The sequence below is a fragment of the Acomys minous genome (assembly GCF_964271855.1).
Source record: "Acomys minous genome assembly, chromosome: 6".
In the NCBI taxonomy this organism is placed as follows: Eukaryota; Metazoa; Chordata; class Mammalia; order Rodentia; family Muridae; genus Acomys; species Acomys minous.
In genome coordinates this window covers 69,678,557-69,822,735 of record NC_140487.1, presented here as the reverse complement: position 1 = coordinate 69,822,735, position 144,179 = coordinate 69,678,557, and positions in this window count along the sequence as shown.

Here is a 144,179-nt window from a genome sequence, read left to right as displayed (position 1 = left end):
TGAGTCTAACAACAATACGATCATTTAGAGATGGCAAGTCTTAACAATATGATGGTTTAGAGATGTTCATCTGCTGATCTGTACATCTGGTTTCCACTGTGGCCAGGAGAGTGGCACAGAGAATGAAGCATTATGTTTAGTACATAAAAGAAGGCAGTTGGTAAAAAGACTGGAAATCCCTCCACACCAAGGCTGAGTAACCCATGCATAGACTAAGTGCATGTTACACAAATGACCCAAAAGCCCTAAATGGGAGGCAAGAATATAAAAACCCAAATTCCTTGTACAGTGCGTACACCACTGAGTTCTTGAACTTTCTCCGTCTCTGGCCCATTTCCAGATTCAATAGTGTCTTACTCCCTTAATAAACTATCTGTTCTTGTGTTCTTGCCTGTATGTCACTGCCCAAATCTTTTGTTGCAGGGACACAGCAACCTGGAAATCCCAATGGGTATCTTCTAGACTCTAATATCTGCCTGTAATACCATGGCAGCACCTCTTCTTACTTCTTTGCGTTTAGCTTTTAACCTTTTATTTATTATGTACTTACTTATTTTTGAAACACGTTCTTTGGTAACCCAAACCAGCCTTGAACTCACTATGTAGTTGGGGATATCTTTGAGTTCCTGATCTTTGAAACCTCCACCCCCCAAGTGTTAGGATTACAAGAATGTGCTACCCTGTCCAGTGTCTGTTGTGCCAGGGGCACACCAGTCAACTAAGTCCTCAGCCCTACAATTGCCCTTTAAATAAGACTTTAGGAATGGGCAGTGCATAGAGACAGGGACTATGTATTTTAACTAATTCTGTCATTAGCCACTAAGTTATGAAGCAAAGTGTAGGAAGAAAACAGCTCATAAAATGAAAAGAAGGAAGGGAGAAGCAGAAAGAACTCCTAACTTAGGGTGTGGCCTCAGCATGTTACTTTTTTTTTCTGTTAGATGTAAATAAAGTAAGAATTTCAATCAACTTGCAGTTAATTCTTAAACAGTTATAAACAGTCTTAACCTGTGATTTGGAAACAGAGCTTTCAAAACAGGAATCCAGTGAGAGTGACAGGCAGAATATCAGCCACTGGCATGTTTGTGTCATTTGGGAATCTTGAGCCAGTTTACTGCATGGTAGAGGAGCCAGAGCCCAGCAATAATCCCACTATTCACTATGAGTAATGGCCATCTGTTGGGCCCAGGGGAGAACACAGCTCTCTCAGTCTGACGGCCTTGCTTTGCATGACAAAGAAGTCCCAGAAACTAAACACTATTGAGAACAGCTCCCCAGCTGGTAAGATGATCTGCAAACAACTGGCAGAACAATGCTGCTTATGAAATAAAATTAAAGAGACAGTTGGAAACTATCTCTTGCCTTGGGGTCTACTCAGGTGGCAGGGGATGTATGAAGCCTGTGCAAGGGGCCAGTCCCAGCCTCAACACCACATAAACTGAGACCAGTGCTGCACACCTGTCAGCTCAGCTCTTCAGTAGTGAAGGCAAGATCAGAACTTCAAGGTCATCGTTGGGTAAATAAGAAGGTTAAGGACACCATGGGCTACACAGAAACCCATCTAAAAACAAAAATAAGCAAACAAAAAAGCACAAGCTACCCCTTCATTTGGGTTTATTTATTTAGATTTATTTATTTATTTATCTCTTTATTTATTTATTTGAGACAGGGTTTTATGTGGCCAATTTTTTAATGTTTTACTTAAAACTTTCAAAAACAGGAATCCGTTCTAGAGAAAAAGACAAACAACAAACATTGCAAATATGTTTCTAATTTGAGAACCCTAAACCAGTTTACTGCTTGATGAGGAGAGTCTGAAAGAAATAGAATTCTTGTGTTTGCTTTTTCAAAATGCTAGAGTTTGAAATCTCAAGTGTGAAGAGATAATAATATTTTGCATTCATAGCTCATTATCACCACATATACATGAATGGCTTGCTTTTCTTCAGTTTATTACATGTTTTTTTCTGCTTTAGAAATAACCCAGTTCCCATTCCTCTCCTTCCATGCATCCTAGCATGTTTGATAAATGTACTTAAATGTGTTTTGAATAACTAGTGACTCTGGTTTCCTCCTTTTTTTTGCTGGGGACCATGGGCTATATGGCCAGGGTCTCGCCACCTTGTCTAAGCCTGCACCTTTAAGTTTCTGTTTCTCCCAGAGCTTGCCTTTTACCAGAAATCAGCTGACCCTGTTGTGGTTCGGCAGTTAGACTAAAGATAGATAAAGATAGAGCAAGATATCCTGTGTGGCAGAACGTTATGTCCCTGCTTGAAATTCCTCGTGTCTTGAGATAGCCTGCAGCTGGGTTGCCATAGCAATATGTTTCCTTGTCCTCTGCCTTATATAAACTGCTGCCTGAAAAATAAAAGTTTGAGAGCTTGATCAACATTCAGACTTACTCTCTTTCTTTGTGTCTTGTGTTCTGTCCGTCATTCAGGTGATTCTCCTCCCAAGCTTTAGTCAAACCCCCGCTGGTCGGGGCACTTTCTTTTGAGTTATTTTGCTATTACTGTGTTGCCACACCACCTCCAGTAGATTCTGTGTGACAAGTTCTACAGACTGAGGCATTAACTACAAAAGAAGGAGGTCTCCTGGCACCGGTTGTGGAACTCTTGGCCAGAGAAAAAATATTGAGCCGTAATTCTCATGACAGTTCATTAATTCTGTTCCTCTTCCTATTCACAAGATGTTCCTGATAGCCTAGGGCGAGAAATTGATTAAGAGACTATCCTTTGAGATGGGGTCATTAGCCATGATCTTATTTCCATGAGACCCAGTGCTTTAATTTATGAATTATTTACAAAATAGAGTTATGATTGAAAGTTTTCCCAACAGTAAAATTTCATATGGCTATATGTGTGCATTTGAAAGTAGGCTTTGGTATATGGTTAAGGGAATCTTACAAAGACTTAAAATAGTTTAAAATCACACTTTGAAGATTCACAGTAATAGAGGGTAGATATTACTGACCATAAGAGTTTTTAACCTGCTCTTGAATTTACGTCATTCGCCTTAGATGATTTTGTAACTTCTTGTGCCAAATGCTAATGATGTCCTTGTTCTACCTATGATTGCGTCAGTGCACACATCCTCTATGTTCTATTCATGATTGCTTCAATAAACACATCCTCTAAGAGTTGTAATACTTGTTTCATTCTGTATAAAAAGCCTTGTTTGAGAGCTACAAAATACACTCAGGATTCAAACTGCCTCTGTGCTTGCTTTCTGTTTGTCACAGCCGAATCTTTACCCACCTACTTCAGGACCCTCGTCCCAGGGACCCCCGCACACCAGGCTGGGGTGGTCCGTTGCACTGTGTTTGACTTTGAACACCTTAGTTTACTTTTGGAAGCCCGATTGAGAGCCAGAGTCCAGAGTCGATGTCAAAGTAGAGGAATTTTGTTGAGCTGATGGTGCCGGAGTCCGCTAAGCTCAGAAGAGTTGGAAGACCCCGCAGAGCAGGAGCAAGGGCTTTTTATACACTTACAGAGTACAAGCATGATTGGTTAGTTGACCTTTAAAATGATTGGCTAGGTAATTGTTAGAATTCTGTGACATCCCGTCTACCTGTGATGTCACTGTAAAAGATAGGAATGTTAGGATTCTGCGACAGCCCACCTACCTGTGATGTCACTGCTTACCTGCCACAGGGGCGTGGCCCTGCCCAGGGCCATATAAAAGAACAGACCCTCCACGTGGCGCTCTCTCTTTCTACCTCCCTCTACTTCCCTCTCCCTCTCCCTCCCTCCCTCTCTCTCTCTCTCTCTCTCTCTCTCTCTCTCTCTCTCTCTCTCTCTCTCCTTTGTTTTTTACCTCTCTAGCTCCTCTCTACCTTTCACTACTTTTTTATTCTCTATCTCTTTCCAGAGATGGTTCCTGTATCTCCTTATTAAACTTCTTAAGGGGATCTGTTGCGTGGTGTGATTTTATCCCTCTGCACAGCTCCGCCGCTCACCTCTAACCTCCGCCGCTCAGCTTTTTACATTTGGCGCCCAGTGTCGGGGAGGCCCTTATAGTGGTAATAAGGGGTGATCCTTACCAAATTACCCAATAAAAACCACTAGAATCCTCTCTTTCAGTCATGGACCAACTCGCTTACCCGCTTACAGATCCACTCCTAATTCCCGATTCCGGCCTCCTCACACACCGGCTAATTGGTAAGTTTTTGTTTTTTCCCCCGTAAACACTTCCCTCTAGTTAAAGAGTTTACTGGCCCACAAACAGAATCTGCCTAAAAATGGGCAACTTAGATGCCCGCAGAGTCGATGGCCGCACTCTGCCAAGTCAGGGTAAGCAAGTCCTCAATAGTTCCTGCCCTGTGAACAAGTCTAAGTCTGGCAGAAATATTAGACCAGAAAGCTGAAGATGAGACTCCAACGTTATAAAATGTATTGGGTGACTGGTCAGGCAGTAAACTATCTTAAGTCAATTTGTACATTTTGGAAGTTGCTAACCCACACTGCTAGTTCACTCAGGAATTTAAGTTTTATTCCTTCTCAAGTCTCTGAGGGGCATCGAAGACAAGATAGTTATAGTTTTATAACCAAGTTTAGCTGGTTAGGGGACAAGATCATTTTAGATCAAGATAAAGAAGTTAAGCTATTAGAATTAAAATAGGATAGATATTGAATCTCATTCGGAAATTTAGGTCCAACAAGACAGGAAAAACACTTCAAACAAGACGAATGCAGATGGCCAAGTCACTATGAATGTAACACGTATAGAACTCATTATTCTCATGATTGTCATATGGTTCTCCCTGCTGTATGTAGTTTGTTTTATACATGTGTAATAGAATAAAAGTTTTGTTTTTGTTTTTGTTTTTTTTTTAAAGTTTACTGGCCCTCTCTGATTAACTGGGAGCTGGGAACACCCTGGTCCTCTTCACTAAATCCCACCCATGGGCTCCATTGGTCGCAGATTTCTGGGTTACTTATAGTCTCAAAAGGTCTATTTTAATTCCAAGAGGCCCACAGGACTAATCCCTGCTGGGCCCCTCATGGCTCCGTGCCCCGGCTGTGTTTTTTCCACTGCACCACCGCTGCTGCCGCTGTCAGAACGGGTAAGCTGGGATCCCGCAGCCGCAGAGTTAGCTGTGCTTCCCGGGTGACAGAGTCACAGCCCAGCCTTCTAAGGTACCTTGCCCCACCGCTCACACCCTGCTACCATTTTTTAAATTTTCCTGCTGTTCTCCCTGAAAGTCATGTGACTCATCACCATCTTTGTTACGGCTGACCATATGACTACTTTCTCTAAGGCTCATCCCCATCGGGTGTGTTTCCTGATGTAGCTTTCTCAGCTGTTCTGTGACAGCCGCTGAAAAATTCGAGTGCACTCGTAGCTACATCCCTGTCGCTAACTCACCTGTTGAGTTATGCCATGTCTAGTTCATCTGTTGAGCTAGGCTGCTGGTTGCTAGTTAGTGCTGACGAGCTACTAACTAGTCTGCACCAGTCCTTTGGGTCACTAACCATTTTGGGGGACACCCTGATGGCTTACTGACCTCACCTCCCTATGGGAAAGGACCAGTCGTCCGTTCTTCCTGACATACCTTTGGGAACACCCACCTTAAAGCTTACCTGCCTCTGCAACCAAACTTGGACATTTCCAAAAGTAAACTGTTTTAATTATTTCCAACAATCGGGTAAACGGAAGGAAGCTCCCATGTCCAGACCTTTTCTTTGCTCTCCCAAAATTTTCATACATTGTTAACATTGTCTGAAGCCTTTTCTCTTTACTCTCCCAAGAGTTTCAAATGTACACCTAAAAGGAAAATTTCTCCCTGACCTACTAAATTTGTCTTCTGCCCATATATATGTTCCAGTATCCTGCCAGACCTCCTACATCTGGGACATCATCAAAGCAGCTACCCACAAGTGCTCCCATCCAACCTCAGAAATCGTGCCAGCTGGACCTGCATTGCCCTTCCCAGCTGCAGATGTTCTCAGACCCTGGACAGCAAATGCAACAGCCTGTTCTTCCAGGCCAACATTTCAGCCTTTTAAATCCCCTATCACCACCCTACTGTCAGTAGTTAAGACGATTACTTCACCCCTTCTCCATTTACAAAAGACTGAAACAGGTTCCCTCAACACTCAACACTCCTCAGTCCCTATCTGCTACAGGACATGGCTGACATAGCCTGTCCTCTATCTTGAAATTTCAGGACAAATTTTTTTCCTTCCTCTTCACAATGTAATTTGGACATTTTGTTGCTATTGCTTTTTTCTATCTCTTTTCCACATTACCTACATTTATATACTTCAACTTACCTTATATAAAAACAATCCAATGTTCCTCCTTTTTAAATATAGGAAATGGTAGGAATGTTAGGATTCTGCGACAGTCCGCCTACCTCTGATGTCACTGCTTACCTGCCTTGGGGGCATGGCCCTGCCCAGGGCCATATAAAAGGACAGACCCTCCACGTGGCTTTCTCTCTATTTCTTTTTACCTCTCTCTACTTCTTTACCTCTCAACTCTTCTCTACCCTTTACTATCTATCTCTCTCTCTCTCTCTCTCTCTCCCTCCCTCCCTCCCCCCCCCTTTCTCCAGAGACGGTTCCTGCATTTCCCTATTAAACCTCTTAAGTGGATCTATTGTGTGGTGTGATTCCATCCCTCTGTACAGCTCCACCGCTCAGCTTTTTACAGTAATGGCATGGGCAGGAGGAAAAGGCGTGGTTTACTGAGTGAGCTAACAACAATTGGGGACTTTTTCCAACTGGCACAGGTAAGCACATTCCTGAGGTAGTAGAAACGTGAACACAAGCTGGCCATCCTTAGATCAGGCTGGACTCTTCAACTGTCTTCATAGACAGTAAACTCAAATCTTCTGTACTTGGAAGAGATAAGCAATCCATATAGAATTGCTGAGGATTTGTGCAGGAGGAAAAGGCATCAAGATGAAGATATGAGGTCCAGAGAGATGGCTCAGGCAATGGCTGTCAAGCTTCATGATCTGAGTTCAGTACCAGGAAACAAATATAGAAGGAAAAAAAATTTCATTCCTTAAAGGTGCCCTCTGAACTTCACACACATGCTGTGGCATGCATGTGTAAGGCCCTCTCTCTCAACCAGCCTATGAAGGTGACCCAGGCAAGCTTGGGAAAATGACCCAAAAAGAATTGAAGGCCAGCTCAGCTTCAGTTTCTGAGATCAAGGTGGCCAACCTAGATAAACAATTTCAACTAAGGTAAACAATTACCATCTGAAATTTCTCTGGAAACTCCCCAACACCCCTCTTTGCCAAGAACAGCTCCCGAGGCCAACGACCCCTGCAATAGCCAATAAGAATTAGACAAGTACCCCTAGCAACCACCAGAGCCAATCCTAACATAGGGCACGTAGCCCCTCCTAACCTTTGCGGTTTTAGCCTTTAAAAAGTCTGTAACAGTGACTCAGGGTGGGCCTCCCTCCTGAGTGAGTGAGTGCTGAGGCCCCTGAAGCGCGTCAGCAATAAACCTTGTGCTTTTGCATCAACACTGTGGTCCTCGAGTGGTCTCTTGGGAGACCTCCTACTACCAGAGTGGACTCTAGGGTCCAACACATGTACCTATACATGTGTGTGCACAGAAGCGCCCACGCCTGTGCACACGTACACTAGTAGCGATTGTTAATTTAATTTTTAAAAAACTAACATAATGAAGCCAGGCGTAGTGGTACTCGCCTTTAATCCTTGCATTCAGGAGGCAGAGGCAGGTGGATCTCTAAATTCAAGGCTAGCCTGGTCTACAAAGTGAGTTCCAGGATATCCAGGGATGTTTCACAGGGAAATCCCTCAGAAAAACAAAATTTAACAACAACAACTAAAAGATTAACATATGAAAGAAACCAATGCCAAAGAAAGACTGGAAACCCATGCCACAAGGTAAGTGTGCAAAGCAGAGCATATGAGAGACTGTGTACTTTCTAGACTCCCATCCATGACTTGCTTATAACAATAGAAAAGTTTATGCAAATGGTATTATTGAGATACTTGGAAATAAGAAGGCCATGGGAAGGCCTGGGGAAAGTTTCAGAGATTGTTAAGACTGTGTTAATCCCACTTGGTGAGAATAAGACCACTACCACAATTTTTGAGCCAAATTTGAAGGAAGCTTTATTAAATGCTGGCCTGTGGGAAAGACTGTAAGCTTTGTCACAGGTTAAAGCAGTTCTTGGCAGGCTTTACCCTTGGACACCCCATGGATAAACCCTTGTAATAGACTGAATGGAGCCATCCTGGGCCTGGAATTCAGGAAGCAGACCTGAGGACTCCACCTGGACTATTGTTTTTCTAATTGACCCTCAATGGAAGAAGGAAACCGCCCTTCACATGTGACACAGGCAGGCAGAGAGGAGAGAACAACAGGTTGAGACTGGGCTTGAGCGAATGTGGATCAGTGAACAGGTTGGACCAGGACTCAGGCCAGAGACACCTAAGGACCCATCCCGTGGGATACCAGAAGGGTCACTTTTTTCCCCTTTAACCTTTTTTCCCTCTTGTGTAAGCTAGTTGGGTTGTATAATAAAGTTTAATTGTTAAGAAACAGAGCCTACACTGGCCCTGATGGTGGACACTGGCCAGGTCCATACCCAGGATTCCCAGAGAATGGTCCCAAATCACATTAGACAGGGGCTGATAAAGGCAAAACCCACAGGCTACCTACTTCCTACCTTGATCCAATCAAGAGCAAGCTTACATCTACTTCCTGTCTACATCCTTCCCACCTACCTGTGATGAAACATGTCCTGTGCAGTTGGGACAAACAGCTTTGTTTACTGAAGTGGAAATATGTGGCTTGTTACCTTACACGAACAACAGCCCCCAGCACTTCAGGAAGTTGTCTGTCCTTGGGCAAGTAGGGCTCACAGGATAGAGACATTTTTGTTTTACAGAGCTCTTAAGCACAGTAATTAAAACTGAAAACATAACTTTAGCCCAGACAAATAGCTTATGAAAAAAAGAGCACACATGTTCAATTTCAGCATTTATTTTGTCTAGTTGAGACCAGCCTAGGAGGTAATCACAAAGCTCACTCACAGTTTATACCCTGCTACTTATTTGATACATGCATTTGTGCAAATTACATTCTAAGGGTCTGAGAATCGCTGAAGGAAGACCCCAGACTCAAATAGCATGTAAAAGCAAAGAGCATTTATTCTGCAGAAACAGCCTGCATGCTGAAGTCAACCATCCATAAAATGGCGGCACCCTGAAGAAGAGCTCCCTGGCTCTTTTAAAGGCTTTTGGGGGAATCTTATCTGTGACTGTGTGACTCTAACTGGGATTGGCCAGTGCCTAAGGAAGCTACATGACTCCAGCTGAGATTGGCTGGTGCGTGTGGAGGCTACGTGACTCTAGCCTTGGGCCTTTTAGCAGTGTTGGATTCCCTCATTCTCCCCTCGAGTATTGTTCTATCTCAAATCTTTGGGGCTTAAGAGCTGATATTGGGATTGTAACACCATGAGTTGTTGAACAGTAGAGAGCCTATCAGTGCTGCAATTACCCCGACGTATAGAGCGAGGAACTGCGAGTTGAAGAACACTCAAGGCAGCGGGTCATCGGGTTGAAGAACACTCAAGACAGCAGGTCATCATTCTAACAGCATGCCGTTTAATGAGGAGGGGCCAAGGCCTTTTATACAGCACAGAGGCAGGTGGAAAAATACAAGAGGATGTAGATGGGAAGTCCCCAGGACAAGAGGAACCATGTAACCAATGCAAAACAGGAACTTGTGGTCAGCTCAGTGAGGCACAATGTTCACAACAGGAAGCTGCCAGGGCAGAATAACAATTGCATGCCGGCCAGGGCATGGCCCCAGGGGGCCCAAGCCTAACAGTTCCCAGCATATCAGCCTCATGCTGGCCCTTGAACACAAAATCTTTGTTTCTTTAGGTTTTTATTCTTGCTTGGTTGGTTGATTTTGGACCTCTCATTCTGCAGCCCTAGCCTGAAACTGGCTGTGTAGACCAGATTGGCCTTTAACTCAGAGATCTACCTGCCTCTGGGCCAGCCTATTTATGTTTTTGGTACATAGCGCAGACTGCCTTTATACATGCTATGAAACTTATGTTGGACTTAAACTCTTTTGTTTGGTTGGTTTGGTTTGGTTTTGGTTTTTTGAGACAGGGTTTCTCTGTGTAGCCCTGGCTGTCCTGGAACTCTCTTTATAGACCAGGATAGCCTCGAACTCACAGTGATCCACTTGTCTCTTCCTCCTGAGTGTTAGGATTAATGGCATACGCCACCATGTCAGGTGTTGGACTTACACTCTTGCTGGTCTGGCTAAAGCCTTTAAAGTACACACTGTCAAGTCCACCTTGAATTTCTTTTTATCTAAAGATTTATCTAAAGATTGAAAATGACAATGCTAGTAACAATAGAAAACTGTTACTGAGTAAACAGAAGCCTAAAGGTGGGACTCTGTTTACCTGAAAAGCAGATCTCTTCAGGCAGTTTCTACTTACCAGGAAGTCCCTTAATCCACTGTAAAGGTCAAATGCCTTGGGCAAGGGCATCTATTCCCTGTTCATCTAAACAGCCTGCATCAACTCAAAGACTACGATACTCGGCTTCCTGTCTACAAAATCAGCTTGCTTTTTCCACCATTTTGCTTGTGTCTATCCTACATAACCTTGGAAGCTTGATCCCCAATAGACCTTTTTTGCACTCTTGGAGTGCCCCAGTTTGGTAGATCCTTGCTTACAAAGATTTTATCAGAAAGATTTTTCCATGTGTGGCACAGTAATTATATCTTTTGATCCAATGGCTTGACTATTCCAACATTTGTATATTTTATCATGTATAACCTTTTCTCTAGCCCATAAGCATTTTATATCTGTAATTTGGATTGCTTTACAGTTCATATCCCAATGTCATAAACATTTTCATACATACATGCATACATACATACATACATACAGCATTCTCCTCTTAATTTAAATAACTTCTCTGAGATAAAATGCTAGTTTTAGAGTTACCAAAGTGGTCAAAGTTCATAAATACCTCTACGGCTCTCAATATGCAATCCCTTGGAGAAGCTAGGACACTGTTAAATTATTTGTTGCTCCCAGGCAACACCTCTGTCAGCCCTGTGCTCTCTGCTCTGTAGGACACTTACTGGGAATTGACAGGAGGACAGAAAGTTCCTTATGTGCTGACAGGTTCTGCCTGAGTTTGGGAACAGATGGCCTGCTGTTGTGATTGGAAGCATGAGATTTTATTGCTGGGGGTCAGGTTACTTCAAAGGAGAACATGTGTAAGCATGAAAATATGTAAACATAACCTCACCCTTGTGAGGGAATCTAAGAAGGTTCTAGACATTGTCTCTGTAGGTAGAGAAAAGTGATAGACAGGGAGGAAGGTAAGAAAGAGTGACAGAGATATAATCCAGAACCAGAGCACAGTGGGATTCAGGCCTCAAGGTTTGTTTTTGTGCCACTGTAAGAGTCTAATAATTGCTGAAGAAAGACCTCAGGCTCAAAGTATGCAAGAACAAAGAACATGTATTCTACATAAAATTCCATCATGCAGGGGTCACCACCTTACGAAATGACCCCAAGTAGAGCTTGAAGGCTCCTTTAAAAGCCAGAAAGAGAGAATTCTAGTAAAGGTTAGGTAGTTAAAAGCCAGAAAGAGAGAATTCCATTAAGGGTTAGCTAACATTTAACCTGATTGGAGGGCAGCTAGGCAGCTACATGGGTGGGTTGTTGATTGGTTTGGGTTCAGATGACAAGCAGACCATATTCTTGTGTCATGAACACTTAACCACAAGATAAAATACCAAATCATATAGGGATGCCAAGCACAGATGGCCAGGCTTGAAATAAGATTTCTCCATGTTTTTGTGCCTATCTTCTACCTGCCCTTTCTCTGATTGGCTGGCCTCCGGATGGGGGGGATTTTAACACCATGAGTTGAACAGTAGAGATTTGATCTGGCTCACTCAGGCCCTTCACCACATGCTATACAAAGTCATTGAAACATAAAAGCAAGGAAGTTAACGGGAGTGTATGCGTGCCAAGAAATTGCAGTTGTTTAAAGATAGAGGCTGGGGAGACAGCTTAGCCACTAAGAGAATACTCATTGCTCTTGGAGAGGACCCAGACTCTGTTCCCAGCATCCACAGCCATGTGTCACTCTAGTTCCAGAGGATCTGACACCCTCTTCTGACCTCCCCAGGTACCAGGCACGCATAGGATGCACATACATACACATACATACACTTACACACAAAAAATAAAACAAATCTAAAAACTAAAATAAAGATAAGGGCTGGGTGTAGTGATACACACCTTTAATCCCAGCACTCAGAAGACAGAGGTAGGCAGATTTCTGTGAGTTCAAAGACAGCCTGGTCTTCATAGTGAATTCCTGGACATTCAATGATACATAGTAAAAACCTGTCTAAAAGAAACAAACAAAAAGGTAAGGGCTGGGAGAGAGGTTCCAGAAGAAGAAATACAAAGAGTTAAGAAAATTTTATGTTACACAGGATCGTTGGATGGAGGGTTTTGAATAAAGGAAAGGTGTAGGCATGAGGTTACTGTGTAACTCAAATGCTGATTTCTGTACCCCCCCATATCTGGTTGCAATCCTTGTTCTGAGAATCTCCTGTTTCAATATTGTATAAACTCTGTTCCCCAATTATCCTCTAACATGCTAATAAAGCAGTTTATAGCCAATCATTGAGCATGAGAAAGAATAGGGCTAGACTTCTTGCCATCCAGGGGAAGAGGAGTTAGAAGAGGAAATAGGGGATTGAGCCACAAGAGAGGTCCAGGGGACATCAGGAGAGAGGTGCCGGAGCACTAAAGCTATAAAGTGCAAGTATCGCTGGGGTGTATGCTGGGAGGAAACCAAATTAGCTTAGAGGGTTAAGAATAGTATAATAACTGCTCAGTTCTTATGTTGTGAAGCTTGTTAAAATAATACAATGATGTCTCAGTTATTTGTGTGATAGCTGGGTTAAGAGAAAAACTGAAAAACAAACACCATTATATAAAATTAACTTCAACAGAATAGTAAGTTTTGGCTGGGTGAATAAAAGTTATTCTAGCTAATAGGGTAGGCTAGGAGCCAGAGAAATTCTGAGAACACTAATCAGATGAAAAATAATTTGCCTTGCAGCAGAGTACAAGCAGTGGGTTGTAAACAGCAATCAGTTTTTAGATATACTGTGGAGGAAAACCAGGCAGGATTTGCTAATGGGTTTGATATGAAGTTAGAGGAAAACTGAAGTCACAAGACTATCTCAAGGTTTAGCTTAAGCAGCCGGAAGAATAACTTCAGAAATGGAAGAGGAGGAAGTCTAGAATGAAACTGGCTGAGGGTTTTGTTTTGCAATTGTGGTGGAGATATTGGCTGAGTGCTAGAAATATTGAGTTGGTGTCTTATAAGCAAGTGAAGGATCATACAGGGCCTGGGCCTAGAGCTGGAAAGGGAACTCTAGGCCCTAATTATTAACCTGGCCATTATCAGATGTCATAGTAACTTTTCTTGTTCTTATTGAATGAAAGAAATTCAATGAAGGGAGGGTTTGTTATGGCTTATCATTTAAGAGCGCTGTCCATCAGTGTGGGAAAGATGGACAGGTGCAGCTGGTCACATTGCATCCATGGTCAAGTGACAAAGATTGATGAATGCTGGTACTCCATTTCTCCTTTCTTTCATTTTTTTATTATCTTCAGGTCCCTTATTCATGCAGATAGTGCCACTCACACTCAGGGTGGGCCTCTTCTCAGTTAAATCTCTAAAAACACCCTCACAACCATGTCTATGGGTTTATGAATACAAATCCAATCAAGTTAACAGTAACAATTATCACAGCAGCCTACTGATGGCATTTAAAGCCACTTGAGCCAATGAATTTACCAAGAAAGACGCTAGAAAGTGTAATTCAGAAAATAAGAAAAGCAAAGATCCAGGGTCCCAAAGAACTCTGTGCTCCACCAACAGTAAAGCAGTGATCCCTGATAGCCATTTGGTTTGGTGTGAGCCTAATTCAACTACCCCAGGTCGATTCAGCCCACTGAATGGAGAGAGGAAAGTATCTAATCCAAGAGGAGCTGACTGTGGTCCCATGACAGGACCAGGAAGATAGTCTAGGAGGTAGAGATACATCCTATACAAGCCTGATGATCTGGGTTTGATCTGTGGATCCCAAGGTAGAGGGAGAAAACTGATTCTTGGAAATTGTCCTTTGACCTCTTTACATATGCCATGCATGGCAGGTCTCCAGTGAGCTTGAGGTAGGAGAGAATGAAGGGGGAAATTAGTGAAGGATAGGAAGGAGAAAAAAAAAACCCTTCACCCAGAGACCTGGTTTGGCTTTCCCTCTGACAGTCAGGAAACTTTAGACACTACTGATAAAGCCAAAATTGATGACTGAGATAATTGTATCATTGTGTGGAGGGAGGTCAGCTTCTGGGAGTCAGTATTTTCCTGAAGACAAAATGATCTATGACCTAGATTTTTTTTAGCATATATTAAAATTTCATTCCTAAATCTGGACAATACCTCTCATAAATACACATTACAACTTTATCTACAAAAGGAAACCCTTCATTCAACCTTTAAACCTAAGCAATGAACATAGAAAGTTCCAGAATTATCCATCTAACCATTGTTAAAAAAAAAAAAGGCGAGGGGGAGTCAATGGGCTCTCTTTTAAGAAGCCCATAACCCCTGGATACCTTCTCCCCTTCACCCTCATGATTAAACAGACATTGCAATTTCTTTTGACAAACACCAGCTCAGATTCATATTGGCTCTTTTTGAAACTCCTTTCTGAGTTGAAAATAGAGATCCTGAATTTGCCTGATTGGAGGTCCCGAAAAGGGAAAAGAAACACCCCAAGATGCTATTGGGTTGCCATGCATCTGTCCCTGCAACAATTGACTCATTGGGGTTCTTATTTTGCCAGAAATACCTTCTATCCTGCTTAGCCCACTTGGATAATATACACTGTTCTTTTATTGCATTTGTGTAACACAGCCCTGCCTCTTAAACTGGGAGTCATGGGGTGTCGCGCCCTCCCGCCGGCAGGAACGACGCAGACACCAGGATCCTTCTCAATCACGCTTTATTGAGAGCGCCTTTGAAGCTGAAGCGAAAGACCCCGAATGCCTGCGAGCACGCCGTTTAAATACTGTCTGCACGTGGCGTGTCAAAGTCTCATTGGTTACATTTGGATGCCTCATTAGCATGCCCGCAGTCGAGAGGGCTGTGTTGGAGTGCTTCATTTGCATACCCCTGTTCGGGAGGGGTGCATTGAGAGGGCTTATGTCTGCACTTGCTCGGGAGCATTAACGGTTGCCACCAAGTGGTAATGGTCGCCGCCATTATCGGGTGTGGCCGCGCCTTACAATGGGGTTGTATCATTGAATGTGTATGTTGAGGAAAGTCTGACAATAGTAGAAGGTTTCTGAATATACAACAAACCCAAGTGAATGAAATATCAAAGGTGGCTGGGCACAGTGGCACGTGCCTTTAGTATCAGGACTCCGGAAGCAAAGGCAGGCAGATCTCTGTGAGTTTGAGGTCAGCCTGCTGTACAGAGTCAGTTCCAGGACAGTCAGGCCTACAAAGAGAAATCCTCTCTTGAAATAACAACAAAACCAAACCAGAAGAGGAAGAGGAAGAGGAGGAAGAAGAAGAGGAGGAGGAAGAGAAGGAAAGAAGGAAGGAAAAGGAAAGGGAAGGAAAGGAAAGGAAAGGAAGGAAGAAAGATATGATAAACTTGATGGATTTCTGGCAGCCTTTGGCCATGCTGTATCACATGACCTCACTGTAGCCTTGGTTCTGAACACAGAGTGCTCACTCTGCACTATGTGTGTGGTCACACCACAAAAGCTCAACAGCCACTGCCTAGAATATCCTAGCTCATGTTTGATTCTACTGTATGTTATAAACGGCAATGTCTTTATTATACTGAGTTTTCAGCTCTTAGAGACTCATGATGGCTTATCTAAGGTAAACACAGACTTTTAATTGTTTCCTGCCATTATGTTTCTTTAAGAGCAAAAAACAGCAGCGAGGTTCGGTGGCTCATGCCTGTAATCCACACCCTGTGATCCCAGTGCTTAGGGAGGCAGAGTTAGAAAGATCTCTGTGACTTCCAGGCCAGCTTGGTCTACAAAGTGAGTCCAGGAAAGCCAAGGATACACAAACTCTGCTTCAAAAACCCAAAACTGAACAAACAAACAAAAGGGGAAAAAAACAAAAAACTTAAACAATTTCCTACTGCCATTCCTCAGCATATATTAAAATAACATATCGTTGGGCTGGATTATATTAGGATGTTTGATTATTTTTTTAAATTGTTATTTGAGTCTCTAAACAAAGTCTGCTGTTTTGTGTGCCCCTATGTGAGAGATGACATTTTCAGTATTGACAGCTACAAAATATTAGTCAATATTCAATACTCTGATGCATACTGAAGATGTCCTTTATCCTGCAGTATCAAATATTCAGCCAAGATGTAAAACTTTGTGTAAAAATAGCTAGGCATGTTGGCATACTGCTTTAACCTTGGTCTTCAGGAGGCAGAGGCAGGCAGATCTCTTTGAGTTCAAGGTCAGTCTGGTCTACATAGTGAGTTCCAGGCCTGGCAGAGCTACGCAATGAGACCCTGTCTTAAAATGGAATAAAATAAATAAAGCCCCCAAAAGCATATCCAGTTTGTTAGTATGCAGATTATCCTTTCTTTAATAAATGGTCAAATTATATATATATCAAAGAATTATCTTTTAAATTTTTTATTTTAATTTTATATTCATTGGTGTTTTGCCTGCATTTGTGTCTGTGTGAGGGTGTCAGATTCCCTAGAGTTACAGACAAGTGTAAGCTGTCACGTGGGTGCCAGGAATTGAACCCAGGTCCTTCAGAAGAGCAGCCAGTGCTCTGAACTACTGAGCCATCTCTCCAGCCTCCAAAGAACTGTGGTAAACTTCTTTATTATTTATTATCAGTACATGTTGGATTTACATTCCTGAAGTCACATAAAAATTTCTCAGGCAAAATGAAGTCATGAGTGGAAAAGTTCAAGAAGTCCCCTTCTGTAGGAAATCTTGTGTAATCTTCCAAATATCTTGGAACACCTAGCACTCTTCTCACAGGGGAATTCCTACCTGATGTCTTGAGAATTTCTTATTGGGGAGACTTAAACAAAGTCTATCCTTTCTTCATAAGGACCTGGTGACAAACTAAAGTACAGTTCCACCAAACCTCCCCTTGGGGAACCAATGGTTTATTAACCTTACTTATAGAGTATGAGTGAGGGGGCACTGGCAAGAATATGGGTGACCTCAATGAAGCTGCACTGAAAAAATCTATACCTAGCATGGATGGTGACTTCCCAATGGCTACAGAGATGGAGCCTCCCCATCCACTCAGCCTTCTCCAGCCAGTACACCCCAGCACTTCCTAGAGACCCAAACCCTGGGCAATTAGGCAAGAACTGTATACAAATGACTAAAGAGTAACTAAAACCTCAGTTAAGGGACCTTCCACAATCTGCAAGCCAAATCTCATGATGGTCTCTTGTACATAGGATCTTGATCTCATGAAGATGGTTGCTGTTTTGTTCCAAGGATCACGTTCTATGTCATGAGGTCAGTTTTCTACACTTAGTATCTCTCCTTGGGACCCAAAAGCCCCTGTAAGATCTAGACTATCATCTCTTGGTTTGGTTCTTCCAGGAACTGGGAGGATGCTAAAGGAAAGACTGATGAAATAGATTTTTTTTTTTCAAGCCAGGGTCTCTCTGTGTAACAGTCCTGGCTGTCCTGGAACCCATTTTGTAGACCAATCTGGCCTTGAATTTACAGAGCTCCACCTGTCTCTGCCACCCAAGTTCTGGGATTAAAGGTGTGTGCCACCATGCCTGATGATGAAATGGATTCTAATTACTGATATAAACCATTAGCTAAACTAGCAGCTAGCAAACTGTGAAGTGACTCAAGATCTGAGAGTAGAAATCTAAAAGGTCTTTCTAGACGGTTCTAGGAATTACAGACACAGATTCAGACAGCAGCAAATGAGTGTTTCAAATGAGGGAATGTGTGCATGGTGAAGGTCAGAAGACAACTTTGAGAAGACAGATCTTCAGAAGTCAGTTCTCTCCTTCCAGCGTAGGTTCTGGGGTTTGAATTCAGGTCCGCAGGCTTTTACTCACTAAGCCACCTTGTCACCCCAAGCTTCTGGAACTATGTGTCAGGGCCACATAACTGAACACAAGGTCATGAAGAACTTGGCATCAGTAAAAGATTTCTGAGTAAGCAATAACCAAAACGTAACTCAAAGTCAAGCCCACAGTGAATCTCAGGCACTGGTGGAGCTTCACTGTCTTGCCTGGCACACCATCACCACAGCACAGCTGCCGACACACATGCACTTTCCACTGGTAATGCTGCCTCAGCCTGCACAGCTCCAACTCACGCTGCCTGATGTTACCTGGCACCACAAAAAAATAAACAAAACGTTCTGCTGTGCAAAAGCCCTGTATAAGATCAAAATGGAAGTCTGGAACAAATGTTCTTTTCTTAATGACCTAACCACCTGTCTTACTCATTTTTCTTCTGCTGTGTAGAGACACCATTGTTGGGTCTGGGGTCATGTAAGCGAAATACCAAGGACACCCCATGAGAGGAGAAGGAAAAAAAATACCTTTTATTTTTCCAGGCAACAGGTATTGGCAGCCAGGGACAGAGCTCAATGTTGGAATTGAGTCTGTGGCCCTAAGACTCTGTCAGAGTTAGCTTGTATAGGCAAAATCCACAGTTAGCTCATACAAGGGGATGGCAGGGGAACAGGGTGGTTGACAGGTGTTGTAATACCAGAATTACCGCACAAATCACTCAAGCATCAATCTCAGTGAGATACTGATGGTTTATTAGAATGCTACACGCCAAGACTGACCATGGCCAGGGACACAGTGGATTCAGGGACACAACTGTTACATAGGTCTACTTCTAAGGCAGGCTTTTTATAAGAAAAAAATATAACCAGGTAACAATCAGGTAACCAGGCGGAAAGCAAGGAAGAGGGCAGCATTACATAATTTTGATTAGCTAAGCACAAGAAGAATCTACTTTGTTCTGAGCACAATGTCTCAGTAGCTACACAAAACATTTTAAGCTGATTGGCTAGGATATAGGCTTGGGGACTTTTAAGTTCCCCATTGCCTGGGAGAAAAGAGCATAGCAGGGTACTGTGATTTTGTTTAAGTAGAACATAAATCATTAATTCAAGCCAATTCTTCAACAAATATTGAATTGTAAGTAAAAGGCTATTTAAGTTCCCAGGCAGGTAGAGCCTGAACTTAATCTTACTTTATGATCAAATGGAGATTTGGAGGCAAAACGGTTTCTGATATGTTAAAAGTGACAGCAAGTGTTAACAGATGAGCCAGTAATGCTAGGAACTAAAGTAAGTCTCAGTAGAAGTGCTATAGCGTTTAAGCAGGTTAAATAGGTTACAAACAGATGGTCAGTTTTGACTTAAATTATTTTTACTAACTAGACAAAGCAGGTCTAACTGACCTTTAATTTAATTGGTACTGACTGGCTTGTGGCCAGAGACAGCTACATATGTGGTTGGAGAATTTTTGCTGATTAACAAGGCCACAGAGTATATTGTACATAAATATAGTTTCTGGTCAATGTGACCTAGTACAGAGAATTTTCCCAGAGTTGAAGGGACAAACATTTTCCCCAGATCACAAACACTATTTTTAGTTAGTAGTTCTTGGTCAGCCTGACCTTGTCCAAGGAATTCTCCCAGGACCTGAGTTGAAGGTCTTTGTGCAAAAATGATCTAGCTACTTTTAACAAAATGAAATCTGATTGCTTCTAACATGATCCCTTCACCATGACCACGGAACTCTTATGAAAGAAAGCATTTAGCTGGGCCTGGTTTACAGTTTCACAGGCTTGGTCCGTTATAATCATGGTGGGAGGCATGGCAGAGTCCAGGCAGACATAAGTTTGAAAGAGTGTCCCTGAGTTCTATGTCCAGATCAACAGGCAGCAGGAAGAAAGATATTCTGGGCTTGGAATGAACATTTTTTTTTGTTTGGTTGGTTTTTGGGTTTTGGTTTTTTGAAACAGGGTTTTCTCTGTGTAGCTGGTTGTCCTGGACCTCTCTCCCCACACCAGGCTGACCTTGAACTCAAAGAGATCTGCCTGCCTCTGCCTCCCAAGTACTGGGATTAAAGGCGTGCGCCACTACTGCCTGCATGGAATGGGCTTTTTGAACCTCAAATCCCATTCTCAATGACACATTTCCTCCAACAAATCCACGCCTCTTAATCCTTCTAATCCTTTCAAATAGTGCCCCTCCCTGGTAACCAAGTATTCAAATCTATGAGCTTCTGAGGGCCATTCACCACCTTTTTTCTCCTCAGAGCTGCCTCTGCCACAAAGGCCTGTATGGTAGTATGGGTAGGAATGACCCCCATAGATTTATGTATTTGAATAATTGGTCCATAGAGACAGCACTATTATGAGGTCTGGCCTTGTTTGAGGAAGTAGGTCACTGTGGAGCAGGCTTTGGGGTCTCTTATGCTCAAGCTATGCCCACTGTAGCACACAGTCTCCTTCTGCTGCCTGGGGATCAAGAGGTAGAACTCTCAACTCCTTTTCCAGGATCGTATCTTTTGCCTCCACACTACCATGCTTCCTACCACGATGATAACAGACTAAACCCCTGAACTGTAAGCCAGCTCTAATAAAATCTTTTTCTTTAAACAGTTGCAGTCAGTGGTCATAGTATCTTTTCACAGCAATAAAACCTTAACTAAAACAGGGTGTGTGAGTATGTGTGTGTGTGTATGTGTGTGGTGGGGTCACATTGAAACATGATTTACAGCTTATTTAGTTAAATTTGACATTGGAACTGCTATTCTTGTTATCTTTTTCACCCTTTCTTATTTCCTTTTCTTTTCATTAGATAAAGTCTTGCTACCAGTCCAGGCTGGTCTGGAACTCACAGAGATCTGCCTGCCTCTCCTTCCCTGAGTGCTGGGATTATAGGCATATGCCACTATGCCTGGCTCTAACAAGAGCTGAAATTAAAGGCATTTGACACCTCACCTAGCCCTTAGTTTTCTTTTTTAATTGTATATATATATATATATATATATATATATGGGTATGTACACATGAGTACAGGTGTCCAAGGGGTTATGGGTTGGAACTGAAGTTAAAAGTAGTTGTGAACCATCAAATGTGGGTGATGGGAACCGAACTCAGGTCTCCTGCAAGAGCCTTGCTGCTTTTAACTGTTCACCAGTCTCTCCAGCCTCTTAGCTCTTATGGGGGCTTCTTGCCTAGATTTAGAAACTCAGTACAAAGGCTGGTTAACAAAAGAAAGAATAATGGTTGCATTAAAGGTATATTTAGGCTGGAGTGATGGCTCAGTGGTTAAGAGCACCCTTTGCTCTTCCAGAGGTCCGGAGTTCAATTCCCAGGAACCACATGGTGGCTCACAACCATCCATAATGTGATCTGATGCCCTCTTTGGCAGATAAATCACTCATATGCAAATAAAGTTTAAAAGAAAGAAAGAAAGAAAGAAAGAAAGAAAGAAAGAAAGAAAGACCTCAGTTGCACCCATTTTTAAAAAAGGTATATGCATAAGGGGATCTTTACAAGAGAATGAAGTCCAATGAAACTTATCAAAGAACCAGAAAATCACCTTAATCCTTGGGCAAGGTGGCCTAAGGTTAGGGATGCTTCCTCTTCAGGCTCTTCTCAATACCCACAAACTCCCAAAATAGAGACCATAGAAAAAGTTAAGGAAACTTTTTCTTTTCTTTTCTTTCTTTCTTTTCTATTTTGGTTTTTCAAGACAGAATTTCTCCTTTTAACAATCTTAGCTGTCCTGGAACTCACTCTGTAGACCAGGCTGGCCTTGAACTCACAGAGATCTTCCTGCCTCAGCTTCCTTTGTGTTTGGATTAAAGACATATGCCACCAAACTATGCCAGCATAGGTTAAAAAAAAATTAATGAAGCCCAGGGAGAATAGTAGGCCTTAGAATAGGGCAAGGCAAATGAATGCGAAAACAAGCAAAGGGAGTCTCCTAGAGTCTGTACTTGAGTCTGCATAAACAGGGAACATGGCTGTAGTGAGAATAAAACACAGAAATATTATAAAAAGGGACATGGGGCTGCTCAGACTGTCCAAGGCAGCTGACTATGATTTGTCTCATGCTCTAACAGAAGTATGGTTTTGCCAGCTGCAGACAGTTTCCACATTGTGTGGTGTTTGGAATTCTGGAACTTTTCAGAGGGTACATAAATGCAAGAGTCCTGATAGGCAGGGTGCATATGTAGGTGATTGTTGGTCACTTAAGGAGGTAAGTTGTGGTTTGTTAATAGCATGGTCAAAGAAGAAACAAAAGGAACGAAGTAGATTCAGGGATTTTCTTGCCTCATCTCTCCCCTATATTCTTTTTTTTTCCCTCTCATATCTAGTGTCAGGAGGTGACACAGAGGGTAGGGGTTAAAGGGTAAAGAAAAAAAAGAACACACAAAGTAGTAAAGGCTACAAATGGCATCTCAACGTGGGAGTGGAAAAGTTAGGATGAAAATAGGAAATTTGATTTCAAATGTCATAGAGGAAATGGCAGGGGAGAAATAAAAAGATGCTTTTTCAAGAAGCCAGCAAAAAAAAAAAATTACTGTGGCTGCTACCACTGAGCTATCCCCCCACTTTACTCCCTGGGGAGATTTTTCTGCCTTTTTTTTTTTCTTTTTCTTTTTCTTTTCCTTTTTTGTATATTCTGTTTCAAAAAATGTTGGTAGACTGGCTGAGGAATTGGAAAATTGCAGGTGGAAATGGAGGAGCCTGAGAAACAAGAAATGGCTGAAATGAGAAAACAAAGGGGTCCCTCTTCTCTCTTTTCTGAAAGGGCTGTAGAGTTGATTGCGCAACTGGAGAGGTTCTCGTGGAGGTAGAAGCACTTGGGAGGTGAGGAGCCCCAGAAGAAGGGGAACAGAAAGGCTTGGTCCCATGTGCTGAGTAAGAGAGCATGAGTTTCCCACTGTGCAGGAGGGTGATCAGGTCACAGCAAAACTGATCTGATGAAACAGCTTGTTCTGAAAGAAAGAGTTAATCTCAAACCACCTGCGCTGCCAGAATTAGAGGAGGTGTGGCCTGGGGTTAGAAGATCACCATCAGCTTTTCTAGTCCTACTAGCAATGCCTGATCATGGTGTGGAACAAGGTTATGACGCAATAAGATGGCATCCTATAGAAATGATAGATCTAAGGCATTTTAAAGAGGCTATGATTTCATTGGATGCTCTCACCTGTCATTTATCTCATGATGGGTGACCATGGCCTAGGTTCTGCTTCTGTAGGGCAGGTATAGGCCCTGTTTGCTTCCACACAAGAACTAACAGGACAAATGACTCCCATTTCTCCCAGGAATAGTCAGAGTGCTTTAGGGAAAGGCCCATGCACTAGGCCAGAGCGTGGAAAGAGTTTTCCACAGAGTGTTACAGTTTAGCTGTTTTAGAATGGGATTGCTGGAATCAGACAGTAGTGGAGACTCTGGAGCAGAGATCCATAAGCCCATGATTACACCAAAATGTTACAGTCCTTTGCGCCATGCTAAGCACAGCAGGGGAAGTGGGTGGAAGCCTAAAACTGCATGCAGGCAGGTTCGGCGAGATGTAGGCCTGGTAGGTGCTTCATGAGCAGTCAGCACTGAGCTAGCAGTAGTGATGCCCTGGGCTTCGGCAGCTGCCAAGGCAGGTCCATCATCATTGCCTTAACTGCTTGGACCAGTAGTCAGGCCCCAGGTGTCCAGTGGCAATTCTACCCCAGAATAAGTGGAATCTTAGGCAGTCATAATGAAGGAATAGATTGGGCCTATAATCTTCCCTGAGGGCTATGTGATGTTCCTTATAAATTGTATGGTTCCCCAGATGAGGCAAAGAGATAATTCTGCTGAGAAAGAGAGTCCATTGCAATAGACAGAGTTCAGTTAGCTATCCAGATATTGTGGGGAATGGTTATTCTCAGAACCCCGAGCTCATAGTAAGAGCTACTTACTCCATTCGGCTATAAATTACCTTTTCTAGTAAGACTACTGGTAAGATCAGATAAAGGCCAGCTGCCCGCAAGCGGCAGTTCCGGAAACTTTTTTTTTAACTAACCAGATCTTTTACAACTTCCCTCTCTCTGGAATTTCTCCCCCTTCTGTGGTTATAGCAGTTGTAAAGGTAGATACCTGCTGGACCATTTCACAATTAGGTATCCATAGCAACGTCGCTTATGCAAATAGCCTTGCCCCAGTAACCCCATAAAAGCTCTGTGAGGATTTTTAATAAATGAGGCTTGATCAGAATCCTGTCTTGCCTTCTGTTTCTCATGTCTGCTGTCCTTTTTCACTCCTGCACCCCCTCCTACAGTCTCCGTTTGAAAACCCCCACAGGCCGGGACAGGATATGCCAGACTTTGACCTTTCTAGCAGAGACCCACATTCACCTCATATGGAACAATTTCTAAATAATTGGGCTACTCAGAGTAGAATTATTCCCCAAGATCGAAAGGGATTGGTAATAGTTGTACTAGAGGCCCATCCACAGTTGCAATGGTTAACGTCGTGGAGTGAAGAAGCCACAAATATTAACAGCGAAATAGAGTGAGGCATATGAGCATAGTGAAAGACCAGCTGTTTGATGAAGGGCAGTGCTCTGGTATACAAGACTGATTTACCATGATGATACTATAGAACAACATCGCTTAGTGGCTTTAAGAGCTTGGGACAACGTTGAGGAGCCTGAGGGGAAAAGAAAAATCTCACATCATTTACAAAGATTATACAAGACTCTGGATAAGCCTTTACTGATTTTTTTCTTTTTTTAAACAAAGATTAGTCTCAGCAGTGGACAAAGCTCTATCATACCCTACCCAAGGCAGGGATTGATACGAACCTTGCCTTGGCATTCAAAAAATGTGAATAGTGAATGTAAAATTTTCTTAGACCATTAGTGGTGTGACCGAGAGCCTATGGATGAACTAATAAGGGATACAACCAATATAGGTTCTAACATGTAACACGCAAATATAATAGGTCAGACATTAGCTAGAGGTCTCTGATATCAAAATGCCAAGTGCTTCAATTGTGGGAAAAATGGTCATTTGCAAAGACACTATGACCAAGCTACCAAAAACCTCAGATCTCAAAATACCCCGATGCTTTAATTATAGGAAATATGGTCATTTGCAACAAAATTGTACATAAGGCATCTCTTAGGGCAAAATTTTTTTCTAAATATAAACCAGAAAGAAGGCTTAGTCTTTCAGGGGTGTGCAGGTGATTTGGCAAGAGTTGCCACTGGAACAATAAGTGTAGGTTCAAAAGAGATGTTTAAATTAATTTCTTACAGTCAGGAAACAACCTTGGGATCCTAGCTCTGGGCTCTGAAGCAAAAATTATGAGCTGTTCAAAGTAAATCAGCCTATATACAAGGATATGTTAACATAAGAATGGAAACCAGTTGTTTTGCATTGAGGATGAAGATTTGTTTACCTATTCACCGGAAATGAAGAGCTGTGGATACCATCAAAACAGATCAAGATTAGATTTGAGCACGAGAGGTTTCCTGAAAACGTTGGTCATTGACCCAAAAAGCACTTCCTCCTTTTTTTTTTAGATTTATTTATTATTATGTATACAGTATTCTGCCTGCATGTATACCTGCAGGCCAGAAGAGCCAGAAGAGTGCACCAGATCTCATTATAGATGGGTGTGAGCCACCATGTGGTTGCTGGGAATTGAACTCAGGACCTTCGGAAGAGCAGGCATTGCTCTTAACCTCTGAGCCATCTCTCCAGCCCCCAAAAGCACTTATTTCATTGAAAATGTATCTGTTTATAATTTCCCACTACACCCAGCACAGTGGCCTAAAACAAAAGGGAGAAATGTAATGAAAATTCTGGAATTTTGGTTTCTTAAAAAAAAAAAACCCACAGAAATAGTGTAAGAATGAGCTTTCATTTAATCCCAGCTGTAAGGATGTGTGGCTGCTACAGACTGTTCTATGATTTGTCCTGTGCTCTAGCAGAGGTATGGATTTGCCAGCTGCAGATAGTTTCTGCAATTGAGTGACTTTGGAATTCTGGGAACTTCTCAAAGGGTACATAAATGGGAGATCCCCAGTAGGAAGTGTGGTTGGCTGCTAGTCATTTAGGAAGGTTGGTTTTGGCTTGTTAGCAGCCATATGTTCAAAGAAGAAACAAAAGGAAAGAAATTAGATTCAGGGATTTTCCTAATTCCTTGCTCCTCTCTGTTCTTGTTATTCTTCTGTCTAGTGCTCGCAAGTGAAACCAGGGTAGTGGAGACAAAGGGTGGGAAAAAGAAGAACCCACAGAGTACCACTGGTCAGCTACAAAAATTAGATTCATGGATTTTTCTAATTCCTCTTTCCCCTCTATCCTTGTTTCTCGTCTATCTCGAGTTAGGGGTGAAACCAAGATAGAGGGGTAAAGGAAGGAAAAAAGGAAGAGCCCACAAAGTAGCAAAGACCAATTTGTGGAGGAATGTCTTGAATGGATGCAACAACTGTCAATAAAGCACTGTTTAGCCAATAAGCTAGACAGAAGGACAGGGAGAAGAAGGTGGGACTTCCTGGAGGAGAGTGAGTGAGATTTTCAGTTGGGAGAGAGATGGTTAACTGTTTAGGAGGACAGAGAGGAGAATGCCTGGAGGAGCACCATAGTAGAAATGTAAATGTATTATATATTAATTAAGAGTATTTTGTTTACCATAGTTTAGGAGTAGATTTATATTAGTTTAGATTCTGCCCAGCATAGTGCTGGCAGCTTTAAAGTATGCTTCAGACTCTTGTGTCTTTTATTAGCAATCTTAGGCCAAACTGATACATCTTTAATGTAACACCAGTTACAGATGACTGCTCCAAAGTATGGTTGAAAGGAAGGTATGTATTGTAGATACCAGACAGAGTACAGCCAGAGGCATCTGGAAGAGACCACAGCAAAAAGAGAAAATAGTAAACTGAACATGGCCAACAGACTAGACTGGACCGTGAGAGGAAGGAGAGAGAGGGAAAGCCAGGGAGGAAGACAAGCAAAGGAGGCCAAAAGAAAGGGGCAAGCAAGAGGGAGAAGGAGAAGAGAGGATAAAAAAAGAGAGAGAGAGAACATAGTCAAAATAGCGAGTGCTCAGGGAACGAGGAGCTGGGAGAAGGAAGCCCATGGTATGGAGAAGTTTAGGGAAGGAGGCAGCAGGTACTTGTGATACTGGGACAGCCTGGAGGCCAGTGTGCACTTTGTTAATAGGGACCACAGACAGCCATTTGTCCAGAGTTTCTTTTGGACAGAGTCTTTCACTGAAGTGGACACGAAAACTGCATGGGAGGGGGGCAGAGGTATGACTCAGCAGATCAAGATGGGAGCAGAACAAGCCCGACAGCCTGAATCCCATCCTTGGAACTCACATAAAAAGCCTGATGCACTGGCAGCCACCTGCCATTCTACCACTCCTACAGCAAAACGGCTGGCAAAGACTGCAGAATTCTCTAGAAGCTTAGGGACAGTCTAATCTGGAGTACAAAGCTCGGGAGCAGAAACAGCAAGAGAAACCTTGCATCGATAAGGTGGAATGTGAGAGCATCTTCCTGAAAGGTGTCCTCAGACTCACACAGGTACTGCGGTGGCTTGAATGGCCACCATCGGCTCATTTATTTGAATGCTAGGTCCCTGGTTGGTGGAGCTGTCTTCAGAAGGATTAAGAGAGGTGGCCTTGTTGGAGAAGGTGTGCCACTGGGAGGTGGGGTTTGAGGTTTCAGAACCAACACCATCCTCAGTCTCTCTGTCTCCAACTTGTGGGTCAGATGTAAGATGTCAGCTACTGCTCCAGCACCAGCGCCATGCCCTCCAGTCTGCTGTCATGTTCCTCACTCTAATGATCAATGGTCATTGACTCAGCTTCTGAAACTGTAAGCAAATGACCAGTTAAATGTTTTCTTTTCTAAGTCGCCTTGCTCATGATGGCTGTTCACAGCAATAGAAAGGTAACTAAGACAGAAGTTGGTACAGCTGCAGCGGGACTGACCAGGCTGTTGTGTGGAAGAATCTGCAGGTCTTTGTTTGGTTGGTTGGTTGGTTTTGGTTTTTTGAGACAGGGTCTCTCTGTGTTAGCCTTGGCTGTTCTGGACTCACTTTGTAGACCAGGCTGTCCTCTAACTCACAGTGATCTACCTGCCTCTGCCTCCCAAGTGTGTAAACAAGTCTTAATGGGCCATCTTAGTAGGAGCTTGGAAGACTAGTGCTGAGAGACATATGAACTATGGAGGCCCAGCTCAAGCAGTTCCATAGAGAACCAATATTAGTTACTGGGATATTGTGATATTTTGGCAAAGAATGTGGGTGCTTCTTTCCCTTGTTCTAAGACTCTGCTAAAGGCTAAATTAAAGATTTTTTTTTTTGGACTAAGTTCATTGGCAGAGGATATTTCAAGACAACATAGTTTGTGTCATATAGTTGTTAGAGATCATTCATTCTTATGCAGCTCTTCAATGAAACAGAGCAAGGCAGGGCAAAAGAGCACTGGGAAATTAAATGTTGGAAGCTAAGTCTGGTGTTGAAAGAGATGAGAAGTCAGCTGGGTGGTGGTCACAAGCCCTTAATTCCAGCACTCAGGAGGCAAAGACAGACGGATCGATGAGTTGGAGCAAGTTCCATCACAGCCAGAGCTGTCTTGAAAAACCAAAACAAATAAAATAATAATAATAAAAGGGTTGGGGAGTATGCCCTCATGGCAAGACCCCACCTGCCTAAGTTTCTAACCTATAAAAAGGAAATCTCTAAGGAATCTTCTCCTTAAGTCAAGGAAAGTTTATTCCACAAACTAAAGGTTTTGCTAATGTAACTGGAGAATGGGGCCAGATTCAAGCTCCAGCAGGCAGAACTTGGCAGCATCGACCAGATGGATCCGAATTTAGACCCATGAGGGTTACATAAGAAGAGAGGCAAAGGAATCCTCCTCCATGGTTAGGGAATGCCACTGAGGCCAGGTTTGTGGCAGAGTGCTGACTTCTTGGAGGACCAGAGATACTGTTGTGCTAAAGCTGTGAAAGTGAACCCTGGATTATGTTGGAGACCTCAATGCTGAAAGAAGAGAACCATTTAAGCCCTTTTGTTGCTTTTGCCTGGTTTGGTTTTGCTTTGCTGTTTTTTGTTTGTTTGTTTGTTTGTTTTTGGTTTTGGTTTTGGTTTTGTTGTTGTTGTTGTTGTTTTAAGAAAGGGTTCCTCTGTGTAGCTTTGGCTGTCCTAGAATTCACTCTGTAGACTAGGTGAGCCTCTGACTCAAAGATCTACCTGTCTCTGCTGCCTGAGTGCTGGAATTAAAGGCTTCCAAGTGCTGGGATTAAAGGTGTGTGCCACCATGCCTGGCTCATCTAGTCCCTTTGACATCAGACATGGGTATATAGAGGTTTTGGATTTGTCCTCCTGGGTTTGTCTTGACTTGTTTCAGTATTTCCTCACTATACCTTCTTTCCTCCATTTTGGAATGATAATGTATATTTTATGCTATTTTCTGTTGATGGTATGGATTTATCTTACAGAGACTGTCTTGAATCTCAGAAGAGATTTTGAACTTTTAAGTAGTGTTGAAACTGGAGATGCCTGAAGTTGGACTAAGTACATTTTAATTATGATGTGGCTACAAGTCTATGGTAGGCAGGAGTGGAACATGGAAATTGGAATGAGAATGTCCCTGTCCACAACAGGTTCATATTTGAATTCTTGGTCTCCAGTTTGTAGAACTGTAATCAGAAGCATTAGAAGGAGTGGAGGTGTGGCCATATTGGAGGAGCTGAGTTACTGCGGATGGGTGTTAAGGTTTCAAAAGCCAATGCCATGCTCAGTCTCTCTCTCTCTCTCTCTCTCTCTCTCTCTCTCTCTCTCTCTCTCTCTCTCTCTCCCTCCCCCCCTTCCCTCCCTCCCTGCCTCTCCCCCATCTCTCTCCCTGCCTCTCTTTGCGTACAACTTATGGATAAGATGAACGCTCTTAACTATCACTCCAGCAGCATGTCTGCCTGCTTTCCTGCTGACATGTTCTCATCCATGTGGTTCATAGATTTACTCTCTGAAACTGTAAGCATGCTCCCAATTGAATTCTTTTTTTTAAATATAAATTGACTTGATTGTGCTGTCTCTTCATAACAATAGAAAAGGAACACACTATACACACACACACACACACACACACACACACACACACACACACACACACACACCTCTTTGGGACAATGGGAAAAGAAACCATTACCCATGTTTCATGGCTGCTGACTTAACTTGGCAGTCACTTAAAGGCTGTCTTGGGTGGCCTGGAACTCAGGGTAGTATTTGAAATAAGAGATAGCTAACTACATTTATAACATTTAGCCAGGAAGAATAGCTAACTGTATTTATTGGGATGTTTTTTCTACTTTTTAAGAAAAAGGTCTTAACTAGGGTTTCTATTGTTGTGGCAAAACACCATAACCAAAAGCAACTTGTGGAAAAAGGGTTTATTTCATCTTATGCTTCCAGATAATGGTCTATCTCCAAGGGAACTAAGAGAAGGAAATGAAGCAACAGCCATGGAGGGATGTTGCTAGCTGGCTTGCTCCCTGTAGCTTACTCAACCTTCTTTCTTACACACCTCAGAACCATCTGTCCAGGGATGGCACCACCCACATTGGGGTGGATCCTCCCACATCAATCACTAACTAAGAAACTGTCCAGTAAGCTTGCCTTTAGGCCAAGACACTATACTTTCTTACTCCAAGAGGGAACAACAAAAGCACAGGCACAAGCAAATAAAAAGTAAAACCAAAATCCAACAGTACAGAAAATTTAATGTCAATTTTGTAGGATTCATGATCTTTGGGCTCCAAAGAGCTTAACCTCTCCACCTCACTGGCTCTGCCATCCACAGTACGCATTTGTCTCACAGACTCAGGCCAACTCTATGCCACAGCTGCTACCATCCTTGGTGGTCATCCCATGGTACAGACATCTCCAAAATGCTGGATTCTGTGCTGCAACCAGGCTGTACCTGCATCAGTAGCCTCTCCTGAGTTCTCTTTGGGGACTCTAATCCAGTCACATGGTACCACGCCTCAGCTTTCTTCCAGGATTGATTCAGTCCTAGGGTCACTACTGCAATTGAGGCTACAGCCTCACTATTGGCCTCTTATAGCATGAAGCCACAGGTGTTCTTTACGACATCTTCATGCTTTCAAATCCAGCATCACTTGGGAGACCCTCTTACACATTAGTAAGTTTGGCCACAAGCACAAAGCATAGCCTTGGCCCCCTCTGGACCACAGCTTCTGTGTGCTGGCCCTGACTGAGCAAGCAATCCCAGAAGATAGAAGATTTTGCCTCAGTGATGATAATCTTGAAGCAACTAAGGTAACAACATTTTCCCAGAATCCATTTTGTGTCTGCTTAGCCTTTTTCAGCCCTCAGCCATGTCTATCTTAGTGACAACATTTTAGATTCCCATGATCCTGACCATGGTCTACATGTATTAACCAAAATAATTAATGTTTATACAAACTAAGCATAAACTAAAATAACTGAAAAAGGTATAACTCAAATTAATTGTCATGTTTTGTTTGAAATAACTACTATGTTCTGCCAAAACAGATGTTGCAAGGTTACTCTGACCCTTTTCTAACATTGATATAATTGTAGTTTTTGCTTTTTTAAAATGCTGTACCACTTAACTCTGGCACCAAGAAACTCTGTGAATCATTAGCCCACTTTTGGTCACCAAAAATTAAAGGACTCTTATGGTCCCAACTGGCTAATTAGTGTGATGGTCTGTATCTTTCTTGAATGGATTATTTTATTTGTATAGGCCCAGTGAGATTCTCCCACTACATCACAGGACTCAGCCTTACTTTGGACCTTCCCAGCCATGGACAGTTTCATAGAAGGCACCCCTTGACAAATGTCCCAGGGCCACAATCCTCTTACTGAGTCCAGTGAGGTCTGGAATGATGCTATATTCCAAAATACCGAAACAGATCGAGTCTTTTTGATACTCCTGGGAGGTAAATCCATATGCTGAATCCAATTCTGATTGAGAAAGACAGGCCTCTTGGGGATCCAACTTAGAACTGAGGAGCCCTCTAAGGAACCTTCCTAATTAACAGGAAGGAAATACCTGATGAGGAGTCTTCACCTCTTTTCCCACACTAAGTTAGGATGTCAATAGAAGACGACCTGGTTCTGCCTCTCATGAGAGTTTTGGTTTTAGTCTGGATGTCTGGCTGGCCAGCTGTGTGAGTGATAGAATGCGTGCTGAGCACACTCTGCCCACAGAGTTATTTTGTTGACTTTGTTAGTGGTGTCTCCTTCCTGTTTCATCCCCTTCCTGTTATTGGTTCAGAAAGGAAGAAAGCTAGGCTTTGCCTGTACTCACTTGTACTTAGTGGTGGCTTGAAGGCTCTCACTCTCTAGGGAGAGACCCACTCTCCTCATTGCTCACGTTATGCAAGCAACACTAGTTTCATTTGGGATTATACTGATAGCCCTAGGGCATCCCTTACCTTTCACAGAGAGAAGAATACTCTCCCTGGGGTTTTCACAGGCTTCTCTGCCACTGGTTGCGTTCCACACTCTCACCCCACGTCCTCACTGCAGCTGGACTGTCTCCAAACACTCACTGCCTTCAATGCTGGCATCGTTCATTTCATCTACTTTCCCCTCTTCCTCCTAAGTATGGGAAATTTCCAGTCATGCCAAATTGTTAATGCATTCACCAGCTCTGTCTTGGAACCCTATTCATTTCCCCTATGTGGGAGCTGTGTCAGGTCTTACATGGGGCCATTTTCTCTTCATTGTTGTATAAAAGTAACTCTTAGTCTCCTGGCTCCATTGTTGTCTGGGAGGCTTAACTGCCTCCTTCTGCTAACCTAGGCCTAGTCCTGGAAGCTTCTAGACTCTGTACAATCGAACCTAGGCCTAGAATGTTTTCAGCCTCTGACACTTACTGCTTAATAAGCTCACCCTTACTTGTTCTTTCTGAGCTCTGGGCCGACTGGTTCAACTCAGCTGCTCTGGTTCAAACTCTTCTCCCAGATCACTTACTTAATCTTGCTTCTCGCTTGTCTTCAAACTAACTCAACAATCTGCTATATCTTCAGGCTTCTTCTCATTTTCTGGCTCATCCCATCTTTGCCTGAATTTTCTCTCTCTGTAACCCATCTCTCTATTTCTGTCCTGGTAAAACTGCCTCCTCTCTCAAGTATCTTCCCTTTCCTCTCTCTTCTCATGAGAGGTGGGCATATCCTGTTCTGTCAAATCTTTCTCTGACTTGTCACCTTTTCTGCCACTCAATTAGCCACCACTTTCAAACATGGGTGCTTCCTTCTACAAACTAACTTTACCTTCATTTGGGATTAAAGGCATGTACCACCACACCTGGACCTAAGCTTTTCTTTACCTGATACTTGCTCTATACCAGGTTGGCCTTGAACTCAGATCTGTTTGCATCTGTATCCAGGATAAAAGCCATGTTTACATTCCAGCTGGATCACACAGACCCTGAAGACCACTGGATGTGATCTCTTGCCAGAACAGCCATGTCCTGAATTAACATTCCTCTACATTGTTGTTTCCTGTTGGTCCTATTAATCTACTCTGAGCCACATAAAATTTTTCCTAACATGGAGACACCTAAATCTAAGCTATCAGCTCTTCATTCTTTGCTGAGAACCTTCCTCCATGGTATTGGTGAGGACTATGGTGTGTTACTCTCAAAAGACACTTTTTGTACATTGACTAACCCTTCTATAAGGCGTGATGGATCAGGCCCCTAGATCCAGCTATTGCCTAAGAAGTCTGCCTTAAGATCACGGGGCCCCTAGAACACCCTGATTAATCCCCTTAACTTGATCAATGGTTAACACTTGTCCAAAAACTCCCTGCCTGGCTCAAAATCTGTGCTTTTAAAAGTATTCCACTGTTTCGATTTCTAAAAAGCTCCATTTCTTCACCATCTGTTCTTTCTCTTGGGAGGCTGAGGACCCTCTGGGGTGCTTCTTTCCTCTTTGTATCTTAGGCTTTTTCATTCTCATCCTTCCCATCTTCTCCTGAAGCATCCTCCCTTCCACACAACCTCAGCCCCCTCCATCCCATCCAATTCCACTCTATACACATATGCCTTCTACCTCCTTCCTCCTGTGCTAGTCAGCTGGTCCATAAACCAGGGACCTCAGATTATTGCCTAGTCCAGTATTTCTGGGAGGTAAATAAGTAGTCTGAGACCATCCACTCTACTATTCTGAATCCATACACTTTGCTTAGCTTTCCCCCCACCTAATCACCAGATGTATACAATACTGGGCCTTAAGTACCCTTTCTTTTTCATTTCCTTGTCACCGGTGAGCCGTTCATATTTACATTTGAGGGATGGTTTGTCCCTTGAGTGGAGTCAGCTAACCTGGACTCAATTACCCCAGGAGTTTAAAAATCCCACCATGTCTTTTACAGAAACATTACAAAAGAACTTGGCAGAATTCGAGCTGTCCTGCCTTTACTCAACTCTGTTCCAGTATATGGACCTAGCAACCAACATAACCACCTGTTTAAAAGACACTGGCTATTGAGTTTCTAAGAAGATGGCCCAGATCTACCAGAAGGAAGTAGCCTACCTGGGGCACCAGCTCGCACAAGGGAAGAGAACCCTCAGTGCCACTAGAAGGAAGCATCCTCAGGATCTTCACCCCAAACTTAGAAGCAGGTTTGGAATTTCTGGAGGCAATGACTACTGCAGGCTCTGGGTTCCAAGGTTAGCCAGAATAGCCCAAGCCCTTTATTCTGCCATGGGAGGAGACCAGCCTTTAGAACAAAGAGACACAGACGAGCTGAAGCAGGCCCGAACCAAGCTCTGGCTTTACCCGATGTCACTGAATCATTCCACATTCTTCTCATTGATGAGACTCGGGCATTGCAGTGGGTGTGTCAGCTCAGAGGCCAACAGCATTTCTGTGCAGGCATTTGGATCCAGTGGCCTCAGGCTGGCCGTCCTGTTTGCAAGGCAAAGCTGCAATCAATATGTTAGTGAGAGAAGCTGACAAACTCACTGTAGTCTGGGATCTGACACAGAGGTCTCTCCATGCTGTGGAGACTCCCCTATGGGGGAGATAATAGATGTGAAATGCCTACATCAGAGTATCACATCAAGGAGTTCCATAAAGAACTAGCTTCTGTTTGGAAGGACCTTATACTATTATCCAGATCCACTAGCTATTTAGTCCCACCTTTTACAGCCAGACCACTTACTTATTCCTTTCCTCTAACTTCCTTCTACACCAGGAAAGTTCTGGCAGAAACTAACTGGACTGAAGGGTCCAATAAGCCTGTGTTTAAAACTGATTTTATAAAACCCTTAAACCTTCCAACAATCAAGGAGTTTCTGATGGGCTTAGACAGAATGCCTTCTAATATTCCTTAAGATTACTGAAACATTTATCTTTTTTTAATTAATTTATTCTTGTTACATCTCAATGGTTATCCCATCCCTTGTATCCTCCCATTTTCCCCTTACTCTCCTCCCTTATGACTGTGACTGAGGGCAACCTCCTCCCCTTTTATATGCTCATAGGGTATCAAGTCTCTTCTTGGTAACCTGCTATCCTTCCTCTGAGTGCCACCAGGCCTCCCCCTCTAGGGGACATGGTCAAATATGAGGCATCAGAGTATGTGTGAAAGTCATACCCCACTCTCCACTCAACTGTGGAGAATGTCCTGTCCATTGGCTAGATCTGGGTAGGGGTTTGAAGTTTATGGCCTGTATTTCTCTTGGTTGGTGCCATAGTTTGAGCAGGACCCCTGGGCCCAAATCTGCCTATCATAATGTACTGAAACATTTTTAAAAATAGACTTTTATCTATGTCTCAGGAAAGGGAAAATGCTGGAGACACCTTAGATGAAAGATCCCAACATGGTCTAGAGGAAGAATCCTCTGTTCCAAATGGGTATGCACAGACATTGGCCCCTATTCAGGAGCCCTTAATGACTCTGCCTTCCTGTCTTTAGTGGAGAGACCTACTAGGGACTGTTCAAACACCACTAACTCCATGTACTTTTAGGCAAACAACCCACTACACTATATTGGGCCTTTGGATCCACCTGGCAATACAATTATATAGGGCTGGGCATGACCCAGGGGCCTTGTTTATTATCCAAAGCAGACAATACCATACCCTGAAGTGCACTATAGCCCCGCTGGATAAACCTCTAGGCACCTCCCCACCCCACCCCACCCCTACTAGTCCAACAGCAGACTGAAACTGCAGGCTTTGTTCATCAACACCCAGAGCTCTGATAACTAACTCCACCCTTACAGAAAACCATGAAAAGCCTGAGCTTTTTTTTTTTTTTTTAATACTCTAGGGAATGCACTATCTCCTAAATTACACACAGCCTGAATTGGCTCAAGATTTCTGGATCTGTTTAAAAGCCTCTTCTTATTGCATTGGTGTGGGAGCAGAGACCTCAGTAAATGTGTCCTCCAACCAGTCTGCCCGTTCACTTTCTGAAACCACTATTTCATTGGGTGTTGTAACTGGAAATACTTCATGACTTATTACCGCAAATTATCCTTTTGCTAATTCCTCCTTTCCTGTTTCTTGCACTACTAGTCTTACTAGTTACTCTTTGATTGGAAGAAGCTTATTTCGACCCCACAGGAACTTGCTTTGCCTGCACTTGGTTTGCCTACACCACCAGTCTCACTTGCTGTATGACATCAGAACATCTGTAGAATAATCCAATTTTATGCATAGTTGTCTTAGCTAGGGTTTCTATTGCTGCAATGAAACACCATGACCAAAAAGTAAGTTGGAGAGGAAAGGATTTATTATTCAGCTTACACTTCCAGATCATAGTTCATGGACAGGAACTCAAGCAGGACAAGAACCTGGAGTCAGGAGCTGATGCAGAGGCCATGGAAGGATGCTGCTTACTGGCTTGTTCATGACTTGCTCATCCTGCATTCTTATAAAAACCAGGACCACCAGCCCAGGGATGGAACCACCCACAATGAGCTAGGCCCTCCCACATTGATCACTAATTGAGAAAATGGCTTATAGCTGGATCTTATGCGGGCATTTCCTGAACTGAGGCTCCTTCTCTGATGACACACAAAACCAGCCAGTACAATGGTTATACATGTTCTTCTTTTAAGTATATGCATATTCAGGATCAGAAGAGGCCCATCTTTGTTCCCCTTAGAGCTGTCCCACTGACAGTATAGGAGGACTATCTCGCTTTTCTTCCTGTCAGGGATAGGAGTAGCAGCGACCACTGCCTTAAGCACTACCACCTTAGCCAGAGAGAAAGAGAGCCTAGAACAGATGAATCTGCAGGTTGACACAGACACCAGGTGCCTAAAACAGATTTGAAGATGCAAGTGAAGTGAAATGCATCAAGCCAAGGTGTGTATAAGTGAATAAAATGTTCTATTCAAGGCCAGTTCTTCCTTGGTCATTAGCCTTTATTAGCCTCTAAGTGTGTAAAGTCATTTCTCATAGGGGAAGCATATTCTTTCTATAACAGCACCCTAAAGCTTTTGTCTGGAGTTCTTGGTTTGCCACACTCCTCGCTGGCCTAGCTGGCCCCTTACTCCTCCTTTTCATAGGACTTGCCGTGGGACTCAATATAATAAATTGCTTTAAACTTCATCAAACTAGGACCGCTTCGATTGAGCTAATGGTCTCAGCTGCACACCACCACACCTGGTATATAAGGTGCTGGGGATCAAACCCAGAACTTCACGTAAGGTGGGCAAGCACTCCACCAACTGAGCTTCATCCCACCCCCAACCCTAGCCCCACCCCACCCCCGTCCCTACCAAGGCCTCTTGAAGGCTTGCTGCATGTGTGGGAGACAGATCAAAGGGCCTGATGGGAGTTACAGTTCTTAAAGTGATTTCAGCTTGAAGTAGCAGGCCAACCCAGTATGCTTTGAGAAGGTATGTCCTCAAAGCCCTCAGATTCTTACACTATAACTAGGCAAATTTATCTTTTGCCTGGAGTAAAGTTATTCCCCTTCATCTGACGCCAATTAGTACAACTGGGATGCTGCATACTCATACTGATGTGTGCATGTACAACTGAAAGACAAGGCCAATACACAGCATAGGTTGGCATAAGGCCTTCCCACATTTCCAGAGGCTGATGAGGGCCAAGTCTAGCCTTTCTCCATGTCCTACTTAAAGTTCTATTGCTCTAATGGAACACCATGACCAAAAGCAACTTGGGGAGGGAAGGGTTTCTTTCACTCAGAGTTCTATATAACAGTTCATCATCAAAAGCCATGAAGGCAGGAACTCAAGCAAGACAGGAACCTGGAGGCAGGAGCTGAGGCAGAGGCCATGGAGGGGGTGCTACTTGCTGGCTTGCTCCTCATGGCTTGCTGAGTCTATCTTCTTATAAAACTGAGGACCAGCAGCACAGGAGTGGCCCCACCCCTCCCACATCAATCAGTTATTAAGAAAATGCCCAACAGGCTTGCATACATCCCAGTCTTACAGAGCTTCTAGATTCTGGTTTCTGTTCCAGGTTCTAGCTGTTGCTCTGGGTTCCTATTACTGTGGTTGCAATCACCTTTCCTGAATTGCTCATTTGCTGTTTAATGGGGTCTTCTGGAATCCTACCAACTACATCAATGGAATTGATCCAAGGAACTGAGTTTCAAAAGGTCTATTTCTTCTGTTCCCATTAACCTCTTTTCTCTCCTATCTAGGGTAGGTAAGTTGGAAGGGAGGTATAAGTATTAACAAAAACAAAATAAAGTAAGTTTGAAAAAGTTCAAAGCCTCTACCACACATCCTAAACCTAGCTACCACCAACTGGGAACCAAGCATTCAAACATCTAGGATATAGAAAACTTTCTCATTCAAACCACCACAGCCTCAAAAAGTTTCTTCCTTTGTGTGTATGTGTGTGTGTGTGTGTGTGTGTGTGTGTGTGTGTGTGTGTGACAGAGACAGAAGAGGAGAGGAGAGGACAGGAGAGGACAGGAGAGGAGAGGAGAGGTGATTGTGAGCATAGCATGCATATAGATGCACCCTTGGAGGCCAAAGGAGAACATCAGATGTCTTGCTCTACTTTGTTCCCTTGAGACAGGGCCTCTCATTGAATATGATTCTTGGTTGGTGGCCAGAAAACCCCAATCAATGATTCCTCTGTCTCCATCATCCCTAAGGATGGGATTAGAGGCACACACACAGCCATGTCCAGTTGTGTGTGTGTGTGTGTGTGTGTGTGTGTGTGTGTGTGTGTGAGTGCACATGTGCAATGGACTTGAACTCAGATAGTCATGTTTGCACAACAAGTGCTCCTGCCCAGCCCTCCCTCGCCACTTTTTGAGACCGTATCTGTCTCACATTGGTCTGAAACTAAGTGCGTAGCTGAGGATGACTTTGAAATTCTACCCACCACACTGAGTTTATTCAATATTGGAGACTGAGCCCAGGGCTTCCTGCCTGCTAGCAAGCACTCCACAGATTGAGCTATATTAACAACCCTCAATACTTATAACTCTTACATATATTTACAAATCATACATAATAAGATTTCGCGTCATTTGGCAAATGTCTGCCTCCCACCCTCATTCAGTCTCTGGCAACCACTGATTCACTATCCCATTCTCTGATATTTTGTATTAGGATTGAGCCCAGGGTCTCATGCACCTTAGAGAAGGGCTCTAACGTCTGGAGACAAGGCTCAGTGGCTCCAGGCACTTGCTGCTCTTGCAGGTAGCCTGGGCTTGGTGTCCAGCACCCACATAGAGCCTCACAACCCTGTGTAACTCCAGTTCCAGGAGATCTGATGCTTCTTCTAGCCTCCAAGGGCACTACATACATGAGGTGCAGCACTTAACGTACATGTAGGAAAACAGTCATAAAATAAATATATATAAAATTTAAAGTGCTCCATCACCGTGCTCTAGTCCTAGGCCCCTTTTTCTGATTCTGAGTTTAACTATCTTTGAAATATCATTCAAGTGGTTTGTTTCATTTAAGATAATGCCCTTCAGGTGCATACATGGTATTGTCAAGTGGGCATATTTCCTATTTAATTAAAATTGATGATATACCATTATGTGAGTATACTGGTTTTTTTCCTCCTCCTGCTCCTCCTCCTCCTTCTCCTCTTCCTTCTTCCATGTTTTAATCTCCTCCAAGGAAGAAAATAGAACTTCTATTCTTTCTTTTAAAATCAATTTTATTTATGTGTACATGCATTTTATCTGCATGTATGTTTGTGCACCACCTGTGTGCCTGGTGTCTGAGGAGGGAAGAAAAAAGTGTCAGATCCCCTGAGGCTGGAGGTTGAGAGAGTTGTGAGCTATCATCTGAGTGCTGGGAATCAAACCCAGGTCCCGTGCTCTTAAGTGTTGAGCCTTCTCTCCAGGCCCCATGACAACTTCTGTCTTGGATTCTACTTTGTCCAAAACAAGGATAGCCATTTCTGCTGTCTTTGATTTTCCTTTTGTTGAACTCTTTTTACCATCCCTCACTTTCAGGTTGGCATATCCTTAAATCTAAAATGTCTAAAAGAAACACAAATAAATCTTGGTTTTGTGTTTTATTTTGAATTTTAGATAAGGTATTATGGAGCCCAAGCTAACCAAGCACTTGCTACATAGCTGAATACAACCATGAACAACTTTCATTTTTAAATTTATTCATCTAGACACTGGCCTTTGCCCCCAAGTGCTAGGACTAAAGTCACAACCATGACCTTCTCATGCACCTACTTTTACCTCTCAAGTGCTGAGATATAAATATGAGACACCACATCTGGTTTTATGTCATGCTAAGGATCAAAATTAGAACTTTGTGCAGGCTAGGCAAGCAGTAAGCTACAAATAACATCATCTCCTGGCTTTGCGTTGTGTTTTTGAAAAATTTTTTTTCAGGGATGGAGAGATGGCTTTGTTCGGAATGAGCAAAATAAACTTATCCTAAGTACTATCATGTTGTTTTAGGATTCTATTTAATCATAGGGAGAAACTAAATTCAAGGCCCCAGGCCCTAGGGGAACTGGAGATTTCCCAATAGCTAAATAGCTTCTGTTGTAAAGAAATAGTTGTTTGAGTCCAGACACCTCAAGGACAACCTCTCTGTCTTGCTGGCAGAGTCAAACTAAGTTCATGTTTTGAGGCCCAGGGACCTACTTGTATCGTGATCGGCGGAAATTCCCTTGTTCAACTACTTATGTCAAAATATGATTGGATAGCCCACTCAGCTGCCCCTTGCTCTGTGGTTTTTCACCCTTTAAATATGCAATATAGCTTCCCTGAGGGGACATGATTCTGATCCCAAACTGGCTACCTCCCTGGGCTGAGAAAATAAAACTTTATTTTAAGCTTCCATATCTGAAGTGAATTTTCTCAGCTTCTAACCTAAACTTAAGAGCTTAGTGATGAAAAGAACTTTATGCTCCTTCAGAGGACCCAGGTCAGGTTCTCAGCACTCACATGGTAGCTCATAACTGTCTGTAACTCCAGTTCAGGGGATCCAATGTCTTCTGGCTTCCATGAGCACTGCATGCATGTGGTGTGTCAGAGACATAAGGACAAGTTGTACAGGCTTTGCTTGACAAAGTTCTAGAGACCTCTGACTTTCCAGTATGATTTCCAGACATTCAGAATAGCTGTTGAGACTTTGCTTGACAAAGTTCCAAAGATCTCTGGCTGATCACCACTTCCTTTAAATCTTATGTATGGTTGAGGTGTAATTTTGCCTGAAAACTACTTTGAAATATACTTTTTTCCCTAAAATTGTCTTTCTCTTTATTTCACAGCCCTAATAAAATTTACACTGAAAAACTTTTTCCCATAGAGAATGTTGAAAGAAGGCATATGGCCAAAGGCTTGAGGCAATGAGAGAGTTTTGTCTTGGCTCCAACTGTGTGCAGCCAGGCAGAAACTGCTAAAAGAAAGTTAGGACCTTGATGTAACAGTACCTGACTAGATACTGTTATCTGTAGAAAAGTTTCTTTAGAATCTGCTTTCAGAGTAATAGAAAGTGAGCTTGAACATCATGCCTTACAGGTATTTTACATTAGAGGACCCCATGGCAGTTACCCTAGGTTCGGATAACACACCTGTTGGTTTGGGACTGGAAATAAGTCAAATATTTTCTGTGTTGAGAACATTTAGTTCAAACTATGTTGCTATGACAACCATGTACCATAGGCCAGCCAAATTTATGATTAAATTTCCCAAGTATTGTTTAAGAAATAATAATCAGATCATGCTGACCATTACTTGGATATTGATTGATTTTTGCTGTATGCTTTATTGTAGGTTATACAGAACTGTTTGTATTTCTTTGTTAGATTGTTTTCTTGCTCTGTTGATTTTTAAATGCCCTATTGATCGTAAAAGATGAGAAAGTCATGATGTAATTTGTAATAGAAAAAAATTGAATTTCACTTTAAATAAAGTGCTTGGGTTGGCCAAAGGAGGAAAAGAAAGCAGAAGAAAAATTAAGTTCTCCTGAGCCACAAGATCTTTCAGGTTTAGGACCACAATTTGTGCCTGTGTCTCAGTATTTTTTTCCTCCGTTCCTCAATTTCTCCTCAACAATAAGTTACTCTAGCTATTTGTTTACCAAGAGTTGGTTTCCCTTAACCAGCTGTTCACTGCCTGCTCAACTCTCCCTATCTCAGATCCACCAAGACTTTCTCTTCTCTCTTTTTCACTGGTTCCCAAAGCTGTAGTGCAGGAGTGGTGCACATACATATATGTAGTAAAAATACTCATATACATAAATAGATTATGATGATGATGACAGATAGATGACAGAAAATAAACAAATAGAATTTATTTTAAAAATGTTAAAAGGAATGTATATATTCAAGTTACTTTATGTAGCCCCTACTTAGGAATTTTATCAACAGATATATAATAAATTGGTACTTTTGTAGAACTTATTACTCTCCTTATTTTCTGATGCCACTTAGTTTTTTTGTTTTGTTTTGTTTTGTTTTGTTTTAATTCTTCTGTATCAAATGCATGGCTTCCTGAAGCCTGGGTGTCAGAAGTAGGGGAAAAAAGAGAAACCAAGGCAGCTCTCCTCCTCTCTCTTCACCGCCTATAGTCAAGGACATCTACTCTATGTCCAAACATGGCTGCTGGATGACTCTAGCACTACAGTAAAAGAAAAGCCACATACTGCATGCTTGATACAAATGGCAGGAAGATTACACCTGAGCTACTGGGAAGCAAGGAGGTCTCAGTGCACAGTTGACCCCAGCTCCAAACACGGCAAAAATGGCTGGCACTAGAGCCAAAGTGCCAGGTGAGGAAATGTAACCAAGAGTGACCTCCTCATTAGACATTGGTGGGGGACTGTTGTTAAACTGGCCCAACAAGATTCTTACTAAAGGCTGGCTATGGTTTTAGAAGAGAAATTCAATCAGATACATATCACAGGCAGCATTCTTGCTAAAATAGGCTCCCTAGGCCAAGGGCTTGGACGGCCAATTGCAGACTAAAAAAAGAAGCCACAGGACTCTCACTGGACACTCATCATTCGGCCGTGGTTTCTCCATCCCGCAAGGCCTCTTGCTTTATGTGCAGTCTCCAAATGCGCCTTCAGGCTTAGTTGGTTCTCAACTGGCTTTCTCCTTGCATAATTAATTTTTATCATTAGATTACTTCTGTTAAATATTCTTTTGTTGTTGTTGTTGGCTTACTTATCAATTCAGAACAGTACAAAATCTCATGGGGCTGAGGATACAGCTCAGTCGTGCAATGTTTGCCTAGCATACTCAAGGCCCTGGGTTAGATCACTGGCATATCATAAACCAAGCATGGTAGTCCACAGCCAGAACTCCAGCATGTGGGAGGTAGAAGTGAGATGACCAAAAGTTCAAGGCTATCCTTGGCTACATAGTGAGTGTGGAGTGTGGAGACTAGTCTGGTCTATATGAGACCCTGCCTCAAAACAAAACAAAACAAAACAAATAAACAACAAACAGCAACAACAAAAACAAGGATTAAAGAAATAGCTCAATTAATGAAGTATTTGCCATGCAAGCATAAGGACCTGAGTGTAATCCCTACCAACCAAGTAAAAACAAGCAGGGTTTGATGATACAAGTCTGTAATCCAGGCCTGGAGAGACAGAGATAGGCATATCCTTGTAGTTAACTAACCAGCCAGCCTTGCTTGATTCACCAGCCCCAGGTTTCAGTGAGAGACCATGTTTTAAAAACAAAAAGGAGGAGACGGTGTAAGAAACGTTTCCTTGCTGTTGCTGCTATTGTTTTGGGGTTTTATGTTTGCTTGGGCTTTTGTGGGGGTTGTTTTTGTTTTTTGTTTTGTTTAGTTTTTGTGTTGGGGCATTCTTCTTGTAACATAGCTGAAGCCATTTTGTATTCAGTGTCTATTTTTTTGTTTATAAGGTGAAATCAAGTTCAGATTTTTAACTCTGCTTCCTAGAAGTAGTTATTCGTAGCCGACACTAACAAACCCTGCCAGAGGGTCAAGCTAACCTATTTTATAGTGACTCAATGGTATCATACCTCATGTTTTGTTATCTCCTCACTTGGCTACACTCTCGTTGCACTGTATTTTATCTCCACACTTGGATACACTCTGGTTGTACTCTGGAAGACCCTACCTACTGCCTCACTTTCCTCACTTCAGACCAATCTGTTGGGGACAGTAGGCCATATGGCCAATGTTCAGACATCTTGTCAGAGCCTAGGTTTCTATCTCTCCAGCAGTCTGTTATTTACCAGAAACCAGCTGACCCTATCGTGGTTCAGCAGTTAGATTAAAGATAAGATTTAGACGGAGCCACCCTGTTGTAGTTAAGCAGTTAGATTAAATAAAGATAGCAAAATATTTGGTGTGGCAGAATGTTGTGACCTGCTTGGAATTCCTCGCATTTTGGGATAGCCTGTAGCTGAGTTGCCATAGCAATATGCTTCCCCGCCCCCTGCCTGATAAAACCTTCTACCTGAAAAATAAAATTTGAGAGCTTGATCAAAGACTTGCTCTCCTTCTTCGTGTCTTGTGTTCTGTCCCTATACAGAAGAATTCTCCTCCTGAGCTTTAGTCAAACCTCCCCGCTGGCTAGAGCACCAATCAGCTTAAAGGTTAGCTGATAAGACTTTGTCTAGTTAGCCAAAAATGGAATCTTGCACTGTTTAGTTACCGGAAACGTAGTGTTGCCCTCCCTGTTCCCTCTACATCTGGATTTTCTAGAAAAAGCCTGCTGTGAGAACAGACAGATGTCACAGTCAGTCTCCTGAGTTCTTTTGTGGCCTTGATCGTGATCGGCTCGGAGAAGCTATTCAATAAACCAGTATCTAGCTGAGACAGGAGTCTGAGTGGTTTGTGCTGCAATTCTTGGGCTTCAATATCTGTTTTTCTTTTCAAGACAGGGGTTCTCCATGTCCTGAAACTCCTTTATAGATCAGGGTGGCCTCAGAGATCTGCCTGCCTGTGCCTCCCCAGCGCTGAAATTTAAGGGCATGACCACCATACCCAGCTGAGAAATGGGTTTGTTTTTGTTCCTTTTTTTTTTTTAAACAAAGGTAAATAGATGGGTCTAGGGAGGGTTGTTGGTTTGGTTTTATCAAGATAAGGGCTTATTTTCTGTCTGGTCCCTTTTCCATTTGCGAAAATTAGCCAATTTCATCAGATTGCGAAGTTGACCTCCCACCAATGGATTGACATAAAATCACCACCTATAACAGGGATAAAGACTGAAACCATCTTGACCTAATGTGCTTGTTATCCAGGCCTGGATTCTGGCACATCTTTTTTTTTTTTTTAATAAAAAAGAATTGCCTTGCCAGGCTATTTTTACTTCATCCGTATGCTCCTTTGAGAGGCTCTGAGATTATTCCTTGTCTCTAACAATCAGCATGTAAAGAATGACACCGAAGTTTGATCTCCCGCTTCCACAGAGAGGTGCACACATGTGTATATATGTGCTGTACCCATGTACACCTATAAACATCAAAAAGGAAATTTGCTAAATACGATACCTTAAGAACATAGCTTGATACATTTGGACAAAATAAAAACATATAATTTTCACTGAGGTCAAGAGTCATGGGACCAACATACCAGAAACTCTTTGATCATCCTCTTCAAATGGCAGCCATGCCAAGCTTGTCCTCCCAAGGCTACCGATTAGCTTTGACTTTTTGTGTTTGATAAAAACAGAAATAAGGCAACATACTTTTTAATGTCTGGCTTCGTTGGCCCAACAACCTCTATTATATATATTGTTCTTTAGTCTATGTATTAGTCCGGATTCTCTAAATTAATAGAATGTATAGAATGCCTTTCTCTATAAGAGATTTATCAGAATGGCTTATAGGCTGTGACCCATCTCTACCAGCAGGAGGGCCAAAAATCCAGTAGTTGTTCAGCTCACAGGCTGAACATCTTTAGTATATGCCAGAATCCCAAAGGAGCAGGCTGGCATGCCAGTGAAGGAATGGACTTCCCAGTGACAGCAAGAGCAAGCTGGGAAAGAGAGTGAGCATTTCCCTTCCATGTTTTTAACATAGGCTGTCTGTGAGAGACCAGAAGAACTAAAAATTGTACTTCAGGATCACTGGAGCAAAGTTTAAGAAACACGCCTGAGCAAAAAACCCAAGCATGATGAAGCTTATCTGGCCATCTGTGGGGAGGAACCAGCAACCTCCTTTCTGGCCACAGGAGATAATATGGCCAGCTATTGGGAGGGGCCAGCCTTGTTGCATTCCTTTCTGCTCACAGGAGATAGGGTTGCTAGGAAACTGGCCCAGAGAGAGAGAGAGAGAGAGAGAGAGAGAGAGGGAGGGAGGGAGGGAGGGAGGGAGGGAGGGAGGGAGAGGGAGAGGGAGAGGGAGAGAGAGAACAAAGGAAACCAGACTGTTTGTGATTTTGGCACCCTCTCACAACCAATTATTTTAAAACACAATATCCCTTTTCATATCTCAACCAATAGGCACTTGCCAGCCTGGAGCTTCTCTGCTTTGAGCATGCTGAGAGGGAAAGGGATCTAAAAATTACCCTCAGCTCAGAGCTCAGGACTCTTCTCTGGACACCAAAGTGTTGGGGATGGCCAGAGCCCGGCTCGAGCCGCAAATAAAGATCCTCTTGTGCTTGCATCAGTTTTGTCTTTCGGAGGTCTCCAGAAACAGCCACAAGACTAGCAGGTGTAACCCAGATTAGAAATTGGTCTTCTCACCTCAACAATCCAGATTAGAAGTGAATTTTCCCACTTCAAATGATTTACTTGAGCAAAAATCCCTCACAGATGTGCCCAGCCATTTTGGGGGTTTCAGTTTATTCCACATGTAGTCAAGTTGACAACCAAGAATAGCAATCACAGTCTGCCTGTGCCTGCATATTTTACCTTCTGTATGCCATAGCCTTGTATGAACTGATTGTTGATTCCATCCGTGGGTTGAAATACTTGAATAATTTCTATGGTCTCGTTTTGCCCTCCTAGTCACCCTTGTGGGTTTGTGATAATACTGCGTAATTCTTTGCATTTGCGTCTCTCACATCACTGAGGAAACCAACATTTCTGTGCTTATCTCATTTCTATTGTTCAGGTGTATTTAACATTTCTTGTTTTATGAGCATTCCCAATAGGAATAATGGCTTCACTGCTCCTTTTTCTTTTCTTTGCCTATTCCTTCTTTCCTTCTTCTGCTGGTAAATTTATCTTTCTCAGCATGCCTGCTCTGTAAAGAGATGACAATTCCGTTATTTATCAACCTTGGATTATATACATGGATTTCCCATAAACATGGATAAGGTAATCTACGGTAGAATATGAACTTACCCTACCTTAGAAATGTTCGTTAAAGATGGTGGGAATAAGGGCTAGAGAGATGGCTGAGAGGTTAATAGGTTAAGATTTTGCATGCTAGGCAAGTGAGTTCAGAGTTTCTATTTTCCTACTCCAAGAGTTGATACTATATTATTTTTACATTATTTCTGTATTGTTTAAAGTGTCTCCACCTACCATGTGATTTTTTTGTTGAGTTTCAGTTCTACAGTAGAACATATTTGCCATCTTTGTTGTTCGTCAGGGAGGAAAATCTTTTCTTTACCCTCTTAGATTAGTGGCAGGGGCCTGAGCACTATGCTAGAGATGAACAGGAGGTTGGTGCATCCTTGTATTTACATGCATGGTATCATAAAGAGGAGCAAGCCTCTGCAAAGTGCTTCTAGCCTCCAAACAAAGGGAAGAGAATCTCAGCTTCAAGGGAAATAAATCATGAGGACATGACTGAAATATAATGGAGGTTTTTACGGACGATAAAAGCTACTGCAATGGGATCTGCTTCCACAAACTCTGCTTAGCATTGGCTCCTCGCTTTTGATGACAGGCACTCTTTCAGGGAACAGAAAGGCAATTTCTTTAAAATGAAAAATTTTCCCCCTGCTTTAATGTAGAGAAAAAAAATGACAAGGATCTTCTTGCATCTAGTAAATGTCTCTCAGCTTCAACACTAGATGAGCTTTCTCCCAAAGCAGGCAAATTCGGATCTCTTTCCCTGAGCCTTTTGGAATCATATACTGATTGAGCTTTCCTCAATCATATCTTGGGTTTTAGAGTTTATCTTTGGGAAGTTTCCTTAACAAAAGTTGATAGGAGGACTGAGGATGTGGCTTGGTTGTAGACAAAGTGCCTAGAACATACCAGGACCTGGGTTTGATACAGAGAGAGAAAGAAAGAGCGGTGAGAGAGAGAGATTGATTGTGTTCTCTAGCTAATTGCATATTCAAAAATCATCTTCTGCTTTCCTGTTTTGGGACATGACTATATGTAAAATTTGTCTTGATTATCTATCTCTAAGATGTCACCCCTGGAATGTCCTGTGTTGAACATTGACAATTCCAAGTTGCTCTCCCCTGCTACCTCAGAGGCATACCGCTGCCCATAAACACAGTAGTCATGTGGCTCTGTGCTCTCTTCTTGAATGAGTTTTGGTCTTGGGTCACCCTAGGGCTAGTAAGTCTGAGCAAGGTATAACGATACATGTGTATGAATTCTATAATGAAACCGTTATTTTGTTCACTAACTGAACAACACTAGTAATGTTTTAAGAGTTAGTTTTCTAGAGAGAAATTTTAAAGGAGAGAATATCTTTTAAAGTGAGTTGAAAAGCCAAGTCTGGTGCACACCCCTTTAACCCTTGCACTCTGAAGTAGAGGCCGGTGAAGCTCCATAGATTCCAGCCCAGTGTGCTCTACATAGTGAGAGGCACAGCCAAAGCAACATTGTGACAATATCTTTCAAAAGCAAAGCAACAAATATCCCCCAAAATCAAATAAACAACATCCTAAAACAAACAAACAAAACCCCACAAATCTAATTGAAGGAAGTGTTAAGTATTTCTTAGAGAAAAATATTAGGACAGGAAAAACAAAAACAAAAACAAAACGAACAAACAAACAAAACCCACAGTCCCTCAATCTATTGTACCCATACAAAGGAAAGAATACAGCTTTTAAGAACAGAAGGGCTGGGGGCTGGAGAGATGGCTCAGTGGTTAAGAGAGCTGACTGCTCTTCCAGAGGTCCTGAGTTCAATTCCCAGCAACCACATGATGGCTCACAACCATCTATAATGTGATCTGATGCATACTGTATACATAATAAATAAATCTTTAAAAAAAAAAATGGAAGGGTTTCAACCCCATCAGAGACTTGAGAAAGAATAAAATTAATTACCTGAGGATATAGGGAGTGCAGGTTAGCAGCTTCCCAAATGAGAAGATGACAGAGACAGTTTGCTGCAGATACTTTAGTTTTACAATTAAGCTTAGATGTTTAGGGGTTGAGATACTTTTAGGTCTAGGTAGATGTTCTAAGTTGGTAATAATGAGATATGATAGATATTGATTTACATTCAGAATTTTAGATGCACCTGTCTTTGTCTAAGCCTCTTCAAATACAAATAGCCAAAACACTATAGCGGGCTTTGCCCTTGGACACACCACGGATACTCCCTGAGATTAACCTTGAGATAGACTGGGTGGAGCCATCCTGGGCCTGAAATTCAGGAAGGGGACCAAGGAACTCCACCTGGACTATTGTTTTTCTAATCGACCCTCAATGGGAGGCGGAGACCGCCCCTTGCATGTGAGAGGCAGGCAGGCAGAGAGGACAGAGGGGATCAGCAGGTTGAGACCAGCCTTGAGCGCACATGGATCGGGAAGAGGATCAGCGAACAGGCCGGACCAATGCGCAAGACAGAGACACCTAGGGACCCGTCCCGTGGAAAGGATACTGGAAGGTTCACTCTTGTTTCCCTTTAACCTCACGAAATACCCACAAACAGTGCAGCCAGCTGAGCATGGACCAGGACTTCAAAACTGGGGCCAAGATACACCCTCCCCCAAAATATATTAATAAATCCTTCTGAAGGAGAAAAACAAAACGGCCCTCCTTGCCATTGTCCTTAGAACAGTGTTTCAGATACGACAACCAAAGCCCAAGCAGTGAAAGAGGGAGGCAGTAAGACTCCATCAGACTTCAGTTCCTCTGCAGAACAAAAGAAGAAGCCATCTGTGTGAATGAGAGGAAGCCCCTGCAAGTGTCAGTATGGGACGGAGTTGCTACACAGATTCTATAAGGAACTCTTGCAATTCAATGGCAAAAACCAAATAGACTAATTGCAAAGCGTGTAAAGAAGCCCAAAACACATCTTTCTAAAGAATTATAGGTGGCCAATAAGAACAAGAAAAGTGTTCAACATTACTAATTACTACATTCATACAAGCGAAAATTGCAGTGGGATACCAATGTCACTCTACTAGAGTGGCTATCATCAAAAAGATACGAGACAGAACATGCTAAAGGGGCCCATGAGATGGGCTGGTAACCCTGACAACTTGAGTTGGATCCCTAGAACCCACGTGACAGAAGGAAAGAATTGATTAAGGTCTGCAAGTTGTCCTCTGACTATACCCAACACAGACACAGGGACACACATATATAAATTAATTCAATTATGCATAATTTTTAAAAAAGCTTTAAAAAGACATTGGAAAAGGGAGCCTTTGTACTTAGAAAGTATAAGTTGTTATAGAATTAAATATATATATATATATATATAATTGCAATATGATTAAGCAGTCACACTTCTGAGAAAGAAACAAAAATCAGTGTCTCTAAGAGACTTCGATAGGCCCCTGTTTATCCACAGGAGCTGAGCAATGGAGGCAATTCACCTATCCATCAGTGGATAAATGGATAAAGAAGTCATGGCAGGTGTTAACAATGGACTATTATTCAGCAATTTAAAAACCAAGCAAACTTTTTTTGGTTTTTGTTCTTGTTTTTGTTTTTTGTTTTTGTCTCCAGCCTAAAAACCAAGCAATCTTAAAGAGGCATGGTGGCACATACTTGCAATCCTGGAAGCTGAAATAGAAGGAACGCAAATTTGACTCCAGCCTGGGTTACAGAAGAAGATCCTATTCCAGAAGAAAGAAGGAAAGAGAGAGACAATGGAGAGGAGGAGGAAAGAACTGTCATTTGAGACAACCTGGAAGAACCTTATGGGTACTAAGTAAAACAATAAGAACAAAGACAGACACTGTGTGTGCTCCCTCACCACAGGAACACAGCAAATGCGAGGTGCCAGCAGTTGGGGGGGGGGGGAAGGGGGGTGCAGTGGTAAGGAGAAAGGTATAAAATTTCAGTTGTAAGATGAATAAATTCTGAACTTGGCATGGTGCTACATGCCTGGTAATCCCAGAACTGTGAGTTCAAAATCAGACTGGGAGATTTGATTGAGTTCCAGGCCAGCTTGGGCTACAGTGAGAGACCTGGTCTCCAAAACAGAAACAAAACCTACTGACACCACCAGCAAAAAGATAAATAAGGAGTTCTCAAGGTCTGGTGTGCGGCACAGTAGCTAGAGTTGTAATACTGTGCTGGATAATTGATGTTTCCTACAAGAATAGCTCTTAAGTGCTCTTATGACAGAGAAGACGGAAGCATCTGAAATTATAAATTTGTTAACTAGTTTGATCATATTAATCACTCTGCAGTATACACACACCAACTCATCACATTGGAAATCTTAAATTCATGCAATTTATACAATTAACTTTATTAAATTAAATTAATTTACAAATTGCGTGAGTGTGTGTGTATGTGTATGTGTAGGTATGTTCATATGTGACACACATACGGAGAGCAAAGGGTACCCTTAGAGAGTCATTTCTTTCCTTCTACTATAAGTTGCAGGGATCAAACTCGGGCCATTAGACTCTGTACAGCAAGAGCTTCTGTCTTCTCAGCCATCTTGGCGTCCAAATTTATGCAATTGTATTTGCCAATTATATCTAAATAAAAAAACACACACACACACACACACACACACACACACACACACACACACACACACTAAAAAAAATTAAGGAAGGAGGGGAAGAAAAAAGGGAAGGAAGGAAGGAAGGTAAGTAGGCAAGTCAGTCACTCACTGCCTGTTCTAGGGAAGAATTAATTGACTACACAAAACCAAGATTAAATAAAGGCTTTCCCTTTTCTGTACAAAATCCATCAGTGTTTTTTGACTGCTTTCTGCAATATTGGAGATAGAACATAGGATGCATGTCATACATGCCAGGCAAGTGCTCTAACCACTGAGATACACCCCCAGCAACAGAGTATTTTAATTTCTACTTTCCCTGGCAATAAGAGTAGAGGCATAATAGTTTCAAGTGTTACTTTAATCAAGTAAAATTGAAGACAAAGGTCTAAAAAATACCTGCATTCATTCTCAATTGACCGCAGACTTTACATGACTTATTTTTGCCAATAATGCTGATGCAGAATTTCCTAGTCAATTGTTTCCTTATTATAAAATAATCAAATAGTCCATTATTGAGTGGTATCCTGAACCTCCTTGCATGCTTCATCAATATCGCCTTTCTATAAATTGACGTAGGCCTCTACTATAGTTGACAACATCTAGTAACAATGCTTATTCCACCAGAGAACACATATTTTTAAAGCCAAATAGACAGTCAATATTGCCGGCTGGTGTGTGCACAGGGAACATGCCCAAATCATGCAGAGCTGAGAATCTCTGCCCTTTGCCTTTTATGCACAAAATCCACATCCTGGTTGGTACACTTTGGTTAGCAAGGAGCAGAACTACAGAAGCCAAAAAAGGAAATTTAGTATACTGTAGGACTCTCCAGGGCCTGCAGCTACGGATGACAATCTTTGATGAATTACATCTTTGCTTCCATTTTGACAGATGTTGGGGCCTACACACTGGGTTTTAAGGTCTGAACAATGTGTCTACCATTGTGTCAGGTGTGCTAAGGTCTGGGGTCCAACTAAGTTCTGGGGGTCTGTTACATTTCAAAGCAGAAATATGCTATGAGTAATGATTATCTACCAATTAGGGAAATAGCAAGCACAGAAAGGTTGTTGTTTATTTTTAGAGACCTAAAGAATCACAAAACACTAACAATTTTATGTTTAAACCATGATAGAAATTGCCTTTAATCCCAGCACTTGGGAAGCAGAGACAGCGAATGATTGTCCGTTCCAGGCAAGCCTGATCAACATAGTCAGTTCCGGGACACCAAGGGATACATATAGAGAGCCTGTCCTTGAGAGAGAGAGAGAGAGAGAGAGAGAGAGAGAGAGAAAGTCGGGCTTGGTGGCACAAGCCTTTAATCCCAGCACTTGGGAGGCAGAGGCCGGTGGATCTTTTTGAGTTCAAGGCCAGCCTGATCTACAAAGCTAGTCCAGGACAGCCAAGGCTGCACAGAGAAACTCTGTCTTGGAAAGAGAGAGAGAGAGAGAGGGGGGGGGGGGGAGAAAAGCTTAATCCCAATTCTATAAACAAGGACTTTAAAACAATATATAAAAAACAAAGGACTTAAGGGCACGTGTATCCAGTGCTCACACCTGAGTACTAACTGCCCTGACTGCTATCAGTGCAGAGAAAAGTGTCAACTCACTGAGCCACAGTGACCACAACACCTAAGGGCACAAGGGCTGGCAGAGAGGAAAGGGAAGCAGCTCCCTCTCTCTCTGCAAACTCCCCACTGCCTCTTTGTGCCTCACACAGTCTGCCTGGGCACCAAGACCTCAGCAAGAGATTTCCACAGGCCAGTCTGCACCAGCTCATGCTCCGGTGATTCAGGAAGGGCCATAGCCTTGGCACGCACACACACACACACACACACACACACACACACACACACACACACACACACACCATTTTTGTGTAAAGAGTAATTTCCTGACAGCCTGAGTCACAGGCCAGGTAACATGATCTACAAGGGTGGTACCCTTCTCCCAGCTCTACAAATAACCTTGGCAAGCCTCCACTGTTCCCTGCTTGGTCCTCTGAAAACAGTTCTCGCAGGAAGAAATGAAATCGGCAAGGTCCTTGCCCTCAAGAAGCGCCAGGATAATAGTGGGTGAGCACAGAGCTGAGCAGCTCTGTAAACAGAGACACAGAGAGAGCAGGGGCCAGGGGGGAAAACAGAGCACGGTGAGAGCAGGAGGAAGAGCATGCGCAGCATGGAGGAATATTGCTACGGAAATTACACTTGAATAGATTAGAAGCTCATCAGGAGGGCAACAGGTGAGAGGGAGCAGGAGGTGGCTGTAATAGTCAGAACTCTTCATTGTGGCTTTCTCTTTTTTTCTTTTCTTTCTGTTTATTCATTCATTTGCTTATCTATTTATTTATTTATCTATCTATATTTGGAAAGAGTCCACATATAGCCTAGGATCCTTCTGTCTCCACTTCCTCAGTGCTGGCATGTCCCACATCTGGTTTATTAGTGATGTGACAAATATTGCGCGGGAGGAACCTAAAAAGAAGAATGACTTACTTTGTCTCACGTTAGTCATCTATGGCTGATGGGGAGCAATGAGGGAGTCACAGGAAGAGGCTGTGGACACACTGTGAGTGACCCAGTTACCCTAACGAGGCCCCGTAGTTCCATCGCCTACCAGCAGTGTATGCAGATTTCATTTCATCAGTGGGTCAACCCTTCATGATCCACTTCCCCAAAGCCTCCTCCCTAAATAGTGCTCACACAGACAGGATCAATGCACAAGCTGTCTCAGTGGCTACTTCCTATCTGAACTATAACATCCACGCTCTAGGAAAACAATACCGCAGGACCACATGACCAGCTCCATATGAAGGCACAGACTTCCATTCACAAGTATGGATTCCATTTTCACAAGCTGTAAATGCTTATGGAAAACACACCTATCTTGTATGCTGTCATTTCCTTTCTCTCGGTATAGAAATAATAAAAGATGAAGTACAAGAAAACTATCTGAACATTTCCAGAATTAGTAGAGGTAACAGCATAGATGCAAATTTGAGGACTGTGCTGACTAGTTTTATATCAACTTTATACAAGCTAGAGTCAGCAGAGAGAAGGGAGCCCCAACTGAGAAAACGCCTCCATGATACAGGGTTGTAAGCGAGTCAGTGGGGCATTTTCTTAATTAGTCATGGATCGGGGAGGGCCCAGCCAATTGTGGGTGATGCCACCCTGGGTTAGTTGTCTGGGTTCTACTTTTTTTAAAACATATTTTATTAATTTTTCATATTACATCTCAATTGTTATCCCATCCCTTGTATCCTCCCATCCCTCCCTCCCTCCCATTTTCCCCTTATTCCTCTCCCCTATGACTGTGTTCGAGGGGGACCTCCTCCCCCTGTATATGCTCATAGAGTATCAGGTCTCTTCTTGGTAACCTGCTATCCTTCCTCTGAGTGGTTGAACAAGCCAGGGTGAAGCCAGCTGGTAAGTAGCACCCCTCCATGGCCTCTGCATGGCTCCTGCCTCCAAGCTCCTGCCCTGTTTGAGTTCCTATTCTGACTCCTTCAATAGTGAGCTGTGGTGTGTAAGCCAAATAAACCCTTTCCTCCCTGGCCTGCTTTTGGCCATGGTGTTTTATCACAGAGATAGTAGCCCTGACTAGAACAAGCACAAACTTCATGCCTAGGCTAGATTCTGACATCAATTAATGAGGCTTCAAATGATCCCAAGAGCTGGTGATGAAGAAAGGCAAAAATGAAATTGTTTGCATGAAAAGGAAGAAGGGCTGAATGTACCAAATATGTTCAGTGTTATTCCCCAAATATATATATATATTTGGTTGGTTGGTTGGCTTGGAAGACAGTGCCTCACTTAGCTGGCATGCCACTGAAGCTTATCTTGAATGTTTACTCTTTCTGTTTCTACCTCCCAAGTCTTGGGATTACAGGTATGCACCGCTATGAATGTCACTAAGACCAACAACTCAAACTCATTAGACATTAAAGACAGGCCCCTGGCCATAAAGGCTTCCATGTGCTGACAACCACTTGTTGACTGTTGGACCATAATGGTCCACGCTTATGGAGGAAGGGTGGAGGACAGCTTCAAGCCCGGATACATCGCATGAGGACTGCAGGAGTTGGCTCCCTCCTTGCTTTCAACCTGGCTCCATAAAGTCAGCTGCCCCACCATCCACCCTGGTAAGAATTTATTACCCTGACAGTTATCAGACTTCTCTCCTTGTTAGACCTTATGAGGCTCCCAACCCAGAACCTACAGGCCCTGAGTATGCAGATGACACATCTTCTAACACTCCGACCATGGCCACACAAACATTGCCCCAGAGACTCCAGGGGCATGAATACCTTTTCCCGCCCCTAACCCCTATAAATGAACCAGTTCTCCAAAGCTGCTCCCTGGCACGTGTTCTTGTCCACACACCTCACTGTACCCACCAAGATCCTGCCTGCAACACGCTCACTGGCCAAGCTTCACTTCCTCCAGTTCAGCCCGGTGTACAGCAGGCCTGGATACCCTGAGGGAAGAAGTGGAAATGGGCTGCATTGACCACAGCTGAAGATACATTGGTTCCTAGAAAAACCAGAACCAGAGCCAGGTATAGTGGGTGAGCACCGCACGCCTTTAATCCCAGCACTCAGGAGGCAGATGCAGGTGGATTTCTGTGAGTTGCGAGGCCAGCCTGGTCTACATAGTGTGCTCCAGAACAGTCAGAGCTATGCAGTGTGACCCGTCTTTACAAAATAAAATTAAAAAAGGAAGGGAAAAAGAAAAAAAGAAAAGTCAGAGGCAGACATCCCACAGGATGTCCCTTTTAAACTCTCAAACAAAAGCTGGACAGCAGCCATCCTCCTGTTAGGCAGCTCTAGTGACTTGTTGATAACAGTCATGGCACCTTTGCCTCTAAGAGCCATCCTTCCCATGATGCTTAATAAACTCCTTTACTTTCACCCTCACTGATTGTCTGTGGGTCTTATTCATGGGACTCAAGATTGAGAACTGGGCATTGGCCTTTCTGATAGTGAGATTTCTGGTGACCACTGGTTATGAAGCACATTTGCACCAACACCAGCATCCCTGAGTCTGGTGACCAGACTCTGTAGCACTCAAAGAAAAGCACCTCAGCCGTTTTCATTCTTTTTAATTAATTAATTAATTAATTATTGAGGCATTATTTGTAGACGAACCTAATTTCAACTTGTGACAATCCTTCTGGCTCAGCTGAGAATAAAGGTATAGATCATTACACCTGGGCTTTTCTGGAAGGGTTGCAGTTTGGTGCTTCCTGATAGCTTCTGAGCTTGGTATATTGTGACAGCACTCCCCTTCTCAGTGGAATTCCCTCTCTACCTAAACCCTAGAAAGTTTAAGAAGCCTCACATAGCCAGCTGGGCGACTAAGAGCTCAGCCCTTTTCTGATTTAGAAAACAAAAGCAACAACAACAAAAACCTGTTCAGCAAGGACCTGGGGATTCCTGGAGATACCCACCTTGTGCTAATAAGATGTCTTAGTGTCTTGGCTTTCCACCAATGACCTTTGACTTTTCCCCACCCGTAGGATAACTTCCCCCTCTTATGTTACACGTAGATTAAGCATCCTGGCACCTCTAGCCCTAGCAAATCAGGCACATTCATCCTTGAAACCTCTCCTACTGCCCAAGGTTTATAATGTCTCTGATTAATGAAATAAACTCTCTCTCTTTCTCTCTCTCTCTCTCTCTCTCTCTCTCTCTCTCTCTCTCTCTCTCTCTCTCTCTCTCTCTCTCGCTTCGGCCATTCCTCTACTATGTCCGACTGAGACTCCATTTTCCATTTATTCTGGGGAAAGAAGGGTTCCCCTCCTCCCTGGGGAATCAAGGCTGGACACCTGAACTCAGCTGCCAATCAACAGCTACCTTCCTGGCTGCCACACACTTCTGGACCACCAGGGGCTTGAATGCTGGTCAGTCAGCCCTGTGCTGTGAGATCGGTAGCGACCTCCAGCAAAGCACTTACCAGGCCTGCCAACTGGTTTCAGACATCCTCTTCTGTGCTTAGCATGTCAACTTCACAAAGGGCTGTAACACTTTGGTATCATCGAAGGCTTTTGGGATGACCGAGTTCCCACTGCTGTCTGATACCAGCAATCTCATTTGAAAAAGCTGACTGTAACACCAGGTGGAAAACTCATTTTCACCTCCCCTAGTGAGACTGGGAGCCTCACCTCACACACAAACATCACCCTGAGCACTCTAAGCTACCCCAGAGTGAGAGATCACACCTTTGATCTCGTAGTCTGTCTTTATTCATCTAGAAGGAAACAGTGCCTGCATTGGCCCACGGGTTGTGGAAGCCAGGCCACCAGACTATGAACAACACATCTGACTTGTATTTTCTTTTTCTCTTATGTGCCCAAATCTTCCTTGAGATTCTATCTTCATGGCAAGGCTTTTGTCAGGTTGGAACTTAACCCAACTGTAATGCTCAGTGGTAGAACTTTAGTAGGTAATAAAACATAAATGATGACATATGAATTTTCTTTTCTTTTTTTTAAAGATTTATTTATTATTATACAGTATTCTGCCCACATGTGTGCCTGCCCACCACAAGAAGGCACCAAATCTCATTACAAGTGGTTGTGAGCCACCATGTGGTTGCTGGGAATTGAACTCGGGACCTTCGGAAGAACAGATGGTGCTTGTAAACCTCTGAGCCATCTCTCCAGCCCAGGATTTTCATTTCTATTGCCATAACAAAGCATCATAGCCAAGGAAACTTATAAAAAGAAATGGTTTAATTTGGGAGTTGCAGAGGGTTGGAATCCCAGGTCATCATGACAAGGAGCATAGAAGCAGGTAGGCACAGTGCGGGCGTGGTAGCTGAGAGTTCACACCGGATCCACGAGCTTGAGGCAGAGTGCTGACTGGGAATGGCTTGGCCTTTTGAAACCTTAAAGCCCACTTCTGGGACACCCTTCTTAAGTCAAGGCCTTCTAATCTTTCATGAGCGCTCCAACAGCTGCAGGCCAAGCATTCACGCATTTGAGCCTGGGGTGGGGGAGGGAGGGGACGTTCTCAATTAGCCAACCAGATTGCACTCGCTGGCAGCTCCCTGACCCCCAGTAGGCATGTAGCCTATTTTAATGCAAAATGTATACAGTCCACCTTCAACAGCTGTCAGAGTCTTTCATTCTCAAAACTGCTTAAAAGGACAAAGCCTCTTCTGAAACTCATGGCAATCTCATAAGTGTAACCCCTGTAAAAATCAAAATGCAAACTATACACTTCCAGCACACCATGGCACAGAATGTACATTTCCATTCCAAAGGGAAGGAATTAAGGCATAGTGAGGACATACTGGACGAAAACAAGACTAAAACCCAGCAGGACAAACTCCAAATCTTGTATTTCCCTGTTTGGTGTAATGGGGCTTAGACGGTTCTTCTCTTCCAGCTTTGCTGATTGCAACACACACTTCTCTCTCTCTCTCTCTCTCTCTCTCTCTCTCTCTCTCTCTCTCTCTCTCTCTCTCTCTCTCTCTCTTCTCTCATTCCCTTCCCTCTGTGCAGCTCTCCTTGGCAGGTATTCCACAGTTCTGGCATCTCCAGAATTTTGAGGTCTACAACACAACTCAGACTTTACTTCCACAGCTTCATACAGTGGCCTTCTGGGCCTCCACACAGGTGTTCCCCTGACACACATCTGGCCTCAGCATCTCTCCGTCATCCAAGAGGATGATTCTACAGCTGCCTTACTCCTTTATCCTTCGTAACTCTACAGCCAGACCCACAAGGCAGAAGCTGCCAAATTCTCTGCCTACTTAGAATAGAGCCTGATCTCCTCCTTGAGTTACATTTGCACAAGCCTGGCTTTGTGGTTTTCCTTCGTTGCATAGGTTTGCCGTTTTACAGTTGCTGCTGCTTAGCTGAGTGTGGCCTTTCCCTGAGGGCACCTCTTCCTTTAAATCATTTTGCATCAGGACTTTCTTTACATTTCTCATCTCTTTGAGTACAGGCCTTCACTTTGACACTAAACTACTTAGTGCTCTTTTTTCTCCCCAAACTGCACATGTTGGTTTTTAGTTTTGGTTGCCCCATTTGCTTTTATTTATTTATTTATTTATTTATTTCTGTAGATCTGCCTTAGAGTGATCATCAACAATCACATGACACAGTTAATACTAGGCTATCTTCTTGGTAGCCTGCTATCATTCCACTGAGTGCCTATGAGCTCAGTCCCTCAGTCACAGTCATAGGGGAGGGCAGTAGGGGGAAAGCGGGAGGGAGGGAGGAATGGGAAGATACAAGGGATGGGATAACAATTGAGATGTAATATGAATAAATTAATAAAATATTTTTTAAAAATACTAGGCTATCTTGACATCTCCTCTGCCAATGAAATTAGTTCAAAACTCTTCCATTTAACCACTGGCAGATTCTTAGGACAAGGGCAAAAGCAGCCACAATTTTTGCCAAAATATCACAGTATCCCAGGAGCTAATATTTTTCTACTGTGAAACTGTTATGGGGTACCTGAAGAGAAAAAACTTCCTACATGCGTAAATAAGTCATATGGAGTCTTTATTCACCACCACTGGGGCTGTCCCAAGCAGAATAACAGAAAATAGCCCCAGACTCCAATTTGTTCAGGTTTTTAAAGGTAAAAAAGAAAACCTGTGATTGTGACATACACAGAACGGCAGCTCTGACCATCTGTAGCAAGCAAACATTGTTAACTGAGATAGCTGTTAAGGCAGTTCTTGTAACGGTTAGGTCAGCAACACATTGTATAGGAATTTATGGCTGGTTCAAAGGCCAGTTTATTCTAGGAATTTATGGCTGGTCTAAGTGACCTGGAGGCAGGTCATTTAGTTTAGTACTTAAAATATTCTTAGGAATACTTTCACAAGATGGCATTGGCTGTAGTTCAGTAGCCTAACACAAACCCTCTTGAGCTTGATCTCTGTAACTCACATTGCTCTCAGCACCACTGTCTTCCAAGCTACTACTAGAATGGTCCCTCAAACCCTGAGCACAGCATTCAACTGCTTGTTAATCCAAAGGCCCAAAGTTACTCACCTTTCTCCAAATAACAGCATGGTCTGGCCTGTCACAGTGATAATCCACTTTTTGGAACCAACTTCCGTCTTTGCCATTCTCATCCAAACTGCCATGAATGGTACCCTCAAGCTTTACACAAAATGGAGATATCAGCCGGGCATGGTGGCACACGCCTTTAATACCAGCACTCAGGAGTCAGAGGCAGGCAGATCTCTGTGAGTTCAAGGCCAGCCTAGTCTATAAAGTGAGTTCCAGGATAGCCAGGACTACCCAGAGAAACACTGTCTTGAAAAATCAAAAGAGAGAAAAACCTGAGTCAGGATATTCTGTCTCAGCATATGATGATATGATAGCCTTTAGCATTTGGGGATTCTGAAGAGAGTCCCCGCCCATAAAGTGGGCCTCACCAGATATGGCCACCCAATCTTGAATCCCTACCCTATAAAACAAGGAGCCAAGTAAAGCTTTATTCTTAATACATTACTCAATCTGTGGCAAATAATTACAGCAGCAGATGATGTATTACCACTACTAGTACTCTTCCGGGAAATCCAAACTTTGGTAAGAGCTTGGGTGGACAGACATTAAGCCCTATAAGAAGGGGACTGGGACATGTGAAAGGTTTAGAATCTTTTCAGTGGGTTGACTTTGCTCCAGGCACAGAAAGGCCATCTGAGTGGAACAAAGGCCCTAAGGGGCAATTAACAACTAGACACCATGGTGCCAGAGAGGATATTCGGAATGAGCTAAGACGGGGAACACCGGATATCCAGGGAACCATGAGTAAGCAGCTTTACACAAATAAACAGTGATGTAATCCCTGGTTATGTAACTATGAATCATCTCTGGCAATATGCCACTTTTGTGTGGTTCTTTGTAACTATAGGACTAAAACCTAGAGGTGGGGTGCTTGGCTGCCTTTGCACAGAGCGAATAAAGCATGCCACATCTCCTTGTGGTTCCTCACATGTTCTTCACACTTCTTGAGGCAAAATAGATAGCATCCATGGGCAAGAAGGATGTTATCTTGTTCCATATTCGATAAACTAAATCTATAGCCCCTTTGAGTCTGTGAAGCCGTGTTTTATTTTTATTAAAGTTTTAGGGGTATAGACTATTAATAGAAAGGACCTACCTACAGAGTCATTTGTTCTTGGACACACCCCACTGTGTAGCTACTATTCTTGGTGTTCTGGCCTCAGACATGAGGACTCCTTTGCTAGTTAGTTTGACTGTTAATTTGACAAAACCTAGAGTTATCTGTCAGATTGGCCTGTGAGTGGCTCCTCGGTCCCCACTGTTGGGTTGTCTGGTTTTATTTTGAGACAACTTTCACTCTCTATTCCGGGTTATACTTTAATTCATGGTGATCCTCCTGTCTCAGCTTCCTAAGTGCTGGGATTGCAAATATGTGTCGTCTCCCCCTCCCCCAAATGTTAGAATTGGGGTTTTTTTTGTTTGTTTGTTTATTTGGTTGGTTGGTTGGGGGATTTTTTTGTTTTTGTTTTTGTATTTTTTAGACAGACTCTCACTCTGCAGCCCTGGCTGGCCTGAAACTTGTAGACTTTCTCCCACTTCAGCTTAGTGCTCTATTTATAGATGTGAGACACAGCCTTGCTCCCCCAATGGTATCATCCCATTTACACTTACAATGCTGGTATGGGCACTAAAACTCCAGGTCTGGGCTCACAGCAGGCAACCGAGTGCAGAGAGTGGGCCAGCTGCACAGGCGTTTATTGCTGTTGTCGTTGTCATCATTGTCATCGTTGTCATTATTTCATTAAACACATCCCAACTGCAGTTTTCCCTCCCTTCACTCCTTCCGGTGCCCCCCTTACACACACACACACACACACACACACACACACACACACACACACACACACACCTCCCCTTCTCCTCCACAAAGGCATTTCTTAATGCACCATGGTTGTGGTAAATCCCAAGTGGTTTGTCTCGACGTTCCATTCTGAAAGGTGTTAAGGGACAGGTGGACTGAGCACAGAACATGAGAACTGAGCTCCAGAAGCAATGATCCTCTCATTGTGAGGGAAGCACACCTCACACACTCAGAAGGGGTTACACCTCTGTTAACACTTGCTACTGTACACTTTTATGGGGATAAACACACACTGTATTTCACTTAGAAAGCTCCACTTCAACTAACAAAGCTTCCTGCTGATGGAATCAGAGTTAAAAAGAGAACCAATAATTCTGCGGAATCATCTGAGTTAGTCGCTTTTTTTTTTCTGTTGTTGTGATAAGGCTCCATGACCAAGGCAACTTCAAGAAGAAAGAGTTTACTTGGGGCTTATAGTTTCAGAGGGTTAGAGTCCATAATCACGGTGGCAGTGAGGGTGGCCGTAGGCAGGCAGGTGTGGCAGTGGAGTGGTAGCTGAGAGCTTTTATCTTGAGACATAACCACAGAGAGGATCAAGGGACACTGAAAATAGTGTGAGCTTTTGAAAAAATCAGCTCCCACCCCCAGGGACATACCTTCTCCAACAGACCACATCTCCTAGTCTTTCCAACCAGTTCCAGCTACTGGGAAATTTGGAATTTAGGAGCCCAGGGGAAGTGGTGGTGGTGGTGGTGGTGGTGGTGGTGGTGGTGGTGGTGGTGGTAGTGGTGGTGGTTGCATTCTCATTCAAACAACCACACAACTCATTTGCAATTTTAGCATTGAGATTAGGTAGGGATTGGGTAGACTCTATAAGGAAACACTGCAGTCATCTACCATCTGTTTAATGCTTGCTATTTAGTAAGTACTCTGCTAAGAACTTTGCATGTAAAATGCACGCATCATAGACGTGATTACCTGCATTCACTCTGTGGCTGATGGAGCTAGGATTCGTAGTATTGAAGTCATTTGCCTGCATTCATGCTGCTAGTTAGTAGACAAGTGAGATTTGAACAAGCATCTCTGCCCTGCAGCTACTGATTTTTACCCACTAAGATAGATAGACTGCTTTCTTGGTCTCACTCTAAATAGATGAGTCAGAAGCCAAGTTTCATAACTTGTGAAGAACTTGTTATCTGAGAGATAGAATAACTATGTAATAAAGCCAATCATCTTCAAAAATAGTGGGTAATTTCCCATCTTAAAAATAACAAATATTGGGCCTGGTGTGGCGGCGCACACCTTTAATGTCAGCACGTGAGAGGCTGAGGCAGAGAGATCTCTTTGAATTCATGGGCAGCCTGGTCTACAGAGTGAGTTCCAGGATAGCCAGGGCTACACAGAGAAACCCTGTATCAAAAAAAAAAAAAAACAAAAAAGGAAGGAAAGAAGGAAAGAAAGAGGGAAGGAAGGAAGGAAGGAAGGAAGGAAGGAAGGAAGGAAGGAAGGAAGACAAGTAGCAGGACTGGGGAGATGGCTCAGAGGTTAAGAGCACTGACTACTCTTCCAGAGGACCTGGGTTCGATTCCTAGCACCCACATGGCAGCTAACAACTATCTGTGACTACAGCTCCAGGGAATCCAATACACAGACATACATTCAGGCAAAGCACTAATGAACATAAAAAAAAAAAATTAAATAAAATTCAATCTAAAAAAAGACAAATAGAGGGCTGGTAAGATGTCTCAGCTTGTAAGGGTGCTTGACAAGCTAGGCATGATACCATATGCTGACAATCCTAGTACTTAGGAGGCTGAGTAGAAGGACTGCATTTGAAGACAGCTTGGGCTACGAAGTCATATTCCATCTAAACAAATAAATAAATGACAAGGGCTGAGGATAGAGCTGCATTGGTAGGATGTCTGCTTAGCGTTCATAAAGTCCCAGGTTCAATCCCAAGCACAGAATAAAGCCAAGTATGGTAGCACTTGGCATGTGGAGGCTCAAAATCGAGCCTCCCTCTAGAGCAGCAGATTTTGAGCATAGAGTTTCCCAAGAAGTCAGCTGGGTTTCTTACCTTATACAAGACGGTTTCCTAAAGCTGGTGCACACCTTGAGAAAGCAAGCGGAGGCCAAGCAGACACATCCTTTCGCTGTTCTCCTGTGTTGCAAAGGAAAGGTTTCCTAAGTCTCAGGCCCATGGTGCAAAAACCTACAGAGCATCTCAGAGACGCAGTTTATATAATTGGTCCTGGTGAACCCGCCTTAACTGAAGACATGTCAGGTGCTGATAAAGCCTCGGTGTGGAGTCGCTCTCTTGTTGGGTTTAGTTACACCGCTGTCATGGGAGGAACATGGTGATTAGAAGCAGGATATTTTGACTGTGTTTGGGTTCCTCTGAAATGAGATATATTCTAAAATATGATGCTAGGAATAACTGTGTCTTTGGTTTAATAACCGTGACTTCCTGTACTGTGTCCTTTGTAAGAAGCCAGCAAATGTCACTTTTTCCTGGGCTCTGCAGACCATTATAACAAATTACTGAACCTAAGAAAAGAGTTGTGAAAACAGCTTCGATTTACAACCAGCTGGTCTCCAGGAGCTATGGGGGTTGGGCACTGGAGGTGGGAGGCAGTCTTCTGAGACCGAGCCCTTAAATTGTGGGATTTAATACTAACTCCAGGTAGTCACCATCAGACACAATATTAGGGTATCATCTTGCATCTTGAAAGTGCAAGAAATGGTTGCTGGTACTGGAAAACAGTCCATAGAAAGGGAGCCATGTTTTTATACTTTATTAAACATGTATTTAGATTTAGCCTTTTGGCCAAATGTGGATGTGTTGTTGATTTTTCTATTTTTATTTTTTTTAGAAAGTTCTCATGTATCCCAGGCTGGCCTTGTAAGCTCAACCTCACACAAGTATGTCCACACACAGACAAACAGATCTATACATAACAGAGAGAGAGAGAGACAGAGAGAGACAGAGAGAGACAGAGACAGAGACAGAGAGACAGAGACAGAGACAGACAGAGACAGAGACAGACAGAGACACTAACGATAATAAATACGTAAACACAATATATCAAATGGAAACAACCAAATACATCCAGAAGGTGGGGCAGTCGATAAGACATCAAATCTGTTCTGAAGGAAAAACTACAATACAGAAAGATTTTGAAAGGGAAGTGAAAGCCATGAGGGCCACAGAAAGGTTTAAACAACAAAGCACGGATGTGGATGTATCCGGAATGTGCTGCAGATGGCACGCACAGTATATCCGGGGAACTGCGAGTCAGCCAGCAGCACATATGACCAAGGATGTAATCTGTTATGTAACTCCGAATCATCCCTGGCAGAATGCCACCTTTGTGTGATTTTGTATAAATATGCCCCTGAGACCCAAGGCCATTGCCTGCACAGGAGTAAAGAATGTTGCATCTTATCTGCCCCTGGCTTTCCATCTTTCTTTTTTTCTTTTTTTAAATTAGCAGTTTCTCTTTTATTTAGGTCCGTTTTATTCTGACCTCTTTTAAAGACTTAATATAGCATCACCATTAACAATGAACATACAATTATCATCCTATTGGAATCAAAACAAGATTGTATAGCTCTAAATGTCTTTCTCTAGGCTCTCTGGTGCCTGATGGCCTGATGTAGTCAGGCCACTACCTGTTTCCTGAGAAAATGCTTCTTGTTTTAGAAACATGCCGGCTGCCCTGAGCAGAAGAAAAAGGCATTAAGCTTTAAACAAACATCATATAGATTTGTATTTTATTTTAGGATTTATGTATATCGTAGGTATCTTGTACGTCCATAGGCAGCTTGCATGTCTGTCTCCCCTTTTAACCTCAGTCCTTATCTTGACTAACAAAATATATTTCTTAGGCTGTAGGTTTCTGGTACCTGACTTTTTACATTTGTTGTGAGTGGTTTTGTCCCACTCCTTCTCTATATGGGAGCCAGGCAGCTTGAGGTCTGTCTCCTCATCCAACCTTGGTCATTACTTTGACCAACAAAACATATTTCTTAGACCGATTTACCCTTTAGCACCATATCTCTTGTGGAAGTTTTGCTTTTAAGGAGATTGGCTTCCATCTTTCTTTCATTCACCCCTACTCACTCCCCCCCCCCTTCAGAACTGGGGCCTCACAGCAGGGGACAGGGAGAGGCCACTGACACTTTTTGTTAAAAGTTTTGGGGGAAAATGTGTGAACCTCACCCCAGCGGTCACAACAATAAATGTCTCCCCCCCCGCCCCCACCTTTTTTTCCTCACCAGCATATTTGAAACATGCCTTGATTTGACTTTCTGTTGTTCCGTAACTGTAAATATTTCATGAAGCCATTTCCATGTGAGGATGGATTATTTAGGTCAGTTCGAATCTGTGTTCCTGAACAACTGTCATTCATAGTCGACTCAAGAATAAACTATGTCTTGCTCCGTGTGTACTGAAAGCATTTTGCATGGACTTTATTCTACTACAAAATGCTCAAAACTTTATACATAGAAAAAAAAAAGACAAATGAATGTTTAGTATAAATAGTCGTATAACTCTATCTGCTTTGCTTGGTGAAGTAGCCAAGGCTATTCTTGTACTTAGGCTCTTCATCCATGGGATTACAGTCCTGCACTGCCACACCCAACTAGTTCTCAAGGTTCTATCCCACACCGGTTGAGATAATCAAAATCTTCTTCAAGATTGTGGTGTTTGTCCCCTTAATTCCATCACTCTAGATAGATGGAGTTGGATCTCTGTGAGTTCAAGACCATCCTGGCTACATAGAGAGTTCCAAGCCAACCAGGGCTACATAGTGAAACCATGTCTCAAGGGGAAAAAAAAATCAAGTTGAATTGTTTTGTTCTTATTTGGGGGTAGGTGTGAAATGGCTAATTTCCATTCCTTTGAACTTGACAGGTAAGTTAGTAGTTTTTTGGTTTTGGTTTTGTTTTTTTTTTGGGGGGGGGAGGGTGGTTGTTTGTTTTGTTTTGTTTTGTTGAGACAGGGTCTCATTGACTGACCTCCATTTTGCTGTGAAGTCGAGGATAGTCTTGAACTTCTGATCATCATGTCTCCACTCCAGTGCTGTTTTATGTGGTGCTGGGCATCAAGCCCAGGCCCCCAAGCATGTTAGGCAAGTACCCAACCAACTCAGCTGCATCGCGAACTCCCTGGTAACTCTTCCTATGGCTTTTTGCTGCAGAGGCAACGGCCCTCCTTTATAGCAGTTTTTGACAGGCTTCCTAGTAGCTGGCTGGATGACTGCCTTTGAGAAGGGGGATCTCTTTGCAAGTCAGACGATTTTCAATGAGTTGCTTAACAGAACTGCAAGATTTTACTGAGTCGCAAGCTGATAACTCATGAAAAGCAATTTTCAACAGCGATGACTCTGATTTTCAGAAAATAACTCAGCATTCCAAGAATTGATCTGCAGTGCTATAACAAAACTCCTTCCATTTTAACCCACATGTTTATGTAATCAAGTTTTCTCAGTGCTTATTTCTCTAAAGATGAAAAATAGGAATAAAACTGATGGTGAACTCTCATTCTTGTGATATGGTGGAACTGAGACACAGATGCATGACTTCATTACGAAGCAACACAGGGCTATTAAGAAATGCCTTCCATTTGTTTTTTTATTTTGCCTTGGTAATTATCCATCAAAATGTAATATGTTTATGTTAATTTGATTGACTGTGGATTTATTATTGGCAGAAGGATAGCCCAGTACAGAACTACTTTTAAAATATTAGGAGCTCAATGGGGCCTGGTCTTGCACCTTAGTCGTAAAGCACTTGCATGGTACAAGCAGTCTGCAACAGGCCTGAAATTCACTATGTAACCCAGGATAGCCTCAGAGTCAAGGGAGTCCTCCTGCCTCAGCATGCCAAGAGCTGGGCTTGAGGACATGAGCCACCTTGCCTGCCTATCCCAGAAATTTATTTACTTGTTTGTTTGAACCTGAATCTGTATTCCTCGACAGATTACACACACACACATACACACACACACACACACACACACACACACACACACACACACACCTGTGTATTTGTGTTTGTGTGTGTGTGTGTGTGTGTGTGTGTGTGTGTGTCTGTGTGTGTCTGTGTGTATGTGTGTATAGATAGATAGATAGACAGATAGATAGGGTCTCACTAGATCTAGTTGGCCTATAACTTTCTATGTAGAAAAAGCTCGCTTTAAACTCATGGAGATCTGCCTGCTTCTGCTTTCCAAGTGCTGGGATCAAAGGCATGTGCCATTACGTCTGGCCTAAGAAATGTCTGACATAAACGTTTTAAAATATGCCGATGTCAGTGGTGGTGCATCAGGTGCCACCAGCAGCCTAAGGAGTGCCCTCCCCCGCTCCGGGAACCTCATCTGGAGTAGAGCTACATGGAGCCTTGACTTGGACACAAAACAAGAATTTTGGGCCAGCCAGTTTGAGGCAGAGTTAGAGGTTTATTAGTAAAAAAGAAAAGTTCTACATGGATTTACGTGTGGAGGTTTGTAGTGGATGTAAACATGTTTTTGTTTTGATCCAAAGTGTGGGATGTAAAGGTGTGCAGTGTTTGTCCCCTGGAAACAGACTTGTGAGAGGACGCATGGTATTTGTCTGCTAGAAGAGGAACTGTTGCTTGTGGGGGAGTGGTCTGTGCCAGTTGATAAACATCCTAGTACAGACTCTGAGAGTATGTATGTATGTATGTATGTACATGTGTTTGTATGTATGTATGTATGATGTATGTATGTGTGTGTTTGTATGTATGTGTGTATGGTATGTTATGTATGTATGTATGTATATATGTATGTATGTTATGTTATGTATAAGCCCCAAACCAGAGGCTTGGCTTTTTGGCTTTTTTGTTTGTGTATCATTTTGCTGTTCATTGCTCCACTTCAAGAGCTGCTCCTAGAGAGAAATGCTCCAGAGAATGCTTTGAGGTTCTGGCTTCGAGCTGCTGCTCCAGGTTCCAGCTGCTGCTCCAGTTTCCAGCTGCTGCTTCAGGTTCCAGCTGCTGCTCCAGTTTCCAGCTGCTGCGGTTTCCATCACTTTTGCTGAATTGCTGCTTTGCCGTTTATGGGTCTGCTGCCTGACAAGGAAGAGTGTAACACCTCCAAGGAGCTGAGTCTCAAAAGCTCTACTTCTCCTGTCCCCATTAACCTCTTTTCTCTCCTGTCTAGGGTAGGTGGGTTAGAAGGGAGGTGTAGGCATTAAAGAACCCCAGATAAAATAGGTTTGTAGAAGTTCAAAACCTACAGAGTTTTGCAGAAAGAAAGGAGCTGAGGGAAAAATAGATGTGCGTACTACGTGCATGGGTGGTGCTTAGACGTCTCAGCAGCAGTCATGAACGGAGATCAGAGGCTTTGGGAACGTCAGTGCTCAAATGTCATTTCTAAGAAACCCTCCCCTCTTTTGTCTTCCCTTTTACACAGTGAGATCATGGGGTGACACTAGCTGTGCCTTGGATACAACAGAATTTTTCTGCTAAGATAAAGCCATGGGTCACAAGGGTTGTACAAGGGGGTTAAGACTTGTCCCTGGATGACACTGGGGTTTCTTGTAACCGCCCCAGAAAACGGCCTTTTAAAGGTAGAAATGGAGAACAAAGTTTTACACCTAGGCCTTAAAGCATGATTTGTTGCTGAGTGACTTCTCCAGTGACATAATAAATAGAATCGAGGCAAATTTATAAAAAGGCAGGCTCACTGGTGCACAGCCCTTGGGAGGGCCCGTGGACCCTGCAGGAGGAGGTCAGTGAAGTCCCAAGGCCAAGCTTGGGACTCCTTAGGGGGAAGTGGGAGGGGACTTGTGGCATGATGGTGAGGTGCTGGGGTTGTAGCCTTATTTGGTGAGTTCAGGGCCCTGTAGGTAGGCCTTAGGTCCAGTGGTCACTTTGGAACCCTAAACTAGGATCTGGCTTTGTCCACTGTTTTGCTCCTGATCAGAGGAGAAGGACAGGGACCTCTTGGTCCAGTCCATCTTGTCTTTGTCCTAAAACCTCTGATCCTAACAATTGCTGTTTTAGTTTTGTTTTGTGTGTATGAAAGAGAAAGGGAAAGGATGTGTGCGTGTGTGTGGAGGTCAGAAGACAGCTTAATGGAGTCAGCTCTTTCTTGCCATCTTTATGTAGTTTCCAGGATGCAACCTCAGTCATCAAACTTGTACAAATATCTTTATCCATAAGCTTCCTTGCTGGCCTTGTTGTAATATGCTTATTTGAACACACACACACACACACACACACACATACACACATACACACATACACACACATACACACACACACACACACACACACACACACATATACACATATGGTCACAGTGGCACACACCTTTAATTTTAGCACTCTGGAACCACAGGCAGGTAGATCTGTGTGATTTTGAGGTCATCCTGGTCTATAGAGCACATTTCAGGCCAGCCAGAGCAACATAATGAGACTCTGTCTCAAAGAGAGGAAAGGGGAAAACTCCAGGAGGAAAAGATTCGCTCAGCTTACACTTTCAGACTACAGCTCATCAGTGAGGGATGTCAAGACCAGAAGGCAAGCAAGAACCTGAAACAGAAGTCACGGAGGGTTGCTGCTCCATGGCTTCCTCAGACAGCCCAGGACCACCTATCTGGGAGGTGGTGCCACCCACAGTGGGCTAGGCCCTCCTACCTCAACTCCCCAAGATGGCGCTGAAAGGTCATTCTGCTCTGGGCAACCCATCAATAGAGACTCACTTCCCAGGTGACTCTAAGCTGGCTCAAGTTGACAGTTAAAGTTAACTAGGACAATGAGAGGAAGAACCCAGACTCTAAAGGATATAAACAGTAAGCCTCTATCTATATGGTTTGATGAAAAAGGCAAAACTATAGGAGCAGAAAGCACTGCTTGTTATAGGCTTGGGCTAAGGAAGCAGTGACGCTAGAGACAGGAATAGGTATTGAAAATCCTGTGCTTGTTCCTAGTCCTCACTCTACTACCATGGGAATTTGTCAAAATTCATGGGAATGGAACTCACATTAATATCAGTGAGCTGCAGAAGCTATATCCTTTCCTAAGCTTTTTGTTTGGTTGGTTTTTATTGTTGTTGTTGTTATTGTTTTTTTCAGGACAGGGTTTCTCTGTGTAGCCTTGGCTGTCCTGGACTTGCTTTGTAGACCAGGCTGGCCTCAAACTCAGAGAAAGATCCACCTGCATCTGCCTTCCCGAGTGCTGGGATTACAGGAGTACCCCATTGCACCTGGCTCCCTAACCTATTTCTTAACAACCAAAGCTCCACATTTAATGTATTCTATTATTCAACTCTGTGGCTTTTGAGGCCCACACTTTTGAAAATACATAGCTTGTCAATTTTATCTATCTTTAATCTCTTAGCTGTGTTCTTGGTAGCTGTGACATTTTAGTCTGCCTACTTGGCTTATTCATTGCACAAGAGTCTGTGGGCAAGAAGAGACTGAGGGTATCTCCGGGGTAAGAAATGGCTCTCTCAGGATTGGTTTCCATGAGGTGTTGTGTATTCAGTTTGCAAGAATTTTTTTCTAGGAACCACCGTTCAGATGATAGGAAGTCGGCCAGGAAGCAGAAGCCAGGCCTTGTTTGGTTGCCCTAGCAACTCTGGCTCTTTTCTGGAGATCACTCTCATTCAGCCACTGATCTCTGTCTGGATGAGTCTTGTGGTCCAAGCCCTCCCATTTGAGTGAGGGAACGAATGGCTTCTTTAGGGAGATCTGTGATATGGGATGGCTTGACTGACAAACCTTTGTGGAAGCTTATGCTGAGAGAGGTCTGAGGAGGGTATGCTATGGTGGATTTGTTAGGGCAGACAGACCCTTTCCCATGACCTCCAAAGCACTGTCATAAACACAACCACAGACAAGCCAACGTTGGTATCTGCTACTCACCAACTATCTACTTAGATACGGCAAGTTTCAGAGGCAAAGAGGTCACTACATCACATATGTAGGTGGATGCCATGCCCTTTCACCCTTTCCCCTAAGTCTTCTCTGGCCTCAGTGATGGAGAAGAAAAGGCTGAAACAGAACATTTCCTGCTGCTTGTCAAATCCGTTAAGCCAAGGTGCAGAAAGTGACACTGTAAGCATGAAGTTAGAGTTTTCAGCAGGATTAGAGCAGATTTAATAATTACAACTAAGCAGAGTGTTATGAGGTCAGAGAAATGGCCCAGCCCTTAAAGGCTAGGCTCAACCCAAAAAGCAGAGCATTATGGTACCATTCGGAGGTTTTCCATGGTGTCTGTGGCGGTTTAATAAGAATAGCCCCTATAGACTCATATATTTGAATGCTTAGTCATCATGGAGTGGTGTTATTTGAAAGGATTAGAAAGAGACATGGGCTTGTTGGAAGAAGTGTGTCACTAGGGCTGGGCTTTGAGGTTTCAAAGTCCCACACCAGGTCCCCCTCTATCAATCAGGATGTAGCTTTCTACTTCTCCAGCAGCACACCTGGCTGCTGCCATGCTCCCCACCATAATGAAACTGTAAGCAAATCACAATTAAATGTTTTTTTCTGTAAGAGTTGCCTTGGTCGTGGTATCTTCTCAGAGCAATAGAGCAGTGACTAAAACAATCACTAAAGGACAAGGAAAAAAAATGATTTGAAACTTACAGGTGATGCTTGTGTAAATTTAAAAACATTTCACAGGGTCAACAAGATGACTCGGTGAGTAAAGGCACTTGCTACTAAGGCTGATGACCTAAGTGTGATCCCCAGAAACCTGGATGAGAGAACTGAGTCATCATACAATTTATCATCTGACCTCTACATGTGAGCCATAGTGATGTGCATGCACGCGTGTGCAGTCCAATAATCTCAGCATCTGGAAAGTGGAGATTGGTGAACCTGGAGTTCAGTGACAGCCTTGGCTATATAAGGATGCCACCTTCTACCTAAGACCCTTTTGAAAAGACAGAAAGGAACAAAAAAAAGGGAAAGGAAGAAGAAGAAGAAGAAGAAGAAGAAGAAGAAGAAGAAGAAGAAGAAGAAGAAGAAGATTTTTCTGGTTGGAGTTTGAGCTCAGTGGGTAGAGCCCTTGCCAAGCACTGAGCAGACTAACACACACCTATAATTCCAGTATCCTAGACTTCGAGAATGGGAAGGTGAAGGCAGGAGGATCAAAAGTTAAAGGTGACCCTCATTCAGCCTAGCATATAGGAGATCACGTCCAGGAAAGAAGAAGAAGAGAGAAAAGAGGAAGAAGGGAGAGACCAGCATGAAAGAATTGTGAGTGGAGGTGGGAAATGGGAGTAGGAAATAAACATAGTTATAAAGATGCCATAATAAAGCTCATTAATTTGTATGATAATTTTAAAAACTGATAAAAAAGAAAATTCTCACAACAAAAAATGGAATTGTGCATCCCTCAAATTTACATATACATTAAAATATTAATTAGCTCTATATGATTGCTCATGCAAAAACTACAGCTTTCACCTCAAAAAGAATCAGAGAGAGTTCATCTGGAGTTGAGTCTGAGAGGCTGTATACCGGGAACAGACTCAGGTTGCCATGCTCCACTGTGGACGTGATTATGCATGATTTTCATTAGTTACAGAATGAAGAAATCAGCATGTTCACCAATAGGTTGCTGAGGGCCACAGATAGGTGGTTACAACAAAGCAAAGAAATCTCTTCTATAGGTCTCAGAAGCTATTTTTTTTTCAATATGCTAAGAATACATTTTGAAGATTTCAATAGTCATAAGAATGTTAAGCTACACACAGATGAACATTGACCAGCTCAAAGAGACTAAAAATAGCCAGCTTTATAGCCAAGGCTGTCCTTGAACTCCTGGTTCTCCTGCCTCAAGTGTCAGAATTACAGGTGTACATACCATACCCACTTGTCATTTATTTGCATTCTACATCGTTTAAAAAAAAAGTATTCTTAGGATGTATGTAATGGAACACACCTTTAATCCCAGCACTACGGAGGCAGAGGCAGGCAGATCTCCATAAGTTGGAGGCCAGCCTGGTCCACATAGTGAGTTTTAGTTCTTGCTCTTTCTAGAATATCTTTCAGTATTTCTTTCAAAAAGTTTATATGTGAGCTAATCATGGTGGCATTCTCAGGCTTGTAAGGCAATCCTCAAATCCTCACTCAAATACTTAGTGAGTTTGAGGCCAACCTGGGATACTCAAAACCCTGTCATAAAAAACCCAAAACACACACAGACACACACATACTCTCTCTCTCTCTCTCTCTCTCTCTCTCTCTCTCTCTCTCTCTCTCTCTCTCTCTCTCTCACAGCTAATCTTCTCAATTTAACACACCTCTGGTGTGTCTATGAGGACATTTCCAAAAAGGTTTAACTGAAGAGAGAAAATCCAATCTGGGTGTGAGAAAATCTAATCTGAGCTGTGGCCCATAATGAAGGAGAAAGAGGAAATGAACTGAATCCCAGCGTCCACCCCTCTGATCCTAGACTGGACACAGCAGGCTCCGCAAGCCTTCCCTAACCTCATGAACTCATCCTCAAATGGTGAGCCCGAAGAGTTCATACTCTACTGTCAGTAGTCTGGCAGATGTGTGGATACTACATTTAAAAAATACTCCCCGGGCTGGGGATGTGGCTGAATGGGTAGAGCGCTTGCCTAGCATGCGTGAAGACCTGGTTCTAGCCCCAGAGCAGCAGAAGCCAGGCACTGCAGCACAGGTTGGTAATCCCAGTATCTGCGAGGTGGAAGAAGCCAGATCAGAAGTTGAAGAACATCCTCAGCTGCACAGTGGACTTGAGGTCAGCCTGGGACACATGGGACAGAGAGGGAGCGAGGGGCAGGGAGAGGGGGAGGGAGAGGGGGAGGTGGATGGTCAGGGAGAAGGAAAAAGAAAGTTATTTCCATTGAAAACCTTTCAAGCATTCTTTTCTTTTCAAACTCTTACCGTTACTGTCACAAACCCTGACATTCTAATCTCCATTTCCCTGTGTTGACTTATTTACTATTTCTCTGCAGAGTTTAATTCTTATTTCCCTTGTCAGTTGTGCTGGTTTTCTGGTTGAACAAATTTAAATAAAGCAGGATGTGTGTCCTGTCACTTCTTTGACTCACTTTTCTAGGCCCTCAGTGGAGGGCCTCATGTCAGAGGTCTGAGAACAGCTGTTTCCTTAAAATCTATACAACAAGAATGCAGGGAAGCCGGGTTAGCAGGTGTGGCATCATGTGGAACTCACTGGGGCAAGCCAAAGTCCTCCATATTGCTGTCATCTGTTGCTGTGTGACACTGCTCAGAGTGTTAGTTATAGAAAGCAGTAATGGTTTCACCACTAGCATAACTTGGTAGACCAGCAACTCCCATGGTAAGTCAGCAACTTGCATCTCGGGTAGCTTAAATGGTCAGGAAGAGAAAGTGTCTCTTGTAACCCAGGCTGGCTTCAAGTTTGCCATACACAGAAGGATGTCCTTGGACTCCTACTCTCACCTCTGCCTTCCAAGTGCTGGGATGTGATAGGCGTGTGTGTGTGCCTGAGTGAGGCATATCATACAAGTGGAAGTCTGAGGGTTTCATTGTGAATTCTAATATTTTCCTTCCAATTTATGGGTCCCAGGGTTTGAGCTTGAGCTGTCTGGCATGGTGACTGTTGCCTTTATCTGCTGAGCCACCTCTCTGATCCTGGAAATAATTCTAAACAGTCCACAAGATAACAGCATATTTAAAGAAGAAATAATACCTTTTTATTATAATTCTTCTTTCTTCTTCTTTCTTCTTCTTCTTCTTCTTCTTCTTCTTCTTTTCTCTCTCTCTCTCTCTCTCTCTCTCTCTCTCTCTCTCTCTCTCTCTCTCTTCTTCCTCTCTTCCTCTCTGTCTCTGTCTCTCTGTCTCTCTCTGTCTCTGTCTCTGTCTGTCTGTCTGTCTGTCTGTCTGTCTGTCTCTCTCTGTCTCTCTCTGTCTCTCTCTGTCTCTCTCTGTCTCTCTCTCTCTCTCTCTCTCTCTCTCTCTCTCTCTCTCTCTCTCTCTCTCTCACACACACACACACACACACACACACAGAGTAGGGAGGGGCTTAACGAAGCAACTATTAGTGTCATGAGATTTTCCACAGTGCCCGTGTAGCCCTTCTGTTACATGATATTCACATACTGAGCCATCCAGACACTCCATAAAGGATGAATCTGCACTTGGTAGGTCTCATCCTTTGCAGTCAATGCATATTGAATACACTAGAGATATTAAAAGGTACGTGTATAAGCCGGAGGACTAGTGTCCCAAGAGTTGTTGTAACTTAGGAAGCAGCTCAGAGAAGCAACTCAGAACGTAGCAACTGAAACCCTGTATCTAGAGGTTTCAGTGGAATAAGACAAAAAATAAGTAGAATGTAATTAAATCTACAAGAGATGCATGTGGCTGGGATAGGGTGCTTGCCTAGGATGTGAAGTCCTGGGTTTGAATACCGTCACTTGGGAAAACAAAATGGCAGTTCATGGCTATAATTTCAGCAATCTGGGTGTGCAGGAAGGAGTCCAAGGCCATCTTGTGTTCTGTGGGATGCTATTTAAAAATGGGAAACAAAGCATACGTGGTCAACAAGAAATGCCAGGTGTGATATCACACACTTTAACCCCAGCACTAGATAGGCAGAGGCAGAAGGATCTCTGGGAGTTCTAGCCCAGCCAGGGGTACGTAGTGAGGTACTGTCTTTAATGATGATAATGGCGGTGGTGGTATGATGGTGATGAAGATTATAACTCATTGCCACTACTGTTAAAAATAAATGTTTCCTGATCTCTTTAATGTAACAGAAAACTGATTTTGCTTTGTTGTTTGTTATTGGTGGTGGCGGGTTTTGTTAGTTTACTGAGACAGTGTTTCCAATAATCCTTCTACCTCAACTTCCAAACGGGTGGCTTACAGGTATGCAAATCCCATCTAGTTATTTTTTTATTTTATTTATTTATTTGTTTGTTTGTTTGTTTTTCAAGACAGAGTTTCTCTGTGTAGCCTTGGCTGTCCTGGACTCACTTTGTAGACCAGGATGGCCTTGAGTTTACAGCAATCCACCTGCCTCTACCTCCCGAGTGCTGGGATTAAAGGCGTGTGCCACCATGCCTAGCTAAAATAACTTTTAATTTATTATAATTTCCTCAGATTACATCCCAGTTGTTATCCCCTCGCTTGTATCCTCCTATTCCCATCCTCCCTCCCTCTTCTGCCCTATTCCCCTCCCCTAGACCTCTGACAGAAGGTAGCCTCTTCCCCATCATACGATCACAGCCTATCAGATCTCGTCAGGGTAGCCTCTGTGTGCACACCGGGCCTCCTCATTAAGAGGTTAGTAATCAAATTGGAGGCATTGAGTTCATGTCGGAGGCAGTCCCCACTCCCCCTACAGCCTTGGAGGATGAGCTGTCCATTGGCTATATCTGAACAGGGGGTCTAGTTTCACTGCATGCATTGTCCTTGCTTGGTGCAACAGTTTGTGCAGGCTCCCCTGGGTCGAGATCCACCAGTCTTGCTGATCTTCTTGTGGAGCTCCTGAACCCTCTGAGTCCTTCCATCCCCTTGTTCTTCCATACAACTCTCATCACAGCAAGTCCCAGCATCTGTCCAAATCCTCCTCTGGATGGACTCTCTCAGAGGGCATCTATGTTGGGCTAATATCCACTTAAAAGTGATTATATGCCATGCACGTCTTTCTGAGTCTGGGTTACCTCATTCAGGATGACCATTTCTAGTTCCATCTATTTGCCTGCAAATTTCAAGATTTCCTTGTTTTATTTATTTATTTTTGGTGTTGTTGCTGTTTTATTGATTAGTTGGTTGCTTGGTTGGTTGGTTGCTTGGTTTTTCAAGACAAGGTTTCTCTTGTAGTTCTGGCTGTCCTGGACTCCCTTTGTAGACCAGGCTGGCCTCAAACTCACAAAGACTTGCCTGCCTCTGCCTTCCAAGAGCTGGGATTAAAGGCATGCACCATCACACCTGGATGAATGTCCTTGTTTTTAATAGCTGAGTAGTATTCCATTGTGTAATTGTACCACAGTTTCCTTATCCATTCTTCAGTTGAGGGATATCCAGGTTGTTTCTAGATTCTGGCTATTACAAATAAGGGTGCTATGAACATAGTTGAGCAAATGTCCTAGTTGTATGGTGGAGCATCTTTCGGGCATATGCCCAGGAGTGGTATAGCTTGGTCTTGAGGTAGCACTATTTCCAATTTTCTGAGAAAGTGCCAGATTTATTTCCAAAGTGGTTGTACAATTTTGCACTCCTATCAATAAAGGAGGAGTGTTCCCCTTTCTCCAAATCTTTACCAGCATGTGCTGTCACCTGAATTTTTGATCTTAGCCATTCTGGTAGGTGTAAGATGGGATATGGAATCTCAGAGTCATTTTGATTTGCATTTCCCTGATAACTAAGGACGTTGAGCATTTATTTAGGTGTTTCTAAGCCATTCTATGTTCCTTTGTTGAGAATTCTCTGTTTAGCTATGTACCTCAATTTTTAATTGGATAATTTGTTTTGGCTGTGGTTTATTTTCTTGAGTTCTTTATATGTTTTGGATATTAACCTTTTGTCAGATGTAGGATTGGTAAAGATCTTTTCCCAGTCTGTAGGTTGTTGTTTTTGTCCTGTTGACAGTGTCCTTTCCCTTACAAAAGTTTTTCAGTTTCATGAGGTCCCAAGTATTAATTATTGATCTTAGAACCTGAGCTATTGGCATTCTACGCAGGAAGTTGTCTCCTATGCCAATGAGTTTAAGACTCTTCCCCACTTTTTAGTGTGTCTGTTTTATGTTGAGGTCTTTAATCCACTTGGACTTTAATTTTGTGCAAGGTGATAAATATGAATCTATATCTAGCTTTTAACATTGTCTTTTTTCTTCAGTATCCTACCCTGTAAGATCTGGCCCTCCTTGTCCTCCTCAGAGAAAACAACCTTGAACAAATACAATTTTTCACTCGTAAGCAATCTTTTAATTTCATCCCAGAGAATAAAAAAAAAGAGAAAAGAAAAGAAAAGAAAAAAGAAAAACAGAAAACTGAAGCAAACGAAATGGAAAGATTCTTTACAGATGTATCCATACATATAACCAGGAATACTGTCAGTGAGCTTACGGGAAGTGCTGTATTCCATAACCAGACATCAATACTTGGTTACTGCCCTTTCCTTCATCTCACAATTTAAATGAGCAACTGACATTTTTGCTTTCTCCTTGATCTAAGTTTGATTTTAGCCACCTAAATGGTAGACGTACTTTTTAAATGTATAATGTTATAAATTTATTTACTTACTTATAATTAAATATATAGTTATGGATACTATATATACAAAGCTATTTATTTAATTATTTACAATTAAATATATAACTGTGGATACTATATATACATAACTATATATTTAATTAATATATAATTATTTATAAATAAATTTTCTAAAGAACTCAGTCTTGACAAACTCTTAGCAAAAGTTTTTTCCACATTCTTTAACAACATAACAACAGGCCATTCCTGACTATTTCACTTTTAGGACAAATATAAAACCTACCTTATTGCTCTAATTTTTTTTTTTAATTAAGATTTACTTTTATTATGTGTATGGGTGTGTCTTAGTTAGGGTTGACACCATGGCCAATGCAACTCTTATAAAGGAAAACATTTCATTGGGACTGGCTTACAGTTTCAGAGGTTTAGTCCACTCTCATCATGGCTGGGTGTAGGCAGACATGGTGCTGCAGAATCCAAGAGCTTTACATCTTGATCCAAAGGCAGCCAGGAGGACACTGGAAGTGTTTCTCACTGGGCAGAGCTTGAGCACATAAATAGCCTTAAACTCCTACCTCCACGTGACACCCTTTCTCTAACAAGGCCACACCTCTACAATAAGTCTGGACCTCTTAATAGTGCCATTCCACATGGGCTAATCATTCAATCTATGAATCTATGGTAGTCAAATCTACTAAAAAACACCATGGGTGTTTTTCCTACATGTGTGTTTGTGCACTGCCTGCATGCAGTACCTACTGAGGCCAAAAGAGGACATCATACCCCCTTGGAGCTGGAGTTATGGATGGTTATGGACTGCCACGTGGGTGGTGAGAATCAAACCTAGTCCTTTGGAGGAGCAACCACACCACTTTTGTAGCCCTATAACTCTAATCTTAGTGAAAAATGTCCCTTGCGCTGTTGCAGGATATTTTATCACACTGCGAACCCCTAGGTTGTGTACTGGAAAAACCAGTTTCTAGTTTTGGTGTGGCTCATCTCTAGCACACATCTTTAATCCAAGAGCTTCCTGTAACTAGGATTAAATAAAGTCAACCATAGGTCAAGAGGCAGAGCAAGCAACCAGTTAACAGGGTGTGAACATAGAAAAAAGCCCTAGAGAGTGAGAGGAAGTCTGGAGGACAGATAGAGTCATACAGGAAGTAGAAAGAAGGGGCATTCAGGTTAAAGGGTTTCAAAGACAGCATGGAGACTGAGAAGGGGGTTCTGGGACATGGACTGAGTAGGAAGGTCAACTGGGCTTTCTCTGCCTCTCTGAGCTTTCCCTCCAGCATCTGGCCCTGAAGTCTTTATTGCTAAGATCCAAATGCTTAAAAACATTACAGAGCAAATCAATGAAAGAATGCAAAAACTGGGGCAAATAAGAAAAGAAAGGGAAGGAAGAGGAAGGGGCAGGAAGGTAAATGGAAAGACAGAGTGATTACAAACAACAATGTTTACAAAGCGCTGTGCACAGAAAGCCCTCAGGCCCCTGCAGCATGACCTTGCTGTTCCTCCCCATCCAGAGCTTTGTTTTTATTCAGATTTGGCCATGCCATTTGCCTTCGTCAACAGGTGGTTCATCCCAATTGTAAGGCGTGCAGAGAGAGACCTCAAAAGCGCTGCAGGTCAGGTTCTCCCGCATCTGTGATTATTTTCAAACCCGGTGCCTGTGTGAAGAAGTGCAGGTGACCTCTTGGAAACGCTGACGCTGACGGGACAGAGAGAAGCCAGAGTGCACTGAGGTCTCCTAACCCAACTGTGGCAGGGGAAGTCGTAGTGTCGTGAGAAGGAAGCAGAGGAAAGAAGAGCCAGTCTTCATTCCCGAATGTAGTTTGCCTTTTCCTCTGAGAGACTCAGGAAACATCAGACACCACTGATGAAGCCAAAATTGCCTAGACAGGCAGTCTCATATTTTGCTAAAGACATTTCAAACAGATGTCAGAGACAATAAGGAAGTTGTGATTACTGCAGGCCAAAATGATTTACAACCTTGACGTTTTAACGCTACCTCCTTGTTCCTAAATCTAAACAATACCCCTCATAAAGCCACCTTACAACTTTGTTTACAAAAGAAAATTCTTTAAACCTTGTAGTGAATTGCACCCTGTAAACACAGTAACTTAGAAAGCCCCAAGGTCTGGGCTGGGGAAATGAATAGTCTGTAAAATGTTAGCCACATGAGCTAGCAAATGCCAAGAATCCATGGGAGAGAACAGACATGGTGGCACATGCCTGTAATCCTAGTGCCAAGATAGTGGACACAAGATCCCGAGAGCTAAAAATTAAAAAAAAAAATTAAAAAAAAAAAAGATGCCGAGAGCTTGTGAGCCAGACAGTATGGACAAATCAGTGAGCTCCAACATCAATGAGAGACCTTGCCTTTAAAAATGAGAGGAGTCCAGGCATGGTATTGTAAGCCTTTAATTATACGCTCAGGAGGCAGAGACAGATGGATCTCTGAGTTCGAGGCTAGCCTGGTCTGCAGAGCAACTTCTAAGATAGCCAGGGCTACACAGAGAAACCCTGTCTCAAAAAAAAACACAATAAATGAATAAGTGAGTGAGTGAATGAATGCATGACAAAGAAAGACATCAGTATCTGGCTTCCATATCTGCACATATGTGCACGTGTGTGCCTATGCACATACATGCAGAACCAATGCACGACTTATTATATACTAGGTTAAAAGGCAGTCGTTATTAATGTTTTGACAGCAAACAAGATCCAAAATGTATCTGGTGTGCCAACAAGATAAATCAATGGGTAAAATGTTCAATCCCACAACCCACAAAAAGGTGGAAATTGAAAACTGGCTCCACAAAGTTGTCCTGTGACGCTTCCATGTGGGTGCTGGGAACCCAGCCTGCATCTTCTGCAAGAGCAGTGTGTGCTCTTACCCACTGGTTTGCTGGCTTTGAGCTTTTACAAACCTTTTACTTTATTTGGGTTTCTTTAATGCCTACACCTCCCTTCCAACCCACCTACCCTAGATAGGAGAGAAAAGAGGTTAATGGGGACAGAAGTAGAGCTTTTTAGACTCAGTTCATTGGAGTGATTCTACTCTTCATCATCAGTATTTCGGCAGACCCCATTAAACAGGCACTGCAGCAGCTAGAACCGGAACCTCAAAGTGTTCTCTGAAGAGTTTCTTTCTAGGAGCATCTTGAAGTGGAGTGATGAACAGCCAAACGATAGGAAGCAATGCCAAAACCCGAAAGCCAAGCCATATATATATATCCTCTCAGAGTCCAGACTAGGATGTTTATCAGTTGGCAAAGACCATGCCCCGGTGTTTCCAGCGCAAACCCTCACACAAGTCTGTTTCATTTTTCACAATTGGGATCAAAACAAAAACATGTTTATATCCACTACACGGATTTATCTCTCCAACTTCAATAGTATATTTTTAAGGATTTTATTTATGAGAGTCTAGAAGATTAAATGTTTACAAATAGGAAAGGAGTAAGTGTAGATGCTTTGACGGTAGACATGGCTCATCACATGTGAAATATTGTACCCAGAGTCTTAGTGCAAACCCCCTGTTCTGGCAGTAGATGGGTAACACGAAAGATAGAGAGAAATGATTTATTCAACAGAACCACATTTGGAAAGACACATGAAGGTGTCAGTGGCTCCAAATCTGTCACTGGGGTACTGTGATGGGCAACATGCTTAATTAGGAAAAACCTGAGGCAACAGGCAGAGGTCTGTATGGTTAAACAGTCCTGGTCAAAGTGTGGTCTGGATAATCCTGGGTTTAGTTCTGGTTCTGCAGGGTGCAAAGAAGTTGTTTTCACTGTCATCACTTGAGGACATCTATCTGGTAGCCACAAGATCGTCAGTTGTGCTCCTGGAGTGCTCCCTGCAAGATAATCACCCTGACAAGGAGGGGCGGGGCAGGGTTCGCCTGTACTCTCATGCGTTGCTGGTCCCAGATCCTAGGTGATTGTAGGTGGGAGACACTGACTGACAACTGTCTTCCCTTCAGCCTTGAAAGGGAACAAGATAATTTAGGATTTTATACACCAAAAGCCCATGGGCACAAGAAGTCTAAAAAGATCAGAAAATAGCATGTCAAGTCAAAAATAGGGAAAGCAACTCAATAATTCGCTTACTCGTTTTAAAGTTTTTATATAGGTAGCAAGATAAATACACAAGTGATTGTAAAGGGACAACGGTCCCCATTTATCTTCCTTTTCCTGGTTAAACATAATGTTAGAATTTGATTTATTTCTATATTGTTCCTTACTGATGTTTTTCTCTAACCACGTCCCAAGCTGAAGGTCAACTTGTTTTTTCCATTTTTGTTTTGTTTTACTCTATAATCTTATTTTTCCTCTATAATCTTGTGATTTATACATTGTAAATTGTTTCCACTATTCTAAGAATTGACCGACTATAAACCGTTTCCTGATATGTTCCAGTTACTGTCTAGCCATAAACTCATAACATGTACCTTCCCCATGATCATAAAAATAACTATAAAATTCCACAGGTTGAACTGTGGAATATGACTACGTCTCAGAAGACCAAAGTAAATAAATAATAAGTCAATAAGTCCTAAACAAAGAGACTTGATTCTATTGTCCTTAAGCAAAAGGAATCATGCACTTAGGTTAATGGTTCCACAGTTATAGAGTATGGGGCAAAAGATGGCTCACCAGGTAAAGATGCTGGCTAGACAAGCTGGCTACACTACCTGACGCCATAGTGCAAGGTGAGACTGACTTCCTGAAGTTGTCCTTTGACCTCTACATGAGGACTATGAAATGTGTTCACTTCTCCCTATCCTATACACACACACACACACACACACACACACACACACACACACACACACACACACACATACACACACACACACAAAAGAAAAGAAAAGAAAAGAAAAAGAAATTTTTTTATATTATTTATTTATTTATTTGGTTTTTTTGTTTTTCAGGACAGGGTGTCTGTGTGTAGGCCTGGCTGTCCTGGACTCTCACTTTGTAGACCAGGCTGGCCTTGAACTCACAAATATCCACCTGCATCTGCCTCCCAGGTGCTGGGATTAAGAGTGTGTCATCCCCTCCTCCCCAGCTTGTGTGTGTGTGACTTTTAAGATTTATTTAATTTTCAAATTATGTGTTGTTCGGTCTACGTAAGGGCATGTATACTCAAGAACAGGTGCTTGCAGAAGCCAAAAGATGGCTTAAGGCTGGAGTTAAAGGAAGCAGAAAGCCATTCAGTTTTTAGCAATCCACGCCAAAATCAAAAACAAAAATAAAAAACAAAAAACAAAAACAAAAGCAAAAAACTGAATACAGGTCCTCTGAAAATGCAGCCAATGCCACTAAACCATCCCTATAGCTCCCAGAATTCTGTTTTGTATAGGCCACCATTTCCAACTTATGAATCTACTTCTGCATATTTCTAAAGCATATATTTCTAGGAACCTCAGTCCGCAATGTGAAGAAGCCTAGATTGCTGGAAGATGGATAGCCACTTCAAGTAAAACGAGCCCAATGTCTAGATTTATTAAAAATTGATTCATCTACTCCAAGATTAGGTTGGAAACAACACAGCCACCATCCTCTTCATCACACTTGAATACCCTATGGAACGACAAGTTGGGACTTCTAAGACAGGAAGGAAGCACGTTGAACCAGCAGGGAAGTGGGTGTAGAAAGCAGAGGAAATGTAGAAGAGACTTAGAGCAGAAGACCGCTAGGCTCATAGAGAGAATAAAAGCCACAGAGATGGACCACAGTGAGAAGGATGGAAGCTGGGACAGAAGCAGAACATGCACTGCCTTCTAAGTACATAAAAATGGCTTTGTTTGGGGCTACTCATTTTTTTTCAAAATCAAACTTTAAAGACTATTTTTTTAAAAAACTGAAAAAACCAAATAGCCAACATTGTATACACATAAAGAAATCAATAGGGATCCAAATATTACCTTCCTAGACAACTGTTTGGCTATGAAAATCAAAGGATAAAAAATTTGTATGCTCTCTAACCCAGACAGTCCACTTGATTCTAGGAAACCCCCACAACTGTACACAAACATTCCTTTTTAAACACTCTTCTTTCTTCTTTCATTATCTTTTATAATAGTAAGGGACTAGAAGCAGCAAAAACAGCAAATGGCAGTTGATTAGTGAAATAATTATATTAACAGGTGATGGTTGACTCATTAAAAATTATATGTTTGGGGGTTTTTTAATGGGTCTGATTGTTTGGGCTGAATGTATGTCTGTGTACCATGTGTGTTTCTGGTGCCAGAAGAGTTCATAAAAGAATATCAGATCTCCGGGAAGGCAGTTTCAGACAGTTTTGAGCTGTCATGTGGGTAGTGGAATAGAACCCAGGTCCTGTGAGAGAGAAACCAGTGGTCCCAACTGCTGAGCCAGCTCTCCAGCATTCTTCATTAAAAATTATTGTTGAAGTTTATATATCACACGGGTGAGGTTTCGAAGTAGCACACTCAATAAATCTCAATTATGTTAGAATAAAATTATATCTACTTTTAGAAAATTAAATGACTAGGAAAAATAAAGAGCCAAAAATTAACAAATGAGCAAGTGAGGTGGCTTAGCAGGAAATGGCACCTGACACCAGGCCCACCGATCTGAGTTTGATCCCAAGGACCCACCTGGCAGAAAGAGAGACTCGATTCCCACAGATTGTCTTCTGACTTCCACTCAGGGGCTGTGGCATGAGCATTCCCACTCCCACCCCATCCCCCCCCCCACAAACAAATAATGTTTTTCTTAAGGTAGCAACGCTTGTATTTTCAAATGTAGTTAAATGTTTTCAAGCAGGAAATTATCTGAGGAAGTGTTCTTCATTTTTCTAAAGATCTTAAAGCTTATATTTCAACATTCAACAAAAACCTTGTCTGTGGATCAAAAATACTATACAGAGAATAAACTATTTGTATGAACAGATTGTTATATGCAAAGATTAGAATAAGAAACAGTGTCAGTCAAAATACGGACAACGTACACAATATAAATTCAGCTCTGTTAGCAGGCTACACTAAAATAATTAGAAGAACATATACTTGCCAAAAATAATGGAAGTCGGAGTCTAGAGTTGAGAAAATGCCAAGAGAAAATGGAAATATTATCAAATATCCCCCTCTCTGTTCAAGGTAGGACACAGATGGTTGGAGATAAAGAAAGGCAGGTCACCTATCCACGTGAGCCTCAGGAAACTACAACGGATAGCCTAAGCTTCTGCCCTCCTATCATAGGAAAACACATCTAGTTAAGGAGATGGCTTTAACCTCAGCCACCCTGATGTTCTGATGCTCATAGATGGACCTGCCTCACAGCCTTCTCCTTGGGGTCCAGTGAGGGCCATCTAATCAGCTACTCTGCTCTCAAGTTATTTTCTCATTGAAGCATTTTCTTCTGGAAGGAGGACAAAAGCCCAGAGAAACTTAGCAGATTCAGGAAACTCCTAAAGGTTGCAAGATACACAAGGCCCCTTCCCGCCCACACCCACACCCCAAAATTTAGAAAATTAGAAGCAGTGAATGGTTGCTGGGAAGAGAAGACTCAGACCAACTAAGCCATCTAGAAGGGACACTCTCCAACCTACTGAGCTGCACGCAAGCTGTGCAATCTGTCCCATGTTCCTAGCTTTTGTGAGGTGTCACTCATGCTTGAATGTGTAATAGACCCCAGACCTTAGTAGACCCCCGGGCCTTAGCACAAATAACCCAATGATGGAAGGACATTTAGACCATAGGACTCATCAGGTAGATGGTACCACCTGCTAAAATGAAAAGAAAGACCTAATCCTTCAAAGTCAATATATAATTCTGGGAAAGACTTTAAATGTACTAACTGTTAATCCTACCTAGCAAGACAAAAGACCATTACTCAAATTAAAGCCAATTAGGCAAGCTTTTTATTTTACTGTGCACAGGACTGACTCTCTAAAGCAGGATTTGAGAGAGCAGAATGGGTAAACTTTTCAAGCCTCCTTTTATAGGAGAAAAATGTACAGGTTAGGGGTTTCCAGAAGATTTTGTTAACATAAGTTCTTGACAAGCAAAGTACAAAACAGACAGCAGACAAGATTACTTGACAACACATCTTGACAAGACATCTCAAGATCCCTTGGCCAATATCTTATCTTATCAGGGCAGAGTTCAGAGCAGTAAAATTTTATGGGTGTGCGGCTCCCATGGAACAGCACAGGGAACCAGTGAAGAGGAGAAAAGAGAAAGTGTTGGTGGATCTGCAGTAGGGAGAATTAAGCAGGCAGTGCAAAGCTGGTTGAGGGAAACCAACCATTGGTGAACAGCTAGGACATTTAAAAATCAACAAAGCAAATGAGCAATTTAACAAAGAAATACAAACAGTTCTGTATAAGCTATAGTAAAGCACACAGCAAAAATCAATCATTTTCCAAGCAATGGTCAGCATGACCTGATTATTATTTCTTAAACAATGCTCAAGAAAGTTTAATCATAAATTTCCAGGACTAAAGCCATTGTGTTTACATGATTGTCATAGCAACATATCTTGAGTTAAATGTTCTCTAACAAAGAAAAACCTTGACTTACTCCCAGTCCCAAACCAACAGGTGTGCTATCTAACCCTAGGCTAACTGCCAAGGGGTCCGCTATTATAAAATCTGTACAGCATGACGTTCCAAGCCCACCTTCTATTGCTCTCAAAGAAGATTCCAAAGAAACTTTTCTACAGATAACAATATCTAGGCAGGTACTGTTATATTAAGATCTTGACTTTCTTTCAATTAGTTTCTGCTTGGTTTCTCACAGTCAGAGCAAAGACTCTATCATTGTCTCAAGACTTTGGCCAAATGCCTTCCTTCAACATTCTCTGTGGATAAACGTTTTCCAGTGTATATTTCATTAGGGCTGAGAAATGAAAAGAGAAAGACAGTTTTAGGAGAAAAAGTAGATTTCAAAGTAGTTTTAAGGTAAAATTACACCTGGACCATACATATTTAAGGGCAGTAGTGATCAGCCAGAGATCTTTGGAATTTTGTCAAGCAAAGTCTCAACAACGATTCTGAATGTCTGGAAATCATGCTGGACAGTCAGAGGTCTCTGGAACTTTGCCAAGCAAAGCCTCTACAACTTGTCCTTATATCTCTGAAATGTCAAACTCCAGAATTAAGGCATGTCAACTTGTATTTTGCACTAAATAGAAATAAACTTATTTTGACCTTGTAATAGATAGTTTCTAACTTTAAGATAGAGTATGGCTGGTCCATCCTAACCATTTTAGATTCTGTAGTTCTGCTTCTGGCTAACTGTTCTTGTTAACTGAAGTATATCAACTCAGGATGTGGTTTTTGTACTTAAAAATTCACTCTGAGAAAGTACTACACTGGAATCCCCAAGTATTGTTACCCAGTGTAGTCACCGGCCAGCTAACACAGACACTTTCTATTGGCTTAAACTCTAGTCCAAGCAGTCTTCTCTGGTGTATACCCACAACAGAGTGGGCTTTGGCGATGCTGCGATCTTCAGGTTCTTTCTGCTCCTATAAATAACCCTTCACCATATTCCTATAAGAAAGCCCAATAACACTGATTGGTTCACCATGTTGGACTTTGGTGGCATCCTTACTTTAGTCTGCCATGGCCTCCCTATTTTGAGTATGTAGATGTGTGTTTCATGTCCCCAGGAAATGTATTGTCACACAACAGTTATGTTCCTCAAATTGCTTCTTTTTTATTTTGTTTTTTGAGAGAAGTTCTCATATAGCCCAGGCTGGCCTTGAAAGCACTGTGCTAAAATAACCTTGAACTTCTGATCCACTTATCTCTACCCCCCTACTACTGAGAGTATAGTCAGATACCACCTTCAGTTTTATGTAATCCTGGGGGTCAAATCCAGGTTGTTGGTCTTTTTTTTTTTTTTTAATACTAAGCAAGATTTTTTTTTAACCAAGTAAGCCACATCTTCATTCCCAAGTTGCATTTAAAGAATTTCAGTTTATATCTGTTGATTATTAATACTATCTACCTTGTTTGTAGGAGAAAAAATTGCAATGAGTAATGGTTAATGCAGAGCGTTATAAGCTGTCAATTTCCTGACAATAAGTGGCTGTTGCTGTGGTACTTGGCCATAAACCAAACAAAACAAAAACACCAGATATTTATATCAACACCTTCAAAGCTCAGAGAATATAAAGCAAAATGTGGCTAAAATAATGTAGACATTATTCCAGATACAGTGGCACATACCTGTAATCCTAGAAACATGGGAGGCTAGGGTAGGATTGATATTTGTGAGTTCAGGGCCAGCCTCCTGGGTTTCAGGCTATCCTGTATTGGTGTGGTCAGTTGATACTTAGATCCTGTTGAAAGAAAGAAAGGAAAGAAGGAAGGAAGGAAGAAAGATTGGAGGAAAGGGTAGAATATTGTATAGCTGTTTTCTCTGAGTTAAATAAAGTATTTCCTTCTTGGAGGGAGGAAGAAGGTCCATAGACTCAGGAAGTGAATGAAACTTACAATTCTCAGGAAGTTCCTGAAAGTTTCAAGACTCGCAAGTCCACCCCTTTATACAAGCAGAGCAATTTCTGAGAAGACTGGCTGACTGAGCTGACTGCTAATTGTGCGCAGAGCCCCAGGATGCAGTTTTTATGAGTTATCCTTATTTTGGGATGAGATTTCTTTTTTTTTTTTTCTTTTTTCTTTTTTTCCGGTCTGTAGCTGATCATGAGTCACTCATGCTCTAGTAAGTAATCCCTCACCTATGTTTTAATAAGTAACCCCAATAAACTCACCAATTCTCTAAGAAAGACTTTCAAGGAACCATTTCTTTGTTCTGCCATTGGTGTTCCATCTGAGGCAAACAGACATGTGTTCACTTACCTCAGGAAAATGTATGTGGCATACTCTCATCTGTTTGGAAACAATTTAACCTACCTTGAATTGCTGAGACTAGCATTTTCAGTTTTAATCACTTTTTATGGTATTTCTAGGTAATTCAAAGTGAAAAGGCTTGGAATTGTATTGTGTTCTTCTAGTATGGGTACCCAGGAAGCAGATATAGGGGGATTAGCAGCCATCCTCAGCTACAGAGTAAGCACAAGATCAGCTTGAGAGAATAAGATGTGAAGTGAAAAATTTTAAGCCACTTGTGATACACAACACACACACACATACACACACGCACACATACACAAGGAAGCACTCATACATATACTTAAATTAAAGCTTAAAAGAAACCTATGCAGTTCCAGCAAAATGGATCAGTAGGTAAGGCATTTTACCCTCAACCCTGAAGACCTAAGTTCTATGCCTGGAACCCATATGATTGATGCAGAAGACCAGATCCGTCAATTTGTCCTTTGACCTACACATGCACACTATGGTGCACATACACATAAGTAAGTAAATGAGTCCATACGTAAGTATTTTCAAAGAAAAACAAACTCAATAAGTAATACACTTAAAATGACAGCCACATCACTTTTTTAAGAGCCTTTGGAAAAAAATTACCTCTGTAAATTACACTCCCAAATAGTCCAAGGGCAGGTATATTGTGTTATTAAGAAATGATCAAGGGCTAGGAAGTGGTAAAGGCAGTTGCTACTATACCTAAGGATCTCTCTTCCATCTCTGGCATCCACATGGTAAAAGGAGAAACTCAACTCCAAAGGGTTGTTCTATGACTACCTCCACACATGTGCGTATGTGCGTGCGCGCGTGCGCACACACACACACACACATACACAAAAGACGGAAAGAGACAGACAGACAGACACAGAGAGAAATTACTGTGCTTCTAAAAGCTTTGAAAAAACAACAGAACTGATTTTATTTTCTCTATTTTATTTAATATCTGTTTTCTAACTTTGTGCGGTAACTATGTAATTACTTTCAAAGACAGAAAGATTAATGTTATTAATTTTCATATCTCATTACAAGTTTTATGACTTTATTTTTAAAATACCAAATATAAAAATCCCAGGAGGCTGGAGTCCCTGGGGTTCAGTGCTGGAACAAATAATAAAGACAATTTGGCAGTCAACAGTTGCCCAGAGCATGAATTTGGGGGGAAAAAAAGAATCTCAGAAGCACAGAATTCTAAAGAATTTAATATTCTAATATAAAACAAAAGAGCAAAGAAGGATGTCTCTTTGGTACTAGAAAAGACTCTGTGTAACACGGTCCATCTGAATGCTCAGAAAGCAGGAGACTGTGGCCAGCTGTGCTTTCCAAAGAGGGCCACATCATCTTCTACCTTGGGTTCCTTTTACAATGTGACCTTGACATCTTTCCCAGGATTACATGGGTTGTGGCTTCTTCTCCTTTCTGCTGGGATGATCTCTGGCTCATTGGTCAAGTGGGCAACATACAATTCAAGATGTGTAAGTAATGCTTGACTTTCGAGGCTGGATTGGAAAAGGCTTTGTACTTCTTGCTCTTCCCACTGGAGTATAAGACCTTGTAAGCTCTGAAGTGTTGCGGTTAATTTAGAAATGTGGCCTAATGAATATTTATTATCAGTCTAATTATTACTACGGCATTTTTTTCTAGCCAGCTATTAATCAATAAAAATACAGACACCTGTTATATTTCAAAATAGCCTTGCTTCACCTGGGGCAGGGCAGATCTTAATAGGCTAAACTACTTCCCGTATCTCTCTGCCCCAATCCCATGCTATCGGCTTCTAATAATTTCTAACAAGCCCATCCATAATCCCAAATACTTGCTAATGTTCTTCATCTGAGCCAAATTCCCCATCCATGCCAGCCATGTGCTTCTCACCCATGGCAGCCTCCTTCCTTCTCCTTTTTCTCTTTCATCCTCTTCTGGTCTCTGACTGCTTCCCTTCCCAAGAACCTCTCTGTCCCACAAGCCAGGGGAAGCTTAGCCATGCCTCTCCCTTTTGCCCTGCCCAGGTATGTTGGTTTCTTATTGGTCAAACAGGAAAAATAATGTTTAGGCAAGGTTACAAACATTTTGGGGTCTGCGAGTCTGCTCATTTGGGCAACGACCAAACCCCAACACTGAGGCCCAAACTAGCTCAACTGCCATCTTACAGAGTGAGGCATTGAGAGTGGGAATTAAGGGAGTTTCCAGTAGTTTCGGCTTCTGTTCCCTACTGATCCAGTTCCAGCACTGTCTGGGAGTATTTCGACGAGGGAATGGGGATCAAATCCACACTGTTGAGCTTGTCCTATGCACAAAACCATGTCTTAAAATGGTTCCCTTTTATCTATTTTTAAAGGTGTATATTTTATTTTTATTTTTATTTTATTTTATTATATGTGTGTGTGTTTTGCCTGTATGTGTGTGTATACCACGCACAGTGTCTGGTGCCCTTAAAGTCTAGAAGAGGATGTCAGATCTCCTAGATGGTTGTGAGCTACCATGTAGGTGCTGGGAACTAAACCCAGGTTTTTATGAAAGAGCAGCAAATGCTCTTAACTGTGGGGTCATTTCTCTAGGCCCAGTGCTGAACGTTTTATGGAGTGTGGTTGGTTATATCATCCATGTCCTTTTTTGTTAGAGTTTGTTTTATTTGTTTGGGGCCGGGGTGGGGAGTGTATATTTGTTTTGATATAGGCTTTTCTGTAGGTCAAGTTAGCCTTAACTTGGTATGTAGCTGAGCATGACCTTGAACTCCTGATACTCCCGTTTCTTCCACCTAAACTCTGGGATCTGAGGTCTGCAGCACATCTGGCTTTTCATGTCCTCAAACTGATTGGTGCTTGCCACAGGCTCCTACCCTTCTTCACAGAATAATAAACAAGGGTTTACCTTGTGGGTTCCAATTCCTGAAGATAGGCATTCCAGGATTATAGAACATGGATAAATACCTCAGTGGGACAACATATTTACAACTGCCACAAGAAACAGGGTTTGGTGCGGAGGGGGGGGGGGCTGTTTGTTTTTTGGTGTGCTGGAAGTTGCCTCTATTCAATCTAGAACTCGGGTATACTAACCAAGTATTGCACAATGGAGCTACGTCCCCCAGGCCTTCAAGGAGCTTAAAGGGAGTAAAGTTACTGCAGAGCCAAAGCCCCAGCTATCACCAGCAGCTAGAGACTGGTTCGGTTTCCCAACACAGCTGAAATACTGGTGGCATAGTGTCTAGCTAGCACAGCTCCTGCTCCAGTTTTGCTCTGTTACTATAACAACGCCAGACCCAAAAGCAATCTGAGAGAGGAAATGGTTTATTTGACCTATGCTTGGAGGTCACAGTCTACCACTGAAGAAAGTTGGATAGGAAACCCAACAGGAGATTGAAAGCAAGCCCCGAGGTTTAATCCCCAGCACCAAAAATCAAAAGACTGGGGCTGGAGAAAGCTACAGAGACAACGAGACGACTAGAGAATGCTGACTGAGGCTGCTGTAAGTGACTGACTGTGCAGAGGAAGAAAGGGGTTTTTAAAAAGTGGCAGACAGCTGTGACTGCAGCTCAGTGGTTTAGCTGACAACATGGCCGCGCCACAATATGGTTAAGGTGAAGGCTGTTATTATAGATATGAGAGAGATGACAGGCAAAAGCACCAAGAAGAGAGAAAGCAGTAGACTAAACATGGCAGCAGACTGGACAGGCCAGAAACCAATCATGAACAGAGCAGAGAGACAGAGAGGGAAACATAGAGTGAGGGAAAGCTCAGAGACGTTGTGAGGTATCTACCAGAGAAGACTGATAGGACGTCTTTATTGGCTGGCCAACTACACTGGGTGTTTAGGAGCCCAGTGTAGTCCCAAGCCTTTCTCAGGGTGAACTGTTCAGCACAAAAACCATATCCTGGCTTGGCATACTTCAGTTAACAAGAGTAGTTAGCCAGAAATGGAACTGTAGACACCAAAAAGCGAGGGTAGGTGGGAGGGAGGGAGAGAGGGAAAGGGGGGACTTGAACAACAGCAAAAATGTCAGTACGCATCTGCCAGCTGCCAAGAGGAAGGTAGGAAGTGTACCTAACATTCTTGGTGATCCAAACAAGGAGATGCTCTAGCAGAATGCTGAAGACATCAGTTGCAGGCTGGGAGCAGAGCTCAGTGAAGAAATGCTTGTCCAGGATGCATGAAACCCCGGGTCCAGTCTGCAGCACCACATAAACAGGTGCTGGTGCAGACCGCTTCTAACACCACCTGGAAAGGCAGAGGCAAGAGAGCCAGAAGTTCAAGGTCATATAAAGTGATTTTGGAGACCAGCTGGGCTACTTGAGACCCTGTCTCAGTAGAAAACATCACTTGCCTTCTATTAGCCGCCTGGAAGAGGCTAATTTTTAAATCAATTAATATCAGTAAAGATTAATTTAATTGAACTAGGGACAAAGACCTCGCTAGTCTGAGCTGCCAGGGAAATGGAGGCAGGATGATCTCTCTGAGGCCAGAAGTTCAAGGCCAGTTTCAGAAACATAGAATAGGTAGATCATAAGAAGGCTCCGTGGGTAAAGGGGCCTGCCATCAAGACTACCAACTGAGCTTGAACACTGAATGCCAGCAGCACAGTAAAGAGACCAAAATGGCCGTTCTGTGGGTGGAAAAGAAAGTTTATTCCAAACTGCCAAGGCTGTCTCTCAGGAAAGCTAATTCAAGAATTAGAAGGCAAGTGAGTATCTGGGAGAAGAGGAAGCTGTGATCTGAGGTGGAGGCCTTTGAAATGTGTAACAAGTTCTTGTGAGAAAGGGGCAAAGGAGGGGGAGGCTGGCTAGCATGGCCTTGAAAGGCTGAGAGGCCTCATGGGCATGTTAGTAAGAAGGCTGCATATTCCTTTAGCCAATGATAGGGAACTGACTCCTTTCGGCAAGTGGGAACCAATTTCCCACGTTCCTCTCTCACAACCAGAAATCCTTCCACAGTCCATGTTGATCCATGTTGATCGGGGTGCTTGATATGTAGACGTCTTTTGGAGTTTGGGGAACTGGGGCTTCCTTTGGACTGGACGTAAATCATCCCTTGGAAGTTGCCCTCTGACACACACACACACACACACACACACACACACACGCACGCTAACTAACTAAATATAATTAAAACAATCAAATAAATATAGTAAAATCCCGTCTCAAAAAACCAGTTAGGAGCCGGAGAGATGGCTCAACACTTGCTGCTCTTCCAGAAGACCTAGGTTTGATTCCCAGCACCCACATGCTGGTTCACATCTATCAATACGTGGTACCAATTCCAAGGGAATCCTACATTTTCTTCTGCCAACACAGGTACTGTGCACACATGTGGTGCAGGAAAAACACTCATTCACATAAAACTAAAACATATTAAAAAGAAGTTAGGCACATTGCCTTTCATCTGTAATTCCAGCACTCAGAAGCCAAAGGCAGGAGGATTGGCATGAATTTAAAGTCAACCTGGACTACATATTGAGAGCCAAGCCATCCAAAGCTACGCAGTCTCAAAATAAAGATAGTTAATCATTAGTATACAGGGGGTGAAGTTCAGTTCCGTAGCTTGTGTAAGGCCCTGGGCTCAGTGCCAGAACCTTGAAAAAAGAAATGCTTCTCTTGAGAAATAAAGTAAATATAAAGGACTCAGGACTTAGCGGATTCAAAAATAAAATTTCTTTGCAAATTTCTCAGATCTTCAAAACATATAATTATATTTTTCAGTTATTTCTTTATATAATATTTTATAAAGTAGCTTTTTGTAAAATGGATAGAAATTTATTTTTTTATTATTAATAGTTCCTTTTAAAAAAAAAAAGTAAACCTGGCATGGTGGTAACACATGCCTTTGATCTGGGAGGAAGAAGTGGATTTCTGTGAGTTCAAGATGAGCCTGATCTACACAGTAAATTTAAGGTCAAGTATACAGAGGGAGACTTTGTTTCAAAAACAAGACAAAAAGGGGTTTTGTTGTTGTTGTTGTTTTGGTTTATGTGTTTGTTTATATGTTTGTTTTTAAGTTTCTTTAGCTGGACATGTTGACGAATGCCTTTAATCCCAGCAATTGGGAAGCAGAGGCAGGAGGATCTCTGTGAGTTGGAGGCCCTCCTGGTCTACAGAGCAAGTCCAAGACAGCCAGGGATAAAACTGTCTCAACCTTCCAAAAGTTTTCTTTATTGGGGTGTGTGTGTGTGTCTGTGTCTGTGTGTGTGTGTGTGTATGTGTGTGTTTGTGTGTCTGTGTGTCTGTGTGTCTATCTCTGTGTGTCTGTGTGTCTGTGTGTCTGTCTGTGTGTCTATCTCTGTGTGTCTGTGTGCCTGTCTGCCTGTGTCTGTGTCTGTGTGTCTGTATATCTGTCTCTGTGTTTCTGTGTGCCTGTGTCTATGTGTCTGTGTGGTCTGTGTGTCTGTGTGTGTGTCTGTGTGTCTGTGTGTCTGTGTGTCTGTCTCTGTGTGTCTGTGTGTCTGTGTGTGCATCTGTGTGTTTGTGTGTCTGTGTGCCTGTGTGCCTGTGTGTCTGTCTCTGTGTGTCTGTGTGCCTGTGTCTGTGTGTCTGTATGTCTGTGTGCTTGTGTGTCTGTGTTTGTGCATCTGTGTGTCTGTCTCAAGTGTCTGGCTCTGTGTGTCTGTCTGCCTGTGTCTGTGTGTCTGTGCACTTGTATGTCCACCACACCACACTGTGGGTGTCAGTTCCCCTGGAGCTGGAGTTACCAGTAGTCATAAGGCACCATATGGGTGCTATGCAAGGTCAGCAAGTGCTCTTAACCCATCTCTCTAGCCCTAAAGCAAGGCTTTTAACACATGCTTAGGGATGTGGTTTCCATAATTTCTATCCATGTCCCCCCAGCCCAGTAAGACGTCTTCTTTTAAAGTTCCTCAAGAGGAGGGAGGGATCCAGGGCAGGAGAGCGAAGCAAGGTGGGGGTGCGGGGTGGTGGGGGGGATGGCGGGGGATGCACATTGCACCACAAGGAAATGGAATGTCCCTTTATGTTACCAAACTAGGTCAGAAGATCCTATTTGCATTTGTCCTTTGGCATGGCTGGTGCCTGAAAACAGTCTGAGGGAGACTTTTGCAGAACAGCGGCCCAGTTAATATATGAACTGAGAAACTGCTGTGTGGGGTACAAAGGGCTGTTAGTACTTGACCTTGAGATGTGACAGTTGACGAGCTGCCTGACCATGACATGATAGAGAGGCTGGCTATGTTCTTGTCAGCCTGCCCTGTGTGGGTCTGAGTTACCTGGAAGCCCTGTGCCCTGCCTGGTGAGGGTCTATTTGTTTGTTTCCTTGCTTAATGACAAGGCATCTTCTAGTCCAAGATGGCTTCCAGGCTCGCCTCAAATTCCAAATTCTCTTGCTTCCAACTCGGAAGGGCTAGGATTTCAGGTATGCACTACCACAGTTGGTTTGTGGGATGTTCAGGAATGGAACCCAAGGATTTTCACAAGCTAAGACAAGCATGGTACCAAATGAGCCACACCCCTAGTCCCTCCCTGCCTATGTAAAACATGGCAGTTAACTAACAGGATCTTCTTCGTTTTATTTATTTTTTCACTTTTTCTCTTCTCTACTTTCTTAAGGTAGCCCAAATTCATACTATATATCACTCATTACTCAAATTCTTTATTCTCCTGCCATGGTCATCCTTTGCAGGTGTGTGTCATCATATATACTACTTTTTAAACATTTAAAAAAGTTTTAAATTATATTACTTTATATATATGAGCGTTTTGCCTGCATGTATATCTGTGCACTACATGTGTGCAGTATTCAGTGCATGCAGAAGCCGGAAGAGGGTGATGTGATAACTGAGACCATGGAAATTACAGACACCCATGAGCTGCCAGGAGGAACCAACCCTGGCACCTCTTCTAGAGCAACAAATATTCTTAACTGATGAGCCATCTCTCCAGGCCCTTAGATGAGTGTTTTATCACAGTCTGTTATTCATCTTTGTTTTATGGTTTGGTTTGGAGTTTTGTTGTTTCATTTTTGATAGACAGGTCCTGGAATTTACTATGTAAACCAGGCTGGCCTTGAACTCACAGAGATCTGCCAGCCTCTGCCTCCTGAGTACTGGGACTAAAGGTGTGTGCCACCACACCCAGCCTTTATCCTTGCAATTTTTTTTTTTTTTTTAGTCCTTGTAATTTTTAATAATGACTTTGAAAAATCAGAAGCTTTTCACTTTAGTGGGGTTTAATGTATTGGCTTTTCTTTTCCCTTATAATTGCAGTACTTTTATTTCCTAGGAAATACCTGCTCAGTCCATAGGCGCAAAGTTTTTCTCTGTGTGTTTTTATGGGGGTGGGTGTTGTTTTTAGAAAGTACAGGCTGAGCTTCTTGTCTTTGCCTATCTGTGACAAATTGTTTCAACAATTAGATTTTTTGCTGCTGTTTTTTTTGTTTTGTTTGTTTGTTTGTTTGTTTTATAGGGTTTGTTCAGTTTTTGAGGCTGGTTCTGATGTAGCCAAGTTCTCATCCTCTGTCCCCAGAGACTCTCCACCTCTGCCTCAGCACCTATAGTTCAGCAGCACTTGCTGAAAAATCCATTCTTTTCCTTAACTGGCACTATTTCTCAAAGTCCGTATTTCGTTTCATTGATCTGTTTTTTTTCTTCCCTCCTTGCTATTTTTGTAGTGGGCTGGAAGACTAAATTGGAAAAAAAAATCCATCAGGGACCCTAGCTAGTCTTGCTGTAACACTGTGATACACCGAGACAAATGAACCCACACACCTGGTGGTTTGAATAGCAAAGGGTATCGAGTGGCACAACTTGGGAAAGATGATGAGGTGTGGCCTTTCTGAAGTACATAGAAGTGTGTCACTGGAGGTGGGCTTTAAGGTTCCAAAAGCCCCAGCCAGGCCCAGTGGCCCTCCTGCTGCTACCTGTGGATCCAGAGGTGGAATTCTCAGCTACCTCTCCAGCCCTGTGTCTGCCTGTGTGACGTCATGATCCCCGCCATGATTGTAACAGGCTAAACCTTTGAAACTATAAGCAGTCACCAATTAAATGCTTTCTTTTGTAAGAGATGCCGTTGTCATGGTGTCTCTTCACAGCAACAGAACAAACGCCTCGACCAAACTTTCGGTAGCGCTGAGTTTGAGAAACCCTGAAGGCACTGGCCTGCCGAAGGGTCAGAGTGACCCCATTCTCAGATATGTAGCCCATTTTGCTGAATGTCCTTTGCCCTAGTTTCACCTCAGTTACAGAAAAAACCACAAGGCCTGAGCTAGCAGATAAGAATAAGACAAACCTGTTAGAATGTTAAAAATCAACCCTGAACTTAAACGGATATCCTACTGTTGAGACTGCCACACTAAATTCTTTCCCAATCTCCCCCTCACATATGCTTTGTGTGGTTTGTTTGTTTGTTTGTTTGTTTGTTTTTGCTTTAAAAGAAATCTCCTCACTCCCTGCAAGGTCGCAGTGTCAGCTCCATTTAGACGTGCTCCCCATGGTGGATAAGGTTGCTTCTGGTTTATTTCTGACGTCAGTGGTCTTGTCCTCATGATTTGCACAAGCCCAGACCCCAACATTTTGGGGGCTCGTCTGGGATTGTGCAATCTGAGTAGGAGAGACCCCAATTCTCTGGCGACTTTGTTCTTTTGGTCCCGACTGGTTGGTAAGTTTTTCTCTGGTTTCTGTTCTTGGTGTCCCGGCAGACTGCAGCTTGATAGAGAACAGGAGAATGCACTCTTGGTTTGAGAACCAGAAGGCTCTCAGCCCTTCCTCTGGCCATTGGTTTGTTCCTTTGAGACCCTTCGAAACCAGAGCAGGTCCACCCATTTCTGGCGGACCATCATGCAGCATTCACTCTTTTGTGGTGGCTGATCTTCTTGTCTCAGAACTTTCATTTTCTCCTTGTCCTGCTTACTGTCAGTCTTCTTTTTGTTTTAATTACTGAGTTAGTTCTAACCATGGGTCAAACTTCATCACATTCTCAGACCCCTTTGGAACTTGTCCTTTTTGACTTCCAGGACTTCAAAGATGATGCAGCTGTTTCTGCTGCCTGCATCAAACAGGACGGCTCACACCTTTTTGTTCACTTGAATGGCCAGCTGTCTGAGTTGGCTGGCCTCCTGAAGCTCCTTCAATTGTAGGCTCATTCTTAAGTTCAACATGTTATCTTCAGCCATCCCAATCGTCCAGATAAGGTCCCCTATATTGTGGCCTGGTGTTAACTTTTGGTTGCTCTTCCTTTGTTAAAACCTCTTATTCCCCTCAAGGAATGGGACAGCTATTCTTCCTGTTCAATTAAGGAATCAAAGGATAGATGTGGCCTGTCTACTACTCCTGCAGTCTTACTTTCCTCATCAGATCCTGAGTTGGAGGACCACCCTCCTCTTACAACCACTGGTCAGTAGGCAGATGAGACCCGCCACCCTTGTTGACCTGCCTGACTCCACCCCTTCCCTTTTGCCTAAACCTTCTGCTCCCTCATTGAAGATTCTCCCTCCTCTTCTCGCTATTCACCTTTTGTGTTGAGTCTGCTTTGTACCTGGTCAGGGAAGCCACAAACTGCAGCCTCCATTGCTCTTCCCCTATATAACACTGGGCCTCCCCCCCCCAGTTCTCATGGTAACCCCCCTTTAGCTTATTTTCCTTTTGGTCCTAGTGACTTGTGTAATTGGAAGCTTCAGACTCCCTCTTTTACAGAGAAGCCACAAGCTCTCATTGTCCTTCTTGATACTGTTTTATTCACTCATCAGTCCACGTGGTATGACTGGCAACAGCTCCTTCAGGCTCTATTCACTACTGAGGAGAGGGACAGCTTCAGTTGGGAATGCCACAAGTTAGTGCTGGGGCAAGACGGATGCTCTGCAGATGATAAGTCAATTGTAAATGAGGCCTTCCCCACCTCCTGATGATGGATGGAATTACAATACAGCTGAAAGTAGAAAGCTATTAAAGGTCTTTTGCCAGATCCTCATAGGGGGTGGGAGTCTCCAAGAAGCTTCTAGGCATTCCACAAATTTATCCAAGGTAAGTCAGGTAGTGCAGGAAAGGACTGAATCACTAGGTTTGTTCCTCGAGTGCCTGATGGATGCCTACCATTCCTACACCCCTTTGTATCCTGAGACACCCAAGAGTCAAATGGCAGTCCATGTAGTATTCATTAACCAGGCAGCTCTTAGAATGAGAACAACAGTCCCTGCCCCACCCAACTCCGTGTCATCTGTACCACTGGACATTACCTCCACATGTCCTTGGGAATTCTCTATGGCCTTGGGGAACATAAGAGGAAATGCCACGTCCTACGGGTCCTATAATTATCTGTTGAGACATACACCATACTCCACAGTTTGTCATGATCCAAATGTATTAATGGTACCAAAAACATCGAATTCCCATGGGTTAAACAAGCTCCCACCAGCTAGCAGCACCTAAAGGCTTTTGGCTTGCTTGCACTGCTGGACTGTACCCTTGTATCTCCCAGGGACTCCCTGAGCTATGGGACGCTGAGCTATGCATTCTGGTTCTTGTTTTGCCCCAGGTGTACTGTGATGGAGGAGAGACAGGAAGGCAACGTCTTCAGGCCCCCTTGGGAAACCATTTACGTTTTCCCAAGAGTGCTGCTCCCATCCTGGTAGCCATGCTGGTGGACCTTGCGATAGTGGAGTCCACTGCTCTGGGCACAGCAGCCCTAGGTACTGAACAAACTATGATCATCTCAGTGAGGTAGTCGAAAGAGACTTTCTCTACTTACAAGAGGCCACTTCCTTTTCAGAACAGCAAGTAGACTACTTGGCTAAAGTGGCCTTAAAAAATAGGAGAGGGCTACACCTCCTCTTACTGAAAGAAGACGGCCTCTGGGCTGCTCCAGTAGAGTACTGATGCTTTTATGCCAACCACCCAGGGGTAATAAAACAAATGCTAAGAACTAAAAACCAGCCTCATGAGAGACAATGAGAGAACAATCCTACTCATGGTATCATAGGCTCATAAACCGGTGCCCCTGGCTGACCACCCTTTTGTCTGCCATATGAGGACCACTCTTAGCACTTATGCTTCTATTAATCCTCGGACCCTGCTTAGTCAAAGCCTTAATCTGCTTCACTCAAGTTAGAATTTCTGCCATTAATCTTAGGGTGCTTGGGTCCCAACATTCACCTCTCACTCAGGCCCCAGATTCCTATGAGGATGGTCAAGATGAATCAAGGGGTTGCATCATTTACTACTTCAAGGCAGGAATGAAGGGCCAGAGTGACCCTATTCTCAGATATGTAACCCATTTTGTTGAATGTCCTTCACCCTAGATTCACCTTGGTTATAGGGAAAAACACAAGGCCTGAGCTAGCAGATAAGAGTGAGACATAACTGTTGGAATGTTAAAAATCAACCCTGAGCTTAAACAGATATCCTGATGTTGAGATTGTCATAACCTGGACTGAATTTCTTCTCCCACTCCCCCCCTCATATATGTTTGTGGTGTTTTGCTTTAAAATAAACCTCTCGGCTGGCCGTGGTGGTGCATGCCTGTAATCCCAGCACTCGGGAGGCAGAGGCAGGCAGATCACTGTGAGTTTGAGGCCAGCCTGGACTACAAAGCAAGTCTAGGACAGCCAGGGCTACACAAAAAAACCCTATCTCGAAAAGAAAAAGAAAAAGAAACCTCTCTCGTTCCTTCAAGGTTGCAGTGTCAGCTCCCGAGCCTGTCTCTGTCCCTAGCCAGTTAGATGTGTCCTCCATGCTGGATAAAATTGTTTCTGGTTTTCTTCTGACTTCTGTGGTCTTGCCTTCATTATTTGCTCAACCCCAACTCCAATACTGCTTTCTCTCTCCCACACTATCCTTGTAATAGGTTTGGTGCAAGAATTGAAATCAGCTAATAGAAGTCCTTCTAAAAATTAGATTTTGTAAACAAATCTAATTTCTTCACTTTTTCCTACGTGTCAGGTTCAAATGGCATGCCCTCTCCCCGACCCAAAAAGGCAAGCCCACTGACTTAGTCCAAAATAGATTCTAAGCCAAGCTCAACCTGACCTACAGAAGAATTTCTGGAGGTTAGATTAAAGCTGGAATTTCTCAGGAACTTGTGAAACCAGCTCCCATCTGCCAAAAGGAGTTCATTCCCTTACCTCAGACAGAAAGGACAGTTGTCTACCAGTGGTGCCTACCAACACACCAAAGCCCATTCCGGCCTGCAGGCTCCCTCGGTATCACACCTCTATGCTAGCATCCTCATCTTCCTACTGCCTTCTCTTCCCTAGACCTCTCTGCCCTCTCCCTCAGCTCTAGAGCTTTGTTCCCTGCAGCTGCTCATCCTCCTTACAACCCTACTCTTCTCTCTCTTACTCTCTCTGGCTATATCTTGCTATCTATCTCTCCTACTCTAGTTATCCTCTTCTCTCTTTCTCACTGGTGCTCTATTCTCTAGTTCCTGCTGTGGTCCTCTTCTGTCCTGTTTTCCTACCCCAGGCCATATCCTGTCTCTTTCTCCTTTTCCTTGATCTGGACTTTTCCATATGCCTCTGACTGCTCTTTCTCTCATATCTACAGCAAATGCCTTCCCTAATAATTGAACAGTCATATCACCAGATTCTTTACTGCTCCCCCTTGAATACACTGCCTTTTAGAATAAGGCTGTAAATGTTTGTCAAATAAAGTCTGTTGTTTTGATTGATTTATCTGTAGATACATTTAGGAGAAATGTGCATCTTGATAATACTGAGTCTTCTGATCGATGAAACGGTGAATGTTGCTCCATTTTAGATCTCAATTGCCTTAGTAAACATTTCATAAATTATACTTAGATGTCTTTCACTGGCATACTTAGATTTAGTCCAAAGTACTTTGCGTTTGTATGCTGTTCTAAATAATATTAGTTATGGGTTGAATTGTACCTATAAAAGATACTGTGCAATGGCTTATGCCTGTGATCTCAGTACTTGAGGAACAGAAGCAGGAGGATCACTGTAAGTTCTAAGCTAGTGACTATACAGTAAGATCTTGATTCATAAACAAAAAGAAAAAAACACAAAATAAACAACAACTAGCCCTGTAGTCTAAATACTTTGTATTCATTTCCTTCTTTTATTGAAATAGGTTGCTATTTCCTATAATATATCCTATTATGGTTCCCCTCCCTCTACTACTCTCCAGTTCCTCCCCACTTTCCCCTTTACCCAGACCCACTTCTCTTTCTGTCTCTTATTAGAAAACAGGCTTCTAAGGGATAATAATAAAATATAAGATAAGGTAAAAACAATCCAATTGGACTATTCAAAAACAAACAAAAGGAAAAGAGCACAAGACGTAGATATAGCCGGAGAGACACATTCATTTGTACTCTCAGGAAACCCTTAAAAACACAAAACTGGAAGCTATAACATATACAAGAAAGATTTATAATACAGAAAGAAATAAAAATGGCCCCATATTGGATACTTGGATGACCAAAAACCTGAGATTAGATAAGCCAGGTGGGGAGGCCTGGTTAAATAAACCTAGCCAACTCCACAACAGGCTTCAGTTTCTTCTTAGTTCAGAACAAGGCTGAGCCGCCATTCCTCAGAAATGAGTCAGCAGTTACTGGGAATACTTCAGAAAATAGGCAGCCAATCAGAAACGGTCTAGCCACCTGGCCAGAGGAAGATAAGATTGTTTAAGTTTGGTTTACTGTTGGTCTAATTGCTTAAGGATGATTTGCTGCCAGTCTGGAAATCTTTTATCTTGTGATTAACTCATGACCCTGACTAAGTTTGCTCACACTTTTTCAGTTTGAATGCTCCAATAATGTTAAAGATTGCCTAACCTCCCCTGGTGGAATTCCACAGAATGTCTTTAAAAAGATCCTTGGAGTTCACCTCGGGATCAAATGAGTTGTGTCTAAGTGGTGACCTCAACACACCAGATTTCTGCAGAATAAATGCTCTTTGTTGCTTGAGTACTATTTGAGTCTGGGCTCTTTCCTTCACTGCATTCAGGACCCCAACAGGAACCTAAAGGACCTAAAGGAAAACCAAATACTACTCTTCTACTAAAGGAGTGTAGAGCAAAATGACTCCTGATGACATACTGCTACACTCATAGGTCAGTGCCTTGCTCAGCCATCATGAGAGAGGCTTCTTCCTACAGCAGATGTGAACAAATACAATGACCCACAGCCAGGCAATACACAAAGAATGAGGGACTTTGGAACACTCAGCCCAATTTGGGATGTCTCCACCAAATCCCTTCCCTCATGGACCAGGGAACGCTGTGGAAGAGGAAAGAGAAAGAGTGTAAGAGTCTGAGGGGATGGAAGTCACCAGGAATCAAGGCACTCCAAACACAGCAGGGCTAATAAACATGTGACATCACAGAGACTGAGGCTCTTGCACAAGGCTTGCTCTGGTCTGCACCAGACGTGGTCCTAGAGCTGAAAGGAGAAGTTGGACACACGCCCCAAGAACCCCAGAAGCTATCTCCAACTAATAACCGCTTACCACTTACGAATTAAAATTTAGTTTTGTCCAAGGGAATCTCAGTGGGGAAACAAATTACTCTCAAGGATAGGGCTCTTGCCCAGCTGTAGATGATCATCTTTTTTAAACTATTTTTTATTTTATAATTTTTTTCTGTCCTGGAACTTGCTCTGTAGACCAGACTGGCCTCAAATTCAGAGATCCACCTGCCTCAGCATCCTGAGTGCTGAGATTTAAGGCATGAACCACCACCACCCAGCAATATTTAATTCTTAACTTTAGGGTAATAATATTAATCTTTCTTTGTTTAAAATGCATTGCATATAATACATGATTTGTGTGTTAGGGAGGGCATGACAGGATGTGTGGGGGTCAAAGGACAATTTTGTGAAGTCAGTTGTGTCTCATATTTATATGGTTCTGGGTAGCTAACTCAGGTCCTCAGACTCATCGGCCAAAAGCTTTTATAAGCTATTTTGCTGGTGATAGTCTTTCAGTTTCTTTCTTTTTAAAGATTTTTTGTTTGTTTTTATTTTTATGTGTTTGAGTGTTTTTGCCTACACATATGTATGTGCACTTTGTAAGCATTTGGTGCTGGATGAGGGCAGAAGAGGGATGATTTAGATTCCCTGGAACTGGACTTAGATAAAGAGAGTTGTAAGCCACGGTGTGGGTGCAGGGATTCAACCCCAGGTCCTCTGGAAAAGGACCCTTAGCCCCTGAGCCATCTCTCCAGCCCCATATTTCATTTTCTAAGTCTGATGAGCTGAGATTATTTACTGATGTCCTTTATCAAGACAGACAAACCCTTCACAATTTTTAGGTTTCAAAGAATGGATGCTGCCTTTTGACAAGGGATAACCATAGTGTTCTTTTCTGTTGATATCAGTGAAATATGTGGATCCATTTGCAAACATTGAGCAAATCTTTAATTCCTTAGATAACCTCCATCTATCCAATTTCTCTTCTGCTGGCTTCAATTTGCTAGTATGTTTATGTTTTATGATTTATGTTTATGAAAGGCATTGGTCTACAGGTATACTTATTTGTTTGGTAAAAAGTTACAACTTTTTTTTAAACAAAGAATTTTGTGAATTTCACATCATGCACCCCAATCCTACTCATCTTCTTGTGCCTCCATATCCACCCTACACCCCTGCAAGCTCCCTCTAAAAATAAAACAAAGAATAAAAAATAAAATAAAATAAAATAAACAACTCACCATGGAAGCTGTGTCACAATGTGTTACACAGGATACCGTTTTGCACAAACAGCTTTACTTGCAAATATTCATTGCAATGAGTCATTGGTCTGGTTCAAGGCCTCTGACTTTTACTACTCTGTCAATATCATATCCTTACTGGGACTTCATCCCAGATATTCTTGAGCTTCGGCTCTGCAGGACTGGCCCCTTCACTAGCTCTAGCAGTTCAGACATGGGGTAAATGTTGGCGTGGGCCAACTCAAAGGCCTGGATCTGGGCTTGAGTGGTAGCCAACTTGGTCAGCCTGCCAGCTCTCCTGCACCTACCTCTGTACAGCCTTTGGCCATCAACATGGCCCCAGGTGGCAGCCCAGACCAGTGTCCTCTGCAGGGCCTTTGGTGGTAGCATGGACCCAGGACATCAACGCATACTCCTGCTGCTTCAGGACCATGGGCCCAGACATGGGCTGGGTGGCATCATCACAGGCTATTCCCCTGAGACTGCTCCTCTTTACCCTCATGGCTCCAGTTCTGCCTCCTTTCATTGGGGACATGTTGTTCTGCTTTTCTTTCTCTCCCATCTCTCCACTGCTGACTTGCTCATCTTTGGGGCACCCAGGCCCCCCTATTCAAACCATGTGGTAGCAGATTGGGGGAGGGGGTGAGCTCTGGATGTCCTCCACCCTCCAAGTTACAGCAATTTAATTTAAAGACAGTAGTAAATGGCTTTATTTTGCAGTCCTAGAATTAAAGAACACTTCATCCATAAAACAAAGTTGAAGTGTTCCAATGAGCTGAGCAGAAGAGAGATGAAAAAAAAAAGCAACACAAAACACATAGTTCACTTCAAAGTTGCTCTCCTTGTAAGAACAGAGCAGGAGACAAAATAATAGGAAAACTCTGGACTGCTAACTATGGTTGTGTATTTGTAGGTAAGGATTGAACCAGAGGCCCCTTAGTAACACTGCCTGTTCTTGTCAGGTGACAGCTTAGTTTTGGATGAGGAACGTGGACTTGTTCAGCATCTGGCAGACAGCCTGGCTCCCATGTCTGGCGTGTGGTTCAGGCACTGTTCACTCTCCAGATGAGAACAGGTCTTATTTCTCTCTTAGGGGAAGTTTAAATTGTGGGGAGCCATGCTAAATTCAGCCATGCTAGAAATCTTGTGCTTAGGCTGCACGCTGTGACCTTCAAGTTGCTGACCTTTGCTGAAGGAGGTCTTGTGTTTAGGCAGTCTTTGGATTGTTTACCTTTGAAAGAAATAGGGAAGTTCTTACAGGGAACTACCCAGAGGATTGAGGAAGTTCGTTTTATTTGTTTGTTTATTTTTATTTTTGGTTTTGGTTTTTTTGGGGGGAGGGGGGTTTGGTTTTGGTTTTGGTTTTTCAAGACAGGATTTCTCTGTGTAACCTTGGCTGTCCTGGACTTACTTTGTAGACCAGGCTGTCCTGGAACTCACAGCAATCTACTTGCCTCTGGATCCTGAGTGTGGGGACTAAAGGCATGCGCCACCATTCCCAGCTTTTCCTGCTAAATCCTTGGAGCTACATAGAGAGGCCCTGTCTTTGGGGGGGGGGGGTCGGGTAGGGAGTAATACTTTGCCAGGTATGGTGGCATGTACCTTTAATCTCTGAGTTTAAGGCCAGCCCGGTCTACAAAATGAGTCCAGGACAGCCAGGGCTCTGTTACACAAGAAAACTCTGACTTGAAAACAGACAAAAAATGTAGGAAAATTTTTTTCAAATGAAACAGCCAAGAAAATACATAGTACAATATATTTGGCATATTTATTGTTGTAACGTGCTAAACATTATAGCCCCTCCATTGAGACCTACTTTAGTTCCTAATATAACTGTGGCTCCTCTGTTAACACCTGCTGTCACTTTTATCATATCAGAAACCATTGTGCCTCCAAGTCTCCATTTTGATCATAAGGTGAAATAAAGTTCAAGTTTTCAGGCCCTACTGCCTGAGACCAAGATACAGTTCAGTAGTTCAATACTTTCTGCTTAGAATTAAAAAAAAATGATAAATGCATGTTTGGCTTGATTTAAAGATAAATGTATGTTCTATTAGAGCTAAGACCACAACACCCTGCTATGTTCCTTCCTCACAGAACATGGGAAACTGAAAAGTCCCCAAGCCTATGTTCAAGCCAATCGGCTTAAAATGCTTTGTACAGCTACCCAGACACAATGCACTTGGAACAAAATTGATTTGTTTAGCTAGTCAAAATGATGTAATACTGATTCCTCTCTCATATCCTACACCTGGTTACCTCGTTGTTATAAGGTTATGGCTTGTCATATAAAAAGTCTGCTTAGAAACAGACCAACATCATAGTCTGGCTCCCGAGCCAAGATTATGGTGCCCTGACCTTTCAGTTTTTGTTCAGTATTCAATAAACTTCCATCAATCTGAGTCTGGTATTGAACCCCTAACACTTAACATCTGTCTCCTGTAGTCCTGGGGCCAGGAGTCCAACAGTGAGGTATCAGCAGGTTGGTGGGGCAAGAGTTGCTCTCTACTTCCTCTCCACCCTACACAAGGAAGGAGTGTTGTGATCTTGTGAGTGGCCTCACAGTTCTTGTCTTCTTGAAGGAAATTCAACCCAAAGACACAGACAGCTTAAGCAGAAGTTAACTCAGCAGTTCAAAAACTCTGAAGAAAGATTGGTGTGGCCTATACCGAAGGCCAGTAGCAGCCAGTGGGATCTGCCTCATAGATTTTAAAGATTGTGTGAATATTTATGAGGTAAGTAGAATATTTTGAAGGTAAGATAACCCTTTTTCTTTCCAAATCATAGGAGACAGATCATCATTTTGGGATATTTCTTCCCACAGTATTCTGGAAAAGCCCATAAACGCAGGCTGTGGCAGATATCACAGGCACAGTGGAAATGATACTATAATGAAGTCAAGATTCTCTGAGGATGCAGACTTTCCATAATGGCCCAATGAGAAAATGCCCTGGAGACTTCTTTTTTTTTTTTTTCAAGTAGCAAAAACTTTTCATAGCCTCAACAACACTGAGCCACAAAGTGGTTCTCTGTCCTTCTGCAGATACAGACAGACAGGGCTGGGGTTCTCCTGATGGTCTTACATCTCACTACTTTGTGAATTGTTCAAGGCTCCACAGTTAGGCTCATGGCCATTAATTTTTTTAAAAGGGATTTATTTTTATTTATGTGTATGTGTGTGAGCTTGGGTGGCGTTTCTGTGCACCATATTCCTTCAGGTGCTTGGGGAGGCCAGAGAGCACTGGGGCTGCTGAAACTGGAGTTTTAGGCCTCTTGCACCTTTAACCCCTGAGCCATCTATCTCTTGATGGCTTTTTGGGGCGGGGAGAGGGTGTTGTTTTGTTTTGAATAGAAGGGAGTGTCTCAGATGTGGCCTTTAACTCCTTCTGTAGTTAAGAATGACCTTGAACCTGACCTCCTTCGTTATGTGATTTTTCCTGGTAAGACAGGACCAAATATATACTCACTCCATGCAAGGCACTGAGAACAGGCTAACTGAGTCCACCAAAGGGTAGTGAGCCAACAGCTTCACGTAGATGATCATGAGGGACAGGGTTTCTCTGTGTAGCCTTGGCTGCCCTGGACTCGCTTTGTAGACCAGGCTGGCCTAGAACTCACAGCGATCCGCCTGCCTCTGCCTCCCAAGCACTGGGATTAAAGGTGTGCACCACCACCTGGCAGGGCTCGGACCTTGAAATGTAGATGGATTTTTAAAACCTAAGACCTATATAGGTTGTTTTTAAATTTTTATTTGTGGCTCGTTTCTCTTTTAGTGTTAAACAGAACTAAACATTGCATAAAGAGCTTTCCCCTTATTCCCTGAGTACTTGGGAGTAAATTCCCATGGGGTGGGGATTAACTTGTTTCTTCAAAATGACTCAAAGTGTAACAGGCCCGCAACTGACTCCAATAATGGAAGTGCCATTCAGGCCACAAAACTCAGCATGTAGACAGCACCACCAGCCAAAATGAAAACAAAGGTCTAATCCATCAAAGTCCATAGTTCTGGGAAAGCCTCTAAATGTACTAACCTTGCCTTTTTTTTTTTTTTTTTTTTTTTTTGCTTTTGTAGTTCTGCCTCTGGATAACTGTTCTTGTTAACTGGGGTGTTTCAACCAAGGACATGGCTTTTGTCCTTAAAAACTCACCCTGAGAAAGGCGCGAGGCTCAGAGCTACCCTGGGATCTCAAGCATCCAGTCTAGTTGCTGGCTGGCTAATAAAGACTTTCTATTGGCTTAAACCCTTGTCAGAATTGTCTTCTCTGGTGAATGCCCCACAACAGAAGGCAGTTGTACTGCCAAGAGGCTCACTGCAGCGTAGGGAATGAGCCATAACAGATGCATTCCTGGAGCTCCCTCCACAACTTGCAGGCAGCTCAGCCAGCTAGAGAGTCTCCTCTCGGCATCAGTTGTCCCAGCTTATACAACTTCAGGAACTTCCTGATACTTGTGAGTGTGCCCTGGTTTTGTTTCCTCCTGCTGAAAATGAGCCTCAATCCAGGGGGGACATTTCAATTAAGAGGAAATTGCTACACAAAATCCTCTTGCTCCCAACTCTGGATGCTGGGACTATAGGTTTGTGACAACCCCATTGGGAACCTTGTTTAATCTGTTTCCTGACAGTGGATGTTAAAAAGATAGAGAATGAAGATGATTTCATATCTCAAACACTAATAATGGACTTCAGCTAATCAGTATCCTGTCTGCTTTTTCAAAGACAAAATCATAACAATTTAATGTGTAAACCTTAATTGGATTCATTTGCATTCCACAATAAAGTGTTATTTTATTTCACAAATTAGAGTAAAAGAACTGATGAACTGACTAATAATGGTTGGTTTCTACGGAGAAAGGCTTAAGAGAGCAGAAAATAAAAAAGACAAAAAAGCAAGTTGTCTGGCCCAGAATTGTGGCCTATGCTTTTAATCCCAGCATTGGAAGGCAGAGGCCCACAGCTCTTTGTGTGTTTGAGGCCAGCCAGGGATACACAATGAGAGCTTATCTCAAAAACAAACAAACAAACAAACAAACAAGCAAAGACAGAAAAGCAAATGGTCATTTCAAAGTTGCTCCCCTTGGAGGCAAGGACATGGAAGCTGAGCGCAGGAGAATATCTGGGTAGTTAGCACCAGGTACTTTAGACGACCTTGTTGGGTAAGAGTTATGGCACAGATTCATCCCTATCCTGCCAACTCAAACTGGACTGTTTGGGCAGCTTGGCTGTTATCGCTCTAATGCTAGAAACTCGGGTCAGATAAACAGCACAAGTTCACCCAGTTGACTGGAAATTTTGCTTGGGCATTTATTCATTCCCATTGGCAGCATCCAACACTGCTGCTCAAGCCAGCCTAGGCCTCGACCTGAGGTCTTCCTGCCCCAGCATGCTGAGTGCTGGGATTACAATTCATTAGTGGAATGTTTGTTTTGTTTTGCTATTTTGGTTTTTCGACATAGGGTTTCTCTGTGTAGCCTTGGCAGTCCTGGAATTCTCTTTGTAGACCAGGCTGGCCTCAAAATTCACAGAGATCCACCTGCCTCTGCCCCCCAAATTCTGGGATTAAAGGTGTGCACCTTTAGTGGAATTTTAGAGTGAGTCCATTTTTATTTTTGAAGTGACTAAAGTAAAGCCGTCTTGTCCTGACTCTATTTGCGTCTGCTTAGACCCTTCTCAGCCCTCTATCCCCACAATGGCCACATCTGCTTTAGCAAGACATTTGGGATTGTCCATAATCCTGACCATGGTCCAAATGTATTAGTCAAAATAATAAGACTTGTATAAACTAAACATAAACTGAAATAACTGGGAAAGGTATAAATCAATATTAATTGTTGTGTTGTATCTAAAATAACTATTTAGTTCTGCCAAAACAAATGTTACAAGGTTACTCTAAGCCTCTTCTAAGACTTATGTAATGGTGGTCTTTTGCCTTTAAAAATGCTGTTACCACTGAGCTTTGCTACCAAGAATCTTTCTAAGGCTGTGGCCTAGTACCTGGCCAATATAAAGAAGCCATCCTTGTAACTGGCTTAATGATAGGGCTGATCTGTAACTTTCTGGAACAGATTACTTCATTTTTAGCCAGGTATTTTGTGTCCTAAAGCAAAGGCTTAGTCCCAATGACATAACCTAGAATTTAACTTACTATCTCATTCACACTTTATCTCTATGTACATTGTTTAGTAGGGTGTCTCGGTAGGCAGGTATAATGTTGGTGCTTGTTTTTGTTTTCTTGGCTAATGACTTTGCTAGCTTTAATTGAGACGTCATGAATCTATCAAGCTGTGGAGAGCTGCGAGGTGCTGTGCCTTAACAAGGCACAGGTTTCCGCCATCCCAACGTCGAGCGCTCTCTAAGATAAACAAGTCCTTATATGGCAAAAGGCTGTGCAAGGGTAACTGGTGATCTGATGACGAGCTGTCCTGCTCTGACGCGGACCTATGAGGAGGTGGCACCTGGCATGAGCTGATTGGCCCTTGAGTTGTACTTAAGCTTGGCCTTTCCCTTCTTCAGGGCCATTCCCACTGAGCTTAATCCTGAGTAAAGATCTCGAGAAGAAGTCTGGTTGTTGGCGTCTTATTTCCGCTGGACGGTGCGGCGCCGACATCAAGCATCCTACACAACCAGATGATTGATAACCCTATCCACCTCCCCCACTTCCCTTATTACTAGTCACCGTGCATATGATGGGCAAAGCCTTAACTTAATGATTGCAAGAGGATAGCTTCTTTTTTTTTTTTTCTTTTCTTTTTCTTTTTCTTTTTTTTTTTTTTTTTTTTTTTTTTTTTTTTTTTGAGACAGGGTTTCTCTGTGTATCCTTGGCTGTCCGGAACTCACTTTGTAGACCAGGCTGGCCTCGAATTCACAGGGATCTGCCTGCCTCTGCCTCCCAAGTGCGGGGATTAAAAGTGTGTGCCACCACCACAAGGCTGAAGATGGAGTCTTATCAAGCTCTGCTCTACAACAAACTCTCTGAGTTTTATTTGGGGTTTGAGTATGAAAAACAACCCCTCCTTCAAACCCTGAAGACTTCTTGACATGCCATTCACTTTCATTTCCTCAGAAATATTTGACTGTCACATCCTGCAAGCACTGTCAATCACTTAGGCCAAGAAAGGGAACTCGAAAATTCAGTGATTTGACTATCTGCTGCTTTCTTTCTTTGGGTTTTGTTTTGTTTCTTACAGTGTTGTTGTTGCTGTTGCTGTTTTTGTTTTTGTTTTTTTGAAACAGGGTATTTTTTAATGATTAATAATAAGAAATAAGGCAATAAGATACCAAGATAATAAGATATGAATACCAGGCAGCAGATACTGGATGATATGAAGTTTATTAAATGAGCATGGGGAGAGAAGGAGAGGGGGGAGGAGCACGAGAGAGAGAGAGAGAGAGAGAGAGAGAGAGAGGAGAGAATAAGAGAAAAAGAGCCATGAGGAGGTCTTGGGCAAGGCCACACCCCCATGGCAGGTAGGCAATGACATCACAGGTAGGCAGACTGAAGCAGAATCCTAACATTCCTCCCTTTTCCTATAATTGAAAATGAAGAATGTTGGATTATTTTTATGTAAGGTAATTTAAAGTATATAAATGTAGGTAAGGGAGAAAAGACAATAGCTACAAAATGTCTAGATGATATGGTGAAAGAAGAAGGAAAAGCTCTTTTCTGAAAGTTTAAGGTAGAGGCCAGGGTATGTCAGCCATGTTCTGCAGCAGCTAGGGACTGAGGCATGCTGGGAGAACCTGGAGCTGTTTGTCCCAGGCTTGGAGCACACCATTTCAGCCTTTTGTAAATGGAAAAGGCACGAAGTAATCATCTTAACTACTTCCCTACTGACTGTAGGGTGGTGACAGGGACTTAAAATGAAATGTTGGCCAGGTTCAGGAAGGCTGTTGCTTTTCTTGTCTAGGATCTAAGAATATCTGCGGCTGGGAGGGGCAATGCAGGTCCAGCTGACAGGATCTGTAAGGTTAGACTGGAGCAACTGTGCAGCCTGAGTGGCAGGAGTGACCCAGGAGTCCCTGAGATGAGTCCCCCAAACCCCCAGAGCCCAAGGGTAGGGTCCCTGATCAGAAGCCTTGGTGGCAGTAGGAGTGAACAGTGGTGCTGCGATTGATGGGCACCACAGGGGGCTCCAGCCAATGTGGTTGAAGGAATCACCTATGTACCTATATAAATATTTAAATGTCAAACTAAGTGACCCGGCCAGCAGGGGATCAACTAATGCTTGAGAGGAGAATTCTCCTGTATAGGGACAGAACACAAGAAACGAAGAAGGAGAGCAAGTCTTTGATCAAGCTCTCAAATTTTATTTTTCAGGTAGAAGGTTTTATAAGGCAGGGGGCAGGGAAGCATATTGCTATGGCAACCCAGCTGCAGGCTCTCTCAAGATTCGAGGAATTCCAAGCAGGTCACAACATCCTGCCACACCAAATATTTTGCTATCTTTATCTAATCTAACTGCTAAACTGCAACAGGGTGGCTCTGTCTAAATCTTATCTTTAGTCTAACTGCCGAACCACGAGGGTCAGCTGGTTTCTGGTAAATGACAGACTGCTGGAGAGATAGAAATCTAGGCTCTGACAAGATGGCTGAACATTGGCCATATGGCCTACTGTCTCCAACAACTAAGAGCCTGATGAGTAGAAAACACTCATGAGCTCCACCCCTTAAGGCCTCTATGTGATAGAAAGGTGAGGAGAAGATAGAAGAACAGAGTTGTGCATGGATTATAGAGACAGTTGGAATTGGAGGCCTGATGTCAGTGCCAGGTGAGAGAAGGGGCTGAGGTCAACATTCTGTCATTTCCGGGTAGGGCAGAAGGTTGGTGTGCAGCATCCTGGAGCTTACTCAAATGTAGACTCAACCCCTGAATCCGATGCCCAGCAGTAGGATCCCCTGGCTCTGGGCAACTACAAAGGCCCAAAGTGTGAAACGTCCACTTTCTGCATTGGACCTCCTTGAAGGGACCACCTTAGTTCATAATGTCACCTGAGGCCATGTTGGTGTTTGTGGTCTGTGTTGCTGCTGCAGGCCGAGATAAAGTCTGAGGTACATGTGGACATGTCCAGTCTGTGCAGTCTGCCTGCTGCCTTGGTGATGTCCTTGGGCTTTACCACAGGGGTCAAGTGTGTAACCACCTCAGGCCATGCTGAGGCCCATGGTCTCCGCAGCCACTGAGAGCCATGAGTGACTTGGTGGTCCTGCTACTGCAAAGATCTGTGTTGAGGTCTTCAGCCCCTATTACTACTGATGACCATGCAGGTGTCTGTAATCTGGGCTGCTACTTGAAGCCATGTTGATATCTATGGGTACGGGAGACCTGGCTCTACCCATAGACAACCATATGGCTCTCCTTTCGGTTTCTGGCCTGGATGCTGGCAGAAAAAGACTCATCCTCCCTTGCAGGGCTGGCCATTAAGAATTTGATCATCCTCCAGTAAATGTATGGAGAACACAAAATAGATTGGGGAGTTCCCTTTCTTCTTTTTGGGGGGAATGTCACAGAGGAAAGAGGCAATCATGGGAGGACTGAGAAGTGAGCTCATTGGGGTACATGATGTGAGACTCCAAAATAATCAATAAAAAGGAAGGAAGGAAGGAAGGAAGGACAGAAGGAGAGAGAGCAGGGAGCAGAACACCTGTAATCCCAAAACTCTAGAGGCAGAGGCAGAAGAATCTGAAATTCAAGACTTAACTAGAGTAATTAGTGAATTACAGGGTAGCCTGGACTACATGAGACTTTGCCTCAAAAAAAAAAAAAGAGAATTAAAATTAAGAAAATATAAAATTGTTACCTTCTTTACTAATCTAATACTTTTCTTCACCCAATGGGAAAACTTACCTGGGTCCACTCTTGCATTCCCTTAAATGAATAATATCGTAACTGGCAACTCCAGTTCCCTACTGGAGGCTGGCAAGATGGCTCAGCAGGTGAAGGTGCCTGACAGTAAGACTCATGCCTGAGTTCATCCCCAGGAACAATATGGTGGAAGGAGCAAGACATTGCTTCTCTGTGGAACCGCCGTGGCTGTCCTGAACTCACTCTGTAGACCAGGCTGGCCTTGAGCTCACAGAATTCACCTGCCTCTGCCTCCCCAAGTGCTGGAATTAAAGGCGTGTGCTACTCAGCTAAACTGTACTTTTTTCCCCAGGTTTTTCAATACAAGGTTTCTCTGTGTAACAGTCCTTGGTTAACCTGGATTCATTTTTGTAGACCAGGCTAGCCTTAAACTCACAGCAATCTGCCTGCCTCTGCCTCCCAAGTGCTGGGATTAAAGGCATGTGCCACCACACCCAGCCCTAAATTGCACTTTTTAAAAAAGATTTATTATTATGTATACAGTGCTCTGCCTGCATGTACACCTGCAGGCCAGAAGAGGTCATCAGATCACATCATAGATGGTTGTGAGCTACCATGTGCTTGCTGGGAATTGAACTCATGACTTCTGGAAGAGCAGTCAGTGCTCTTAACCGCTGAGCCATCTCTCCAGCACCCATAAATTGCACTTTAAAAAAAAAGATTTATTCATTATGTATACGGTGTTCTGCCTGCACGTACACCTACATACCAGAAGGGGGCACCAGACCTCATTATCGATGGTTGAGAGCCACCATGGTTGAACTCAGGACCTTTGGTAGAGCAGCCAGTGCTCTTAACCTCTGAGTCATCGCTCCAGCCCTAGGTTGCACATTTATTTATTTGTTTATTTATCTATCTATTTATTTATTGAGACAGAGTTTCTCTATGTAGACTTGGCTCTCCTGGACTCACTTTGTAGACCAGACTGGCCTCGAACTCACAGAGACTTTGAGCCTGCTTCTTGAGTGCTGGGATTAAAGGCCTGTGACACCATGCCCTGCCTTAAATTGCCTTTTAAATAGGCATGGTTAAACTGTTCTTCCTAAAAGCCAAGCTAACAGATGGAATGTTATAGAAGGGAGGACCACAACCCAGCCAAGCCTGTGTCTATATTGCCTCATTGTTCTCTTTCCACCCTGAGAAGGTTGTCCTAGCAACCAATTCCTTTCGCTCCTCTTACAGTCTCTGAAGTCTCCTCCCTTTTGGCTCTTGAAGATGTTCTCAATAGACTACTAAGGATTATGTATCAACTAACCTCTCAGAGGGTTATAATCAGCTTAAATTTTTCAAATAACAATTGGCCCTCCTTAACACCTACTTTAGTTCTTAGCATGACTGTAGCTCTTCTGTGAACACCAGCTCTTTCCATAGCAGGAACCGTTTTGACTTCAAGTCTCTACTGTGATTATGAGGTCAAATTAAGTTCAAGTTCTTAGGCCCTAAATGCCTGAAACCAGGAAGGCTGAATGCTTGCTGCTTAGAATAAAACAATAGATGATAAATGCATGTTCTGCTTGGGTTTAAGATAAATGTATGCTCTATTAGAATTAAGACCAAAACATCCAGCCAGGCATGGCGGCGCATGCCTTTAATCCCAGCACTAGGGAGGCAGAGGCAGGCAGATGGCTGTGAGTTCGAGGCCAGCCTATCTACAAAAGTGAGTCCAAGGCAGCCAAGGCTACACAGAGAAACCCTGTCTCGAAAAACCTTTAGAAAGACCAAAATGTCCTGCTATGTTCCTTACTCCCAGAGGACTGGAAAGCCCCCAAGTGCTCACCTACTTTTATTCTCGGCCAAGCAGCTTAAAGTGCTTTGTCTAGCTACCTAGACAGAATGGAGAATAATTCTTCTTAGTTGGTGAACACACTGTACCTAAAAATAAATAAATAAATAAATAAATATGATTTCTCTTGCCTGGTTGTGGTATTTTCCTCTAAAAACTCACTTTGAAAGCAGCTCAATGGCATGGTCTGACTCCCAAGTTCAGATTGCACCCCTGCCTGGTCAGTTCCTGGTTAAGTACTCAATACCTATCTTTCAACCTAAGTCTGGTGTTCAAGTGGTCACTGTGCAACTATTCCTGAGCCCTAACAAGAGATCTAAATAGGACAGGAAAACTGGGCACTTCATAAGTGCCATATTTTTTGTAGTTGTTATTGCATGCGAAGATAATAAATTCTTCATGAAGGTTATATGGTTTCTCTTTTGAAAGTTATGAATGTGACTCTTTTAATTTTCTTTCTTGTGATGGTTTGAATGAAAATAGCCTCCATAGGCTCATATATTTGCATACTTAGTCCCTAGTTGATGGAACTGTTTGGGAAGGAATAAGAGGTGTGGCCTATGTCACTGAGGGTGGGCTTTGAAGTTTCCAAAGACTTGCACTATTCTCTCCCCCCTCTGTGTGTGCCTTGCCTGTGGATCAAGATGTGACTTCTTAGCTGCCATGCTCTTGCTCTGCCACCTTAGATTCTAATCCTTTGAAACCATGCACCCAAATTGAACATTTTCATTTATAAGTTTTTTTGGTCATGGTATTTTATAACAACAATAAAATGTAATTAAAACTTGGGCTGGAGAGATGGCTCAAAGGTTAAGAATACTGCCTGAGTTTAATTCCAAGCAACTGCATGGTGGCTCACAACCATCTATACTGAGATCTGGTTCCTTCTTTTGGCATGCAAGCATATATGCAGACAAAACACTGTGTACTTAATAAATAATAAGTCTTAAAAAAATTTTTTTTAATTAAAATTCATTCTTGCTTTCTCTCTTGTTTGGTCTCACTATTTAGTATGGAGTAACCTTGAACTTGAGATCCTCTTGCCTCAGATACCTATATTTACTTTATTATTTGTTTACTTACTCATTTATTTTCTCATGTACTACAGGGAGATCTCCAATGTGGTGCATAGGCAAGGATGATCCTTTTCTTTCTTTCTTTCTTTCTTTCTTTTCTTTCTTTCTTTTTTTGTTGTTGTTGTTGTTGTTGTTGTTGGGTGTTTTTTTTTGGTTGGTTGGTTGGTTTTTTGTTGTTGTTGTTGTTGTTGTTAGCCTTGGCTGCCCTGGACTCACTTTGTAGACCAGGCTGGCCTCAAATTCACAGTCATCCACCTGCCTCTGCCTCCCGAGTGCTGGGATTAAAGGTGTGTGCCACCATGCCTAGCTGCCAAGGATGATCTTAAACTACTATCTCTTATCATTGTCTCCCAAAAGTGCTGGGATTACTGGCATAAATTACCATATCCAGACCTGTACTATCAATTTTTATTTATTTTGGCCATGATTCAATTTTATTTGATATGAACAAAGCAACCTCTTCATTTTTTTATGCACATCAATATTTCTTTACTGAGGGTAGAGTTGGCCACAAACTGGGTATATTTTGATTTTGTTCTTGATAATATACTTTCCCCAATCCTCTACTTTTTAAAAAAAACAAGTTTTCTCTACATAGTCTTGGCTGTCCTGAAATTACTATGTAGAGCAGGCTGGCTTTGAACTCACAAAGATCTATCTGCCTCTGTCTCCTGAGTGCTGGGATTAAAGACATGAGCCACTATGCCCTGCCCAGATCTACATTCTGGATTCTGTTCCAGGAAGATTGGCCACACTTGGCTGATGGGGATAAGTGACAATAAATAAGCAAATCCTTAGGCAAGTCTCAACACTTAGCTCCCTGGATCGCTCCCCGCAGTTCACTAAGAACTTGGCCAGCGGGACTAAAGAGATGGAGCACTTGTTGTTCTTCCAAAGGATCCAGGTTTGGTTCTCAGAACATATAGAGTGGTTCACAGTATCTATAATATCCAGTTCCAGCGCATACAACACCCTCTTCTAAACTCTGTGGGGTGTCAGGCACACACACGGTATACACATACATATACAAGCAAGGTATTTCTATAAATAAAGTAACACTGGTTCAGAGATCTCAGGTATTTTCATATCCTCACCCATATTGTGCATATCATCATGAAAAGCAAGTTGGCGGAGGGAAGGGTCTATTCAGCTGATAATCCCCACTCAACAGTCCATCACTGAGAGGAAGACAAAGCAAGAACTCAAGGTGCTAGTCAAATCGCATCCACAGTCAACTGCAGACAGAAATAAATACATGTAGGTCTGTTGGAAGACCCCTGCTGTTTGAGGTCACAGTCTACCATGTCCAGACAGCTCTCCCAAGCTTGGCACAGAATGGAGGACTCCCTTTACCATTGTAAGACTCTGATCGGGAGAGTCTATACCAGGAAGCAACAAATGAGAGAGACGGAGACCAGGTCAATGCAAAAACAAGAGGCTTTATTGTTTCGGCACGCTGGGGTCCACCTGCACACAGGTGTGAGGCCACCCCAAACAGAAGAATCTTACGGTTTTTATACTTTAGCAAAGGCAGACTTGAATAACAGTACTATAATTTGTCTATAAACTGATTGGCTAAGGCATACTGGGTGAGAACAGGGTATATTTGGAATGTGGAATTTTCTGCCTTGGAGGGTGTTAAGGCCCGCAAGGCAATTTTTTGAGTGTTTTTGTTTTTGTTTTTTCTTTTGGTGGTTCAGGTCCCTTGGTAGGGCGGGGTAGGTGAGGCTGTGGTAACTTCACAGTTCCTTAGGCAGGTTGTGTGGAGACTGAGTCTCCAGGGAAGTTCTTTTATCTCAGCTCTGGTAGAGTTTCTGGAAACTGCTAGCAGGTCTAGTTTATGGCATTACGTGGTCATTCACTCCCAGAACGCAGGAAGAAGTAAAGTCACCTGGAGACAAGTTCTCATACAGAACATGGTATTAAATGTAGAATATAAATTGCATATAGGATACGGCATTAATTTTGCCCCTACACTAGCACGAGCTTTCCTTCTCTCTGCCTGAGTTCATCTGGAGACTGTCTCTAAACAAGACCCCCACTCCTGAGTGAGGTCAGTAGCCCATGGCCAAAATGCAGGTTCAACTTTCTTTCTCCTGGTCAGCACCTGCTCAACCTTATCTGAAATTCCTGGAGTGGTAAAGCACCTCTGGCACTTTAAGGCGCAGTCTATGGTCTACACCTACCTAGGGACCCCTAACCCACCACCAAGAACTATACAATCATTGTTTACTCTGAACACCCTTTGCCCTCGGCTGATGATTCTGGGTCAGGGATCTGGGGGTGAGAGGTGTCACATAGGTCTAGTGGGTTCCTTACTTGCTTTCAGCTAGCTTTCTCCTCTCTAAGACTTGAGGGCCTCCTGTCTAGAGAATGGTGCTACCCACTTTGGGCTGAGTCTTTCTAAATCAGTTAGCAAATAAGACAGCCCCTCACTGGCATGCCACAGTTCTTACTATGTAACCTGGGCAGGTCTGGAGACAATCCGTGGCTTTCCTTTCTATATCAATAGACTCTCTACTGCCTTAAAAAAGAGCATTCAAGCGGTGACCCACAATCCCCTGTGACTCCAGGTCCAGAGACTCCATGCCTTCTTCTGGCTTCCATGCAGCATGCGGTAGTTTGCGTGAGAATGTCCCCCATGTGCTTCAGTGTGTAGGTACTTGGTCCCTAGTTGATCAGTCTCTTTGGGAAGGATTCAAAGGTGTGGCCTTGTTGGAAGAGGTGTGCCACAGGACAAGCTCTGAGGCTCCGACAATCCCTACCAATCCCAATCTACTCCACTTCCTGTTTGTGGATCAGGACATGAGCTCTCAGGTGCTGCTCCAGCCCCATCTTACCTCCCTGCTGCCATGCTCCCGGCCATGATGGTGATGGTCTCCTATCCCTCTGGAACCATAAACCCCAAAAAAATAAGCTCTTCCTTGTACAAGTTGCCTTGGTCATGGTGTTTTATCACAGCAACAGAAAAGCAATTAAGACAAGTACACATACATACATGCAGGGAAAACACTCATACACATACAATGAAAAAAAGGCAAATATCAACAACAACAGCAAACCCCACAAAAAATCCAAACCCTACAACACAAGATGGCAAGAAAGTATGAATATAAGGACAGAAATGAATAAGATAGAGACTAAAATAAACCAAATAAATATCTGATGCTTTGGGAGAAGTGTGGGGGGGGAGAGAAGGCATTGACAATTCTCTACCCAAAGTAATGAAATTTGAGTAAAAGGAGATTATTACAGATTTCAGAGAATTTTTAGGGTGAATTTTGAACCTATATATATTTTAATTGTGTGTGTGTGTGTGTGTGTGTGTGTGTGTGTGTGTGTGTGTGTGTACCATATGCATGCAGGAGCCTGTGGCGATCAGAAGAGAGCTTCACATCTGCTGGAACTGGAATTATAGACAGTTGGTAGCTGCCACTTGAGTGCTGGAAACTGAGCCTCTATCCTCTGCAATTACAGCAAGTTCTCTTAACCCTAAGTCATCTCTCCAGCCTATAACTTACCTTTGTAAAAGAGAAGTAAATCCAGGTGGTAGTGGTGCACACTTTTAATCTCAGCACTTGGGAGGCAGAAACTGGCGGATCAATATGAGTTTGAGCCCAGCCTGATCTACAAAGAGAGTCCAGGATAGCCAGGGCTACACAGAGAAACCCTGTCTCAAAGGGGGGGAGAGAGAGAGAGAGGGGGGGGGGGTAAAAAGAAAAATATTGATTTTTCTTCACAAATAAACTAAAACTAAAACAAGATATTAAAATGTAAACAGAGCTATAATATTTTTTAAAATTTATTTATTTATCATTTACACAGTGTTTTGCCTGCACGTACACCAGAAGAGGGCCTCAGATCTTATAGATGGTTGTGAGCCACCATGTGGTTGCTGGGAATTGAACTCAGGACCTTTGGAAGAGAAGGCAGTGTTCTTAACCTCTGAGACATCTCTCTAGCCCCCAGCCACTGAGCCTTTAAAGGACAGCTACCACTGTTACTGTTAGGATTCTCTTCAGTCTGTCTACTTGTGATGTCATTGCTTACCTGCCACAGGGGTGTGGCCCTGCCCAGTACATAAAAGGACAGGCCTACCTCTCCCCTCCCTCTCTTACCTCTCTCTCTCTCTTCCTCTGTCTCTGTCTCTCTGTCTCTCTCTCTCCCCTCCTCCCTCTCCTTCCCCCATGCTCATTTAATAAGCTCCTCATCTGATATCATATCTGTTGCCTTGTATCTTTTTATCTTAGAGCTTATTAAACATAAAACTGGTGGCCCATCCAGTGAAGGCTCTTCCAGAATTGTCTTAAGTCTGGAATCCTTTCTACCAAACTCATTCTGTCTAACACACTTCCCCCACAACAATTTCCTTCTGTTCCAAACTTCACTGTAAATCTCCTTTCATTCCCATCTGAACCACCCTGCCTTCTGTCCTAGATTCTAAGCCGAGGTAAATTTCTGCTGCTTTGTTGGGGATGGTAGGCCATATGGCCAATGTTCAGCCATCTTGTCAAAGCCTACATCTTTAGGCTCCTATTTTTCCAGCAGTCTGTCATTTACCAGAAACCAGCTGACCCTGTTGTGGTTCGGCAGCCAGACTAAAGATAAGATTAAGATGGAGCCACCCTGCTGTGGTTTATTGTGCGGGATGGTCATTCTAAGACCCCCAAGCTCATAATTAGAGCTACTCCTTTTTGGCTATAAACAAGCTTTTCCAGCAAGACTACTGGTAAAATCAGATTAAAAGCCAGCTGCCCGCGAGCAGCAGTTCCAGGAAATTTTTCCTGACTAACCAGATCTTTACAACTTCCTTTTCTCTCTAGAATTTCTCCCTCTTCTGTGATTATATCAGCTGTAAAGGTAGACACCTGCTGGAGCATTCCAGAGTTAGATATCCATAGCAACCCTCGCTTATGCAAATACCCATGCCCCCGTGCCTATAAAAACTCTGTGAAATTTTTCAATAAACGGGGCTTGATCAGAATCCAGACTTGCCCTCATTTCTTTGTGTCTCCTGTCCCCCTACTTGTCTGTCCCCTCCACAGGTACCCATTGAAGACCCCGCAGGCCGGGTCACTGCTTCACCCTCTCCCCGCACCCAGCACGGAGCGCAAGTGATTTTCTCTGCCATGTGGCTGCTACAGCAGCTGCACATAGAACATAGGTAATTCCTTCAGCCGAGGGGTTGGAGCCCAGTGTGGCTCATCGAGGCACAACCCCACAGCTCTCACATGCGGGGACCCTAGCCTTGGGCTCTGTGGGTTTGGGGGACTCACCTCGGAGACTCCTGAGTCACTCCTGCCAGGCTAGCAGCATTCGAGTTGCACAGAGCAAGGGCGGGACGGAGTCAGCAGAGAACCGACAGCTACTGCCACCTCAGTGCTTCCCTGGCTGCTAAAACACTGTGCAGCCCGGTCACTGCAGCCTGCTGTACAACTGTGCCCCTGCACTGGCAGCTAGACATCATGGCAGCCTGACAGCATTTTTAAATTTACCCGCCACTGGTTGTTCACAACAGTTGGCAGTCGTCATGTTGGTTAGGGATAAAGGAGGTGAACTCTTTGTCCTCTGAGCCATCTTTAAGGGCAGCCACATGACTAGCCGCCATTTTTGTTAAGGGCAACCATGTGACTAGCTGCCATCTTTCTTTTCTGTTCAAATCCTTACTAAACTCCAAATACAGCTTCTGTGTTTTACAATGGTTACCTAATTTTGACTTTCATGTTTTTTTTAAGTTTTGTTGTTGTTGGGTTTTGTTGTTATTTTTGTTTGTTTTTGTTTGGTTTTTCGAGACAGGGTTTCTCTGTATAGCCTTGACTATCCTGATCTCGTTTTGTGGACCAGACTGGCCTCGAACTCAGATTTTCACTTTAAAAAAAAAAGATTTATTTATTATTATGCATATAGTGCTCTGCCTCCATGTACACCCGCAGGCCAGAAGAGGGCATCAGATCACATTATAGATGAGCATGAGTCACCATGTGTTTGCTGGGAATTGAACTGAGGACCTCTGGAAGAGCAGTCAGTGCTCTTAACTGCTGAGCCATCTCTCCAGCCCGACTTTCACATATTTAAGGCTATATTTTTACACTGATCCAAAATGCTTTTGTTTCTAACTTCTGTCTTTCCTAATTCCTAGACAAGTAAATAAATGCTATTCCTCCTGTCACCAGCTACCTGGGATTCAACTACAGGCTTCCTAGATTTGATACAGTTTTAAAATTATTCTACACTGCTCTGCTGTATTACCATTCATTTGTTAAAACTTAAATCACTGCCTTAAAACATGTTTAGCCTTATTTTCTAAATGTGATATTATTGATCCTACCAGAAATCATTCTGCTCTGTTTTGGACTGTGCTTATGTTTTCAATGCTCCAACTTAACAGGAATAAAATCTAAAGTCTTAGTCTTTAAGTATTAAGACAAACTATAAACAAAGTTTGTCTATCTAAATATTCTTAAGATAGACTGTGGTCTCGCTGTCATCTTAACTAAACGGTTGAGGATGTTTCCTAAACCTCTATATAGGAACTGGTAAAGGTAGTTTTAAATTCTTTAAAACCAGAGCCGAGCCTTCTTGACAGGCTCAGCTAGAGCAAAAATCTATCCTCCAGGACTTAGCCACTGCCCTGAGGCAAGCAAATAGAGGTCTGCAATGCCCCCTCCTGCCATTGTCCAGCCTGAGCCAGCTCTGCCAGGGACCTGTTTCAGGTGCGGCCAAAAAGGAGACACTGGTCCCACAGCTGCTGCAGGCAGAAAGGGATATCAGTCCCACGGCCTTGCCTGTTGACAAATTGGCCTATGGATGTCAAAACGCTCCCATGCAGGCTTGTCCTCTGTACCCAGCCTCTTGAGGTTCAACCAGCACAAGAGCTATAGCCATTTCCAGCCTTCAAGTTCCTTGACCTGGTGGAGTACAGATGGCTCTTAGATTCAGTAGCCTCACCAAACCCAGGGTAATACTACAGGTCTATTTTAACCTCATACTCAGGTACAAAGTCACATGGCCAACTTCTATCACGTGAGACTTCAGATGCCTTCCCAGCCCTCTTGATATGCAGGAGACCAAACTTTAACTGTCAGGTCTAGATTCATTCTACCTTGTTACCAGACTTTTTTTTTTTTTTTTAAATCATTCTTTTAGCTGAAGGACTGTGACTGCTTACAGAAGTTTCACCTATATCTTAAAGCTTCAGAAAAAGATGTTTTATAAATGTTAGAAGGTCTAAGAAAGTATTTTAAGTTGGTAAATGCAAGTTATGAAGGTCAACATGTCTAAAAAGATGTTTTATTCATCCTGTTGCTGTGCTATTGTTATATTAACTGTTCAGAGTGCTGACATTGATCAATAGAGCCCTGATTTATCAATCCAACTATGGTAAAACATCCCACTATATGATTCACTATCATAGTTCCAAGCTCACTATTTTAAATTTCCTTTTGTTTGTCTTTTTCTTAAAATGTTTTTTAAAATTGTGCTTAAATTATATACATCCAGTCTTCTGGACAGACATCTTTCATGATATATACAGATGCTAAAAATTAAGAGCAAATAAGCCTTTCACCTTCTATTTTACAGGAGATTTCTGTCCTCCCATGTTACTGTTCTACAGACGTCAGAAAGGCTTCTGCCTTCCCAACCTTACCTCAAAGAACATTTGTGCTTTTAACACAAAGTTCTTTTCCCAAGCCTCTGCTATGCGCTATCCCTACTGCCTTTTCCTACAATGTGTGCAGGTCTAACAATGTGTGTTTCACTGCACATTACAAACAGTGATGATACTCGCACATCTAAAACTTATCTCCCATTATGAACTTAAAGGGATTCTTTATCCACTGTGTCCCAGGGTTAGCTCAGCTGCAGAGCTGCACTCTTTTGGTCACTGTCCAGTACTGATGAGTCACGGATTACTGGCTTAACCTTCCCATAGGAAATGTTCAGTAGTCTGTTTCTCCTAGCACACCTTTGGGATGTCTTTTAGAGAATTTCAAATCACTACGCCCACAGTAAGGGCTTCTAAGCTTACACACCTCTGCAACCAAACTTGGACAGATCCAAAACTAAGCCGTTTTAATTATTGCCAGCAATCAGGTAAAATGGAAGGAAGCTCCCTATATCCAAACCTTTTCTTTGCTCTCCAAAAATTTTCAAGCATTGTCAGCCTTGTCTCTCTCCTTGTTTTCAAGCTTTTTCACTTTGCTCTCCCAAGGGTTTCAAATGTACACCTAAAGAAAATTTTCTCCCTAACCTATGCACTTGTCTTCTGCCCATATATATGGTTTAGTATCCTGCTAGACTTCCTATATCTGGAACATGATCACAGCAGCTACCCATAAGTGCTCCAGTCCCATCTCACTGATCCTGTCAGCTGGACCTATATTGCCCCTCCCAGCCGCAGATGTTTTCAGATTCTGGACAGCAAATACAATAGCCTGTTCTTCTAGAACCTGGCCAGCATTTCAGCTTTTTAAATCCCGCCACCACCACCACCCCTACTACTGTCAGCATGAAGTAGTTAAGATGATTACTTCACTCCTTTTCCATTTACAAAAGGCTGAAATGGTGTGCTCCAGACCTGGGACAAACAACTCCGGGCTCTCTCAGCTCTCCTCAGTCCCTATGTGCTGTAGGACATGGCTGACATACCCTGCCCTCTACCCTGAATTTTCAGGACAGAGCTTTTCCTTCCCCTTCACCATAGAATCTGGATATTTGTTGCTCTTGCTTTTTTTCCTGTCTTTTCTTACTTACCTACATTTAAATACTTCAACTTGCTTTACATAAAAACAATCCAACATCCTCTTCTTTAATTGTAGGAAAAGGAAGGAATGTTAGGATTCTGCTTCAGTCTGCCTATCTGTGATGTCATTGCCTACCTGCCACGGGGGCATGGCCTTGTCCAGTATATAAAAGGACAGACCTACCTCCCCCTCTTACCTCTTTCTCTCTTCCTCTGTCTCTGTCTCTCTGTCTCTGTCTCTCTCTGTGGAGGACCCCTCCTCCTTACCTTCTCTCTCCATGCTCCTTTAATAAACTCCTCATCTGATATCATATCTGTTGCCTTATATCTTATTAAACATAAAAGTTATTCCTCAGCCTGCCCCATAAGTTACAATCTACAAAAAATGGACAAGGACAAAAGAAAAAACCTATAGTCCATTGGAAGCAGTGGTTAGCAATGATTATCAATTTAACAGGACCTAGACTCACACAGAAATCAGGCCTCCAGAAATGCTTGATCAAATTGATTGAATTGGGGATATCCATCCTGAAACTCAGCAGCAGCATTCCCTAGTCTTGGGTCCTGGGATACATAAAAAGAAGATGGGCTGGGCAGTGGTGGCAAACACCTTTAATCCCAGCACTCAGGAGGCAGAGGCAGGTGGATCACTGTGAGTTTGAGGCCAGCCTGGTCTACAAAGCAAGTCCATGACAGCCAAAGCTACACAGAGAAAGAAGGAATAAAAGAAAGAAAGAAAGAAAGAAAGAAAGAAAGAAAGAAAGAAAGAAAGAAAGAAAGAAAGAGAAAGAAGCTTGGCATAAGCATCCATTGTTCTCTGCATCCTGTCTGTGGGTGCAATGTGACTAGCTACTTCAACATGATTTTCATAAGAAAGGAAGTTGAGGGTAGTGACTACCATTTACTGTTTGATTGGCAACTCTGGTTGCCCTCCCCTCCCCAACATGGTCTGATAAATCCCATTCCCTCCTCCAATCCTGCTCCCCTTGAAGAAAATCCTCCACATTCCTGTCATTCCTGAGGACTGACATTCCTGAGGACTTCCCCTACCCCCTCACCTGGAGCTGCCAGCTCTCCAAGCCCAGCAGGTGACAGACACATATCATCTTCCTTCACCTGCTATCCTTAAAAACCCCGCCTACCATTGTTGATCCTTAAAAACCCCGCCTACCATTGTTGATCCTTAAAAACCCCGCCTACCATTGTTGAGGTGAGATGACTTCTTCCAGCCTCATCCTGTGAGGCTGCTAAACTAGCCCAGGAGCCTAAGTTCCCAAATAAACCTGCCCTTTTTATACATTTAATCTGGCTTCAGTTGGCTCAAGATAACCCATCACCTACCACCCTACAATCCAGGAGGGTAAAGCAGGAGGATTGCCACATGTTCAAACATAACCTGGACTTTTTTTTTTCCCCTGAGACAAGGTTTCTCTGTGTAGCCCTGGCTGTCATGGACTCATTTTGTAGACCAGGCTGGCCTTGAACTCACAGTGATCCTCCTGCCTCTGCCTCCCAAGTGCTGGGATTAGCCACCACGCCCGGCTAGTTTTTTGTTGTTGTTGTTGTTGTTGTTGTTGTTTTTTTAAGATTTATTTTTAGATATGAGTATCTGTCCTGTCATCGATGGTTATAGGTACATGAGTTTTAATACTTGATGAGGTCAGAGGCTCTAGATTGCCTTGGTGTTGGAGTTATCTGTGGTTATAAGCCACCCCGTGTGGGTCCTAGGAACCAAACTCAAGCATGAGCAGTACACACTCTTAATTTCTAGCCCATCTCTCTAGTTCCTGAACTATTTGTTTCAAGTTTGAGGCCAACCTATGCTTATGAGATCCTATCTGAAAAGACAAATTATGTTCGTTTTCAATTACACAAGCCAAGTCAGTCTGCTATTGCATTATAAAGTAGACTAAGATACTGTTAACAGGATAATGTTGGGGTGCTCTTGAGAGTGACAGAGCCTTTTTTAAATCTTGGTAAGCTTGGCTTGGGAACCTAGGGTTCCAGAAAGGGATCGGCCACCAACGCTGACCCAAGCCAGTGGCTCTTGGGCTCTTCTCTTAAGTATTTGAAGAATGAAGAAGAAAGAAAAAAAATGAGTTTTAGCAAGAATTGTTCTACTACAGGAAGAAGGCAAGGCACCAGAACTGAAGGAGAGGTTCCTGGAAGGGGCACTATTGAGCCTCGCTGTCCTGAGTTGATAAGGACTCACTGAGTGGAGAAGGCAGGTTCACTGGTCAGACCAGTTCCTATCCCAGGCGTCACAATCCTTCAGAGCCTTCTCCAGGAAAAAGGAACTCTTTCAGGGAAGGGAGATAAGAAGAACTTCCCATCTTGACTCCCTGGCCTCTGGCCAAGGCGGAACTAAAGATATCTTGTCTTAAACACTTCAGGCATCTTTGGCCTCTGGCAAGGACTAGCCTATAGACAAACCCAAAGACATTTCTGGATTTTAGCCAGTAAAATAATTTCTTTCTGTTATTATTTTTACTTTTAATGAAATTTTATTACACTTTTTCCCTTTCATTTTTTCCTCACGTAAAATATCATGACTATGGTTGTTTGCCTTCCTTCTCCTCCTCCTCCCATTTCCTTTCCACACCTCCCCCATCAGGAGCTACCCCCTTTCTTTGAACTATCATTTCACCCTAGACCTGCCTAGCAAGGCCTCTATCTGCTATTCTCATCACTGTGGTGCGAAGAGAGTCTCAGTGAAGAATTGTGGGCATTAGGTTGGCCGGTGGGTGTGTCTGTTGGGGAATAGTCTTGATGGTATTCATTGATGTGGAAAGATCCAGCCTAAAAGTGGGCTGCACCATTCTCTAGGTATGGGTCCCTGGACTGTATTAAAGAAGGAGAAAAGGAGTTGAACATGAGTAAGCCTGTGTGCCCTTGTTTCTCTCTCCTCTTCGCCATGGACGTGATGGACCTAACCATCTCAAGTTCCTGCTGCCTTGACTGCCTGCTATGATAGACAGTAACTTGTGAACTAAACAAAACCCTTTCTTGCTGTTGCTTTCAGTCAGGATATGAAATGAAACTGGGAGAGAAATCATATAACCCTGATACCCCATAACCAAAATAGAGACCTTATTCACCCCATACACTGGCTGTCCAGTTAATCTGGGAGAAAACATGAGATGCTTACGTCAGAAATGAAGAACTATTTACAATGGCAATAGCTCCAACCAAAGCAACAGCATTTTTTTTTCCCTTTTCTTTTTAAAACAAATATTCATTGACTATTGGAATCTGAGTAAGCTCATTTTCTCCTTTTTTTATATAGTCTCAGACCTCAACCCTTGGAATGGAATGCAGCCTTTAGGCAGTCTGCACACATCAATTAAGGTCATCAGAACACTTCCTCACAGACATGCCCAAAGGCCAACTAGATCCTGATCACTAGTCCTTATGCAACAGAGACTTCATTCCTTGTTCCTCAGGTTTCCAAAGGTGGCTCAATGAGGCTCTTTTTGGTTTGTTTGGGTTTTTTTGTTTTTGTTTTTGTTTTGTTTTGTTTTGTTGAGACAGGGTTTCTCTGTGTAGCCTTGGCTGTCCTTGGACTTGCTTTGTAGACCAGGCTGGCCTTGAACTCATAGCAATCCACCTGCCTCTGCCTCTCAAGTGCTGGGAATAAAGGCATGGGACACCACCATGCCAGCTCTCAGTGAAGTTCTAAGGATGCCTGCTACATTCTAAAGAAGAGCCTACTCAGGGCAACACATAGAGTAGCACCTGCTGGTAGTGGTGAATTTCACAGAGACACTTAGGAACTTACGCAAGTGTACAGCAACATCCGCGTTCCTGTCGGACCCTCACGCCCAACTCAGGAAGGGGGTCGCTGCAAGAGACTACTCAAAACACAATGCACTGATGCAAAAGCAAAGGTTTATTGCTGACGCGTCAGGGTCCCTCAGCACTCGAGAGGTGAAGGACCCCGAGTAGCTGGTATAGGCTAGTTTCAAAGGCAAAAACCCGCAAAGCAGGCAGGTGGGGTCGATGATCCTGATTGGTTAGAGAGAAGGGGGAAACTTTTGAAACCTTTTTGTGCCATTTGGAACATCTGGCCTGGGGCAATTTTATGGTTATCTATTCCTGGAACCAGGGGCCGGGTTATCAAGTCAAAAGTTCAAGTTCCCAGGCTGTTAGCCAGGGTAGGAGTCAAAATGGCTACTGCATCGTCTTCTCTAATTTCTCATTCCCATCTGTTATGGCTATTTTTCGTCGTCAATTGACCACATCTGGAATTAACTAAAGCCCAAGCACTGCACACTTGTGAGGGTTCTTTCTTTCTTTTGTTCGTTCTTTCTTTCCTTTTTCTTTAAGACATGGCTTCTCTGTGTAGTCTTGGCTATCCTGGACTCAGACCAGGCTGGCTTCAAACTCACAGTGATCCACCTGCTTCAGCCTTTGAAATAGGAAGACTCACCCTAAATCTGGATCTTTCAAGGTGAAAAGATTCACCTTAAGTCTGGGCCAATTTTCTGGTGGTAGCCTATGGAAGAAGGAAGGAAGGAAGAAGGAAGTGTTCATTCTGTGTGCTTCCCCTCACTCTCACTGGGAAGTCCATTCCTTCACTGGCATTACAGTCTATTTCTTTAGGATTATGGCATTTACTGAAGACCAACTGAGTCATCCAACTTTCTGGACTGCACAACTACTGAAATCTTGGATTTTCCATTGGGAATTAGCCATGTTAGATTATCTGGACACAGCCTGTAAGCCACTACAATAAATCTCCCTATATATAATGTGTGTGTGTGTGTGTGTGTGTGTGTGTATATATATATATATTATGTGTGATATGTGATATATATGTGTGATACACACACACACAATATATATATATATACTATTTGTTCTGCTATAAAAGGCCCCCATAGCTGGGCGTGATGGCACAGCCTTTAATCCCAGGACCTGGGAGGCAGAGGCAGGCGGATCTCTGTAAGTTCGAGGACAGCCAAAACTACACAGAGAAACCCTGTCTTGAAAAACCAAAAAAAAAAAAAAAAAAGAAAAAAGAAAAAAAAAAGGCCCCCAGACCTTAGCACAACTGATTCCATTCAGGCCATAAAACTCAGCATGTAGACAGTACTACCAGCCAAAACAAAGGCCTAATCCAGTAATATTCATCGCTCTTAGAAAGTCCCTAAATGTACTAACCTTGCTTTTTGGCTTCTGTAGTTCTTCTTCTGGCTAACTGTTCTGTTGTTGTTGTGGTGGTGGTGGTGGTGGTGGTGGTGATTGTTGTTCTTGTTCTTGGTTTGGTTTGGTTTTTTGAGACAAGGTTTCTCTGTGTAGCCTTGACCATCCTGGACTCACTTTGTAGACCAGGCTGGCCTCCAACTCACAGTGATCCGCCTGCCTCTGCCTCCCTGAGTGTTGGGATTAAAGGTGTGCGCCACCATGCTCAGCTTAGAGATTTTTTTAAAATCATGCCTGTCTCTGGCTAACTGTTCTTATTACCTGAAGTAGTCAGCCCAGGATATGGTTTTTTTGTGTGTGCTTAAAAGGTTACCCTGAGAAAGGCTCAGGGCTACACACAGATCCAGAACAGCGAGTGTAGCGGCTAGCCAGCAAATAACAATTTTCTATTGGCTTAAACCATGATGGAGTAGTCTTCTCCAGTGGATGCCCCCACAACACTACTCCTCTAGAGAAACCTGAATAATACACCATCTAACACAGCTCACTTAAAGGGTACTCAGGGACTCACGGGGCTGGTTAATGATGGCCGCAGGGCAGGTGTAGGACTTGAGTCATTGAAAGCTATGCTTCTTTTGTCAGTACTCCCGATTTTATAAACAGGAAAGGTCATCAACCATTGGTACCTAAATTTCCTGGTTATATATGGGTAAAGTAGAGTTTCCAGGGGAGCCAGAGAGTCTTAATAAAGTTTCAAAACATCTTGGCAGGATCAAGGCTTCAGGTGCACCAGAAACCCACAATGCACCAGGAAAGGTCACTGAACATGCAGGTGCCATTCAGGGCCTTCCATGGAAACAGCATCTCTATACCAGGTCCCCTAACCTCAGTTCCCAGAGAATGCTGCCAGGTCCTGGTGAAGCCTGCATACAGAGTGGATTTGTTATGGAGAAGAATATTTAGGGAATAAGCTCACTGGTTCTTTTAAAGGTTTGGGGTTTGTTGTTTGTTTGTTTTGTTGTTGTTGTTGTTAGTTAATGTAAACAAGGGAGCAGGGAAACCACCAAATTGTGACCACTCTGTGAGTAGAAAAGTACATTTATTTGGGAAACCAAACTGTCAGGTTGTCTCTCACAGGACAGAGAACCTCGGACAGAGGGAAAAGCCTTGTCAGTTTTAAAGGAAGTATCAGGCCAGAGCAGCCTGGGATGTAGCCTGGGAGGTTGGATCTGTTGCCCCCTGTTTGCGTTAATCAGGAACGGGATGCACGTGCAGGAGGTAGCTGACTGCAGCTGTGACTGTGAAGTAATCAGAGCCCTCCTGCAGAATGCATGGAGGCTTCTGTTTACTGGGTAACAGTCCCTTCCTGCTTGCCCACTGAGAGTTCTTCTGTTTAAGACATTGTCACCGGCACTTCAATTAATTTTAGGGTAACATTTTGGACTTAACAGTCTAGATCACTAGCCTAGAACACATAGAAATCTGCCTGTCTCTTATCTATTGAGTGCTGGAATTAAAGATGTATAGTACTACACACCCCAGCTTCCTTACTCTGTATTTACATTTGGTGTTTGTACGGTGGTCAAACGGGACAAGTTTGTGGAATTGGTTCTTTCCTACCTTTTCATGGGTCTGGACTCTAAAGATGGACTGGGAGGTCACTAGCCCTCTCTTTGTTACTCTTTCTCATGTGATCACCTTGATTGCTCTCCTTTCTCTGTGTGTCATGATCACCTGTCTCTTAACTTGTCCTACAGAAGATGGGTGGTCAAACCCAACTTGGTAGGATAAGCCACAGCCCAGACTCTGACCCCAACACCTCTGGTAGCATAACCGTTATACAGAATTAAGCTGACCTAAAATTTCCCAGGCTGTTCCCCTCTCCTGCTTCAAAGATACCTACTACCAGATAATGGCCACTCAGACACAGTTTATAGCCAACTGAAAGTCTTTATGCCAGGTGTCTGGGACCACACCCAGGTATTCAAAGACTTAGGCGTGACTCCACAGCACAGAGGTTTTGAAGGCAAAAACCACATCCTGGCATCTATCTCACTTGTCAGATGCAAAGGGTCTTCACAGAGGCAAGCAGTTCTAACAGAAACTAAGATAAGCAGTTAGCTGGTGGTGTGCAAGAGGTCCTACACAAACAGGCTAACACAAGTTAACTAGAACATCTTGACCTTGATTTCCAGGAATGCAGTTGAATAATTTTCCATAGGTTTCTCTATCAAGGAGATAAATTTTTGGTTTTTTCTTTTTTGTTTTTGTTTTGTTTTTTGAGTTTCTCTTTGTAGCCTTGACTATCGTCCCAAGTGCTGGGAGGCTTGCCTGACTTAGGAGATGAAATTCTAATTAAACCTGAAATGGCCTCAGCAAGAATACAATATGGAGGGACTTTTGCTTTTTTTTTTTTTTTTTTTTTTTTTTTTCCTGTCACACTACCAGTCCCTAAGTTCCTGGAAGATCTCTTACTCTTTCCCAAAAAGGCAAGAACATTCTTTCCTTTTGAAAGACCCACATATAACTCTGAACCCTCCACAATACTTATTCATTATTATGAGGAGGTTAGATTTTTGCAAGCCCAGAGACCAATTACAATTTATCTTGGCTTCTCTTTATCCCCCTTCACAGCCATCCCTTGCCCACCTCGGTGCTTGACCAAACATCCTCGGAACTATCAGGAATAAACTTTTGGAAGGTATTGACTTAGTAGACCATGAGCTGCCATCAAACCCAAAGCTAAGAATGTGGTCCACAGGATCTGAGGCCTATAGCCATGGTTTCCCGACTCCACCATAACCCAGCTATCTACCTGTTGTTTCTACCAGTGTATTGAAAAACTGTGTTGATTTATGGGTTTCTTCGTTCTTTTGCTATAAAAAACTTTGTGAAACTGTTGCCATATTGAAACATGGAATTTGAGGAAACCTAAGTCTGTGTTCCTGAGCCACTATACCTTTTTTTTTAACTTCTTTTTATTGTTATGAGATACCTGAAGAGAAAAACTCCCAAGAGGCCTGAAAAATTCCAAAGGAATCTTTTTAAGCGCAGGCAGTGAAAAAATTAGCCTTGTTAAGACTATTCTCCCTGGACCCTAAGGAACAAGCCGTGAGTTTCCACCATTTCCAGGGAGAGCCGCAAACATACAGCTAACAACCTGTTCCTAGGAGCTCGCACCCAGGGCCAACCAATCAGAGCTATAGGTCACAGTGTTTCGGAACAAACGAAAAATTACCTCCTGTGGTCTGGCCCTGGTCCCCTTGCTTAGCACTAGTTACCCACCCAATCAGCTTAAGAGTCACCCTGTTGGCCAATCAAGTTTGTACTAATCACTGCTGCTGAAGTCTGCTTCTGTAAAGGGTATAAAAACCCCACTGCCTTTGCTGCTCGGGGTCTCCTCCTTTCCATAGGCAGGTAGACCCTGTCGCGACAGATCAATAAAAGTCTCTTGCGTTTGCATCGATCTCGGACTCTGTCTCTCATTAGGGGCTTCCATGAAAAGACTCTCCCAACACGAGCCTTACAGCAAGACTGTCCCAAGCAGATTAGTGGGAAACAGATCATCCTTCCTGTTACAGTCTTTAAGGATAAAAACCCCACAACTGTGGCATATACAGAAAGCACGTGTTCTTTCCCAGAAGCAAAGAGATAACAGGTGAATGGTCAGGCAGTTTGCTGTTAGCTCAGGGTCACATTGTATAGGAATTTATGGTTGGTCCAAAGACTAGTTTTACCCAAGATAGTTTTAGCACTTAAGTCATCTTAGTGAGATGGCATAACTATAGTTCAGTAGCCTGCCACACTATCTCCACTGAAGCGAGCCTTGAAGTAGAGCTGGCATCCCCTACCCATCTGCCTTCCCCCTCCATTTTGCCCACCGTTTCTCCAAAACCCTTAAACCCAGTGGGACTGAGAAGCTGATTTGTGAGCAAGGTTTGCTCCTCTCTGATACTTATCTCTCAGACACTTGGGAGAACCTGAGTCTGGCAGCAGGGAGAGACTGCCACTATCAAGACCACCTGAAGTGTAAATCACTCTGAAAAGCTGGGTCAGAGGCTGAGGATGTATCCCAGCCAGCAGAGAGTTTACATAGCATTCACAAGGCCCAGGGTTCAATTCCTACCACTGCATAAAGCCCACAGGTGATTAGAAGATCATAAGTTCACAGTCATCTTTAGCTATATGGGTGGTTTGAAGCCAGACCAGGCTACATTGTTAAGGGCCACCTAACTCCATCCCTCCCCCTTTTTTAGTTAAACATAATGTTATAATTTGGTACATTTCTATATTTCAATATAGAAATGGTATTTTTCTTTTTGGTATTTTTCTCTTCTCTAATCATGTCCCAACCTAAAGATAAACTTGGTTTTAAAAATTATTAATTTGTTTGTGGCTGTAGAGATGGCTCAGAGGCTAGGAGCACTGACTGCTCTTCCAAAGATCATGAATTCAAATCCCAGCAACCACATGTTGGCTCACAACCATCTATAATGAGATCTGTATATATAATAAATAAATCTTTTTTAAAGCTATTAATTTATTTATTTACTTTACATCTTAGTCATAGCCTCCTCCCTCTTCTCCTTGAAGTCTCCCCCCTCCTCTCCTCAAAGCCTTCCCTGCCCCCACCCCTTCCCCTATTCTTAGAAAAAGGGGAGCCCCTATCCATCCACCCTAGCTCATCAACTTGCATCAAGACTACGTTCATCCTCTTCCCCTGTGGCCTGGCAAGACAGTCCTGTCTGAGGGAAGTGATCAAAAAAGCAGGCAACAAAGTCCTCTTACTATCCACATGGAGCCTGAGCTGCCCATCAGCTACATCTGTGTAGAAGATCTAGGTCCAGTGCATGGATGGTCCTTGGTTGGTGCTCCAGACTCCACAGGACCCTGGTTAGTCGGCTCTGTTGATCTTCCTGTGGAGCTCTTGTCACCTCTAGGTCCTTTTGCAAGGACATGTCATGTTCTGTATGTTTTGTAGCTAATGCCATGGTCTGTATGTTCTGTGAGAACTTGTCCTCTAGGTGACCTTCACGTCTCCCTTCATTCAGGGAGTGACCATGTACTGCTGTCAACTGCACCTGCCAGCAGTCTCCAGAAACTCGACCCAGGCGATTAGATATAATCAGCTCCCAATGTTCCTCTGAGATAAAAAAAAATAAAAAATAAAAAATGAAAAAACCTTCCTCTTGAGACTCATCCTCCACCCAACCCGCCTAAAGGTGGACATTCCTGTGACCCACAACCCTTGTTTATGTTTTTTCCCCCTTTATAAACCCATTGCCCTTGAATCTCTGCACCACTTTCCTATCCTGTTGTGTCAGGAAGGATTGTGGTCCAAGCTCGAGCCAGTAATACAGGACCCTGTGTGTGTGGCATTGGTATCGAGCTCTAGTGGTCTATTTGGGGATCTCACGATCTGGTACCACACTTTTATCCTTCTTCCACTTTTCCACTAGACTCCCTGTTTCACCCAATGTTTGGTTGTGAGTGTCAGCATCTGTTTCAAACTGCTGCTGGGTGGAGTCTCTCAGAGGATAACTCTGAAAGTCTCCTGTCTGCAAGCATAGCAGAGTATCGTTAGTAGCATCAAAGGTCCGCTCTCTTCCATGGGATGGGTCTCAGGTTGGGCCGGGAATTGGTTGGACTTTCCCTCAGTGTCTGTTATCTGTTCTGTCTTATCTCTTGTAGGCAGGCTAAGTTGCAGATCAAAGCTTTTGTGGGTGGGTTGGTGCTCTCCCCCCTCCCCTAGGAGTCTTGTTTAGTTAGACTGTGTCTTCTTCAGTCTCCATGGCTTTTGCTATTAGGAGTCTCAGCTATAGTCCCTTGCATCCTCCCAGAGGCCTATTCTGACTCAGGTCTCCAGCTTGTGAACAGAGATGCCCCTGCCCAGTTTCTCTCTCTCTGCAGGCCTCTGTCCTCCTGCCCCTGCTCTCCCCAGGTATGACCTCCACCCTTATTCCTCTCTGTGCTTGCCCTTCTGCCCTGTTCCCTCTCTTCAGCCACTATGTCTGTCTATTCTATTTCCCCTTCTGAGAGAGATTTAAGCATCCTCCCTTGGGTCATCCTTGTTACTTATCCTCTTTGGGTCTGTGCATTGCAGAATGCTGGTTATCCTGTACAAATGTCTAAATTCTGTTTATAGGTGAGTACATACCTTGTGTGTCTTTCTAGGTCTGGGTTAACTCATTCAGGATGATCTTTTCTAGTCCCATCCATTTGCCTGCAAACTTCATGATTTTCTTTTTAATTGTGCCAATGTACCACAGTTTCTTCATCCATTCTTTGGTTGAGAGTCATCTAGGTGGTTTCCAGATTTTTACTATTACAAATAAAGCTGCTATGAACATAGTTGAGCAAATGTCCTTGTTGTATGGCAGTGTACCTTCTTGGGTGTATGCTCAGGAGTGGTATAGCTGGGTCTCGAGGGAGAACTATTTTCAATTTTCTGAGAAAGTGCCACATTGATTTCGAAAGTGGTTGTACAAGTTTGCACTCCAACCAGCAATGGCTGAGTGTTCTCTTTTCTCCACATCCTCGACAGAATATACTGTCACTTGAGTTCTTGATCTTAGCCATTTTTGACAGGTATAAGATGGACTTTCAGAATTGTTTTGATTTGCATCCCCTGATGACTAAGGATGTTGAGCATTTCTTTAAGTGTTTCTCAGCCACTCAAGATTCCTCTGCTGAGAATTCTCTGTTTAACTCTGTGCCCATTTTTTAATTGGGTTATTTTGTTTGTTGGTATTTAATTTCTTGAGTTCTTTATATATTTTGGATATTAGCCCTTTGTCAGATGTAGAGTTGGTGAAGATATTTTACTAATCTGTAGACTGCTATTTCATTCTATTGACAGTGCCCTTTGCCTTACAGAAGGTTTTCAGTTTCAAGAGGTCTCATTTATTAATTATTGATTTTAGAGCCTGAATTGTTGATGTTCTGTTCAGGAAATTGTCTCCTGTGCCAATGAGTTCAAGGCTCTTCCCCACTTTGTCTTCTAATAGATTTAGTGTTTCTGGTCTTATGTTGAGGTCTTTGAGGTACTTGGATTTGAGTTTTGTGCAAGGTAAGGTGATAAATATGGATCTAGATTTGCTTTGTAGACCAGGCTGGCCTCAAATGCACAGTGAACTGCCTGCTTCTGCCTCCTCAGTGATGGAATTAAAGGCATGTGCCACCACTGCCTGGCTCCAGCTTGCTTCCTGAGTCTGTTTGCTTGAATAACCTTTTTCTAGCCCTTTACTCTGAGGTAATGTCTATCTTTGTTGCTGAGGTGTGTTTCTGGTATGCATCAGAATGTTGGATCCTGTTTACACATCCATTCTCTTAGCCTGCATCTTTTTATTGGAGAATTGATTTCATTTATGTTGATAGATATTAGTGACCAATGATTGTTAGTTCCTTTTATTGTGGTGTTGGTGGTGATAGTGTTTGTGTGCTTGCCTTCTTTTGGTTTTGCTATTGTGAAGTTATTTATATCATATGTTTTCTTGAGTGTAGTAGACCTTGTTGGATTGGATTTTTCTTTGTAGCATTTTCTGGAGGTTAATGTGTAGAATTGTTTAAATTTGGTTTTGTCATGGAATATCTTGTTGCCTCCCTCTATGGTGATTGAAAACTTTGCTGGGTATAGTATCTGGGATGACATCTATGGTCTCTTAAGTTTTTTTTGTTTTGTTTGTTTGTTTGTTTGTTGTTGTTGTTGTTGGGTTTTTTTTTTTTTGGTTTTTCGAGACAGGGTTTCTCTGTGTAGCCTTGGCCATCCTGGACTCACTTTGTAAACCAGGCTGGCCTCAAACTCACAGCGATCCGCCTGCCTCTGACTCCCGAGTGCTGGGATTAAAGGCATGCGCCACCACGCCCGGCAGTCTCTTAGTATCTACATGACATCTGTCCAGTCCCTTCTGGCTTTCATATCTCTGTAGAAAAGACAGGTGTGGTTCTTTGTATGTTACTTGGCTTTTTCCCCTTGCTGATTTTAATATTTTTTCTTTGTTCTGTAGATTTAATGTTTTTATTATTATGTGGCCTGAGGAATTTCTTTTCTGGTTTAATCTATTTGGTGATCTGTAAGCCTCTCAGTTGTTTAAAGGCATCTTTTTCTTTAGGTTGGGGAAATTTTCTTCTATGGTTTTTTTTTCCCCCGAGACAGGGTTTTTCTCTGTGTAGCCTTGGCTGTCCTGGCTCACTCTGTAGACTAGGCTGGCCTTGAACTCACAGCAATCTGCCTGTCTCTGCCTCCCAAGTGCTGGGATTAAAAGCGTGTGCCACCACACCCGGCTTATGGTTTTCTTGAAAATATTTTCTGGTCCTTGGAGCCTAGAAACTTCTTTTTCTTCTATTCCTTATTATTCTTATATTTTATCTTCTTATGGTGTCCTTGATTTCTTGGATGTTTTGTGTTAGGAATTTTGTTGTTTTTGGTTTTATTTTGCTTTGTTTTTCGAAACAGGTTTTCTCTGTGTAGCCTTGGTTGTCCTAAACTTACTTTGTAGATCAATCTGGCATTGAACTCACAGAGATCCCCTTGCCTCTGCCTCCTGAGTGCTGGGATTAAAGGAGTGTGCCGCCACCACCACCTGGCTTAGGAATGTTTTTATTTAACATTTTCTTTGATGGATGTATTGATTTCTTCAACTGTACCTTCTACGCCTGAGATTCTTTCCTCTGTCTCTTGTATTTTGTTGGTGATACTTCCTCTGTGGTTCCTGTTCTCTTCTCTAAGTTTTCCATCTTCAGGAATTTCTTTGTGTTTTCTGTATTGATTCTATTTTCATTTTCAGGTCTTGAACTGTTTTATTCATTTTCTTCACCTGTTTGATTGTATTTTTCTGTATGTCTTTGATAGCCTCTATTCTTATTGAATTCTCCTGTGTTTCTTTGTGGGATTTATTTGTTTCCTCTTTAAATGCCTCTAACAACTTTGTAAGCATAGATTTAAGGTCATTTTCCTGTGTTTCAGCTGCATTAGAATATTCAGTGGTTTTTTTGGGGGGGGGATTGTTTTTTGTTTTTTGTTTTTTTGGTGGTTCTGGTGGAGTCATATTGCCCTGGTTTTTGTTGACTGTGACCTTACACTGGCCTTTAGCCATCTCATTGTCCATGGTGTTGGCTGTTTGTTCCACGAAAATGCTGGGTTTCTCAGGCCGTTGTGATGCAGTGATGTCCTGCCAGACTCCTCAAGACAGATAGTAGAGGTGACCCAAAGGCTGGATCCACACTTCTTTGGAGTCCAGAACCATCTTCAGGATGGCAAGTGAAGTTCAGAGGAACACAAACAGCTGCTGGTGCTACAAAGTCCACCACACAGCAGCTTGATGCTGAGCAGACGCTGTACTCCTGGCACTCAGATTTGGCTGGGATTGCCCATTTTTGGAACCCAGGCCCTGTATGCTCCTATTGTCCAGCTTTTCTCCACAAAGGGACCAGTAGAACCATGGATCAGAGGTAGAGATGCTGACTCTGATACCTAGGCACGGCCATCGAGGAAGTGGGAAGAATCCGAGGTCTAGTTACTGGAGTAGAAAGTACTAGACACTTCGGGTCTAGGACAGTGTACAACATCTGGGGGGATGGTAGGGGAGTCTGGACCAGTGTATCCCCACTCCTGGGATGTCCCCTACTGTCCTAGAAATGTTGGCATCAGTGTTTTTGGA